The following is a 144,179-nucleotide window of genomic DNA, read 5'->3' on the forward strand; positions in this document are numbered from 1 at the left end:
ATAACTTCACAGGTGTGAAGGATCCCTGTAAAAAAGATCTTAATCACAATGGTGTTTGTAAGCATGAAATATTGTAGGCCATGTAAATACCCAACAATAGAGAACTGATTAAGGGAAGGTGCATTTGTATAGCAGGATGTGATTCACCTGTTTAAAATGATAACACACATCTGTATTTATTGGTGCAAAATTGATGGCTGTATTATAAAGTATAAAGCACAAGGATGGCTATGCTTTATAAACAGATAAATCACTAGATACATAGATGTCCAAATGTTAATAGTTGTTGGGTTGTTTTCCTTTGCTTATTGAACTTAGCTGTGCTGTCTATGGCTCTTACCAAAACAATTATACTTTGTGCAATAAAATGTCTCTACCACAGCCTGAGGTTAACACTAACATCACATTAATACCCATCCTCTAAGGTTCAGGTTAAATTGTACTCCCTGACTCCCAGAGATTCTGTTCTTCCAAACAGGTGCAGCCCTCCACTCCTCTCTAAAGTCTCTTTCTGTGTCCCAGTCTGCTTTGTGCCTATGGGTCACTTTGTGTCCATCCTGCCCCTGCTCAGGCTTATCCTCCTAGAAGGTAAAGCTGGTGTTGCTTAGCCCTTGCAGGCATCAGCCAAGTGGATGAGTGAGTGAGTGAGTGAGTGAGGAAATGAATGAATTTAGCCTTTGCTCTTCTGATCCCTGATGTGGTGCCTTCCCTGGGAGGCTCATCTCCCAGCCATCTCCATGCTCTCTTCCAAGCCAATGCTCTGGTCATGCCACCTCCATCCCTGCTTCACTCTCTCCAACTGCTTGTCTGAGACAGAAGCCAGGTGAGTCCGACAGGGAGAACAGTAGAGATGACCCTGGCTCCAAAGGTGTAGGTAGGGAAGTAGCAACCAGCAGCCACGGGTGGGAGGAAGACCTTCTAGGAAGGGGTACCATGGTCATTCTGTAGTGTGGATCCTGGCAGAGCAGGGCACCATCAAGTGGCGGGGGGTTGGGGATTTCTCTGTCTCCCCTAGTCACACCCATCCCAAGGGCTGCGTTGGTGACAAGTCCTGTATACAACAGGGTAGCATGGTGGTTATCAAGTGCTCCAATGAAAGGCAGGTCTGGTTAGAATACTGCTTGGCATGCTTATATTCCATATCCGAGTGTCGAATCTGAGGCCTGGCACTTCTACTTCCCATCCAGCTCCCCGCTACCATGCATCCTGGCAAGTAGCAGGTGATGGTTTCCTTGCCACCCACCGCATGGGTGACCTGGCTTGTGTTCTGGATTTCTGTTTTCCATTTGGCCTAGGCCCAGCTGTGCACATATTTGAGGAATGAGCCAGCTGATCCCTTTATGCCTGTGCTTCTCTGTCTCTTTGAGTTTCAAATGAAGAGAAAATAAGTAAAGAAGTAAATTTTTAAGCCTCTGGTGAAAATATTGGTTCTCCGTCTCTACTGCCTAAGGACCACTTGGGAAAACTTTGTTTTAAAACAATGGAACAGCTAAAACTCATATTCCACACAGAAGGACTCTGATTTAATACATTTGGGGTAAGCTGAGTATTTTAGTGGCTCTCCCAATTATTCCAATGTGTAGTCAGAGCTGAGAACCCTTGTAGTAAGTGGGGTGATCGCAGATAAAGGTGTGCAAACACAACGAGAGGCTGCCAGGAGGCAGAGGGTGAAGGACCCCTTTGTCTCAGCCTATGTCTCCCACTCACCTGGGGACCAGCACCCTTCACCTGGCATGGGATGCTCCCCTCCTCCTCTGACCCAGGAACTCCATCACCATTGAGCCCCCTCACCCATGGCCTGGAGAAACCCCACCCAGAAGCAGCAGCTCTCTTTCACACTTCTTAATATAAATATATAATTTTCATTAGAAAGGTAGAGAGAGAAAGAGAAATAACTTCTGTCCACTGATTCACTCCCCACATGTTTGACTGCAATGGCTGGGGCTGCTGCAAACTAAGGCCAGGAGCCAGGAACTCCATCAGGATCTTCCACTTGGATGACAAGAACCCAAGCTCTTGGGCCATCAAATGCTGCTTCAAAGCATGCACCTTAGCAGAAGGCTGAATAAGAAGCAGAGGTGAGAGACTGTTGCCCCAATATGGGATTCGAACATTGCAAGTGGTGATTTAACCCACTGCTCCACAATGCCCTCCCCCAACTCCTGATTTCCCAGAGAAGGAGAAGGGGTATTGTCTACTCCTTTATGTGCAGTGTTATCTTCAACAACTAACCTGTGATAGATCAACTGGAAAGATGACATCACTCATTAATGCCGCTCACCCAACGTTGTGTGGCTGCCAGCCTTCCATGATCACGGTGTGATCCTGTCCCCCAGCCTGTTCACAAGAGGTATGGCAGGTGACTGGACACAAGTGAAGCAGGCACAGGACTAAGATGCTCCACTTCCAAAGGGAAAACATTTGCAGAAACTGTGTGGAATTCATCAAATTCTCTCACACTGCAGTGACACTGGAGGCCCAGGTCAAGTCCAGGGGTAGCCCTGCCGACGTCCAGTCCCTGAGTTACTTCGACAAGCAGTTGTGCCTGCCCCCCATTCTCCACTCCTATTACATGTGAGATGTGAGTGAGCAATCAACTCACGTGGTGACAAGCCCCTGTGTTCTGATGCTCCTGCACCCCTGAAGTGCCATCTTACTCCCTTCCTGATGGACAGAAGGTTCAGAGTCCATGTGAGGGTATGCATCACACACAGACAGGATCCTGTGACATCCACATTCATTTCAACGGAAGGAAGTGATGAAGCAAAACATGCTTCCCATGGCAGCACCCCGAACTTTCCATTATGACCCACGGCCACAATTCTATTTCATTTCATCAGCACATACCAACTCACAGAGTGCTTCTCACACTACACTCCCTCTCCCACTGATTTTATCCACATCTATCCTCTGCTGGTTCCTTTCCCTCCCTTGAGACCATGGCTGGGTCCTTGTGGGCATTCAGGTTTCAGCTTTGAAGATACCTATCTTCCAGCATGGCTTCTCTCACCACCACCTCCAATGTGGTGCTAGTCAGCTGTATCAATCTCTTCTTTTTCCTTGGCAGTACTTACTGCCTTCTTGTCTGTTTGCATTGATTTGTGTGTGGGTTTCTTTGTCTCCTTAAATACCGTTCGTGTTTCCCTCCTCCCTCCACACTACCATTCTGGTATCTGGTACTTAGTGGAGAGTCATAAATCAGGCCACATGATTGCACAAATGCAACCACCCCACAATTAATTGGCTCCTCTGCCCAGCAGCGGGTGCAGGATTCTCCCGAAGATGTGCTAGCCTAACCCGTGGTGAGGTCGGAGTCACATGGCCAAGGTGCTGTGAGGAGAAACTGTGTGTGTGTCTCTTGTGGCCATAAAGGTGTTTCACTATCTCCTCCCACCACCCTGCTCTTCTCTTCTGCTGTAACTTGGGGACCACAGGTGTTCTAGGCAGCCCAGTCCCACGAGAGAGGCTGCTCAACCACCATTGCACTTTCCCCGACCATTAAACAATCTTTTCTGTGTGAAGCTAATTATTATGATGATGATGATTGATTCCAGCAACACTGAGCCTCTGCTGACACATCTCTCACACTCCTCCCAACCTCTGTGCTTCCTTCACAGCCTTCCCGGAGATGCAGCCGGAGCTATCCCAAATCCCAGCATTCCACAGCCCAGTGGGGCAGTTACAGATGACGGGGGTGTATTCTGTTCCACACGAAGCCCAGAATGAGAGTTCCACACACAAGGAGAAAGATGAGGACCTGGAAAGAATTGTTTGGTGTAATTTCTTGACATCATGGGTGTGTGTTGAAATGCACCACATTCCACAGAAGTGTGCAAGTAGTATATGCTAACCAAAGAAGCTTCATTGCATATAATTTAATACAAATTTCACAATAAGGTGACCCTGTGTTTTGCAAAATTAGACTTTCTAAATCATTTGCAGGTAGAGGGATGGTTGAGTCTCACTTTGCTAATGTATAAACAAAATCTAAAATAATAAAATAAACCTGTGGGTAGAAAAATGAAGAAGGAAGTAAGAGTTTTCACTTCTCCCAACAAGCCCAGCAACAGCCTCTGAAAAAGGCAGAAGAGTCTGGTTCCCAATTAGGCATTTTCCCCCGTCCTTGAGTTTAGCAAAAAGGAGATCCATCCAAACTGCATTCATCACTTTCCAATGATTTCCTCTCGAGCTGGGAAAGCAGCATCAATTAGACCCCAGGATGGATGTAGGTAAAACTTCACTTCTAACAAAGATTCCACCTGTCTCGCTTCTAATTGTCCATTTATTTTTCTCCCAAACAATGCCGCTAACCCAGCTGCTGCCTGCGTGGAGCAGCGTCTGCTCCCTGGGGAGGCTGGCTGAGTGTGGCGTGGAGGTTACCATGGTAATGACACACCAACCACTAGAAGGCTCTGCCCAGCCAACTCCCTCATTAACCACCAGCCGGCTAATTAGAAGAGGCCTTTAGCTCTCGCTCATGGTCCAGAACAGTTCTTCCTGGTGGGCTAGGAATAGACAGTCAAGGGTCTGTCCAGACGAGGCCAAGCCTCTTTAATCCCAAGCCCCAGGGAAAATCCCAAGCATAAAGGAAGCATAATTTATCCCACTGGCCCACAGTGCAGGTATTGCATAGCCATCTTTGTGTTGTTGCATTATTGCTGTTTTACAACTGGCATCTGACAAATCCCTCGGGTCAAATAGTGGTAACAAACTTCGATCACAGATGTAGGGTCCAGTAAGGGATGAGTTGACCCAACCATTCTGAGCAAGTCTCCCCCAAAATGACTGAGGACATAGGGAAAACAAAACCCACTTAGGGAAGAGACTTGGGGACAGAAGCTACCAAGAAAACACGAAGGGTCACACAGGTGAGCTTCCCGGCCAGACGATCTGGGCCCCTGCACTCAAAGGGATTCACTCTTGGCTGCCACCATTGAAGGTTACATGATTTTTAAATAGGCAGTTCCACCTTTTCCTTTTAAATGCTTCTTTCCTCTCAGCATTTTTCCTCTTATACAAATTTTGTCCTCACTCCCTATTGCTAGCTGGACCTTGAAAGGTTTCAGAATCTACTCTCATCTTCTAATATTACCAGGGAAGCTGACCTCAAGACCAGTGACTTGTTCAAGTTCACACAGTAGAGCCATGTGCCCACCTTGGTGACTCAAGGTGTATGTATTTTTTGCTTTGCTTTGCACATTATTCTGTAAGACCATGTATCTGGAATGCAATCCCCAGTGCAATAGTGTGGAGAGATGGTGTCTTCAAGAGAGGATGAAGTCATGAGGCCTCTGATTCTAGGAGTGATTCATTCCATTGTCACCCCAGTGGGCTCATTAACCTGCCAATGGCTTCCCAATAAAAGAATGAGCTAAGCCACCTCTTGCGTCTCTCTCTATCTCTTGCTTTTCTGCCTCCTGCATGAAATGATACTGCAGGAAAGCCTTCTCCAGCCACGGAATCCTTGATCCTGGGGACTTTTCCCCAGAATGGGAAGGAATAATCTGTGTTCCTTATAACTAACCCAATCTGAAGTATTCTATTGCATCAGCACAGAAGAGAAACTAGAGTCAACTGAGTAACTGCCCCTCATTTCTGCCAGCCTTCAGCATGTTTTAATTTTATACCATCTGCTTTCTTCCTTATACATTCCCTCAAATCCCCAAGGATACAGTTATCTCCAAGAAAATCAAGAGCGTCCTGATTGGGGGCTGGTCAGAGCAAGAGCCTGGGCTCAAGGCACACGTGGGCAGAAGGAACTGCTTGTCTTAAGCAGCAGAGAGCCTGATGGGAAGCTAATTGGCAAGGAGGAGATTGCCCAAGCATGACCTGAACTTGGCTTATTCTGCCAGGGAAAGGCTGCCCTGTCTGGAGATTGGGAATAGCACAAACAGAGAGAAGGCAATGGCTCCTCAACGCCTAACGAGACACAGCTGTGCCAACTCCTTGGCAGAATGTAGACATTGACACCAAATGGGATTGCCAGGCACTTGCTGTGTGATTCAGAAAAGTAACTGTCCCTCTCTGCATTTGCTTTCTCAGCTATAAAATGGGGTTGATCATTTGCACCTCTAGGAATCAGGTAACATTGAGAGTAGTAATCTACTCCATAAAGTTGTCTGTGTGGTCCCCCAAAGTGTGTCATTAGGAGTCCCATGGCCATCGTCCGTGTAGTTGGTCGTAGCAAAGAGCAATGATCCTTCAGATATGTCCTCAGTTGTGTGTGCCAATCAGGAATTGCAGAGGCATCGAAGGGCAGCCACAACAGGTGTCAGGGTTGTTAAGAGAAAAAGAAAGAGCATACGCCCAAGAGTGCATTAACATTCAGGCAGGCTTACTCTGATCCTGAGAGCACAGCACGTTTGGTCTCTACCATGAGCCTGGTGGGGGTAGCAGCCAAGAGGGCCAGCCAAAGCCCTAACACTGAGGCCACAGGGCCTGGAGACTCTGGATCCTACGGACAGGGGCAAAGAGGACACAGCCCCAGGAAAGTGAATGAACGATGGCAGGAAAATGAATCGGGGAGTGGGGAGGAGCTGCCTACCATTAATCATCATGAGGAATAGGTCCCAGAGAGCTGCCTGGGGCTCCACGGTGATTAATGACCTTGGTAATTTTTCTACACATCATCCCAATTATGCAGGGGCACCAAGGGAGGCTCAACCATCCCCTAGGGAATCAGGCAGCCTTTTCCAGGGCCCTGGAGCAAGACAGAGAGGAATGCTCTTGGAGCTCCTGAGGGGTTTTCCATAGACACTTGGACCCCTGGGGATGCTGCAGATCCCAGAACTCAGATGCTAAACCATGGAAAGACAGCTCCAGTGTTTGGGGACAGCTGCTGATGCGATGCCACACTCACCCTCCAGCTCAGTTACAGAGAATCCCTGGCACGTTCTGACAGATGTCCCTCTGGTGGTACCCTGAATTCCCTTCCCTCGGGGATGGCAAAGGCTCTACATTGTTCCTGAGTTGAGTTTAGGTTCTGAGTTTCGAGGCATGAGTGGTTGCCTGCTGGAGAGTCTTGGCTGGGCAACCTGTTATGGTTCAGTCAAACCTCATCCAGTGATCAGCCCATACAGGCTGCTGCCAAGACCCCTCACATTTCTGTTGCTATCCTAACTTCTCTATCTATCTATCTATCTATCTATCTATCTATCTATCTATCTATCTATCTATCTATTTCTCCCACCCCATGCTGTGTACCAAGGAGCAATAAGAGCTTCACAAAGACCATTGTTAGTTCCCACTGTCAAAACCACCTGCCAGACTTTGCACAGGTGCCCAATCCTCCACATACATGCTTTTGTAACTCAAGGTGCAGGGACTGCCTCTGACCTGTGTCAACCTCTCCCTCAGCATTGCTGCTCACCTCCCCTGGGCCCAGCCTGGGGAAAGCCATCAAGCATCAATGCCCCCCTTTCCTTGGCCCGGGAAGTCCCTGATAATAGAACCAGAGCTGGTCTTCTTATATTCTCTGATCTTCCAAGAGTCAGGTGTTTTTGGTCACAGGAGCCAAAGACTAGCAAAGTGTTTCGGTCTGGCAGCCAGGAGTATGAAGCATGGTACTGAGATTCTAGTTTCCTCTCTCCCCTCCCCATGCTTTCAAGTGAAAGAAGGAGCGAAGCAATGGTTAGTGTCTTATAAATATTATCCTGCCACACTTACAGATGGCCAGGGAGAGGTTCGGAAGCAGGAATGAGCACATCGTTCGGGGGAAAAAATCAATAAAATTGCTCATGCAAAGAGCAGTATTTCTTCATTATTAAGAGCACAAGCTGTTGAGTCTGATTGGCCCTGGTTCATTCCCAGGCCCCCATTTACCACGGTGTCACCTTGAGCAAGTGGCTTGGTCACCACCAGACTCAATGTTCTCATCTACGGAGTGGGAGGAGGATTCAGCCTACATCCCCTGGGGGCTGTGTGTGTGTGTGTGTGTGTGTGTGTGGCAGTGGGGAAGAGGTTTGCAAAGTCTGTACCTGCGCACGTATGAGAAGAAGAGCAGAGACCATCTAATTTGTTGTGGTGGAAAGAGAAACCAAAGGGTTAAGAGAATGTAACAAAACGGTGGCTGGGGAAAAGCTAAGCGGAACCAGAGAGTTCAAGGTCTCAGTGGAACCAGCAAGAGAAATCAAAGTCAGGAATGAAATAGAATCGGGGACAGGGGAGTGACACCTGGACTTGAATTGTTGACTCAAAAACCAAGGATTTCATGACAACAGGGAGCAGATGGAAGCCCCAGAGGAGAAACAGGAAAGGAATAGACAAAATCACAGAGAAGACGCCAGGACCAGAGGGCTCCAAGGAAAAGGATGATGACGATTCGGGTCCCCGTCCCCTCCCCAGCAAATCACAGATGTGCACACAAACAGAACTCCCCAGGGAGTCACAGAACCACATCTCCGTCTGGCAGTTTCTAATCAACACTGGGAACAAGGCCTGGCCTGACTGCACAGAGCCTGAAGACAGCGGATAGGTGAAAGGGCCCTCTCAGCTCTTTTTGTTCTGCAAAATCAGAACACCAGAGATGACGCTGTTTAGGAAGTTGTTTCTTGTGATTCCAGAAGTTCAAGACTGAAAGACCCATGATGGAAGACAGGAGTGGTGAAAGGGAGGAGGGGGAGGAAGGCTGAACTTTTGCTTTTGCCTAGAGCCCCCTCCCAAGGCAATGAGCCCATTGCAATGAGAATGGTACTAATCTGGGCATGAGGGCATCACCAGCCCCCTCTCTGGCGGAAGCTACCATCCCATCTTCTCCCTGGTAGGATGGGTGGCCACAGAGAGGTTTCTGTTTCTCTCCTACCTGTCTCCTGATTTCCAACCAACCAACCACACACACACATACACACACACACCACTCCCATTTGGAGAAGAAGTCTGCTTCCTTACAGAGGATGGAAGCCCATTTCCTTACAATGTTGTCTAAGGTCCCGAACAATCCAGGCCCTGCCTTCCCTGTCTCCCTCGTTTTGGGTCTTCTCTGCATTCTCACCACATGCTGGCCGCAGCAGCCTCCTTCTTGTTCCTCTAGGGCACCAGCCCTCCACCCCAGCTGCAGTTGAAAATCATTTGGGGGAATTTTAAAACCATATCGGCGCCCAAACCAGGCCCCAGAGTTCATGATCTCCCAGGGGAAAGAAAACCAGTAATGGAGAAAGCAGCCTAAGAGAGCCCAGGCAGTGCCAAGGCTGAGCAGCTCACCGTGAAGTTCGGGAGCTTTCTTGTCTGCAGCATCTTGGCTGTAGTCCTCTGTCCCCATCCTTCACCTGGTGGCTGTCCACAGATACTCATCTAAAACCATCACCTGCTGGATTTGCTGCCTAGATTTTGCCACAATCTTTCATTTGCATATTTAGCTATATGTTTCTTTTTTCTTTTAAAATATTTATTTTACTTTTATTGGAAAGTCAGATATACAGAGAGGAAGATTGTCCATCCGTTGGTTCACCCCTCAAGCTACCACAACAGCCAGAACTGAACCAATCTGAAGCCAGGAGCCCAGAACTTCCTCCAGGTCCACATGGGTGCAGGGTCCCAAGGCTTTAAGCCATTATTGACTGCTTTACCAGGTAAGAAGCAGAGAGCTGGATGGGAATTGGGGCCACCAGGATTAGAACTGGTGCCCATATGGGATCCCAGTGCATGCAAGGCGAAGACCCCAGCTGCCAGGCTATTGTGCCGGGCCCACTATATGTTTCTTTATTCTGTGTTCCTTTGACTTAGAGGTTCATACAGTGATGGCAAGAACTGCATCTGGTTTTACAGGCCACCACATCCAACACTTCACACAATGTTTGACTTCATGTAGGGGCTTTTCAAAGAGTTGGTGAATAAATGAAAAGCCCTGCACACCTTACGCAGCAGTTAGTGTAAGACATTTAACTTACAGTCCCCAAAGCCACCTGACAGGAGAAGGCCCTGGAGATTTGAGCCTCCAGAAGATGGAGTCCCATCCAATGACACACCTGTCCTTACCCTTCAGTCCCCTTGCCTTAATCTGCAATGCCTTCCTTCCAGAGGGATCCCTTAGCAAGATTCACGAGTGGGGTGACTCCCAATGCTCATTCAAGAAGCCGCAAACCTCCAAAAATGAGACAAAAGAAATAAGAATCCTCTCTCAGTGCTTCTACCTCTTTGAGGTTTACACATTTTGGAATCCAGTCATGCATTAAAGTCAGTCCAAGGCCCCAAGCTGCTGGATTGGCTGGCTCCTAACAAGCGAAGGTGTCAAACCCCAGAGAAGAGAAGGTTGAGGGAAGGCTCCAATTCTCTTTCTGTCCCTGGACCAGCAGGACGTTTGCTGATACAAACTTTCACTTCTGCAAAAGCAAGGCAGTCCTATGTTCATATCAGCAAATCAGATCCCTTGTTAGCATGATGTTACCCCTTCATTTGCTCAGCAGTCACCCCACCAGTATCATCCCGAGAACTAGTCATCTGTCCTTGAGCCAGGCTCCCCTTCCCGATGACCTCATCAGCTGTGAATTACTCATTCCTAATCTTGTAGGAAAAGATAGATCGCCCCCACCCCACATCTCCTCACTTCGCGTTCTCTCATCCCAGCCCATCTACCAGTCAGGACGATATCCCTGGCTGAGGTCTGCGTCCAACAGAAATAACTACTGTAAAAACAAGATCATCTACAGGTTATAAGCTAATAAGCAGCATGTCCAGAAAAGAGGACTTGTCCATGATAGGTGCTCTGTTTTTTTTTTAAGGGTAATAACTTTATTTTCTACTTGATTTGTGATTCTACTCAGAGAAAAAAAAAAAGAAAAGAAAACCTCTGCATATTAGTCCTTTGAGGAAAACTTGGTGAATAGATAAATAAACAAGTAATAAAGCATCTTAAAATGCCATCAGGCTAACATTTCACTGGTACAAGTACTGAGTCACTGTTGCATTTCCGTGTGCTGCTCCAAGGTCAAAGCTCTGGCCCTTGGTACCCAGCCCTGGGGACTCAGGGACACGGGTATTCAAGTCCTGCTGAGTGGGAAGATGTTTACACAAAGTAACCAGGACATGGTCATTGAAAGGTGGCTTCCAGATTTATTTGCAGAAATCAGATGGTTGGTATCGATAACCACATGCTGAATCAGGACCCTGTATGTCCCAAAAGGCTGATTTCTCTCAAGATAGGCTTTACTGAGAACAACGAGGAGGTCTGAACTGCATTCAAAAGTCTACCAAGCACGTTCAGGATGGGGAAAAAAAATCGTTCAATGGTAGCCTAAGTGGAAAAGAAATGGTGTTTACATTAGAGGAAACTCATAGACAAAGAGACCATTTCCTGATGGAACAAATAAGATAAAATATGTTTTCAGCAAATACAGAGCTGGCTCAATTCACCTTCAGAACAGGAGTTGCCTAGCCCATAGTTTGGCTGATGAAGGAAAGTGACAGGGAAAGCAAACAGTGGCTGCCACTTGCTGGGTGGCTGGCTTCCACTTGCCAGGTGCTACTAGGAGGCAGGTCCTGTGTGACATGTTCAGTCGATTAGCTTTACCACGTTAAGTTCTTTAATATGTTCAGAGGAACTGAGTGGTCTATTGGTCCCACAGAGGAAGCTAACAACTGCACTTTAGTCTCGTGTCTGACCAAGTTCAGAAACACACACTGCACGTGGCTCCCTCTGGGATCCAGAGAACATGCACATCTCATCCACAGAGACAAAATCCTTTATTCACATCACTGATGGAAGACAGGGACAGCCCTGAGCTCTGGCACATGGCATCAAGCGATCTGTCTCACTGAACGTGTCTTAACCCACAGCAGTCATGGAATGGGGGAAAACAAAATACACCACCAGAAGCCACGGTTTCTTACATGGCTCAAGAGCCATAAATCAGATGGAGAACTTTGTAACTCCTCCCATGTACTGGTTTACTGTTGGATAAGACTGGAATGAGTTTCCTTGGAAATAGATGAAAAACCCAGACTGAGTTCAGCAGAGATTTCCAGATTTCTAAGGATCAACAACAACAACAAAAATCTCAGGTATCTTTTCAGATGCTGCAGTTTTTCATTGATTTCACAAAAATTGTCTAGTATTTTCCTCTCTAGTACTCGTTCTAGCTATTTTGGATTCAACTGTAAATCAAATGGACACAAACATTTGTCTCCAGGATGGCTATCCTCCCATGGGGGGATATAGACAATAAGAAGATGACCTTATGTACATTATCCAAAGGCAAGTTTTATTACTGATTTCGCAAATCTTGGCAACTTGAGACTAAACATGATATTTATGTATGTTTCAAATATACTTTATCCACACACATTGACGGTAACGCCAGGTCACATATTTAGAGAATCTGCATTGTGATTATGACTTGTAACACAAGGTCAGATGTCGGCTTTCCCACTTGTGATTTCAGACACAAGATATTTTAGGTTTCATCTTTTGTGATTTAATATGTCACCCTGCACTATGATAAAAATGTAATAGGCATCAGGAAAAAAAGAGTATGATAAAAAGAGTAAGGTGTGCTAAGAAGAGGGAATAATACTCGAGGAAATATTTGGAGAAGGCATGAAAATAACCCAGGCAGGTATCTAGGGAGAGAATGTTTCAGTTAGAAGAAACAGAATACACAAAGACCCTGAGGCCACAACACAACTGGGTGGAATGAATAATATCAAGGAAACAAGTGTGTGTGGAGCAGATGAATCCAAGACAGAGAAGTAGAAAGGGAGGGCTATGGATCAATTTGAGTGGTCCAAGTGGTACCCTGACAGCTGACAAAGCATTATTTCTCTGTAAGTCTATAAGAGAGATTACAAAAGAGATGGCCAAGTTAAAACTAATGTCCCTCGCCGATGTGGGTGGGTATAACTCCACCAGTTTCAGGCCTAAATAAACCCAGGTGGAGAAAGGATGAACTTAATTCATGCTTGAGCTAAGTTGTCCATCTCCTAGCCCTCAGGCACCAAGTTTGCCCTGAACACACCCCAGGACCTTTCCTGGCTGTCCTGCCTGCAACCAGCATAAGTGGGTTTTCTCAGGCTCCACAATCAGGTGACCTGATGTCTCATACAAGTCTCTTTCCATATAGTCTTATCTATATACTTCCTTTGGGTTCTTTTTCTGCAGAAACTTCTGACTCTCAGACAGCCTCTCAGACAGGTGGTGAGTACAAGTCATGGAGGGTTATTTAGATTTGATTTTGAGTAGAGGGTCTATGGCCATGCCACCCTGAATGCGCCCAATCTCGTCTGATTTTGATTAGAGGGTAGAGCCACTGGTGGGTATAAGCAAAGGGGTGATTATGGTCGGCTCTAGGGCAATCATTGGGGAGACCAGTTGGAAGATCTCACAGGTGCACAATGGCAGGACAGGAGTACGGTGTGGTCAGCACAGAGAGTCAACCATGGCCATATTCTATGTAGATGTTGAAGGGTTAGAATCAGCAGACTTCCCCAGGACTCTGTACTGGAGGGGAAGGAGATGAAGAATTCCTCGAGTTTGGAGTCCAGGATGCTAAAGATATTGATTATATCACCTGAGAGAAGGAACATTATTGGTCATGAGGCCTGATTCACTAAGCTTGAAATGGTTATTCAGTGTTACAGTGAATGATGGGTTGAGTATGCATTTTTAAAGTTGAATCTCACTTCAAGAGATAGGTCTGAACATACCAAACACCCAGGGCTTTCCTTTACTTTATTTCTGTCGTGTATCTTTAAGTATTGATGTGTGGTTGATGTGAACATCTACAGCCATAGCTCAAACCACTTGTCTGATTCTGCATTCATATATTCAATGATGAAGCTGGCCAATGGTGAGACGGTATCTGCATGCCAGCCAAAACTCAAAGGGGTCAATGAGACCTCTCCAATTTTGCCTCAAGCTTCATTCACTTTTCCCGGTTTTTCCCAGCCTCGTGAAATTGGCAATACTGTCTCTCCAGGTTTCTCAAAACTAAAGTTCCAGAGTCATCTTCAACTTTCTTACTCTCTAGATCCAAACCATTAACAACTTCATCTCCTTATCCAAGTCCCTCCCCCCATATCTGTGCACAGCCATCTCTAAACCTTTGTCTTCCACCCAGCGATCCTACAATAGTCTCCTGACTTGCTTATTTATCTCCATTGCCCATTCTACAATCTAACCTCTATGCAACCACCACCACATTCCTCTGGAAAATAAACCACATCATACACTGTCACCTTAGGACTCGTGAGTGAAATCCTTCCCTGATTCACTTCCAGGATTAGCAGGCAACCCACCTCTTGATTGTGGTCTAACAGGACCTGAGTGATCAGATCCTTGCCCACTCCTCCAACCCAGAGGCAAGCCCACCCCTCAACCCTGATCCAGACACACTGGAGTTCTTCTGATTCTTGGAATCTTGGAGTTCCACCCAGTCTGATAACATTGCTATAGGCTGTTCCCTCACTCAGAGACACTCCACCCACTGTTTTGTCTCATGATTCGAGTCAATGTCATCTCTTCAGAACACATTTCTCTAGTTGACTCAATGCTGACCTACTTCATCTGTAGAAGTGTGCTCCATCTTTTCCTTCGTAGAATTTATCATTATTTATCATTATTTGTAATAAGTTCATTTTATCTTAACTAGCTGGGACATGATCAGTCTTCCCCCACAGGAACGTGTATTTCACAAGCCCTATCTTGCTCTGCACAGGATCCTCATAAAAATGTACCTGGCATCCACTAAGCACCAGATGATGCCGATTCAATGAATGAAATGTTCTTTAAATTGTGATGTGTTAGGTATGAATGTAACATCAACTCACATTAGGGGACCTTTCCAAAGCATGCAATTATGACAGAAGAATTCTAGGGAGTACAAGTAACAGGATCCTACCATGATCTACATCCCACTCCATGTCTCCCACTGAAGAACATCTAGATAGACGCTCTATAAGAACTATAGAACTCATTGTATAGTAACTAACTAAATTACAGACCCATGTCAGGGAGTCTTTAAATATTTCAGCTTCAGCTGATATAAATTTGTGTTTAAAACACAATGATTAGGTTAATACTCAAACAGAGAAGGCTCCTAACTATTTTTATAAAACTTTTCATTTTGAAATAATTCTAGATTTCAAGGATCTTTTAGCTTTTTACCCACTGAACTCTGTGTTTGATGAGGAATTTAGCCCTTGACTATAATATAAATTGAAAATATGTTATCTCAAAAAAAGAAAGGAGAGGGAGGAAGGAAAAATAAATAATTGTGCTCTTAGAATTTCACCCATGAACTGTATTGAATCTGTTAAGAACTATAAAGTTAAAAATAAATTGTTATAAAGTGCTAAAAAATGGAGGTAATACAGAGAAACACAATATCCATGTCACTCAGTTATTCCAATGTTAACATCTCAAAAAACTGCAGCACAATGTCACAACTGAATTGTGGACAGATACAGCTTAAGTTCCTAATCGATCTTGAGATAGAAATCGTTCTTTATTTTAGACTCTTAATGCAGAGCTCCGCTTGTAAAGCTTCAGTGTGAGCACAAAGTATGAAACCTTTAGTCCTTCGAGAATTTATATTAACAAGCACATGTTAAAAGAAACTATGGAGTGAAAAGTACATCTAAATATATGAAAATATGCACATGTTCACTATTAGTCAAAGACACACATAGCAAAACAAGGTATCATTTCCCATGAATCAGAGTAACAAAAATAAAAAATACAATATCTCGTATGTGCAAGGAAGACACAAAACATTCCTGCCTTTCTGCTGGAAGCCTTGATTGTCATTAACAATGTAGCAATAGCTATAATTTTTTAAAAGTGTTTATACATTCTATATGATATCTCAACTTAGGGTAATCTACAGAAATAAAAAGTGTCAAGCACACACACACAAACACCCTGATACACCCTGAATGTCAATCAGTAGGAGAATGGTTGAACACCTATGCAAACCCAAATTCTATGCATCTATTTTTAAAAGACAAATGATTTAAACCTAGGTCTGTAGGAATTTCTCATGTGGATGCATTTGAGGTAACATGTGTAATAAGATGCACGTTTAGCCGAATCTGCAAATATGTAACATATTTTTGGATGTTTATGAGCTGAACAAAGTTGAGGCAAGATAGACAACAAATAATTAGCATTGCTGTTCCTCAGAAAACAGAGGAAAAATTAGACGCGGTGAGGGAAAAAAAAATATTGACTTCTTTTAATTTCTTTGAATTGTTTGCCTAGTTACAACAAGCTTACAATCTTTGTTGACATTGAATGGAAACATATTGAGTGATCGAGAGGAGGAGGAAAATAACAGAAGATCAAAGATACTCTTGAAACCCAAAGGAGTAGCAGTGATGGTTGAATTTCAGGTAGGACAGGTGTCTCTGCCTCGGTAAGGATGGGCAGGAAGGAGACCTGCCTCTGGTCTGACCTGGGACTTTGCCTTTGCTTCCCTCAATCCTGCAGCATGGGCCAAGGGAGAGCAGCAAGACCAACCCCACGTCTGTAGGAACTGATGCAGAGCTGGCTGCCAACCGCCTCACTGGGAGGAGAGGCAAGCAGCTCATTAAATAGGCTCCAAATTATTGATTGATTTCCACAGGAAACAGATGCCGTCCTTGCAGGCAACAGCACAGGCACCCACGCTGCCTCTGCAACCCACGGCTGCTGCCAATGCTGGGAGCGTGCTGAGACGAGCTCCTGCCTGGACCAGGAGGGAGGCATCCGTCTGTACTGGACCTCCAAGAAACCCAGACTTGCAAAGCAGCCTGGTGGGCACCACTGAGCCTGGGTCAGGGCCTGAAGATCACATGACACATTTGGAAATCTCAAGGCAGGCCTCTCCAAGCAGCACCTTGTGTGGGAATTGATGGAGGAAAGAAACTCTTTAGTTGTAAGACCTCTGAGAGGTGCAGCTTTACAAGTCACTGCTACACATGTCTAAATACGCAGAGCCTCCTGAAAAGTGTCACCCCTAAGCATTGGAGGAGCCAAGGGCCATGTCAGAAATGCCTTGTACCCAGGCAATTGAATTGGATTGACTGTACATGTCAAGTCTACCCTGCCCTTTGAACCATGTTCCCTGCTATGTTTCCTTGGGCAGAGATGCTTCCTCAGCACCGATGTGGTACCTACAAAGCACTCACCTTCAAAGGAGTTAATTAACCTCTATGGGCCTCAGTTTCTCATCTCTGTAATGGAAATGCTAAAGGTGCCTACCTCGGAGGTTCATTGCAAGAATAAAATGGGCTGAAAGAGGAAAAGCAGTTAGAACTACATCGAGCGTACAGTAAGAGCTCCATACATTCTGGCTATGAATACTAAGGTAGGATCACTACGTTCTCTTACAAAGCAGTTAGTTTACTGTGAGATGCCTGCACCTCCTCTGTCTAAGGTGTTTTCATCACACTCGACAACATGTGCCATGCCAGGCAAGCCACCTTGCGCAGTACCTCCTCTTTTCACGCTCATGCAACCTGGTAAAATAAGGGCTGGGTTTGCCTTCATGTTGTTTCTGGTCATTGCAGAACCGAAGTATGCATCTCACTATAGGAGAGTTTCTCAGGTAGGAAGGGCAAACACTGGGCTTGTCCTTCAGACTCGGGGAGCTCCTGATTCTCGATTCTGAGTCACCACCAACACCGCTAGAGAAGGTGAGTAGCAGTTCACATCCAGAGGCACCTTTCAAGAACAGATTTCTGTGTCTCCTGCCACCCACACACACAGATTGAGTCAGGAACTTGACAGTGAGCCCAGAGAAACGTATTTTTGGCAAGCTCCTCGAATAGCCCCTGTGCAGTTAGTATACAGATGAATTCAAAAACTGTTCCAAAGCAGGATAGGGTTGCTGTTCATCCCTCCGGGAATCCCAGTGGGGAAATGACTCTTCTACCTAAAGTATATCCATCTAACACAGGCTAGCCTAAACTAAGTCCAAATCTCTATAATAACAACATTCTTCAATGCTATGCTTTGCTTCCCAGATTTTTAAAAAAAAAATTTTTTTGCATTTGAAAAGCAGGGAAAGGGAGAAGAGAGAGAAATAGCCAACATCACTTTGTTTACGCCTCAAATGCCCACACAACAGTCTGGCCCAGGGCTGGCCACATCCAACATCCCAGAACTCAGTTCAGACTTCCCAGGTGGATGTCTTGTCTTGAGCCAGCAGCTGACACCTCCTAGGGTGCACATTAGCAGGAAGCCTGATTGGAGAGCAAAGGCAGGACTTACACCCAGACACTCCAGTAGGAGATGTAGGTTCCCAAACAAGATCTCCCAAGCTGCTTCCTGTAGCTTGTTTCTAATTAAGCTCATTTTCCCTCCAAACTTTCCAGATGCCTGGAAACCTTTCCCTGTCGTCCTGTTCTTCCTACTTCAGTATTCTGTCTCCGACAAAGACTCAGCCTGCCTCGACCATGAAAAGACTACAGTTATAAACAATGGAAAGATAAATCTGTTTCATCCAATGGAAACACTGACTCAATGAGTCTGAGTCATCAAAGTCGCAGGAATTTTGACACGTTCATTAGTTTTGTTCAGATTTATTTGTTAACCATACAACCCACGAGCTATAGAGGCTCTGAAGGCTTTGCTTTTTACATGAAGATGTATTCATTGAGAAGGAATGCTGAAATGAGCAAAGATGCTTAAAGTAATTACCCCAAGCAAAGTAAAAAAAAAAGGGGGAGCGTGGATAAATAGTGTTCTATTAAAGACATATTCACTGAGCACCTGCTCTCTTCAAGGCCTTCCCTGGAGTCAGGCATGGGGCGGTGAAACAGATGTACCTCTGGCCTGAAGAAGAGTTGATTGGGAAGGGAAGACAGGAAGGGTTGACTGGAATGCCAAGAAGGATGTAAGACATATTCTGATACAAGGAAATGTGTATTTTTTTGCACTACTATAATTAATTTTTCCTTTGGCTGCCAGCACCTGAACTCTGCTCTGCGGAATGTACACAACCCATACAAGTCCATTTAACCCGGAAGTCATTGGCCCCATGCACCAGCATCAGGAAGGAGAAGAGTCCAAGGTATGTCTGGCCAACCAGAACACTCCATGTCTCTGGAGTCATTGTGATAGGTTCAGAAATGATCACACGTGGGTCCCATGATGCTCAGTCCTGGGCTCTTATTGGAATACTGTACAACCAGAAGCATTCTTTCTCTTGAAGTTGCTGAGTTGTGGGGAGGTTAGCATGAAGCTGTTGTGTGTACCCAGGCAGAAGTGTTTTCTGAAAGGTAAAGCAGCAGACCCAAAAGATGGAGCACACATGGCTTTGCTGGTGTCTCAAGATCCAGATGTGCCTGAAAACAAAAGGGCGGTACCTCTGTTCCCTAGAGCTGAACTTCAGGCACTTGCAGTTCAAAGCTGAATGCAGAGACATGGCTGTGGTTAAGGTGGAACCGGTGCTCATCCTGATGGAAGCAGAGAATTTCCGGGACAGGGGCGGGATGGGGCTAGAGCTGAGGCTGGGGAGAGGAAGCAACCGGGCTTACCATCACTTTGCAGGAGGTGTTGTCTCCAGCCCCAGACCTCCCTAGAGACCACACACCCAGAGCCACTGCAACTCCATCACGGCATGTCTCATCTGTCCTCATCAGACAGTTATGCAAACAGTGGGTGCATCATGAGCGCCTTTTGCATTTCAGAATTATGTTCTTGAGCAAGAGGCTAAATTGAATCTCAGGAGAGAGACATCCAGTGGTTACCAAACACAGATGAGAACACAATCAAAGGAAACATCAAGTTTTTCTTCCACTCCATCTAGGAAGGTGCAGAATCAGCTGTTAAGCAGGTGCAGAATCAGCTATTTCTTACTCCAAAACAAAGAAAAAAAGGCTGGGCCCAGAATGAGTGTGGGGCGGGTAAAAGCGGGCTGCCACATTTAAGAACAAGACTGTGCTTTCCAGGGGATCTTTTTGCCTAACTTCCCTCAAACCTTCATTAATGTCATCATTGCTACCAGAGGGCTTTGTCAAACACTCCCCAGTTCTGTCTGCACCCCGAATCACCCCCAGAGCATGCAGCTCTTTGTTCTACATGTCTGCATATATGTGTGGTTTCCAGTTTAATTTATTGCTGTTCCATCTGAGCATAAACCTCCCACCAGCTCCCTTGAACAAGTCTAGCAGACGTTGGAGGACAATAAATGGAAATCGGGCAGTGAGGCTGATAAAAATCCAATCCTGGGATTACTAAGCAATAAAACATACATGTCAGTGGGGTTCATCAAAATCAGATCCGAGGCTTACCAAGCAATAAAAGGCACGTGCCACATTGATTGACATGGACTCCTGAGAGCCAGCTACCAGCCGGGTTTTTCAGGTCTAGACAGAGGAAAGGGGGCAGCATGGGGTGTGAGTGCAAGCCTGGAATCTTGCTCACAGTGTTGGTCTTCTGGAAGGGAGCACATCATTGACCACAGAAGAAGGTCTGCAGCTTTAGGTCCATGCTCTTTTGCAGGTGATGGTAGGTATCAGGGCATCTAGCCCCACTGTCACTGCCATCCCATCACTGAACTTATTCTGACTTACCTTCATTTGGTTATAAAATTGGGGCAGCTTTTGGGCCCGACACAGTAGCCTAGTGGCTAAAGTCCTCACCTTGCATGTTCCAGGATCCCATATGTGCACTGGTTCATGTCCCAGTGGCCACGCTTCCCATCCAGCTCCCTGCTTGTGGCCTGGGAAAATAGTCGAGGATGGCCCAAAGCCTTGGGACCCTGCACCCATGGGGATGATCCAGAAGAAGCTCCAAGCTCATGGCTTCAGATCAGCTTAGCTCCAGCTATATGCTGGTTTACTCTCCAAAAGTGGCTGCAACAGATGGGACTGAGCTAGTCCAAAGTCTGGAGCTTCTTTCAGGTCTCCCACATGGGTGCAGGTTGCATCACCGACTGCTTTCCCAAGCCATAAACAGGGAACTGGATGGGAAGTGGAGAAGCCAGGACATGAACTGGCACCCATGTGGGATCCCAGCACACGCAAGGTGAGGATTTAGCCACTAAGCCATTGCTCCAGGCCCATCTCTTGGCCTTAATCACTCCATAACCTACATTGTGAATCCATTGGCCTGCTTCATTAGCCCAAAGCCACTGGCAGTGACAAAGAACGTAAAGCAGGGTAGAATGGAAAACCCAGCTTTACCGGCATTTAGTAATTTACTCCTTTCCTAGCCTCATTGTTTGAATCTCTAAAGTAGGGATCACAACACTGAATACTTTATATGGTTATTAGAAACAGTAGAAGGATAAATTTAACCTAGCTTGTGTAAGACCACTACAAAGAAAATTATAAAACATTACCGAAAGACATAGAAGACACACAAAAAATGGGAAAAAACATTTTCCATGTTCATGGATTGGAAGAATTAACATCATTGAAATCTCTTTACTACCCAAAGCAATTTACAGATTCAGTGTGATTTCAATTAAAATATCAAATGTCTTAGACACAGGGGAAAAATGACCTTAGAATTCATTTGGAATCACAAGAGATCATGAAAAGTTAAAGCAATTTTAAACAATAAAAATGCAATGGAAGAGTCATAGCACCAACTTTCAAGACTTATTATAGGGCAGTTAAAATCAAAACAGCCTAATACCAGCACAAGAACACTTATGTGGGCCAAGGAAATAGGTTAGAGACCTAGAAATTAGTAAGCATCCACAACCAAATCAATTTTGACAAATAAGCGAAAATCACTCCCTAAAGGAAAAAAAATAATCTCTACAACAAACGTTGTTGGAAAATTGGGAATTCTGCTTGCAGAATTATGAAGCAAGGACCTTCCTCACTTCACAGTCTATGCAAATACAAAATCAACTCACAATGGGTCAAGAATCTAAACCTAAGTCCTGAAATCACAAAATTGCTAGAGGACAACACAGGGGGACCTGCAAAACATTGGCATAGGCAAGGACTTCTTGGGTAAGAGCCCTGCAGCACAGGTAATAAAGATAAAAATAGACAAATGGGATTCCATAAAAAGCTTCTGCATAGCAAATGAAACACAGCAAGGTAAAGATGCAACCAACAGAATGGAAGAAAATATTTGCAAACTACACATTGTATAAAGGAGCAATATCCAAACTATAGAAGGAGTTAAGAAACTCAGCAATAATGAAACAAGCAGTTCTATTAGGATACGGGCTAAGAATGTGAGCAGGCGTTTTTCCAAGGATGAACTACAAACGACCAACTGACACATGATAAGATGCTCAAGAACATTATCAGGAAAATGCAAAATGAAAACCAGCAATAATGTTTTACCTCACCCCAGTTAGGATATCTATCATTCATCAATTAAAATAAGAACAAATGCTGGTGACATTGTGCGGGAAAAGGTAACCCAATATATTGTTGCTGGCAGTGTGTGCTAGTACAAGCATTCTGGAAGGCAAAATAGAGACTCTCAGAAATCTGGAAATAGGTCTACCATAGGACCCAGCCATTCCACCCTTGGGAATTTACTCAAAGGAAACAAAACCCTGAATGTATGAAATACATGGCATTTGCTCCCTTTATATAAACACTAAACTAAATAAAAGAAATTCAAATGATATCAGACTATCAAAAAGCAGCAACAAATATGTGAAATTTTAATTCTTCTTCAGTGATCGTTCCATAACCAGAAAGCCTTCTGACTTCTGTATCTCATGCCTGCAAATACCCACAAATCACCATGACTGCTGTAGGTGCAATCTCCAGCAGAAATGGTTGTTGTTCGTTAGGGTGCAAGGGGCAAAGTGCAGGGGCTGTGACACTCACAGGAGGCAACAGGTAAGGCCGTGAGGCCCCCTGCATTAGGATGTGACCCATTCCCACCCTCCAGCTTTGCCCCGGCCATGGAGGTTGCCGGCACGATGCTTACTGGGGGATGTTCTGTGAGCCCTAGCACCTTCCTGTGGCTACAGATGTAGGCATTGCTCATCAACAGTAGTTGGATTTTCCTCTGGAAGCCCCAAAGTGTAATGGCTTCTGGGAGATGCCCAGCCATGGGAACACTTCTGCCTCAGTGATAAAAGAGAAGGCAGCCACAGAAGAAAGACTTCAGTGGCTTGGCCTTGTCTGTGGCCCGCTGTGCACAGCCAGTTTTCAATGCCTGGAGTCTTGGAGTTTAGTGACACAGAGGATCCTAGAGTCACAATTTAACCAACTCAGAAAAATCCCAAATAATGAGTGAATTCTGTGGAGGAAACTGATCCATTTCAGCAAAGTAAGGCTAGAGAGGGGAATGCTTTACATGGAGTAAGATGGAGAGATAGTTTCCATGGTCTCTAATGTTACCTGACTATGCTTTCTGCCACAGCCATGCTGGAAGCGTTAGCTGGGAGGAAGCGCCAGGTGTTGGCAATCCCGACAAGATGTGTGCATGTGTGTGTGCGTGTGTGTGTGTGTGTGTGTGTGTGTCTGCCTGCCTGTGTGAGCTACTTCCAAAACCCAGTGTGATTTCTCAAGCACAATCGATCCTTCTACTGCTACATAAACACTCTCATATCCAATAACGTTCTGGTCTGTGAAAGGCCAATATGGGAGAAAGTGATTTGTTTACGCTACTAGGAGTAAGCAGAAAAACATTATATATTGTTGTCTTCAGGAAAAGGGAACAACAAATAGGATTTGTGAATTGAAAGCCAGTGATTACATTGGCAATGCCCGTAGTACAATAAGTACAAACTTGATTATCCCCAGAGAGTCATTTTCCTGGTGCTGTGTTTATACTTAAACTGATAGTGTGAGCGCAGACAAGGGAGCCCTCCCTCCGTAGGAGTGATGCTCTCAGGGCTGTTAGCTCAGGATGCATCTGGATTTGTGGATCAAGTCTGACCTCTCCAGCAGAGTCTGGCCTCCCGCAAAGCCAGCATTCCTCCCAGCGCTTCCCTGTAACCCTGACCAAGCTCTCATCTGCTTCCTCTTAGATCCCCGAATGCTCCCTGCTCACCCACATCTCTGGACTTCAACACATGTGCTTTCTGGGTCAGAATCATCTCTGTGAAAGTCAATTGGCAAGAGCACATTTGTTAGAGCAGTTAAGACGCCACATAGGACCTCTTCCTCCTGTACCCCGAGTTCAAGACCTGGATTTGAGCTCTTGCTCTGCTCCCAGCCAGCTTGCTACAAAATGCACACTACGAGGAGACGGCAGGTGATGGCTGAAGTCCTTAGGTGTCCTGAAGTGTCCCTGGCTTCAGCCTGGCCCAAACCTGGCTCTTGCAAGCATTTAGAATGGATAGGAGATTCTCTCCCTCAAGCAAAATGAAAATAAGTGAGTTAATAAAATCTCAGCTCCCTATACCAGTCTGTTATTGTATTGAGGGAATTTTCTAATAAAGATAGCAAAGTGGGCCACTTCAAGGGGCTTATTTTAAAGAACTGAATGCCACCACCTATCTTTGAAAACTGGCCTGTTTCTACCCAGAGAGTTGTACAGTTAGGAGCAGCGTCTTAGTAAATACGTAGAAGGTGATTGCAGGGGATGTCATCTGCACCAACCCCAAGTCAGAAAAAAACCAGAACTTACTGCATTCTCTCAGACAGTGCACGCACAGAGCAGACTGGTGCTGGGCACTGCCGTCCCCACTCCCAAACCGGCCTGGCTCTCCCAGCAGTCCTCTGATGATTCGTCCCCAGATACTAACCGGAAATTGTAACAAGAGGGGATGAACACAGAGGGTGAAATCGAAGAAAAAGACAGAGGTGGTCACAAAAACAAAACCCTTGAGGTTTCCAGAAAAGGAGCAAAGGTAGGGCTGTGGGGATATTTGTGCCATATCAGCTCCCATTAGGAATGTGTTCAGCTGCAAGTAAAAGAAGCACTAACTGGCAGGAACTTCATCCAGTGAGGGGCAGAGTTGCCTTACATAGTAAGAAGCCCAGGGAACACTCAGGGGGAGCCATGGCCACTCGAGGGTGACACTGAAGTCCTTTGGTGTGGGTATACAGACATCCATGGTGTTTCGCTGTCCTCCTCATGCCCACAAGGAGGCTGCCATGGTCTTGGCATCACATCAGCATCACAGTCAGGAAGAAGGGCAAAAAGTCATGTCTATTAGAACTGGGCAGATTGAGTCCATTTTGTCTTCCTTCAAGAGAACAAATGTTTTCTCAAAAGTTCTGCTCTGTAGAATTCCACTAAAAGCCATTGGCCAGTACTGCTTTAGAAGACCTTTTATACATGTTGATGAGGGGGATCAAGATGTTTGCTTCCCAGGGTCTGTAGGCAAGAAAGGCAGATGAAAAGGAACTGGAAATAAAAGTGAGAATGAACCTGCCTATGGTGTGTGCCATGCAGACATCTCTTAAGGTTTCATATCATTGTGCCCCATCTCAATATTGAACTCACAGCCAAATCCAAACCTTTGGTGTGGGATTTCGAGTTAGGCTAAACATCAAACGAACAAAAACCTCTCAACTCATCAGATAATGAACACCAAGTTCAAGATCAGTGGCCACACTATAAATGACAAACAGAATGTCCTAGTTTTGAACTCCCCCCGCCCCCGTGCTCCTGACTGTAAGGGACAACAGGTGGGCAGAGAGAATGAGGAACACGGAAGAATCTGGTCACCCATATCGTGTCTAATACACGTACATTACCACACTAACGCATGGGGGGAAAACAGCAGTAAATGTAGCAGATAACATCCCCGACTGCTTAAATATTCTGGGTCATGGGTTATGAACTAGAGCTAGAGCCAAATCTGGTTTGTATTTTATTGAAAAAAAGTGACACACATTGACTTATACACTATGATGGCTGGGTGCTTTTTTTCCTTCCAATAGCAATGTTGAGTCATTGGAATGAGACTCCATGGTCCACAAAGCCAACGTACTCACATTTGCATTGTCTCGATGAGGGGACCATTGTACTTTGTCCGGTGGATGAGGCTGACAACAAACAATTAAACACATGAATGGTCTGGGTCATTGCTGAGTGTGATGCTGCTATTAGATGATACAATGAAATCTAATGAGGGGAAAGGCTGACACCCTCAGAATAGTCAGCAGAGCCTAGCTGAGAGGGTGATATTTTAAAAGTAGCAGGTAGTATAAGCAGGTGATGAGGAGACGGTACATGGTTAATGCGCTACTTTTGGAATATCTGCATCCCACATCACATCCTTAGTTTGAGTTCTGATTCCACTCCCAACTTTAGCTACCTGTTGAAGCACATCCTGGGAGACAGCAGGTGGTGACTCGCGTACTTGGGTCCATACCACCTACCCAGGATACCTAGACTGAGTTCCAGCCTTCTGCTTCAGTCCTAGGAGAATGGTCAACAGCAAAGGCGAGTGCTGTATAAAGCAGGAAAGAGCTCAATGGCTGTGTGTCAGAATCCAAGTGAGAGTAGCCAGCTGTCTCAAAGGGAAGAGGATGTGGGCTGGGTCTGTGATGTAGACAGGCTCTCAACTCTGTAGGACTTTGTAGGACATGGGAAGAGGATTGTGCGAAGGGAAGGCACAACTGACAAGTCAAGAGCTGAACTGGCCTTCTTTGCTTCAGGATGCAGAATGAACGGCCTGGGGCAAAAAAAAAAAGTGCAAGTAATTCTAATGAAGATGCTAACACCAGGTGTGATAGAGACCGCCTCAGAACTTATACTTCTTTGGGCAGACTGCAGGAATTGAAGACAGACATAGACCCTCTCACAGTCAAGGAGAGCCATGTGACTGGAGTGCTGACCCATGGACTCTGAGCATAACTCAAGGAGCCCCTGCCAGGCTTCACCACGAAACCCTCCCTGCTTTATGCTCCAGGTCCGTGGACAATATTCACTAGGACTCTGAACTGCCAGGAGCACCCATGTTGGACTTCACGGGCAGAGAAACAAATGTTTATGATATGTGAGACATCATTGTGGCTTGGATTTGTTGCAATATGACTGTGATTGTGTTGGCTCAGACTAAGGTGTTAGTTATAAGAATCTGTCCAGCAGCTGTGGGTGTGGCCAGCTGAGTCCTGGGTAAGAGTGGGCATCTCTCTTACGCTGTGCTTCTCTTACTGTACCACACTTCAGCACTGTTTTGGAATGCTTACTTCTCCCCATTACTTTTGACTTTGTGCTCCCTGGAATGTCCCAGCTCCCCCAGAGACTGGCTCTTTGATTCCACTTGCCTGGGCAGCTCTAGCTTGTGCATAATGATGTGCTATACCCTATGTTTTATTTCTTGGGTTTTTCAATCCTTTCATAAAAAATGCATGCTAGATGAAAGGTTTTACATACCAAACAGGCCAGAGATTTAGGGCGGCCAGCTTAGCGGTTCAAAAATGTTCCTTTTTTTTTTAATTTTTATTACAATCGCTCTGAAAGTAATCCCTGTTGCTTGATATTAACAAATGTAGCCACTGAAGCAGATGCACAAACCCAAAAGCACCAGGAGAATTAATTACCTACAGTTACATTCGTTTCATCCTTTTTCCCCCCAAGACAATGCTGCAGAGATGAGAGCTTTTGTTGCAGTCAGCCACTGAGCTTCAAGCTTCCTACTCTTCCAGCAGGGCCTGCCAGGCAGTGGAGATGACAAGAAACCTTCATCAGGGAGACCCCCCTGCATGTACCCTTCCACCAGATATGCCCATGAGTGACAGTTGTCTTCCAATTTAACTAGAATCTGAATTGAAGGGAAATCCTAAAAGGTGTGAGGTCTAATAGTAAAAATAGCACCTCATCTATAGGTAGAGCTCTTGGTTTTCAACATAACTGGCATAACTGTTGCCTCCACTGGTTTTCAAAAGGGAAGGAGAAAGACAGATTGCTTCCACACCTTAACTGCAGTAGTACTAGCCATCATTTCTTTGCATTTACTCACACATGCGTCTTCTCACTGAATGCTCCTTGCATCCCAATAGTCTCATTATACCATAGAGGAGGAGACTGAAGGATTGACCCAAGCAAACCAATCTAGGAAGTAATGGAGCTGGGGTTTGAACTCGGAAAATTCAGATTCAGAGTCCACTAACAGAAGGATCTTGCTATCTTGGCAAAGTCTCTGGATTTGGAGTTACACGCTTCAAATTCTAACCCCACTTCTGCCAAGGGTAAGTTGTTTCAACTAGGGAAAGTTGTTTTTTCTTAAGAAGAGCATGCTGCTTTTCTTAGTGATATGGAATTTGCTCAGGCCTTTTGGTATCCAGGACCATAAGCCAGCCCTTCCTGTACTGTTTCTGAGCTCAGTTTTATCTTATTCAAGACAACATGGCAGCAGCAAGAATGATGCAGCCATACAAGTGAAATGTGATTGTCCAACAGGAATCATCATCTCTCACTGCTCTTGGCGATCCTGTGACCACTACGCTAATGGTCACAAACTTACTAGCCAAAAGATGGGACACACATTCAGCATCTTAGCTCAGATTGTGCTCCCAGACGGTGGGCTCATCCCTGGCTACATGGGAACATTTGGGGAGTGAATCAAAAGAAGGGAGCCCTCTCTATGTTTGCCTGTGTCTCCCTCCCTTTCTCCTTGTCTCTCAGATGAATTTTGAAAATACAAAAACTGTCACATGTTATCAACTCACATAGAAAAGCCATGAAAAGCAGGGATATCAACCATCTCAATCAAGATGGAGAATCCTCAAAAGCAAACTGAAATATTGGCACAGTGGTCTGTGTTTTCTTCTCTCTGAATCTCTGAGCTACAGAACCTCTCAGAAGAGACTAACAGAAAACTGAAGCTCATGACTAACAAGGTCTGGCGTCTTGAGTGGATTACAGGGAATCTCAGCCATGTGGCCTTGGTTGTATCTGAGCAGGACACCTGTTGAGCACTGCTGCTTAGAGAGCTGTGGACAGGATTTGCCCTGACTCAAGTCTAAGAGTTCTCCCTCACTTCTTATGATGCTTTGGTCAGGCAGACTTTCCCTGTGATGACCAAAACCACCCTAGGAAATGAGTTTGGTTATTATTTCTGCTTTTGGATGATGGGCAACCTAAGACCAGAAATGTTTAGCTAGTGGACCAAGATCACAAAAGTTTCAGACTTAGTATCGTGAAAGTGACTTAGAAACGCACTCCAGTTCATTTGTTTACTGCCTCATTCCAATAGTGTTGACTAAACACAATACATAGCTACTGTGCTAAACATTGGAGACAAGAAAGAAAAACTCTACCTTCATGGAATCTAGAGTCTTGGAATACATAACAGTCACTGACTTGGAGCTGCAGTAGATACCGAAGATGTTGTTGCATCATGGTGATATAAAGTCTCAGATATTGCAGAAGGATCAAATAAATTAAATGTTCTCCCATGCATAGACTCACTTTTAAAACACAGTTGTTTCTCTAAAGGGTCTCCTATTTTGGTTTATTTTAAAGGCAGCATCCCATCAATCTGAAATTTATGGATAAACAACCCTCACTGGTACAAATACATAAGAGATCTATGCAGAGAAAGCAGCCAGAAAAGGTTGATAAGTCTTCTTTTAACTTGGGAAAGAGGGGTCCTTAGAGTTCCCACCTGAAAAAGGGGGAGGAAAAGTTATTTTCCTCCCCATTTGCTACCTTATCCCAACTGGGTCAGGGGAGGTCGGAAGCTGCCAATAGGAGGCAGTCCAATCTCAGGACACTGAACACGCTGTGCCTAAGGAAGCCAGTCAGCAGGGCATCAAATTTCACCCAAGTGTTATATTTATCTAATGAAGGAAGAATGGAAAATGATGGATTAGCAGGTTAAGCATTTGACCTAGCAGTTAAGACAGCTGCCTTCCATACTGGTGTGCCTGGGTTCCAATCCTGGCTCCCCTCCTGATTCCAGGTTCCTACTAATGTTGCATTCTGTGAGTCAAAAATGTTGATTCAAGTGATTGGTTGACTGTCAGATTGAATTCCTGGGTTGGTGGCTTTGGTCCCAGCCCAATCCCAGCCATTACAGATGTTTTGGGAATGTGCTAACAGATGTGAACTCTGCCTCTGCTTCTTAAATAAACCAGTAAAACCAAAACTCAGATTAGACTCAGCAGTTCCAACCTGCCTCTCTGACATCTGTGTATTTACCACTCAACAAAAGCAATTCTCTTGCACACCCGATATTGACAACAGAGAGATTTTTTTATTTTCCTTATTTCTTGCCTCCAGGCTGTGGGCTTTTACATTTTGCCTTCTCGCACATGCATGCCATGGTACATTCAATTTCAAGCCTGGGGACCAAGGGTGATCACTTTGGGATTTGAGTTAAGGAAATGAGAGACACTCTCACAGTTCTGTAGAACATACTACATTCTCTATTATCCCTGCTTTTTCTGAGATCTTTTTGTCATGTGTTGGCTATTGGGCCCCCTAATAGCAAAGAAATGCCTTGTTTGCTGTTGGTGTTTCCCTGTGAGGAATGACCTCTTGGGATTCCATTTAAGGAGACAATACGATTGTGAGTGCAACATCCAGCAGCTGTGGACCCAAGCTGAATTCTATCAGAGCCCCTGTTATTTCTAATCATGCTCCCCAACCCAGTTCAGCAGGTGGATAGCACACAGGCTGTATGAAATATAGGCCACGCGCCTCAGGGAATTCACATGAAAGCCAGCATCCATTGGAGGTGATAGATTAGAACTGGCAAAAATGAATCTCCGCCAAGATCTGCCTCCATTCCTCTCACAATAACATCTGGTATGGTTCAGCAAATGTGAGGGTTAGATTTGGGCTCACAGCTGTGTCCTAGACAAATTTGCTTAAAGAGAGAGTCAAGATCCTTAAAGCAAGGTGATCTTGTTCCTTACCTTGGGTGTGCTCATTCAAATTTCTTCCTATGAACAGATCAGGTTTACTTCAATGCATCCAGAACCACTTGGATTATGGGCTGGAGCCAAGGCTTTTGGGCAACAAGCATGGAGTAACCTAGATCAAGGAATCCTCACCCTGATCTTTATTTTTTTTTTTTTTTGCTTTGATTTGCATGTGGTAGGCTCACACATCAGTAAGTCCTCTTCAGGGTAGTGGAGAAGGGTGACTTAACCACCTGAGAGTAGGGCAAAGAGCGTCAGGTAGAAGATGCCATAGGTAAGAGGATGAAGAGGAAGGAAGCATTATCACAGTTAAGATATGTTGTTCTATTGGATTGGACCTCAGAGTCCATGATGCAAAAGCAAGGTTGATGCTACCCTGACAAAGTGCTTAACTCAGGGCTTGGCTGTGACAAGAGACAGATGGCACCCTGAGCTTGTGTTTCGATTATTGTTGAAGTCTCAGCAGCATTATCCCAAGGCCAAGGACTTCAAATAGAAATAAAAAGCCAAGTTTTTGTGCCACAGGCTCTTGCCCAGGGAAATAGCGATGGGAAGTTCATAGAGGAAAAGGGTGACCTGTGCATGGACAAACAGGAAACTAGGACTGAAGCTTTGAAATTTGTGCTAATCATCAATGGGACATCTTTCTAAAAAACAAGACTTTAGGGCCTGGCAGCGTGGCCTAGCGGCTAAAGTCCTCGCCTTGAACGCCCCGGGATCCCATATGGGCGCCGGTTCTAATCCCGGCAGCTCCACTTCCCATCCAGCTCCCTGCCTGTGGCCTGGGAAAGCAGTCGAGGACGGCCCAATGCTTTGAAACCCTGCACCCGCGTGGGAGACCTGGAGGAGGTTCCTGGTTCCCGGCATCGGATCGGTGCGTACCGGCCCGTGGCGGCTCACTTGGGGAGTGAATCATCGGACGGAAGATCTTCCTCTCTGTCTCTCCTCCTCTCTGTATATCTGACTTTGTAATAAAAATAAATCTTTTAAAAAAAAAAACAAGACTTTAACTTGTAGTTAGAACATAAATTGTAGGAATGAGAAATAAAAGAGAAAGCAGATGAGGCATAGCTGAACAGGTTCCTATAAACAGTGTTCACCCTGCGGGTGGGAAGGAGAGTATGGGGCCAATTTGAGAGACAGCTTTTAGTGTGCAGAAATCCTGGCAGGGTCTACATAAAAGAAGCAGGAGTGTGGAAATGAAGAGTTAGAGGAAGCTGGGAGAAACCCTGCTGCAACAGGAAAGCTAAGGGCCACCCTGGGTGTTTATGCTCAACACAGAGGTGTCCCTGGGTATGAGAAATTCAAAACCTGAGTGAGGCAGGGTTGCAGGGAGAAGCCCTCAATGGGGAAAATGGCTCTCAATGACTCCAAGGAGGTGCATGCACAGGAAGTAGCAACCAACTGTAGCCCATTTCTGAAACGGGAGGACCCAGAGGACAGCAACATGGCCAGTGCTTCAGTAGCCCTTGTGAGCTTCTGCCAAGGTCTCCTGCCACTCCTCTCACACCAGTATCTGGAGTGGCTTAGCAACTGTGAGGGTGAGATTTGGGCTCACAGCTCTATTCAAAACAAAGTCACTTAAAGAGACAGCCGAGATCCTAACTGAAAGAAGACCTTGCCCTGTCTCTGGTGTGGTTATCAACATTTCTTCCTAACACCAGATTTTTCTCATTACACCAAGAACCACTTGGATTATGGCTCCAAGGAATGCTTATATGTAACTCATCACTGGGGCTCCATAGTCAGAAGTCAGAGAGGTATAAAAGCTTCTTAAATGTGAGGATTCCCATTTAATGAGAAATGAGACAAAGGAAGAAAATGAAATTGCAATCAAGATTAGTGAGTGCAACAATCAACGCACGCTAATATTTATTGAGAATTTATTAGGTTCCAGGTACCCTCATAAAATCTTATATGAATTAATTCATTTCAGCTTTAAGAATATGTAAGTCACCCATTTCTGTAGAATAGGACATCAAAGGATGGACATTTTTCTCCAAGGTTTGAGAAAGGAGATGTCACAACCAACCTTTCAATGAGTGAAACCTCACTGGATTTTAAGTAGGCAATTCTACACAGAGCTATGGACAAATATTTTGAGTATGCTAAAAAAAATCTTTACCTTTTTATTTAGTATTTCCCTATATCCTTGATGCTCTTAAACATGAGGTACTTTAATAGTTCATGGCCCTATTCATCCAGTCATGAGGCTGGGGTCTTGTTGGCCTCACAACCTCCCCAAAACCCCCACCTCTCAGCACTATGGCCTTTGGGGATTAAGTCTCCAGTAGGTGCTGCCTAGGGGACAAATTCAAATCCAACAGCCTCCTCCAATTTACCCAGATAAAATCATTTCCCCCAGGAACTTGCAAAGCATTTGTTTCTGATTCCTCCAGCCACTCTCCTGGTTTCCCTTCATTCCAGGAACTAGAACCTTCTAGTTGCCCAGATAGAAGTTCTCTCCTAGACACGTCCTACAGAATGCTGCCTTGCCCAGGAAAGCTGACATGTCTTCAAACATTTTTAATTGCCCTGTCAAACTGACAATTATAGAACTAATTATTGAGGAGACAATACCAGATACACTGACTGAATCAAGCGTCAACTGAGTTTTTATGTAATTATGCAGTTTAATGAATTGAAGGGTACAGTAATGGACTATTGCTGGTTAATTAGGGACTCCCTTTATGCTAATAATGCCATTTATTTTCAACTCACAGTATTTATTTTCAGCATCTGAAGCATTGGACATGTCTGCCTCCAACACCAGCATGTTGAGTGTTTTTCAGTGGCTTTGGCTGCCAATTGTGCTATTTATAGACGGCAAACTTCTCCCATTCACTGGTTGAAGAGCTCCAGCCGACTGCTGATATATCACAAGTATGTTATTTTTGACTTAGATTTTAATTGTCCTAACGCTGGCTGAACTGCCCGTGGCTTCCTTTCCCTGAGCCGTGGGGAAAAGAAAATCAGAGAGAGGGCATGGCGAAGATACTTGCCCTTGCTTCTCATCAAGATTATACCAATGCCAAGAGGCAGAAGTCTCCTTCTTTGATACTTGCTCTTCATTCCTAGCCAGGTGGAATCTCTGAGGATCCCTTTTCTAACACATACAGTGACAAGATACCAAAGTGCAGAGCAGTGTTTCTCCACCAAGGGCAGAGTTGTGTCCCCTCTGGGGTCATTAGGATAGAAGACATTGCCGCAGGTGTTCACTGTGTAGAGGTGGAGGGATGCATGTTAACATCCCGCAATGCCCATGACAGTCCTTCAAGATCAAAGACGGATCTTGCCCAATGTCCCATCCATGATCCTGTCCGTGGACCTGAGGTTGAGAGCCCCTGGCCCTGAGTGCCAGGAATCACAAAGCAAATAGATGTTCACTGCTTCAGCTTCACAGAGGAAAACAAATATTTCACAGCATCGAAAACATGATGGAACTGTCAGAGGAATGTGAAGGCAGCTACATAAATTGTGAAACATGAGTCACAACTATGTTTGTTCTGCAACAGCATAAAATAACTTGGAGAGTTGGGTTTTTTTTTTCCTTTATGAAAATAGAAAATTGATGAGCATTCCCTCCTGGAGAAGCCAGAGTTCTTGCCTTACTGTTTTGGTTCTCCAAACACTAACCAAACCAGATGAGTCTGCGACAAACTTATTAATTTTGTGAAGCAAGATGAAAAAGAGAGTGCGTGGTTAGGTTCACTTGATGCTAAATTTGGCCAAATTTTCGTTTTAAGATTGTATCTACCCTACCTTCTAAAAAAGACCTCTTGTGGACTTGCCTGTCCAGTGTCCATTTTTCCTCACCTATTTTTTCCCAGGATTTCCTCTAACTTGTTTTAACTTTGCTGGTTTGGACAGTACTTGACTGTCTACTAGGATTTGCACTAGATGGAAGACCGGGCCTGACCAGAATGTGTGGACTGCTCTCTGGCCCCACTGATTAGTCAAGTAGACGCTGGTGATGCAGGAGTTAACCCAAGACATTATGCAAGGTTTGTGGATCCTGTTCTTCTCTGCCATCTGGAATCTGGGAAAATGCTTGCCTGGAGCTGACTGAGGCCATACTTGCCTCCCCAAGGAGAAAAATCTCTCACAAAGGGTGAAATAAACGGAGGAGAGGAGGTAGAAGAGAGAGAGAGAGGATAAGGAGGAGACAGACAGGAAGAGAGAAGTGTAACACTTCTCCTGCTTCCAGTAACTCCTACAGCATCGTGAACCACTAGGAGGTTTTCTAGGGGCCAGAACTGCAGGTGCAGCAGAGTTAAGTCTCTGCCTGTGGCACCAGCATCTCATGTGAGTGCCAGTTCAAGTCTGGGCTGCTCCACTTCCCATCTATCTCTCTGCTAATGGACAGAAAAAAGCAGCAGAGGGTGGCTCAAGTGCTTGAGCCCCTGAACTTTTGACTCCTACTGTAACACTGCCTTTTGAATATAAATAAATAAATCTTTTTTAAAAACTTCAATTCCCAGTTTTCTGGTTGAGTCATCTGCTTGCTCCCCATCCTCCTCTGCCAAATCCCCAAGACCCCTGTGCCATTGTTCCTGAGGACTCCACAGAGGACCTGTTTCCCTCGACCCTCTGTGTGCTCATGTTCTCTTCCGTGTTCCCCATATGCCATTCATGCACTGAGGAAGTTCCATTTCATGCCTTTAGGTTTCATCTCCATCCAGACCTCACCGCCGCCAGCTGCCCATCTCCATTAAGAAACTCCAACAATATTACCACCCCTGGCTCACAGCTGCACTCCTTCTCCTTCTTTGCCTATGATTCAGCTTCACACATGATGCTGTCATTGCCACAGGGATTCAGGTCAGAAATCAGACACCAGTAGCAAAGTTTGCTTTTTTCTCATCCTGAATATCTTGACTCTGCCACCACCATGCCCTTCTCTTTCCCTCCTCCACTTCTCCCCCACTTCCTCATTTCTCTGTCTCCATTCTTTACATCCCATTCTGTAACTCTTTCTCCCTACCACGCTTCCAGCTCTACTTGCAATGCATTCTCTTGTCCCTTTTGTCTTCAGAACCTTTGTGGGCTACCAAAAGCAATTTACACTGTACTCCATTATGCATGTCCAAAATCTATCACTTTTTTTTTAACATGTATTATTTGGAAGGCAGAGAGACAGAGAGAGCACGCGCCTATCTGTTGATTCATTCCATAAATCTCCACAGTGGCCAGTTCTTGGTCAAGGCTGAAGGCAGGATCCAGCGACTCAATTCAGCTATCCCTTATGGGGGGAACCCACCACTTGGACCATCGCTGCTTCCTTTCATGGTCTATGGTTTGCAGAAAGCTGGAGTCCTGAGCCAGAGCCAAATATCAAACGTAAGAATTCTGGTATGGGACACAAGCATCTCAATCAATGTTTTCATCACTAAATTCCTTCCTCATAGATCGTTTTTTATTGAACCGGCTTTCTTTGATAACAGTTAAAATTATTGAACTTTCTATATATGAAGCATGTCACCAAAACTGTTTTTAATGCCCATGATAGATGCTTAAAAGAAGATGTGTTATCTCCATTTTACAGATGTGAAAAATAACATATTTCAAGATTTATTTATTTCTTTGAAAAGCAGAGTTACCAAGACAAAGACACACAGAGAGAGAGAGAGACAGAGAGAGAGAGAGATCTCCCATCTGCTGGTTCACTCCCCACATAGTTACAATGGCAAGAGCCAGGCCAGGTCAAATCTAGGAGCTAAGAGCTTCATCTGGTATCCCACATGAGTGGCAGGGACTCAAGTGCTTGGGCCATATTTCACTGCTTTCCCAGATGCATTACCAGGGAGCTAGATCAGAAGCGGAGCAGCTGGAACTGGAACAGTTCCTATGGCGTGCTGGTAAGGAGTCTTGTTTGTGCAGTAAGTAGTGCACCAGTCTCATATGGGAGGCTGACATCGTAAGCTATGCCTTAACTTACTGGCGCCTCAATACTAAGACCCCAAAATAAAATCTTAAAACACTTGAGCCTCTCAAAATTGAATACCCAGCGAACTATCACAGTGTGAGTCTGCTCCGGGCAGTCTGCCCACAGGTGCTGTAGACTGAACATATACTGCACCTCAAGCCTGTGCAGCATCCCCCACCCCCATCCCAAGCTGAGAAACCAGTCCTTGGTGGAGAAGCTCTACAACCTTTCCTAGAATGTCACTCATAGGATAACAGTGAATGCTTGGCTGATCCAGTGAACAATGAATGAAAGAGATCCCATTCCTCTTTGAACAGAGCTTTTCTGTTTTATTTCATTTCTCTTCTGCAAATGACAAGGTTTGAGTCAGCCGAATCCCAGATTCTGTGATGCTATAATCCTAACCAAGTCTATCCAGCTAATAAACTTGAAAAAGTAAGTGACTCATCTGTTTCTGTCCTTGTATCAGTCATTTTCCATCTAAAAAGAACTTGATCATGTGAAGCTTGCATTGTTCAAGGAGAGACAGCAAGTGAACCAAGCCTTCAGAAATCACTTCCCTGCCTGCCTTTCTTTCCACCTCAGAAATCTCAATCAATGAAATAAATGATATGCAAAGTCCCAAATTGCCTGCCCCCCACCCCCACTCCTCCTGACACCCTCTTGATCAAGAAAAAAAAAACCTACAAAGAGGAGGAGTAGGGGAAAATCTTCATAATAGAAGCAGAACAAAAGACAAAGTGTTCCTGCGAGATTGGCACTGTCTTCTAACACTAGATCCAAAGTAGGTCTAATTAGCCAGGCTGAGACCAGGAAAGAAAATTCTTGCATGGTGTGCACTTTCTCAGAATTCCATGGCAACAAAATCATCTGGAATGAGAATGGTAATTACAATATACACAATGCTAATAACCTTACCGCATTTTGGTGCAAAGCACCTTGGGATTTCAGCAGTATAGGTTTACGAGAGGTAGATAAGACAGGGGACTCTGGAGATGGTGTTTTCTCAAGGATACAAGTCAAGGCTTGAATAGGCATTGCCCTAGAACCACAGATGTCTTTGGCTCAATTCTGTCCAACATCAAATCATCCCCAGATTGTCCACAACGATGCATGAATAGAGGCATTAGGTGCCCGGGGGGGGGGGGGGGCGAGAGGGCATGGAACATTTAAACTCTGATGTTTGGGAAGAACATGATTTCTGTTCATTGATAGCAGAGCTTTGGTAAATGATTGAGAAAATGGGAAACAAATGGGGAAGAAGCCTAAAGAAATCCAAATATTAGAAACCAAGTCAAACAGGTAGAAGGATAGGTTGGCAATCCCATTCCAGTGGACAAGCAGAGATGCAGGCTGCGTGTGTGAAGCAACTGCACCTCACAAGGTACCAGCAAGACCAGCAGAGGATGAAACCCCCAAATCTGCATAAGACAGAGAAGCAGCAGATGAGTCAAGCAGTCTGGGCAAAACTGGGTACCCAGGAGAGCACTGATTCGATCAAAAGTGAAGAGGGAAACCTGGTTTTTGCTGAGGGCCATTCAATTATGTGTAGCATCATGCACAAGCCATACAAAATTACCAAATTAAAAGTTAGCCTGCTATAGCTTCATTGAATATTGGGACTCACCTAAAGTTCTCTTGGCAGGGCCAGACCAAATGATTTTGTGGGCCTTAAATGGTCCATGAGTCAGTTGTGTTCCATGCCTGATCTAGAAGGACCACAGTTGGTCAATCCATGGACACCCTTGCCAAAAGAGAATACAGTCCCAACAGTATCATGTTTTCCATGTTTTGTTTTGTTTTGTTGTTTGTTTGGTTTTTTTTTTAGAAGAGCAAGAAATCCAGAGTTTACATGGAAAAAACCCACACATTTGCAAATTTGGTAGCTACTGTCACATATTTTGAGATACTTTGCAGACCAAACAAAACTGTCTGAAGGCTAAATACGAAGCCACAGCCTCCTCGTTGGAGTCTTTTGCAGATCAGAGCTCCTCTGGTACACAGAAAACTGGTTCCATCATGACCACATCAATTCCAGGGATTGTAGCTTAAGAACTGGATGTTCAGTGTTATACTTGGAAACGTGAGTGGGTGAGGAAGATCCAGTGAAAGTCTCTGTTGATTTTAGAGACGTGGGATGAACTCAAGCAAGGCTCCCAGTAAGCTGAAAACCATAGTCAATGTTTAGGAACAGGATAGAGGGTGGAATTTGTACACTGTGTAAAATTTTAAAAGCAGAAACTGCCCATAATTGGCACTCAACAAAGCCCACACAACCACATTCTGAAGCGCTCCATTCATATCGTCTCATCCTTCACCACTTCTCTGCGTGCATGCACACACTCACACACACACACACACACACACACACACACACACACACACGGGTTATTCATCCCTTAGCAGGTTGCCCTTCACCAGTGATGGATGGGAGATGACTGGGAACTGCTCTTGTCCTCTGACCACAGGCTGAGACCACTGACAGGTGCTCCATTCTGCCTTCCTGAGCTCCCTGACGGAACTGAGTCCAAGCTGCCCACTGTCTGCTCAGCAAAGGGCTCCTTCTCTTCTTGGTCTCCATCTCTCCTCCTCAGCATCCTAAAATCACCTCCCAGAGGTCCTCTATCCCTGCTCTTAAGGGAGCCAAATTAAACTTATAGCTTTTTAAGCATGACAGCCTTGCAACAAATCAACTGAATGACAGATGCTGAAGATTCTGTGGAGTGTAGACAGGGCTCTTGGAAGAAGGGTTTGGATTATAGGATCTTGAGACTAAACTCTGGGCTGTAATGTTTGCTGAGAAACGGAAGGAATCATCTTGATGTGAAGTTCTTGAATCTTTCTTTCCCTCTCCCCTTCCCACCCTCTCTCCCACCCACCTCTCTCTTCCTTTCTCCCTCTCTCTCTTCCCCTCACCCTCTCCTGTCTTTCATGCTCTCCTTCTCCCTCTCTCTCTCCCTCACTCCCTCTCTCTCCCAGTCTGACCCGATGTCATCTAATAACATCATCTTTAGCTATTTCACCTCTGCTTTCTGCATCAAGGAATTAATGATATGTAAATGACCCCACAGGCACATATCACAGAAAATCCTGCTCAAGAGAACATGAAGTGATCCCTTTTGTTAAGGGTCAGAAACATCCAGTCATGTGAATACCACTTCTCGCTCCAGAGTAGTGAACTTTACCTAGGCTGTGATACTATCAGGTTCAACTACAATGAGTCTATTGTGAGCCAGCTTCTGCTCCCCACTCATCTGAATGCAGCTGATCCATAGAGGCCAGGAGGAGTCTGCCAGGAGGCCAAAGTTTTTGTCTCAAGTCAGGGCCCTCCTGCAAAGGCTGTTTACTCATGTGTTACACCGAACTCTAATGAACTCAGAGCAAATACAAGTGATTTCACAGGAGGCACTTCTGGAAACAAACCCAGGAGTGGTGGGCAAAGGTGAGAGCAGCAGCCAGAAGCTGGGAGGGCATGCAAAAATCCATGTACTACATTGAGAGAATCAGAGAATTAAAAACCAAATCACTTTCCAGCTCTTCAGAGTAGGCTCACACACATCCTTGTACTCTCCCAGTGTAAAGTGTATCAAATATATAGTGTCTATGAGATGACTGCACACTTGAATACAAACACGCGCATGCCCACATACAAGGAATGTGCAGTCATGCTGCAGACCCATGCATTTGTGCACAGGTATGTACATGCATACATATCTGTATGCCCACATGCAATACATCCAAGTACATACACACCCATGCACCCACATACATCCCAGTTATTAGTCACACAGAGGCAGGTCGAGTCACAGACATGCACCAAACTTAGCACAAGCTGTGATGGGAGCAAGAGGTTTAGCAAGCACTTCACAGGAAAGTGGGTGGGACACAAAGAATATAGTTTTGTCACTCTCAGTAGGGTTGCTATTCAGAGATCATGGCCTCAAATGTGTGCGGCATCATGTCAAATGCAGGAGATGCCAAGCAGCTCTGATTGGAGTGCTCTGCCTTGGCTTGTATCATTCATGTCCATGTAGATGTCACAGGAGTGGCAATGCTAAGATGTTTTTTCATTATATGCCCCAGAATTCAACTGATGGTCATTGCAAGAGAGGGTGCGGATCCACAGTTGGAACTAAGTAGGTAAGGTTTGTTTCTTTGTAAAGTGTCTGCCCATTTTCCTGTGCCCATTTCTTGAGTGGTTTGTTTGCTTTGGTTGTTCTGGAGATCTTTGTGTATTCTGGAGATTAGCTCCCTATCACCTATGTAGTGTGCAAAGATCTTCTCCCATTCTGTGGGTTGCTTTTTTACTTTATTGATTGCTTCCTTTGCTGTACAGAAACTTCTTAGTTTGATGTAGTCCCGTTTGTTTATTTTGGTCTTGATTGCTATTGCTCTTGGTGGTGTTTTTCTTTTTTTTTTTTTTTAGGAAGTCAGGGCCTACACCTGAATTTTGCAGGGTGTGTCCAACATTTTCTTCCAGCCCCAAAATGCTAAGTGTGATAAACACTCTTTTCAAATGTCAACCATACAAGAAAGTACAGGAAGTTACCCAGAGGTGATGGGAGTAAGGAAAGTGGACCAGACGTGAGCTGACACAGTTGCTGTCCCTGGGATGTAATGGCCTGAACACTAACTAATCAAGCAAGACAATTTCATGCCTCTTAGAAGTCTAGAGCTGAGGCTCTGGATACAGGAAGGAAAATAATTGGACCATAGATGCATATATAAAACAGGAGAAGATGTGGACCAGATCAATGCCACTCATAGGCACAGGGAAGTGATAAAAAAATAACACTCATACAGTACCCTTCACATAGATTTACAGTTTGAGTTTGCCCTGAACTCCATGTCAATCTGTTAACATAGAGATTTGATCTAGGTTCCTGCTACCCCGAGGAACTTACACGAAATAAAGATCATACTGAGCAAGGCAGACATACCACCACATCAGAGTATGTGGGATTCTCACAATAAATTCCCACGGAAAAGAAGCTCAAAATCCAACCATCACAACAGGTGAAGGAGGCAATGCAACATGAGCAGAAGTCAGCTGACACTAGGACCATCAAGAGAACTTCAGGTAACACATCTGTGCAACAGAAACTGTGAGAGTGCTGACCCATGGTCCTAGTGCGTGGACCTCAGATGCAAACACAAATGGAGATGCCTGGGAAATTCTAGGTACCCTGCGTTCGTTCCCCTTTGAATACAGGTAGAAGCCACTAGGTGAGAGATATCTGTAAGACCTGCAGACTTTGTGTCCTTTGGTTTCTTCTTTCCTACCCTTCAGTCTCACGAAGAAACTGTGGCAATTCATCATTACAGGACCTCTTTCAACACCTTCCTCTCCCATGTAATCAATCCTTGCATAAGTCAGGGAACATCTCCTAAACTCTCCTTCTTCAATGTCCTCATCAGTAAAGTGGGAGTGGATCTTAGGACTATTTCGTGCATCACAGAGGATCACCTGTGTCCCTATAGGACACAAGGGCTCTAAAATGCAGTGAAGGCAAGCTGCAGTCCGAACAGCTTCCTGTTGGATGCTTATGCAAGATTTGGTTTGAGGAAGATCCCTTTGACAAGGACAAGTGCATACAAATAACACCACATTGATACAAAACACAGTGTATTTCAACCAACAATGATACTTTTCACATATGAAAGGAAATTGCCACCATGCTGATCCTTAGCCCCTTAGCCATTCCCAACCTTGATTCACTTTCCACGGATTTGCTATGTCTTGTTCCCAGGAGGCTGGCTCTGTGACTGCCCCACCTGGATGTGGTTGTCTTCTGCCTTCCAGTCACATTGAGCTATGTGGTGAAAAAAGAGACTTACTCTTCAATGATAGCACCTATTGCTGGCTTCTCCTTAATTCCAGGTATTTGGGGACTCTGATAATCCCCATGCCCTTACTGTTCAAAATGGTAACAATTGGTCATGGTAATAGGCCCCCAGTGGCCTCAAGAACCCTTCCTGTATACACCTATACACGAATCCTCCCTTATTTATGCTTCCGTATTGTCCCCAGAATAAACTGTGTTCAACCATGACTCTATCGATCCTGTAGAAGAGGAATAGATTCCACCCCTTCGAAGAAAAAGGATTGTCAGGAGAAGTGGAATTTTTGGATACCTTTACATCTCATGGTTTTGTGGGTCATAAATTTGAAGAGAGCTCAGGCCTATTCTTCTATGACAGTGGACAAGGGACAAATTGGAAGGATCTATGATGGCTCCATCACACTTTTGGTAAGCAACTGGGAGACTGACTCAGCAAGACTGTGACTAGAGCGCCTGCTCAGGGTATCCCATGGGCTGGAAAACCTCTCTGTGGTATCATCAACATCTTCACATCTTAAAAAAAAAAACCCTCATTGGCTTTCAATTTTTGCATCTAAGAACATGACCATAAATATGTGATCTCTTCTGTTTACAAAGGAAAAATTAGAAGATCTGTAAACAATCTTAAATACAAAGAAAAATGTCTATCTAGAAGAAAATATTGGCTGCCATGAGAAACCCCGCCAACTCAGAGTCTAGAGGGTTACCATCCTGTTGCATTCTGAGACCAGAGAAAAGAAAGCAATGGTCACTTATTTAAAACAAAAATGAAGTATTTGAGAGGCTGAGGCTTCCTCATTCCTCATGGTGGAGAAGAAATTGGGCCCTAAATTATTTATGGCATTTTAAATTTACTGACAGAAGCAGTTTTGAAAACTTCACTGTTCTTTTTGAAAATAATTAACCTACTTAAACGTTTTAAATCTTTTAAAATATCTTCTCTTAAGTGGTGAAACAAAGGGGAAGTGATACGAAGAACTGACGTCCTGGTGCCCTTTTCTCCAGGGTCCTTGGGCGGGGAGGAGGATTGAGGAGAGAGATGCTACTGCTGGTGTTGATCTCTTTCTTGACTTGGTTTTACAACTGGATGGAAGCAGGGAAGTGGTGGCCATTCCTATGTGATTCAGTGGAAACACTCAAGATTTCTGAAACAATCTCCTTCATTGCAAACAATAATAAAATACCCTAGGCAAAAAGATGATTCATTGGCTCACATACACCAGATGTCCACGGACAGAAGCAAGTGTACAGAACTCCTCAACACATCTCAACACATTTGGCCTAAGGAATTAGTCTAGAAATACAACTAAATACATCTTTGATTCTCGTCTTGCATGAGCTTCCTGCAGCACCTTCATTCGATCACCCCAACCTCTAATTCACTCCCCCAAACACATACGACAGCCCTAGGCAGGCAGGGCCAAAGTTGAAAACTAGAAAGGCATTCTAGGTCTGCCATGCGTGTGTGGCAGAAACACAGATGCTTGGGCCTTCCACAGTCTGAGTTAGCAGGACTGGAATCAAGAATCAGAAAGCAGAACCCTGCACCCAAGGCACTATCCTGACAGGTACACCAGTGTCATACCTGCAAAGCTTACAGCCAGCCGGAAACAAGTGTTCTAGATGGCACAAGGTCTGCCTGATGCATTAAAAGTACAGGCTTGATCCAATGATGCCCCAAAGTGGGGACTTTGAGAAGGGATGGGATTGGATGAGGTTGTGGGAGTGGAGAAACTGCCTGGAGGGCAGATGGTGAGGGTGCTCTTGTCGTCTCCTGGTTGCCTGGCTCTGCTGTGACAGCTGCTCTACCAGCCTCCACCCAGCACCTCGCAGGCTGTGAAGCTCCAAACTGACATTCCCCCAGCACAGCCTAAGTGGCTCCTCTCGGGTGTCAGAGTGAAGAAAGCTGACTAGGGCAGCAGACACCGTCATCCAACCTATCCAGTACCATGTCTCCAGCTCCTAAAGCAGGAGCCAGCCAGCAGCAAGCAGTACCTATGCACTTTGCAAGCAAGTGAGTGATGTAGCCTCCCTTGGGAACCGCCCAGCAGTCTGGATGACAATGTAGCGCACCTGCTTTGTTGGAAAAGCTAAACTCTGGCCAAGTGGAAGCCAAAGTGTGGAAAGGACCATCAAAGATGAGACCAAACGCCCTTTGTTCTCTGCTCTCTGAATTTGCCCAAGGCTCACATCCACCTCACCCCCCCCCGCCCCCACCATCTCCTGCTGGCACTGTCCTGGCTCCGGCCACCTTCATCTGAATCCTGGACCACTTCAGGACCCCTGGACACATCCCTCATCCCCCATCACCTGCTTTCTCCACAATCCTTCCCTTGTCCAAAGACAGAGCAGAGCATCAAATTGGAAAAGACTGCTCCCTAGGGACTGGTAGTGCTACAGGTCCCAGACTTCATACACCAACAAATTGCCCAAAGTCACAAAAGTTTACCCTGAATCTGAGCTGAGGGTTGCCCACCTCGGGGCGCCTTATACAAGACACAGGTTTCCTCATTGCTACTCAGCAGCCCGGCGAACACCACAAGTCATGTTGGAGGATTTTCTCTAGCAGTTCAGGCGTGTAATAAATGTCACAGTACTTTATTTGTCTAAAATCAAATTAAATCTGACTTTAATCCCCCCAACCCCCTAGGCTGGAGGGAAATTCAATCTCAGTGTTATTGAAGCTCCCTCCCACGGTCTGAACAGATTCCTGGAGGGTCTGACAGAATAAAAGGAAGCACATTCTACAAAGGCATTCCAGACGCCCGGGTCCATGGCAGGCCGTGATGGGCAGGAGTTCGCGCAAGAGGAAGAACACTCCCAGAACAGCTGGGGGGCCATGGAAACAGCACGAGCCACACACAGACCTCAACTGTAGTGGGGCAGTGGGAAAGGGGTGGTCGTTATTGTGCTTCTATTCCCAACAATGAACTCTCTGTTGGACCACACATCCATCCACTCACCTCCAACCAGTGCATGCTGATCTCACCCTTGAGGCTGGACCCAGCAGATACACCGCAGGGGGATACAGAGCGCTCTCTCCTCAAGTTAAGGTTGAGAGGGACAAGCGAATACAGGACGAATTGCTTTCAGGGCAGGAGCCTTCCCGACTTAGCAGGTGCGCTGACACCTGAGATGTGGCAAGAAGCAAGCCGCACAAAGAGCAGGTGAGGCCTTCCAGGTCTTGCGATAGGAAGAGGAGTGTGTGTATTTTCCTCCGGACAGGGACAGTGGTGGCGGTGACAGGCAGCAAAAGGGCGGGAGCGGGGACCCAGCCTCCAAAACACGCACCTCCTTTACCCTGGTCCTCACATCGCAGAGCACTCCAAAACAGTCATGCAGAATGCAATAAAAATGAAAGTTTCTTTTTGGTGCGCCATAAAAATATTGAAACCCACCCATAGTTTTTTCATCATGTTCAGTTTCTATTATAAACTTAACAAACATCCCTTGTAGGCATGGGCTTTTTTTTGGGGGGGGGGGGTGTTTGTTTGGTTATTGCCACCAAAATAACCCTACCTGTGAATTCTGGTTTTGCACAAGCTTGCTGAAGTCCCCTCTTACGGGCTGGCAGAGGTCCTGCCATGAGCGCTAAGACTGATAGCTCGTGGTTCGGTCTTTCTCCCTGAGACTCGTGCTCTTCCGCGCTCTTCCACGGTCCTCTCTCGGCCCCATCCCTTTGCTCCTCCTCTCTGCATCCCTCCCATCCTCACACCTGTTGCGACAGGGCACGCTGCAGGCTTCCAAGTCAGCACAACTCAAATTGCCAAAGGCCAGAGCAACGGAGCCCCGTGAAGTAGAAACACGGCTTACAGACTTCCTTCTGGCCCCGGCAGGCACCTGTGAAATGGCTGACAGCGGCAGCTGGATCGGCACCAGGGCTCGGGCCACATTTCCAAGGGTAGAATTGAAGCCATCCTGCCCCATAGCAGTCTCATACATCAGCAAGAACGCAGTTGTCTGCGCCACCGTAGGCGGTGCCCACTTTCCATTTCTCCATCTTCCAGTCCCCCAGGGGAGGGGAAATGGCTCTGTTGGACTCAGTCTCTGGCTGGAGAAAGCCAGCAAAGGTCCTGAGGGCAGAATCCCAGACCTTGAGGAAAACCTCATCTGGAGGACCTGCTGTGGCAAGAACCCACGAGCTGGAATGACAGCTTAGCATGGGTTTGTAACACAAGCACCTCCAGTTTCTTGAGGGACACAGAAGTCACAGCTTAGGGTGGGCACTTGGGGGGATGGTGAGACACCACCAGGGACACCCACACCCTGCATCAGACTGCCTGGGATGGGATCCAGGCTGCTCTCTGCATTCCAGCTTCCTTCTAACACGCCCTGAAAGGCAGCAGGTGATGGCTGCACATGTGAGAGACCTGGATGGAGTTCCGGCTTCTGTGATTTGAGCCTGGACCAGTCTTGGCAGCTGCAGGTATTCAGGATTACACAGAGAGGGAGACAATGAGAGATCTTCCATCTGTTGGTTCACTCCCCAAATGGCTGACCAGAACTGAGCTGATCTAAACCCAAGTTCCGGGAGCTTCTTTTCAGTCTTTCATACTGGTACAGTGTCCCAAAGCTTTGGGCCATCCTCCACTGCTTTCCCAGGTCACAAACAGGGAGCTGGATGGTAAGTGGAGCAGTCAGGACTCAAACTGTTGCATGTGGGATGCCAACATTGCAGGCAGAAGATTAGCCTGTTGAACCATCACGCTGGCCATTTCTTCCTTGGCTTTTTAACAGCAGTTTTTAAGTTGGGCATTATCAGCCCAGCTCACAGATTAGCACAGTGAGTCCAGCGCATGGGCACAGGTGAGGGAGCTGAAGAGCGGTACCGTAAGGCTGACTGGGCTGTCGGAGAAGCAAGTGCTGAGACTGGGGAACGAGTCAGCTCCCAGCACATGGCACCTGCGAAGATAGTGCAAAGTAGGCACAGACCTGACTGGGATGGCAGAGCCTCCCACAGACTCTACCCACAGCAGGAACGCTAGAGCAAGGGGGCCTCTGTGGGTTGAAATGACCAGGCCAAGGAGTTCAGGCTGCCCCAGAGCGTCATCTCCCACGGCAAGCAGAGGGACTAGCTGTTGACTACATATGTCCACCCTGGACAGGGATCTCAGCAGTGGAGAATGGCCTGAGTGCTTGCATCCACATGGAAGAGCTAGAAGAAGCTCTTGGATCCTGGCTTTGGATCAACTCAGCTCTGGCATTGTAGTGATTTGGAGAGTGAGCTAGTATATGAAATACCTCTCAAATGCAAATTTAAAGACAATAACATACACTCCACATCTATACAGTCAGAATCCAGATCATGGGCAACACTCAAGATGCTCCCCAACTGGCCAGGAGCAAGGTAGTAAGGCAGAACTCAAGTTCTTGGGGATCAGAGTTGCTCTGGACACGTCGAGAAGTAGTTTGCCATTATCCTATCCAATGAAACCATATTCTTATCAGTTTGCATTTGAATCATTCTATTACTTATAAAAATACGCATGATATTATCAAATTTGAAGACAGAAAAACCACTGATTATATTCATCATTTGGTGATTGATGTTAATAATGATTATTTTTTAAAAAAAAACCTTAACACTGTTAATACTGCATTAATTTGTTGTTTGGCATTTAATTAATGTTCATTCCATATGCATGCATACATTTCTATATATCACAGGGTACAGACACAGCTATTTTCGTCAGGATTATCTAAACGTATTCTTCCCACATGCTCTACCAATCATACTCCTTGACATTTACCTGAAGGAACTGAAGGCCTAACGCCCACACCAACACCTGTACACCAAGACACAGAGCAACATTATTCACACCTGCTGAAACCTGGGAGTAACCCAGGTGCTCTGTGCTGGAGGAGTGGCAGGGGAGCCTGCAGTACCTCCAGACAGTGGAGAACTATTCAACACAAAGGACATAAGCCATGCAGAGGGTGTTTAGGGCAGCAAAAGCACTCCATGTGATCTCACCAGGGCAAATATTGGTCACCACATCTTGTTCACGCCCATACAATGCCCAATATTGGGACTGGCACAGTGGCTTTTCAGGTTAAGCCTCTGCCTGCAGCATGGGCATCCCATGTGGATATCAGTTTGAATCCCAGCTGCTCCACGTTTCACCCATCTCTCTGTTTATGGCCTGGGAGGACAATGGAGGATGACCCAACTGCACCCACATGGAAAATCTGATGAGGATTCTGGCTCCTGGCTTCAGATCAACCCAGTTCCAGCTATTGTGACCATTTGGGAAGTGACTCAGTGGATGGAAGATTCTCTGTTTTTTCTCCCACTCTTTGTAGCTCTTTCAAAATAAAAAAAATCTTTTAATATTATTATTGGTGGAAGGAGTGTCGGAGACTAGATCAAGCACTGTCAGCTCTACATCCCTGGTGTCCACAGCCTTGGACTTCAATTATTGAGGTAGAAAACATGCAAAAGGAAAAGTGCAGCTGGACTGCACACATGTATTTTATTTTTTTAACCTGGTCACTACGATCTAAACCAGGGGTGGAAACCATCTTTCGGTCTAGCCTTGCCAAGACAACCACAGGCAGAACTCAGAATTCCATGAATCTACAGCAAGCTAATTTTGCCTGGGTGGAGAATGATTTTACGAATCTCCGAATGGCCTTGAGCCTCAAAAAAAAAAAAAAGTCCCCCACCCCTACAACAATACAGCGAGGCAACTATTCACACGGTACCACTTACATGGTATTAAGGTTGATAAGGAATCTAGGGATAGTTCAAAGTGTATGTGGGAAGCTTGCACGGGTTGTGTGCAACTACCATGCCATTTGACAGACACAGACTTGAGTATCCCAGAATCCTAATAGCCACAGGTTCTGTGTGTGGAGGAGGTATCCAAATGAATGATGCTGTGATTACCCAGAAGAGGCCACAGGGCTGGTATAGAACCTCTTCTGCCCTACCACAGGGCTGGGACTCTGCTGGCACATCCTAGAAACGGCCTGAACACCAATGGGCATGGCCATGTTCCAATAAAACTTTATTTGTGCAAATAGACAGAGGTCAAGGTTGTCCCACAGGTACTGGGGTATAGGATCTTGATCCAGGAGGGTCCCCTCTAAGGTTATCTCTAGTATAAAAGGCTGGTTTCAGCTCAGGAGCCAGCACTTGTGTGGTAATCCTGCCTTGGTCAAAGACCCCAAAAGGGCGTGAATCAGCAGAACGCTGGGTACTGATACATGCCATAAACTTTATTGTGTGCAGCACAGTTTCAACCTCAGCTCCATGCTGGTTTTCTGAGGAGCAGCAGAGGTGGGCCCAGAGCCGTGATTACCAACGCACTGGGGAAAGAGAGCCTGTGCGTTTAATTAAATGTTATTCAAGGAATAAAATTCGGGTCCTCAGCTGACAATGCAGAATATTAAAGCATCAATTTCCTGAAGGAAACCTGCCTTAATGAGATTCTCCAAATAAATGGAAGGGAAGAAAAACATATTAATCCCAGCTGCTAATGTCAGTCCCATCAACCCAGAGAGATGTCTTGATCAACAAAAGCTGATGCTCCTGGCTTATTGGGAAAAGAAGGTAGGAAAGACACCGCTGCATCCTGTGAGTTTCTGAGGTGCCAGAGTCCTAGAACAAAAAACCCTTCACTCCCATGAGTCTCTAGGATATGGGGAAGCGGTAACAAGTCGAACACTCGGACAAAGTGCTGGTGATTGATTGGGGCTGGAACGGTGCTCCACCCTTGGTCCTGTCCCAGGCAACCTGCACATTAGTGACTTGGAAAAATCCAAGACAGAGGGAGAGAGATTAACCCGATGTGTTGAGTTCACCTTGCTGGAGGAGTTCGATTGATTTGTGTAAGACACCTGCAATATCTGAACCCAACTTCCTTTTCTTGCCTAATCCTTCAATCCCCTTCTTGTCCCAGAAACCAAGGGGAGTAAGTGCTAATAACTCCATTGAAAACTGTATTTGTGGGTCACTTAACATCTTCTCTTTCATATGGATTAGTCTTGATCTCAGATGAACACAGTTTAAAGGACTCTTTCTATCACAGTTGTCAATGAAACACTACTTGCACCTGTTAAGAGGCAGCCATAAAAATTAATACAATGAAAACCAAACAGATACCATTGTGAGATGTGGAGAGGAAGCCTGAGATTTGCTCTGGGTTAACGAGATGAGCGAAGTGTTTGTGGCAGATGAGAACCAGTTGAGACTGCGCATGTCACTCCCAGCTATTCAGTGATGTTCACAGTCATCACTAGGGACCTTGCCTTGCGTCAACTTGGATCTTTCTGACACTGACATTCTAAGACCTGTATCTGGGGCACACTCTCTTGATGACTTCTCTCCACCTCCCTGGAGCTACCTAGCATTCCTCCTTCCAAATGTCACTGAGATCTTCATTCTGGAATGAGAAACAAGATAGGCTTGAATCCCAGGCATGGAAGTATACAGGTGGTTTCATTCTCGCCTCCAGGCCAGATGAGTGGGGAGTCCAGGGAATCACTGGCTCCACTCTGATTCATGAAGCATCAGGCATAGCTGGCTCCAAATCCACTGGAGCTGGGTGGCAGGTGATCTAATGTGGCTGTGCAATCCTGTAGATCAAATACATAGCCACAGGTCATGCGTAGCAATGCGTACCTGCTCTGCATGGCTCGAGGTGTTAGGAAAGTTTCTGTGTTTGTAGCTTTCTAATTCTGCATCTCAAGATTGGAGACAATTCTCAGCATGAGTGGAGGGAATGTCGATCTTTATTATGGGTGACATGAGTCTACTTTGGGGGACTTTGATTGAATGTCTGATAGTCACGATTCATCTTCATTGAATACTAAATATAAATATGAGGAACCAGGACAGGCAAGCAGACTGTGAAAAATCTCCCAAATTTATTTTTTGCAGTGCTGTTAAATCCATTTCTGATTAAAATAATTCATCACTTATCTATAACAAGTAATACTATATGGCTATCCGTTTGTGAATCTGTCTCAGGAAGAGGCTCCAAGTTAAAATGGATTTTAATAAAAAAAAAAATACTTGATATTTTTTAGCCCACCATTTGGTTGCACGGGCTGGTTGCTGACAAATGGTGGAGAGCTTTTTGTAAATCAGTGAATATTCCCAGAAAACACATGAAGGAGGAAACCAGAAAAGCTGCTGCCTTTGAGGTGCTCAACTTTGCTGAAAAGACTGGTTTTGCCTCATTTGGGGTAGGACACAGAGGTGGACAATGGCTGCTGTTTTGTTTTTAATTATGCCAATCAATCAGCCCCAGGAGCTTTGGTTGGGTTTCTAGATCCCTTGAAAGTAAAAAAGACCTGCCTAGGCTCAACATTCAGAAGGTCCTTGGTGAAACATTCAAGGCCCAATACAACATCATCTCAGCCCATTGAAGTGGAAACGTACTTGCTTATGGGTACAATCCAAGCTCATGTACAGGGCATGGTGGTCTTGTAATAAAAAAAACAGGTTCCACTGGAATAGCGAAGACAAGAATGCCAAGGCTAAGGAAATGCTGGCCATAACGGCTCAGCAAGTTCCCGGGATGGCAATAGCTCAAAAGCTAACCACTGTGTGTTTGCTTCTGCAGCCCCACATGGTTGCCCCTGCCAGTGCTAACATTAGTTCACACAACTACTCCCCGAAAACAGGAATGATGGTGGCCCCGCCATTGTGAGGCACCCAGGTTGGTGCCCTCTAGAGTAAATAAATGGCTACTTCCTTTCCACAGGTAGCTATGTAGTCTTTGGTGGTCAATTTCCATAACAGCAGGAAGTAGATGATGGTTGAAGTACTTGGGTCCCTACGGCCCCAGATTGAGTAATATGCAGAGTAAAACTGTAAGCTGACTGCTCTGTAACTGAACTCCTACCCCTAGAGAGTACAGCAAAGACTCCATAATATTGTCCCATAGTGATGCTCTAATGACCTCTGGTGCCATCTCCATCCACAGATTGGATGTTCCCCTCCTGCAGGAGCCCTGCTGGCTTCCACTCTAGCGCACAGGTCCAGCCCAAAGCTAGACACCAGTAAGAAAATGAATGACTCAAACATTTTTTAAAAAAGGATTTGTTGTTGACTGCCTGAAAGAAGAAGCAAATGAACAAGGAAGTGTTCGTGCTAGCAAAGAGAAAAGAAATGGAGGGAGATCAGAGACCCCAAACCACAAAACATTCAAGACATTAGAGTTCCGGATCTACAGTTGTATTTGCCATAACTAAGATATGAAAACAAACCAAATGACCACCATCTGAAGAATAGATAAAGAAACCAATGTATATATACCTGGTGGAATATTACTCAGCTGTGAAAAAAGAATGAATGCTTGTGTTTTGCAACATAATGGATGCAATGGAAGCTGTGATGCTTAAGCAAGTAAGCCAGACCACTCAAATCGCATATGTTTGTGGTGACTAATATGCAGAGTACAAAAAATATGTGCTGTATAAGAGCAAAACTGACAGTTTGGAATTGACAATTGTTTATAGCCCGTTTCCACTCTTAGGGAACAGTGGTATTCCTCCTTGCTACTTTTTAAACGTATGTGATTGTAAAAACTGAAAGTAAAAATAAGAAAGCAAGGGGGGAGGAAAGATGGAAGTGAAGAAGGGAGGAAGGGTAGGGTGGGAATGTAGGTAGCCCTGTACCCCATATTCCAGAAGCACTCTCCAAGTCTTTATACCACACTCTCCACCTGCTGGAATGTTTTTAAAACTCTGTATTTATGGGGTTGGCACATCTACATAATAGGCTAATCCCCCACCTGCAAGAGCCAGCATTCCATACTGGCACCTGGTCTTATCCTAACTATTCCACTTCTGATCCAGCTCTCTGCTGATGGCTTTGGAAAGCAGTAGAAGATGATCTGAAGCTTCGGGCCCCTGCACTCACATGACAGACCTGGAAGAAATTTCTGGCTCCCAACTTTGGGTCAGCTTACCTCTGGCCATTGCAGCCATTTGGGAAATCAACCAGCAGATAGAAGAGCTCTCTCTCTCTCATCTTCTCTCTCATTCTCTCTTTGTAAAATCTGCCTTTCAATTGAAACATAAACAAATAAATACTTAAAACTTTGTATATGAAATACAGGAAATGAGGAAATGTGTCCTCTTCATATAAATAAACCATTTAAAACACACACACGCTCACACAAACACAATTGGGCCCAGCACAGTAGCCTAGTGGCTAAAATCCTCGCCTTGCATGTGCTGGGAACCCTTATGGGCACTTGTTTGAGTCCCAGCTGCTCTACTTCCTTTCCAGCTCCCTGCTTGTGACCTGGGTAAACAGTTCAGGATGGCCCAAAGCCTTGGGACCGTACACCCATGTGGTAGACCTGGAAGAAGCTCCTGGCTCCTGGCTTCAGATCAGCTCAGCTCCGATCGTTGCAGCCAGTTGGGGAGTGAATCAGTGGATGGAAGCTCTGTCTCTCTGTCTCTCCTTCTCTCTGTAAAATCTGAACTACAAGCCTGTGTATGCAGGCACTGAAAGTGAAATGGTCCCCAGCCTTAGAGAGATGACACTGGAATCAGGGCCTGAGAAAAGAAAATAGAGCGCAGGTACATGTGGGAAGAAGGGTTCACATGGTAACTTAGCAAAGGCTTAGCATCACACCTCCTCAGACGCCATCTTGCCATGGGCAGCAGGTGGCAGGGCTCCAGGACAGCTTGCCTCTGCTTCACTGCTCGCCACTCTGACACCGCTCAGGGTCCAGTGCTGACCTCAGGAGGGAATGAAGGAACATAAGGGGTTCAATGTGGGAGCGGACTAGAGGTTGCAGGTTGTCAGCACAGATGGCAGATGCTACCTCCCAGGAAAACATTACCAGGAACCAGAGGGAAGACACTGCCTGGACCATGTGACAGGAAATTATGAGCATTCATGGAGGGAGACTGAGGATAAGGAGACTGGGACCCTTGCAGGAGGAACTGTGTAGATAAGGGCCCCCAAAATACAGCCAAGACAGATGTGGGAAGCTACAAGTTATATCAAGTGCCTGCAGAAAGTGTCCAGTCTTATACAAATGCACTGGATGGCTGCATGTTGAACACACTCACTGGTGTCCAAATCATAACCAGTGGCAGGCCTGGATAGCACATGGGGCAGGGAGAGCCATGTCTGTACCTGGCAGAAGTAAACTGACCTCCTATTCGCCTCCTCCTGCTGTCCAGCCTGAGTTCCCAGACCTGCAGCCGTAACCTTGAACATCTGTCTCCCGTGGGATGGAGACCATCGGTGCTTCCAGAACAGACAAGAATATGCTAAAATTCATGGCACTCTCCGGTGACCTGGCAGCTGATGTGCCCTTTCCCAGCTCTGACAGATCTCTAGACTACAAATTGACCAGTATGCCCACCCCCACACGCTGTGTTCAGCCAGAGTTGTGGTGACAGCCAGCTGACATTAATTATCATGAGTTAGAGGCATCTGAGAACACACACAGAGGGCTGGCAGTCACACCAAACAGCATTGTCCCTGCGCCTTGCAGCTGTGCCCAGGGGCAGGGACACTGGCCTCTCGGTTCAAGGAGAGTGGACGAGGGCAGCACCTCTTCCCAACGGGCTTTCACCAACCGCCTTTGGGTTAATTCATGAGACGGTCAGGCCCCCAGTGGTGAGCAATGCCCAACACCCCATCTATTACCTTCTGACAGTTCCACCTCTTCAATATTCTCAGGTTTGTTCACTTGCATGGATGCCAGCCTGGGCTCTCAGCACGGCTATCGCCAACCTTCTTGTTTGCTTATCCAATCCAGGCCCTGCTCAATGTCCTCGCCATGCAACAACTGGTGGATAGGTCAAACTCCACATAGATCACACTGCTGCTCTGCTCAGAATCCACCCCAACCCTCCCCCTCCACACTCAGGCTAAGAACTGGATCTCCTGCTTCCACGTCATCCCTGCCGTTGACTCCCCCGATCACATCTGCCTTCAGAGCCTCTCCTGACTGTGCCCACACAAATCCATACAATAGGAACTCTCTTCCTTCTACCCCTCATACCTGGGGTTCCTCAAATCTCATGCCATGTGCCCCCAACCCAGAATTCTCTCTCTGCCAGCAGCCTCAAGCACAGGCAGGTACAGGGTAGTGGCCAAAGGCATGGTAACTGGCCGGGATCAAGGGATCAAGGCTCCAATTGCAGTCCAGCTCAGTACCAACTGTGTGACGCTGGCCAAGATACTTCACCTTTCTGAGTTCTGGTTTCCTTCTCTGTAATGGAGATAATCTTAATGCCAATCTCAGGGAGTTATTACAAGAGTCAACTGAACTAAGAGAGGTGAGGAGCTCTTGGAACAGAGTCCACAAGGCGATGCCGTCTCTACATTGGCTGTCACTATTTATGCAACACCTCCTCCAGGTCACTTGTCTCTGTTGGGAGCCTTGACCTGAGTACTGGGAACATTTGGTTGGCTTTTCCTATTCCAATGTCCCATACCAGGGCATGAGAATTTGTAAAGGATCAGCCTTTGAGTGAGGAGCAAGGCCAGGTGGACCAGCAGGACAGTTGCATCATCATGGTAACTATTTGGAGGACACAGCTCCACTCCTGATGCCCAATGACGTGACTTCTAAACTGATCTGAAGAGAATTCTTCAGCTTCAGTCATCTCCTTAGAGATGGAATGGCCACAATGAGTGGGATGTGAAGGCCTACCCAACAAACCGAGCAGATGGCCTGGGTGTCTTGTCCTCTCTCCTTGTCTGAGAATAAGGAGCATGTTACACAGGGTGGATGTGGTGATCATAAAGGAGAAGCAGTTGAGGCTGCTGTATCAATGACTTTACTACATCCCAAGCACATGGCTGGTGCTCAGTCTATGAGTAATAAGATGGAAAAGGTACAACGTCTCTTCCACCCCATGGTGTCACCCCATGCTTGTCAGTTCCTTCCCAGCAGACCCAACTACAAATCTGCCAAGTTGCCAAACCTGACCAACACTCTGTAAGACTTCACACAATCACAAGCATGAAAACTGCACACTTCTGACAGGGGCTCCTGCTTATGCTTCTGTTCTTGAACCAAAGATTCAGTGTAAGTTAGTGGATCACCACCTGACTCCTGAATTCAGATCATAGTTTTTTGCCTGTTGTCTGTTTTGTGCTATCATCTCTTAGTTGTCCTTGCCTTGCCTTCTCTCTAATAGGCACTCAAGTACTGCCATCGTAGGAGTTAGTAATGCTACCTAGCCACCTGAGGATACTCTAAAGATCAAGTTGAAGGCAGGTATTTGGTGTAGCTGTTAAAATGTCCTTGTCTCACAGGCAGCATTGATGGCCTAAGTCACTGAAATCCTGCCAGCCATATGGAAGGTCTGGATTGAATTCCCAGCTCCTAATTTGGGCCATGTTTCAGCCCTAGCCATTGAGGGCATTTGGGGAGTCCACTAGTATCTGGGATATCTTTCTATCTGCTGCTGTCTCTCACATAAATAATTTTCTTAAAAAATTTAAGTACAGATCAAATGCGAAGTGTTTTAACTCCTTGGCTGGTACTATGCTAGTACAAAAAATCCCAGTAACAACAGTTTTCTGTAGAACAAGATGTTCCTTTTTTTTTTTCAGATACTAGCTGATCAGAATCAGATGGGGAGCTTGTTAAGAACAGACAGCTCTGGGAGAGTGGTGGGCATGATTATAAAAAGGTAATCACAGAAATCCTTTGGTGTTGGAATTGTTCTACATCTTGACCATGAATGTGAATACACAAACCTACACACCAAAAGAACTTGATACATACAACATATACACAAACACACACAGATACACACTCACACAAACAGACATGAATTCATGGAAAACAGGATGTCTGAAGGAGAGCAATTGAGTGAACATCAACATCTTTATATTATGCTATAGTCTTACAAAACATTATCATTAGAACTGGAAAAAGTACAAAAGATTTCTCTGTAATTTGCTACTATTGTCTGTGGGTTTAGAATTATCGCAAAGCAAGCACAGACTGCCAAACTCTTCCCCAGAGTTTCAGTAGCTCAGATAGTAGAATGTATCACTCTAACACATTCTAAGATGGTGCTGCTCTTCTGAGACCAGACCTTGCAAACCACTGAGTTAGGCTCAAGGCTAAACCACTGTATCAAGGAAGCCCTAACCTCATTCTACAAATTTTTGCAAAGGTTTCTTCTATGTGAGGGTGGCTTTATCATTGCTTGACATGTAGGGTTAGCCATGCTCCTTGCATGTCCTCCAAGCCCTGAGAAAGAGAGAGAGAAGGAGTTTCAAAAGGAGTAGCTTCTTTAAGACAACCCCCACTTATCACCCCACTTCTATTCCATTGGGAAGGCCATGTTACAGGCAATATCTAGCAGCAAAGGAGTCAGAGCAGCTTCACCTTAAGAGAGGGAAGGATTTGGAGGAATCAGATCACAGCAGACTTTGGTTTTGGGAAATTTGATGCTTAATTGGTAAAGTCTAGGCAATTATTGCGCAAAATCAGAAACACTTCTGCAACGGGCTATTCAACCAGTAACAGTACATGGATTGTGGGATATATACCACGGAAGGTTCTGGTGCCTGAGCTCTGATCAATAAATGTACCCATGTAGCAGCAGCAAAATCATCCCTGGCACCCAGTTGTCCCAGGGTTTCAAACAAGATCCAGTGGGTCCCCTCAACACCCATTTCACACTCACCACCCTTAATGTAATGGAGACACTGTCATTTCGACCTAGAGAGGTGTAAGAACAGGGGAGGATCCATCTAAGATGCACCTGCTCCCAGAAGCACTTCAAGGTGCAAACCAGTGCTTCAGGAATATGCCAATACCTTTTGCCACATCCCCTTCGGTTGCTTTGTTCCATCCATCCACTTCCCTTTGACTGTGAGAGAAACCACAACCTAACATAAAAAGGACTCAAGAAATGGTTTCTGGAGTGAATCTTATTGCAGCTCTGTTTTGCGTGGGTTCCAGGCAGATCCTGTTCACTGCCTCTTCTCACCACTTGCCTGTCCCTCATTTCTACCTGCCGGGCTTGGGTTCTTTGTCTTCAGTACCAGAAAAGGGAGAAAGCAGTGTCAACAGCTTCAGAGAGGAGTCCTTGGGACTCCAGACCCTGCCCTGGGAGCAGAATGACCCGCTGTCCTGTGTTCTTTAGCCTAACAGCTGAAAAGACAGTCCAGCCTACATTCAGAGTCATTGGCTCCATTGCCTGCCATGCATTATTTGTATTCCACAAGCTGCTGAAACTTTCTACATTTTGAAGGCAGTGAGATGACTAAACTTCATGGAGAGATGGCTTCAAGTGTTTCCTGAGAATGTATCACCAAGTGAACCACCCAGAGTGTGCACAATTATGGGGTGCCCCAAGCAGCTCATGGCTAATGGGCCTGTTGGGTTTCCTTTTGGGGATATGGGGATTTTTTACTCAGATAGCTGAATTCCTTTACATAGGGTAGAGAACAAATGTTCTTATTACATTAAGGGTGGTAGGTATGGGCTGCTCCACTTCCCTCTGGAAAGAATCATGGACAACATCAAGATAAACCATGGCTATATGGAGATTTTAGAGACAGCATTATAGACAAGAGGGAGGAAGAGAGAGAGAGAGAGAGCTATGTATCTTTCACCAGTTTGATCCCCAAATGGACACAACAGTTGGGACTGAACCAGTCTGAAGCCAGGAGCCTAGGATACCATCTAGGCCTCACGGGTGGCAGGGATTCAAGTACCTTGGCCATGTTTTGCTGCATTCCCAGGCACATTATCAGGGAGCTAGATCAGAAGAGGTATGGCAAAGACTCGAACCAGCATCTATATAGGATGCTGTTAACCCTGGCAGTGGCTTCCATTGCTATATCACAAGGCCAACCCCAGGACTTATGGTTCAGTGTTGATGGCGATAGCGTTGATAGTGATGGTGATGGTAATATCTTCAATGGTTATAGCATTTACAGATCATTGATTAAGCACCAGAATCTTGTGACACATGTAATATGACAGATTGACCAGTCCTTTCCGGGAATCCTTGGAGACATACTTCAGAATTTTTCAAAACTTTCAATATTTGCACAGACTTTGCTGACTGATGACCCTTAATCCAAAAACCAAAGTCCAAATTCCTGCAAAAACCCATGTCCATGTTCATACTAATTCATATGTGAAATTTCACGTGTTCAAATATGACATGTTCAACCTATATTATAAGTGGAGCCATGGACTGTTTAACATACTTGCCAATGTCAGACAGCTGGTTGATGCTGCGGCCTGAGCATTAATCCAGAGCATGCACTCTGCACCAGGTCAGATACTACAAACCAGTCATATGCTGTTAACATCCAGCCCTCAGATGAATTTTGTTGGATCCTAGAGTGCATTCAGTGCTTTAAGTTGGTTGCCAATGTTTAAATGTTGGGACTTCTGTTCATATTACTAAATGTGTCTCCATTTCTGGCTTCCTGGGAAAACGTATAATGTCTACTGGTGCCAAGGTCTCAATTCTCACATGGTACTGACCATCCAAGGCTGTCCACATCAGTTTTGATTGTGTTCATGATTACACCTGAGTCCTTACCAGAGCTGTTTCTCTTATTAGTGCACGGACTAGCCAGTGGGCATTATACATTCGTTGTACCACTTCTCTGAGGGACTGCACATATTGGTAGCCAGCCAAGCCAGGTATCTGATGCTATTGGGAGGCCATCTCCGGACCCACGGTTCAGAGGCTGGCTTGAAAAACTCACTGACCTTCTAGGCATTGCAGAGGGTGTTCTGGGATCTGGTGTGGGCTGGGCCTGATGGGAGTCCAGGCTCAGAGCTGCCCCAGCCTTTCCCTTAAAAAGCATGACATTAACTTAGATCAGAAAATGAAATTGGTTTGGGAGGGGCAGGTAGCGCTCGGAGAAAACAATCCAGTAGGCATCAACATGTGATCAATGTCTGCTGAACGAATTCCCCCAGAAACTGTGAAATTGCATAGAAGATTGGATCAAAGTCCCCCATCAGCCGCCAAGGCATAATGACTTCTGTGATTTTTCTTAACCGGATTTTAATTTTTATGTTTATTATGCAGGGACTGATGGAGCCAAGAAAATGCCTCAGCCTCTGGGTTGAACTTTCCATTCTCTGCCGTGCTTCAAGAACTTAGGGAAATTTCCACAGCAAAAGGAAAGCATTAGGCTTTCCATGTTTCATGTTTTGCTCATGTTCCCTCAGCTTGAAGACAGCTCTGGAACTTAATTAAAATCAATGGTAAAAAGAATTGAATAAATCACAACGTGAATATCTCGGATAGTCTATATCACAGTGCAGGAGCACGGAGCTGAGAAGAAAGACATTCTCTTCCTCAATCCCTCTGGGAAGGCAGCGGGGGGAATTAAAAAGATGTCTTCGCTCTCTCTCCTCTCCTCTCCCTCTGCCTCGCCTCTGAAAGCAGGACCATAAGGAAGAAATTGTCAAGGAGTCAAAGGTGAAGAGAGTGCGGTATAGACCTGCCCTCAGTGACACAGAAAAACCCCACCCATACCTTTAGGGAAGACACCTGCCATTTTGGTTTACTCCAACATTTGTGCCGAGTCCTATTTTGCAAATAAAGTCAAGTGATTTCTCTCCAAGTCTTCCTCAGATTCCTCTGCCTGCCAATGCCCATCATTTACCTTGAACTTGGGAAACTTTTCTTCCCAAAATAACCTAGTGATTCTCCCGAGGGCTTGTGTTTCCAGGAGTCCCAAATCAAAACCAGGAAGGGACAGAAAGACCCTCACCGCCCGCACCCCCCAACCTGACCTTGTGCTGTTTGGCACAATCACACCTAAAACACTCTGGCCCTCAGAAGATCCACTCTGTCCCTCGACAGCTCTGTAACAGGAAATTCGACACCGGAATTTAAGCTTTGAACATCCCTCATTCTTCATGGAGCTGTGTTCTGCTCAGATCTAATCTGAATCCTTTGTTGGAAGGCTGCAGCAGGTCCTTGGGGGAAAATCTCACAATGAGTGATGGGTCCTTATTCTCCCTCATCCCTGACTCTAGCATCCCAAAAGGTCAACCTTCTTGCCTTTTAACCTAGTGCCTGGTGCACATCAGACATTTATTATATGTTCATTCCATCCTTTTGTGTTTCCCTCTCATTGTGCTGGAGTTCAGGGCTTACAGAGATGACAGAGCACCTCTATCTCTCTCTTGGAGAAACTATGCACTCAGAAGAAGGACCACATTTAAACACATGGCTGCCAGGCAAAAATTAAAGCTCTGTCATGGAGCCCAAACTCCTGCAAGGCCACAGGGAAGACCCTGCTCTCTCCCCCTTTGTGACTTGCCACCACCTGCTCATAACCCTCCCATGGCCTTTAGGACAAAGCAGAAACCCTTTGTCCTAAGCTGGGTCAGATCTGACCTCATCTGTTACTCCCTGAGCACCATTCATACAGACTTCAGGACATTGCTTGGAATGTCCACATCCCATATCCAAGTGCCTTGGTTCAGGTTCCCGGCTGTGCTCCCAATTCCAGCTTCCTGCAAATGTGCACCCTAGGAGACAGTAGTTGATGGCTCAAGTACTTGGGTCCCTGACACTCCCATGGAAGACAACATTGAAGTCCAAGGATCTTGTTTTGACCTGGCCCAGCCCAGGATGCTATAGGCATTTGAGGAGTGAACTAATATGTGGAATCGTTCTCTCTCTGCCTCTCCCTTTCTCTCTCTCTCAAGAGTGAAATGAAGACCTTGAAGATGGTTCCCAGATTTTCTATCTGAAATATGTCTCTTGGGGTGGGTAGGGTAGCAAAGAGGGAGTGCACCCTAGAGGAAGGAGATTGAATTGTCTTGTGAACTGATGGAGTGTGCCGTGCTCAGACCACACCCAACAGAAAGGTCTGTTCTCCGCTGACTCCATGTGTCTGTGTCTGAAAGGCAAGAAATTTGCAACTTCAGTGTAAAGATGGCAGCCAACCCTTTGGAGGATGGAGAAGAGAGCAAGGTGCATATGTAGAGGACTGCCCATCTCTTCCCCATCTCCTTTCAGCAGGGATGGGTGGGAGTAAGTGATCCTGGTAAGATCAAAGGAGCCATGTCCCATTATGAAAGGAGCCCATGATTCACAGCTGGCTGAGTTGCCAATTAATGCAACAGCTATAGACTAACCGGGGAGGAAATAATAGCAAGTACTTCATAGGTGGGCAAAAGAGGAGGGGAGAAACATGCAAAGGGTCAAAGGGCTCGAATGTGCAGAAAATATCAAACACGGTCTGACTTCCAATCCTCAGGTACTTATAACACAGATAATGCCTGAGTATTTTTCCCATTCAATTGCACCAGCAGAAGTCCACTGACAGCTTAAAGTAAAGGTTTACTCAAGGAACAAGCACGAGGGAAGGAGAATGAGAAGACACAAGGAATAAGGGGTGGGCCTTAGAGGAATCCCAGATGCAATCACCCTCTTCTTCCCTTTGGCTGGAACTGTATGCCAGGGTAGAGGCACGTAACCCAGATAGAGCCGTGAGGTGCCACCAAATACCCACCATGGCAGACACTAGTTCAGAGGTTGGTGGGCATCCCAGGTCAGATTTCTGTCTGAACACGCTGGGATGCCGTGCCCCTCTGCTCCAGGTGGGGATGACACCACCACCCATGAGACTCTAATTCCCTGTCCCAGACTGCAGCTGTTTCCCTCAAGCTCCCACAAGAGGCAAGGGAAGGCTGTTCGAGCAGTCAGCAGTCTCCGCTAGGATGCAGTCTTGTGGAGATTATCCACAGGAGGACAGAGCTCTCGGCAACTGTGGAGTTCCGGATCATTCTCTGAGCGACGTCTGCACAGAGCCCTTCATCACAGCAGGGCAGGGCTTGCTGCTGCGGGCTAAGTGGCTGCCACTGTGCAGGTGTGAGGTTTGCAGAGGTGGGGAACCAGCAGATCATTACAGCTATAGCCACCCATCACCCCGGAACCCTACCAGGAGAGAGAAGCAGGCAGAAGGAGCCTGGAGTCCAGAAGTGCCCCGATACAAAACCTTGTGACGCGTGATGCGCACAGTCACCCAGACCCATGGGGCACACAATCTGATGTGGTTTTAGCTTAGCAAGGAAGATCAAAGGCAGTAGCTATGAGCCAGACAGAGGTTGTGGGCTGTGCTATAGATCAGGAAAGCAGGTACCATACACAATAAACCCAAGTAGGGTCAGGGGAGGAGGGAGGGACTTGGAGCTGGAAGAACATGACAATCTACAAAAATCCCAGATACAGGAGACCTCTGTAGTAAGAAGATTAAATGAATGAGTCATGCTGGGAACATGATGAAACAGATCCCGTGAACTAGAGGACTTGGGTCCAGCAGCGGCCACGGGTGCTCTTCAACCCAACCAGGTGCAAAGCAAGGCACATGTTGACCAATGGTGCCAGGGCGGCCAGAAATCTGTAGGACCTTTTGAAAGTAGACTCCTTGAATGTTTAAAGGATAGCCACTAACTCAGTGCATTGATTTTTCTTGTTGAAGACACCCTGGGCTTCCAGTTTCTGGTTCAAGATGTAAGGTGCCATTTCACTCTAACGTGTCCAAAGCAGCACGGACTGAGCAATGAGGACTCTTTGGGGGACTCTTTGGGCCACAGGAAAGCTGCTTTTCCAAAGCTAGAGACATAGAGGGCGACGTCCAAAACAAACCTGACAATTTGTTTCAAGCAGGAGCTTCCACAGGGATCAGAGCTCAGGCTAGAAGAACCTAACTTCTGGTTGATGAATGTCTAGTAAGCTATGGTTATAACAGAGTTAAAAATTCCAGGAGTGCGTGGGGGTAGTGGGGAGGAATGATGCAATGGCCTGGTGGCTAAATCCTCCCCTTGCAAGTGGCACCTGGATCCCATATGAGTGCCTATTTATGTCCCAGCTACTCCACTTCCCATTCAGCTCTCTGCTTGTGGTCTGGGAAAACAGCAGAGGATGGCCCAAAGCCTTGAGACCTTGCACCCATGTGGGAGACCCCGAAGAAGCTCCTGGCTCCTGGTTTCAGATCAGTTCAACTCCAGCTTTTAGGGAGTGAACCAGAGATGGAAGATCTTTCTCTCTGTCTTTTCTTTTCTCTGTATATCTTACTTTGCAATAAAAATAAATAAATCTTTTTCAAAAAAAGATTCTAGGGGGATGGCAATCTTTAGCAGCCCCCACATTGGGGTGAGTTTTATCTGCAGGACCCCTACCTGCTCCTCCCAGCAGCTAGCAGAGAAATCCCCTGGTGCTGCCTCCAACCAGGGAAGGAGAAAGGAACTACTATGAAATGTACCCAGGCGCCCTGTTCTTCCTAACAAGGCCTTCCTTCAAGAGGAGCCATTTCAGCAAAGCTTAACCAGTTGGAATTTTATCAGAGTCTGACTTATCCGGGAAAAGGAAAATACCCAACTCCATCCCGCTTCCAACCATCCTGCCCACCTGAACAAGGGGTGGGGACGAGGGGACAGGAAGAACATAAACTTCATAATCCTGGGACACAGATTCACCAAAAGACCCACACCTAGTCAGGGTCTTCAGGTCGTGCCCGCTCCCACACACACTTCCTGATGACCTTGAGAGCTGTTCCTTTGACTCACTATATCCCACCCACCTTTCAACAAACACAAAAAGTTAAAAAAAAACTGAATAAACAACAAATGAGACCAATATGGTGAGAAGGTTGGAATTATTAGAACAGGAATTATTTGGAAAAAAGGGAGGAAGGAAAGAGAGAGAGAGAGAGAGACAAACTATACTTGATGGAAAAAGAATAAAACATGCAAGAACAGGTGGATAAAAGATGCAGAGATGGGAATTCTGAGAAAGAACAAGCAAGTGCTAGATATTAAGATACTACCAGAGAAGTGAACAGTAACTTCAGAGGGCTGTTGAACTTGCCTGAGGAAAGAATGCCTGAGCTTGAGGAGACAACAGTAGAAGCTTCCTGACATGGTCTGCAAAGAGAGGAAAAAACAAAGCAGGATGTCTGAAAAGTGGGAGGCAATGACATTAACCTACAGGCAATTAGGGGGGAAAAAACGAAAAGAAAAATAGCAGAGACCAGCATGACCCAGAAGTTCTCTGAGATGAACCCCAAATACAGGAAACTCAGAGACCATGACGCAGGATACACAGAATGAAACAACCTGTAAGCAGGTACAAACTTCAGAAGATCCAAGATGGAGAAAAACATGCTGAAAATGCAGGAGACAACATTTCTTAACCCCAGACACAAAGATAAGGGTTTCACCTGGCCGTTTCTCAGAAGCCAGGCAAGCCAAGACAGCAAATCACTGTAAGAGAAAGCACAGCCTAGAATTCCACAACCTGTGCAAGGATTCCAAAGAAAGATGAAGATGTTGAGAATGAAAACTGAAGGGATTTGCTGCCTGTGCACCTGCCTCACAAGAGCTGCTTCAAGAACTTCTTCAAAGAAAATGAAAGTAATCGATTCGAGAAACTCCGCTCTGAACAAAGAAGGAATAGATGAAAGTGAAAACGGAAACTTTCATTTGTATTCTTCGTAATTTATCTTCTAGGTAAGACACCTTTCAAAGCCATCACAGAAATGTGTCCTTGTTGGTGCTCACAGCCAGGCACTTCAAGAAAGTTTTGAAAAGACAGATTTAAAGATATAATTCTTTTCTGTCTTTTTAAAAGATTTATTTATTTTTATTGCAAAGTCAGATACACAGAGTGGAGGAGAGACAGAGAGAGGAAGATCTTCTGTCCAATGATTCACTCCCAAAGTGACGGCAATGGCTGGTGCTGTGCCAATCCAAAGCCAGGAGCCAAGAGCCTCTTCTGGATCTCCCATGTAGGCGCAGGGTCCCAAGGGTTTGGGCCATCCTCCACTGCTTTCCCAAGCCATAAGTAGGCAGCCGGATGGGAAACAGGGCTGCCAGGATACAAACCAGCACCCATATAGGATCAAGGCATGGACTTTAGTCACTAGGCTACTGTGTCCGGCTCAAAAGATACAATTTTCCTTAATGCAAAAAAGTATTTGCATTAATCCAAGCACAGTTTTCTCATGGTTCACATTACCATGAATTTTTTTTAAAGATTTATTTTATTTTTATTGCAAAGTCAGATATACTGAGAGGAGGAGAGATAGAGAGGAAGTGGAGCTGCCGGGATTAGAACCAGCGGCCATATGGGATCAAGGCGAGGACCTTAGCCATTAGGCCACACTGCCGAGCCCACCATGAATTTTTAAAGCCCCTTCATGTCAGTGGAATTAATCTTAATAATGATGTGAGAAATGAGAGGAAAGAGTTAGAAATACTTTGTTACTAGTAGGTACTTGCAATAGCTATGAAGTGATACAGTGTTACTTCCAAATGGATTTGAACTAGTTATAAATGTACATGCAAACTCCAGGACGACCACTAAAAAGACAGAAGAAGGAGGAAAGTATGTGGCAGTGGAGAGAAAAGCGAAAGCAGCATAACTAATATGCTAAGAAAGGAGAGGAAATTCTGATAAGTACATATAATATATAATAAACATAATGTAGAATCAATTCTCAATTAAAACCACAAAAAAATAGAAGACTGGAATGAAGATAAAAACAAGAATCAACGACTACTTCAATAACCATGTTAAACAGCAGCAAATACACTGAAGAATTTAGATGTGAGAACAGATCCAAAGATGATATAACTGCATGTTATCTGTAAGAAACATAAAAGGCTTATAGATTAAAATGGAATGAAAGAAAAAAAGATATATTATGCAAACACAAATTTTTAAAAGTAGGAAGAGCTATGGTCATTTAAGCTACACCAGGTTTTGGGACAAGGAATAACAAAAGGCATGGTGAAGAACATTACGCAGTGACAAAGGGGGAAGAGACAACATAACAGTCCTTAATGTGTGTGTACGCAGCAATACAGCATCAGACACGTGAAGCAAAAACTAATAGAATTTCAAGGAGGAGTAGGTGAGTCCACCAAAAACTTGAAGATTTGACACCCTTCTCTTAGAGACATACATCTCTCACGTGCAGAAACCCAGTAAGGACACAGCTCAACTCAGTAGCACTAGCAATTGACTGCAAATAGGCAACACGTAGAATCGATGTCACTCCCAACAGCAGAATACACACTCTTCTCGAGCTCACAGGAAACAGGCACAAGACAAACTGCATTCTTGGCCCCAAAATGCCCATGAACAATTGTAAAATACACACACACACACACACACACAAATTAGATGATGTGCTTTCTTAACCCGCAATGAAATTTAAAGTGGAAATTACCAACAGAGAGACAGTTGGAAGATGTCAGGGCATTCAGATGTCAGGCAACACACTTACAAACAACACGTCGGTCAGGACAGACATCCGATGAGAAACGTAAACGTAGTTTCACTGAACAAAGATGAAAATACAACATAAGAAAAATGTGTGAAGCACAGAGAAATTCCCACTCGAAGAGGAAGTTATAGCACGCAATGCTGATCAGAAAGCAAGGAGGATGAAGAATCTCTAATCCAAACCACTACCTTAGGAAACTAAAATGTGGCATCAAATGTATGTCAAATGAAGCAAAAGAAGATAATGCAAAAACTAGTGCATAAATCCATGAAATTGGGAAATGAGAAGTACATCCGTTTATTTGAAAAGGTCAATAAAATCTGTTGAAAAATAGAGAAGATAAAAGTTACTTATGTTACATGTGAGAAAAAGAATATGACTACCAATCCCATGTGTACTGGAATAATAACGGAATATTTTGAACAATTACATGCTCGCAAACTTGGTAATCTGGATGAAATAGACCAGTTCCTTAAAATACTCAAGAAAAAAACAAACCCTCAAATCAAGACAATAGACTATCGGAACAGGTCTATAACATTATAGAAAATAATTTAAGAACTAATAACCTTTCAAAATCAAAAGAAAAGGCCCAGATGGATCCATCAGTGAACTCTATCAAACATTTTTTTTTAAAAGTTCAGCCAATCTTGTGACTAAGGACTTTCTGAAAGTTACGATGGAGGATGCATGTGGATATCTCGATAAAATCCCAACAGCAAGAGAGCAGGAAGAAGAGAGGAGCGGAGGTTAAAAAAAAATAGAGGCGAAATAAGAAAAAGAATATAGAGAAAAAGAGAATCAAGCAGCAGAGAAAAGGGCAAGGAGAAAGAAGGATCAACAAAAAGTTTAGCAAAAGGGGAAGAAGTCAACAGGAAGAGGAAGGAGAGAAAGGAGGAAAGGGGTAGAGGAGAGGGGGGAAGGATGAGGCAGGAAGAGGAGAGAATAAGAAGAATGGAAAACATAAAGAAGGGGACGAGGAAGTGAAGTAGGAGGGGGAGAGAGAATGGGAGTTGGAGGAGGAGAAAGTAGATCATAAAAGAGGAAGGGAGGGAAGGGGAGGAGAAAGGAGGAGGGGAGAGTGAAGTTGCGGGGAGAAAAGAAGAAACAGGAGGGGAGAAGAGAGGGAAGGGGAGAGGAGAAGAGGCAAGGGCAGGGGAGGGGCTGGACTCAAAAGCCTTGCTCTGCAGTTCTCCAGATTCCTCTGGCCGGAGCCAAGCCCCGCTGTGACCCTGCCTGGTCCCCAAAGCCCGGTGGCGAGTGGCCACTCAGCAGCCCCCGGGGCAACTGCAAGCCCTCTACATCTGCAGCTTCATGAAGCAGTGATTATTTCATTGTCGAGAGCATGTGCCAATCTCATCCAAATCAATTAATTCCTTAATCACACTGCGTACAGAGCCGGACGGGAAGCGCCCGTGTGGGAGCGATGAATGTTAGTCGTATTTAACTGCCAAACATTTCTGATACCATAAAGTATCCTCGGGGTTGCACAATAAAATCCAAAGTTTAATTGGTGGGTAACAAGGCCCCAGGCAATTGTACCTTATTAACGCTGACAACAGGAATATGTATGGGAGGCCACAACAGCCAGCTACTTAGAGCCATGCCAGTGATTATATGCAGTCCAGCTACAGGAGGATTTACGATGTCACTCACCCTTGGCTCTTGCTCAAGCTACAAATGCATGATCTCCCCCACCCAACTGTACATCAAGGAACGTCTCAGGAAAAGCAGAGAAACAGAGCAGGGAATACAGGCAAGCAGACACCGGACAGGCTAGGCTGGGTGCAAGGTTGCATAAGCTGTGCCCTGCATAAGGCTTCCTGTAGAAGGGGGCAAGCAGCAGGCCCTTCTGCAACACTAAAGGGGTGCAGGCACATGAATTCCCAGCAGCTCTGTTCCTTCTTTGGCTTGGGACAAGCCAACGTTGGAGGTGGGGTGAGCATGTGGACCAGTGGGTAAAACACCTGGATCCTGACGCCATCTTCCTGCTAGCGCACAGCCCAGGAGGCAACAGGTGTTGGTTCCCATCACTGAGTCCCTGCCACCCACCTGGAAGGGCTGAATTCAGTTCACAACGTCCAGCCTTGTCCTCGGGCCACCCTTGGAGTGCATTCTCTCTCCTCTTCCTCCCTCTCTCATTCAAACAAGTTTAAATTTTAAGAAATTACAAATGGCTTTTAAATGCAGGGAGTCCCAAATTATAATGGTTAAAGTTCAAATTTTTCAATTTTATGGTGGCGTGAAAGCTATATGAATTCCATAGAATTTAAATTTTTTTATTTTCCCAAACTAGTAATATGTAGTATGATACTTTCTCAGGGTGCTGGCCAGTGCCAGTGAACTCTCAATTGGCTGCACAGTCATGAGGGGAAACCGCCAACAGACTCCCATGTTCTGTGTTGCTGAGTTCTGAATCAAACAAGTTGGCTTCTTAAGCATATTTTCAATGTATAACAGGTTTATCATAAGACAAGGGACATCTATATATAAAAATTGCTAAAACCTCCTCTAGTATTTTCTTCAGTTCACATTTTGAGATAAGATGCTCTTTCTCAGGTTGACAAACTCATACAGTTTACAAATAAATGTATGGTGAATCCTCTAAGATAGGAACAAAATAAGATGCCCACATACAACCACTTCTATACAACTTTGAACAAAATCCTATGGCAGACACACCTTGTGTAAAAGAAAGTAAAACTGCCTTTATTCAAAGGTGAAATAATTGTATGCATAGAAAAGTTTTTTTAAATCCGTTCCAAAGTACTGCCAGCTCTAACATGAAAACTTAGCAATATCATAAAATACAACATGAATATAAAAATCCACTTGTGTTTCTGTATTCTGAAAACAAAAATGGAAAAACAACTTGAAATTTTATTTACAACAGTATGAAAATTACAAAATGTTTAGGATAAATATATGGGAGAGTAAAATGAATGTTTTGCAACTCTTCTGTGCTAAAGGAAATTATGAAACACCAAGATCCTCTGAGTCAAATTAAATAAGAGTTTATGGAAGATTTCCTACGATCATGGATTGGAAAATGTAATTTCATTAAAATGAGAAACTCCCTGTATTGATCTTTATAACTTTAATAGAGAATCAAAATCTCAGCAAATTTTTTTGTTAAAATAGGCTGGTTATTCAAAAATTTGCACACTCTGGTAAGCTGTGTTGGTCCCGGCCGGCCTGCTCTCAACCAAGAACCCGAGCTCGAACATGCCAAGCTTGAATAAACCATCCTTGTGCACTTGGATCTACTTCAGATTCCTTGTGATTTCTGGGGATCGCAAAATCTGGGCACAACACCTACAATTAAATGCTACTCAGTCGCGAGAAAGGAGGAACTCGAGAGTAACATGCGTGAATCTCACAGACCCACATTGAGTGAAAGATGTCCCACGCAAGAGTGTGAGTCCATTCCAATGGAATCCATCTACAGCGATAAAAACCACAACAGTGGTGGCTCCCTAGAGCAGAGGTCTAAACTAATTGGAAAAGGTCATTAAAAAAAAATCCCAAATACTGAAGTTGATTTCTGTCTTGTTTGGACTGTAGGGTCCCTGGGCTATTATGTTTGCCAAACTGTATTAAACCATACACTAAGATTCTGTACATAACACTGCTTGTAAATCATATCTCAGTTAAAAAAAAAAAAACAAAAATGTTTGCCAGCAGAGGGTGAGGGCAGGAAAGCGTTCACCAGCACACACTTCTGGTGAGGAGATCTCTGTGGTGCAACCTCTTGAGAGCACAGTTTTGACAGCAGACAGCAAAATGAGCAGGGCATGGGCACACCTGACCCGATGGTTTCACTTCTAATAAGCTTCTACAGGTATTTCCAATGTGTGACCAGAGACATCTAAACATCTGAGAAGGCTTGAAAGAATCTCTTTGTAAAATGACTCTCAGTAACAAAAGATTGGGGAGAAAAAAAATAGCCATCCATTCATAAGAAAAGGTTAAATAAATTACAGCACTACAATTTAACGGAACGCAGGAAAGCTGTTAAAATAATGAGATTGCTACGTACTAATACAAAAAATGATATTCAAGACACATGATACATTGATACACACAAAAGGCACATAATAACAGAGATTCTAATATTCTCCCATCAATGGAAAAATAAATGTGCATCACCTGTTTTGAAAAGTACATAACAAAACAGACATGGCTATTACCTCTAGCAACAGAGGCTCATCCAACTGGGAGATTGAAGGTGAGGCATGAGGACGGAATTATAGTCTCCGTTTTGTCTCTTACTGTAGGAGGATTTTGGTTTGGCTTTGTTTTCTTAGGTTTTCAAACTTGTGTGCTTTATGTAAATCAAGCATCTTTAGCAAGCAAAGAAAAATGCCCATTTTCCCTGAGCCTTGACCCAGATCCTTTGGGTCCCTGTGCCCTGTCACTGTTAGGTCTACCCTGGTTGCTCCTCCAGCAGTTGCAGCCACTACCACTTCTGTCTCCAAAGCTTTCCCTCCAAGATCCCTCCACCATGACCCCACCTGTTGCCTCCACTTCCCTGCATGACCAGCATGTGTGAATTGGGTACATTCTCACCCACATGCCACTCTCCATTTCCCAGCATATAAACAATTGCATTTCCCAGCCCTTATTTATACCTAATTTTTGCCTGGGCAAAACAGAGTTACCTGTTGTCTGGAATGGTGCCCAACCAAGGCAGATGTATGCCCCTGAAATGAGACCATGAGATGTCCCTGTAGTTCTCAGATGCCTCAAGGCATACACTTTTAAATGTTTGGTAGATTATGAATGACCCAAAGCTCTAGTCTCACATTTGAGCTATAATCTCTTCATGAGCCTATGTGAACAGTTTGCCTCCAGCCCCAAGTGGAGATGTAACTGAGGTTCACCTGGTGTTCAGGAAGGTGAGGGCATGGGCATTGCTGTGAAGTATTAGCGATGGCATTCTGGAGGCTTTAGATCCACAACAGGGACAGATTCGCTGCACCCAGACTCCTCTCTGATGCTGCTATCTCAGGATTTGTGGGAGAAAACCGTCAAACCCAAGGCTTCCATCTGCAACCAACTTCCTATGTGTCCATGTGTACATCACTGTCCCTCTCTGGGAAGTTCTCCATGACACTAAGAAATCCCCATGACCCCTGCGGCATTCTGATTGGGACTTCTGAGAGCCTACAATTATAATTATGTATTCAAATGCATTTCCCAATGAAACAGAGGGAAATAAGTAACAAGGGTATTACTTTAAAAAGCATTTAAATCATGCATGTTCAAAAAAGACCTGTCACAGTTTTTTATTAGCTTACTTTCTTATTGATATCTAATAATGACACACAGTTACAAAATACAGTGTGATAATTCAATACATGTACACAGGTATAATGATCAAACCATGGTAATTGATACTTCTGTCTCCTTGTCATAGGTTTGTGTCTGGAGTCTTCCAGATCCTTTCTTCTGGTTCTTCGGAAGATGTATAGTATGCTTCTGGAAATTATACTTGACCTTCTTGCTGGAGAACCCTACAACCCACCGTTCCTATCTAACTGAATTTTGGCACCTGCTCTCCAAATACCCTCTGCCCTGTTCCTGACCCTTGCCAACATCTGGTCATTACTCTTTTATTCTCTTCTTTAAGGTCAACTATATTGGTTTCTGCACGTAAAAACATACAGGATACGTCATTCTGTCTGAATTGTCTCACTTCATATGGTGTCCTCTTGAGGCATTCATTCATTTTATGCAAATCATAGGATTTCATTATTATATAGAATATATAATATATCATATAATTATATAGACTATATAGAATATATATAATTCTATAATATATGGCATATAATATATATTTCATTATATATACATGTATGTATATATGGCTGAGTAATATCTCATCTTTTTAAGCCATCCATCTATGGTTGGGCACCTGGGGTGACTTCCCCTTGGCTATTGCATATGGAGTGGCAAAAAACAGGGGCGTGTAAGCATCTCTTCCTCATTGTCCCACCACCCTAGCACCACAAGGGACCTGGTACTGCGTGGTGAGGCAGTCTCTCATCCAGGGACACAGTTCATCCAAAAAGATTCCCAGTGAGCTCCCAAGGAATATGAAAATGCCCCCCAGATGCCACCTATAAAACAGCTATCAACAGGAGGGGGTTCTCAGCCCAATGCGATGGGCACAGTGAGTGCATCTGCTGTGAAGCAGCGGTCACCACACACAAAGGGCTCCAGAGGTCAAGCAGGTCACTGAGATCAGCAGAACAGCCTGAGTGGAATGCAACAGGGAAAGGCAGCAACAAGATTAAGTGGAAAATGTGGTTTTTCAGTGGGCCAAACATGAATCAGGTAGCTGTTGCAATACAGGAAGCTAGATCTTTGTTGACATAGCCTATGAACTCTTTCATCAGAGTCAACCTGCAGATCCACATTTCTCTGTACAATCTCTTAATGATAAAAATGCCATCCAGTCCAGCGTAACACACTTTAAAACCAGATGCAGTGGCCATTTCAAAAGCCTTGAGGCAAGATGCAGGAAGAGGGACTTAGCTCAGTGGTGAAGTTGCCTTCATCTCAGGTGCCAGCGTGAAGTCACAGTGAGCCCATCCTTCACCTGCACACCAGTATCCCATAGGGACACCAGTTCAAGTCCCGGCTTCTCTATTTCCAATGCAGCTCCCTGCGGATGGCCTGGGAAAACCGTGAAGGATGGGCCAAAGCTTGTGACCCTATACTCATACAGGATATATTTAAGAGGCTACTGTCTCCTGGCTATGAATTGGCCTAGTTCTAGCCATTGGGGCCATTTGGTGGAATGAACTAATGGATGGAAGATCTATCTCTCTGTCTCTTCTCCTCTCTCTGTAAAAATTTGTCTTTTGATTAAAAAAAAAAAAATGAATCCACCAAAAAAAGTGCCTTCATCTCCTATTGAAGCACCTGGGCTTTCTGGATTCCAGCTTCCGACCAACACACCCTGGGAAGTAGCAGGTGATGGCTCAGCCGTCAATTCGTGCCACCCATGGGGAGATCTGGATAGTGTTCCCAGCTCCTGGTTTCTGCTTCAGCCTAATCCTGGATATTGTGAATATTTGACGCACAAAGAAGTCAAAGAAGTCTCAGTCTCTCTCTCTCTCTGCCTTTCAAATAAACAGAAATGAAAAAATTACTTCTTTCAATGGTACTTTGTGCTACTATGTATGCACCTATTTCTTCACCTGTGAAATGCAGTAATTTATGGCATGTACCCAGGAAGGAAGAGACAAAGAATCAGCCATCAGGACAGTCAGACACTTACAGTAGCTTTCCACCCAAAGTGAGCATGCATTAATCAATTGTTGGGCTTGTTATTACATGCTTTTTTGTCTCATTAGTGCTGTGAAATGCCATGAGCACCTGTTGGGTGCTCATGATCCACAGACTAGATCTTTCGTGGTCCTGGGTTTGCAATCAAGGATCAGGCACACATAGATCCATTGTGTCCCCTTAATAATGCCCTGCTCTGTGCAGGCAAGTGCTGCAGCCTGCCCTAGACAACTCCAGCCATGTTATTCGCTCAAAAGCCTTTCTTTCCTCCCCATTCTATTTTGTGAAGTCTCCCAGAGTGGAAGGCCCTCTGCAGGCTGCCGCCTTTTCAAAGCAAACCAATTATTCATCCAAGAAACGTCTATCAGACATCTAGAGAGGGGTAGGTACCAGGAGAGACCTTAGGGATCAGCCCTGAACACGATTCCTGACATCCTGGTGGAAGGGACAGATAACCACTGGACATACATCAATAAACAAGACAATGTCAGAAAGCATGAATTCCACCGAACGCTGAGATCAAAACCGAGTCGGTTGGTTCGAAGAGGATATTCCTGCTACACCCTTGGGTAAAATGTTTGGAATTAACTTCCCTTAAACAAGAAGGTGGAAGCCATAGCTGCTTTAGTCAGAAACTCATTTGATATTTATTCATTCATTTGTTTGTTCACTGGGTCAAGTGCTCCTTCCACAAGTACACGTGAAAGCCAAATATTTGTCTTTTACTAAGATTGCCTTCTATTAAGCACTGAGGAAACAGATACCAACAGACTTAGTTCACCTGGTGATGAACAAACTTGTATCGATAAGTGACCAAACACTGAGGGAATCTGGCAGCTTGAGTCAGAAATACAGATGGACATGAAAAGCCAAATGGGGAAATGCAAAGAGACTGTGGTGTGTTCATTCACCTGCAAGCACTTTAGCATGCCTAATATATATGACGTGAGGCAGAGTAATAGGAAATGAGACGGAAAGAGAAGTTGGACCTATTCAGAGGAGCCTTACGGTGTCACCAGAGAAACTCACTTTGCACTCACCCTCCCCTAGGAGAAGCACAGAAGAACATGCCTCAGTCATATTCCATTCCTGGCATCTGGTGGGCAGCATGCACATAGCCAGCATTTCCACGTGACTTGGGAGAGATTAGAAAGGAATACATATAAACAAGAACTGCAAAAAAAAAAAAGCTTCTGAAGGTCCTATGGGAGCAATGGGGCACCTTCACAGTATTGGAAGGTCAGATTCTGGGACCTGAAGAGTGGGCAAGTTTCCCCTCCTCTGTCCAGCAGTAACCCTGCCCCTGCTCTGGTTGTCCAACCGGAAAGAGAACATCTTATCTTCACCTGTACTCCTGGGGCACTCCTCTGCATCTCTGGACCCTTTGCAGTGAGTCAAAGGACCACCCTGTTGATTCAGGCAGAGCTGCCCAAGCATAGGCCAAGAAGTTGTTTTGAGGGGCCATACACACTCATCCCCCACCATTCAGTAGGATTCTGTTTGAAGAGGGAAGATGAGATGAGGCATCTGAGAACACGTTCTGTGAATCTGCAGAGGCCCAAATGGCCACCTGCACTGCCCCTTACTGACCTCCTCTGGATAAGAACCACTTCTCTGCCGGCTTACCTAATTGCTTCGCTGTATTTAAAAGCCAAAGAGGAAAATAAACCCCTGCCCAAGGAGGAAGCAATTTTGGCATTAAATAAAAGGAATGTTGTTATCCTGCAATGAAAACGCTGCGATCTTGGAACACAATTTGCATAAACAGACAGTTTGGCTATAAACAACCTCCCCAGTAACTGGTATTTACATATAGAACAACTCAGTCAAAACCCAATTAAAGGCTCTGATGGATTGGGGATTGTCAAAACATTTAAAAGGCTTCACAGCAGCCTGGTGATTTATATGCCTCGGTTGAACCAGGAGGTCCTGATTTCTTCTTCCATCTGCTCATCTCCCCAACCACAACCAGACCCAGAAACCCCAAATCCCAGCCTCTTGCCTGGCATCCTGGCCTCCGACAGGAGGAAGAGATACATGAAGGGGCCTGGGGAATGATGGAACGGGGCCAGGCTGTGATCCCTGACTTGCCAGGTAGAACATGAGGGTAAGAATCCCATCTAAGAGTGTGGGCATCCGGGGCTGGCATGGAGGCATGCAGGTTAACCTTCTACCCACAGCAACCAGCGTCCCATATGAGCATTGGTTCATGTACCCGATACTCCACTTCCCACCCAGCTTCCTGCTGAAGGTTTGGGAAAGCAGCAGAGGATGACCCAAGACAGTTACCCTGATCCTGAAGAGCCAAAGGGAAAGTAGTAACAGCCGCAAGAACTCATTTTCACACCCTCTTATGTAAAGAGTATTTCTGTCGTTTCTGATTCTCATTTGTAAGTCATAAATCAGTGTCTCCACACAGGGGTTGACTCAGAAGCCCCTACAGATCAAGGACTTTCCCATGGTTATTCCCAGGTAAGCTGCTGGGCCTGACCCGGCCTCACGCCACTGACCTTGGGCCCTGACTTCCAGTTGACGTCCAAGTACTGGGAGTTCAGCTTTTCCCATACAACAGACACAGGAAGAAGGGTGAGGAATTTCAAAGAAGATATTCATCTAAAAAAAAAAAAAGATACTATCACCATCGCCTGTATTTTCATTACTTTAGCTGAATGATTGTATTGACTTGGATTCTTTGAATAGTGACAGAATATACTACTCTACATAATGCAAGAAAATAATAGCTCGGGAACAGTAGTAATAATGACAATAACAGGGACTCATTTCTGTCTCACATTTCTGCCAAGGGCAGACATAGACTCCTTAGGAATGGTTAGGCCTAGGCCTAGGCAATATCAGGCAATTGCAGCCTTCTTGTCCCTCTTCTCTTTTCTTCTCCACTGTCTTCCACTGATGCCAGTCCTCTTATCCTGAAAGCCCCCAGTAGCCCCAGACATGCTCACGCTACAGCCCTCACAGCCTCAAGTCCCATTAGAGGAAGAGCTTTTCGACTCCACTCCTTCAAACCACAGCCCCAAAACTGAGTGCTGTGACATCTGCTACATCAAGGCAGAGTCCAGCTGAGGCACACAACCTCCACACCCCAACTTCACTAACTGAGGCTGGGAGATGACTCTACCTGCTACTATGAGCAAAGGGGAGAAATAAATGCCAGGAGCACAGGGCAGGCAAAAGCCCCAGGCTTTCTCTGCAGCAACTCTGTGGAGCTTGAGATTCTGCACACGATGCAGTGGTGTGTTTCATGCCTGCCCCTCAGAGTTGTAGTCAGCCGAAAAGGACCACACAGCTCCAGTTCTTCCATGACAAGCCTCATGCCTTCTCACCCCTTGAAAGAACTCTGTCCTCTGCCTCCACCCCATGGTCTCAGGTGTGCAATGGGGCCCTGTGGCAGCTGCATCTCCACTGTGGTATCTGCCTTTTCATCTACTCCTTCCAGGGCAATGCCCTCTTTTTTACCCTACAGATTAATTAAACTTCCATTTCAGTGGAGGAGCTACAGTGCCCACTGGGGCTGGACTTGCACCTTCTTGAAACAAAAGGCTGTCTGAACTGGATTATCCATCGGCTCTTTCTTCAGCCTTTCACAATGAGAACATTTCCACACTCTCCATGTTCAATGCCCAATCATCGCAGCCGCTCCTATATTTTTTTCAAGAAAGCTCAGAAGAAGAAATATATATATAGAAGAAATATATATATATATATAGACATATACATATATATGTATATTCAGCCCTAGAATTTGGAACTTTCATTCTATTATCTCATAAAACATCATGTTCACATCATAATTTCAATCCAGAGAGAGGATCTGCCATGTTGAGCTCTGGGATGCATACAAATTGCCCTTTCTAAACCTCTGGCTACAGTAAGCAGACTTCAGAAGCTGACAATTTATTTGACAAATACCTAATAAAACTTAAATAATTATTGAAAGCAGATGAATAGGAGAGTGGAATGGCAAGAGACACCATGGTGATCCATCACCAGGAAGAAGACAGAGCCTCGGCAACTCGGTGAGATAAGATTCCTGGAAGAAGAAGCGAATCAGAGGCAGAGACCTTAGTCACCGAAACAAGTATCTGCAGGTGAGCAGCTGCAGGTGCTAAAAGATGGACAAGGGGGCTTTCCCCTGGGAACCATGAAATACTTAACATGTGACCTTTCTCGGCTACTTGATAATAGCTGCTGGTCATGGTCTCTTCCTTCTGACCTTTTGCTGCTAGTATCATGTGACCTGGAGTTGACCCTTTGGAATAAGTACATGACCCAAGCAGGGACCATCAGAGCTTTCCCCTGGGATTTTTATGCATTCTTTGCTAGGCTACCCTTCCCCACAGACCTATCCTAACAGGTCTTATTCACGGTCTGAACACAATTGACCTTCCAGGAACATCTAGGGATCAGTACCTGACACCAATCAAAAATGATAGCACAACTGTCCCCACCCCCAGTTGCTTTTCTGAAGCAAGGAATAACAAAAAGAAAGGACTGCTTCTGATGTCACCAAAGGTGCCAGATTCTACCAAGCTAGCTTTGTCCTTCCCAAATAAATCATGCATAAAGGGACCTCCACCGCTTTCTCTGCATCATTTGACTTCATGGGAAGATCCTTCGCATCTGGCGTTATTCACAAACCCCCAACTCTATTGGCCATGAGACTATGACAGTGCCTATGAGCAATGTGTGGGCTGGAGATGCACAGAAATGCATGCGGTGAATATTATTCAGAATCCATTTACTGATAACACAGGAGTCCCAAAACTAATGCAGAAATTAGCTGCTCCACACAACTGGCACAAAAGAAGGACATTTTCAGCATCCCTCCAACACAGCCGAGCAGTTGTCAAGCCTGGCATGGGACATGATTGATGCTCAAGTGACTGCACGCCCAGACTTGAATTCCTCCAATTCTGCACATGGGCCATTTCCCCCCTTTATGGGTCCTCGACATTTCACCTACTCAATGGCTTTTATTTGCATTGATCACATTTTATGGTATGATTAAATTTGTATGGAAGAGAACCAATTAGTTTTGTTTTACACTTATTGAATGCACTTTATAGTCAGACAAATTAACTCTCCACAGTTAGGTTGATTTATCCAACATCAAGAGGGTTGATGAGCCATGCAGGGTCTCACTCATGGCCAGGAAGGGGTGGTCATGCGTGCAGATGGAGGCTGGAGCAAGTGGCGCCCCTGAGGTTCTGAGTCAGACTGCCCAGCACGTCCCTATGGGGCTGTCATGAAAGCATAAACACAAGGTTCTTAGTCCCATATGCATTCAGGAGCTGATCCGGACTTTGTCCAAAGAGGAAACAAATGTGAAAAGAACTATGAAAAATAATGTATCCATTCTACAGCATCATTTCTATGCTCACTTTTGCTCCATATTTTAAAAAAAGACAAGAAATATGACATTGTGCACAACACAAGAGTAATTTAAAATCGAAGGACATCAGTTTTGGGTTGGGTATCTGACCTACTGTGGCCACTTTGACACCCACATTCCATATCTGATAACCCCTTTCTAGGCTCAAGTCTTGGCTCTACTTTCAATCTTTGGTTCAGTTGTACACCCATGGAGGGGGCTATAGGTGATAGTTCAAATAATAGGGCCCCTGCCACCTATATGAGAGACCCAGAAGGAGTTTCTAGCTCCAGGCTTCAACCTTACTTGCGCAACCTCCACCATTATGGGCATCTTGGGAGAGAAACAACAGATGGGAGTGCTCTGCTCACCCCATTTCAAATACATATCAATAAAGACGTTAAGTTTGAAGCTCTGTTGCTACCCAGCTGTGCAGTATTGTGGAAATTACTTAATGTCTCTAAGATTAAATGGCCTCATCTATAGAGTGGGAACAAGTCTCACGGCATCTAATGAAGTCCTTAAGATGCAGTGTTTTGCTGACCCCATAACAAAACAACAGCTCTCTTCTCCTTACCCATTGCTTCTCCTGAACACCTGGAATAGTTCACTGGAACTACTATAACGAAATACTCCAGAGACAAGGTAGTTTAGATAAGTGCAGTTTGTTTGCTTGCACTCCTGGAGAGCAAGAGTTTGAGGTCAGAGTACCCACAGATTCAGTCCCTCGAAGGCCTCCCTTGGCCCCACCCATGACTGCCTTCTTGCTGTGGTGTCCTCTCTGGCTTTTTCTCTATTGTGTCTTTCTGTGTGTCCAGACATCCCTCCCTGCTGTGGGAATTAAGCCTCTTAGCTAAGGGGCTAGTTACAAGGCTCACAGTCTATAGCAGAATGTCTGGGGTCAACACACCGTTCTGACTCCAGTCTCCGATTTCCTACTAACACAGACCCTGGGAGGTGGTAAGGATGACTCAAGTGGTTGAGTTCACTCTACCCACATCGGAGGCCTGGTTTGCAATCCCAGCTTCTGTTTTGGTATCAGCTGTGGAGATGTAATTAAAACATTCTTTCGAGTTCCTCTTCTTACAAGAACAAGAGTTGGGTTGAACTTAGGTCCAACCTAAGAGCCTTGTTTCGTCCAAATCCCTTCGTGAGAGGCTGTGTCTGCCAGCACAGTTACACTCTAAGATGTTGGCAGGTCAGGGTTCGGCCTAGAAATCCTGGAGGGGGACACACCACCCCACGCTATACCTCATGTTTGTCTACGGTCTTCAACTGCACAGGAAGTTCTAACTTCCTCACCAATTCTTACCTAACTCTTAAAATGAAGCTAGAAACAAAACAGGTTCCCCCATAAACACTCGTAGCTTAAAAGATAATGTTGGGGATAGCGACAGCTTCAACACATCCTAGCTAGTCACAGAGGCGTGCACTGGGTAGTCAATATCACCCTGGTCATTGCTTCTAGGATTAGTTTTCTTGGCATTTTCACACACACACACACACACATACACACACACACACACTCATTCAGAGAAGACCAGAGAACGAACCTTCCTAATTCCTTTGTCCTTCACGCCATGAAGACCTGGAGCCTCAGGACTGAGAGGCCGCTAGCATTATCACATTCAGCTTACGACCCAAAGCAAAGGGAAATCTTCCCAGCAAGCCCTGATAACCTCTGCAAAGTCAGTCTGGGCACTGAAGCCTTTACCTCCGGACGCCACCAGCCCTGTGGTCACGCGTCACCATCTATCACAGGAGTTTGTGGACACAGTAAAGCATGAACAAGGATGTCATTTCTGGAGCTGGTGTGTGATGAGGTACCATGAAAACGATCTCCAAGAAGGCAATGAATAGGAAACACATTTACCCACTCAGTGGGCTCATTTGCATCAATTCAGATCAGTTCATGACATCAAAATGACACTAACTAGATGTCTCAAACCATGCAACATTAGAGACAGCATGGTGGTGCAGCCGTTTAAGCCACCACCTGCAATCCTGGCATTTCCCATCAAGACTTAGCTGATCCACTTCCAACCCAACTACCTCCTGCTACACCAGGGAAGGCACTAGAAGATAGCCTGAGCACTTGGGCCCCTGCCATTCACACAGATTATCCGGATGAAGTTCCAGGCCCTTCGCTTTGGCCTGGCTCAGCCCTGGCTGTTGCAGCCATTTGGAGAATGAACCAGCAGCCTGAAGCTCTCTTTCTCTCCCCTCTCTCTTTTCAACTCTGTCTTTTAAATAAATAAAGTGAATCTTTTAAAAAGCACAATGGCAACATTGGCAGTAGGATAGTATACATGTAAACTTTTACTCATTATCCTCACCTTAAAATCTCGTGCATTGTGTGCAGCTAGAGCACACATGCATGAGAAGAATACAAATCACCTTCAGAAGAAACCTTCCCCCTGAGAAGGCTGAGAGGCAGGAGGAAGAGAAGGAAGCACTGAACTCTATCCATCACTATGACTTCCCTACTAAAGATGCCCAGAGAAAACAAGGCAAAATGTCAACCGCTGCTTAGTCTTGCTGGTAGATACACAGCTGAGTCTTATTTCATTTTTCTGGGCTTCTTCCATGCTTGAAATATGTTCTAATTTTTTTTATGTATTGTCATGAAGAGGAAAAGTATTGCTTCAACAAAACAGAGACTCCACATACAGTGATCAGCCCCAGCTGGGGTCAGCTGGAAACAACATTCGTCCTTTCCTCCCCATACCTGGGGTCTTCTGAGATACAGAGGAGTGTGCTAAATGACCATACTGTCCGCCATGTGCTTGTCAACCTCTAAGAGCCGACATTCTGGCTGAAAACACGCAGACTCCTGCTCCCCTACCCTCTTGCTTATTGAGTTGTTCAGCATTTTTCAAGTGTCTGCTACATGAATACTAATATCCTCCTCCTCTGAGCTCATTGTGTATTGGGAGAATCAGATACATACCCAGATAACTACAGTACAATGTCCTAACTAGGCAGCTCGCACAAAGAGCTTCAGATTAGCAGAAGGCATGATTCACCTGCTTGAAGAGCAAGTGGGCTGGGAAAACGGAGAGGCTCGAGCTGAAAGGAGTTGCCCCACGTAAGCTCTAAGAAGTGATGAGGGTGTTTCCTGGAGGAGTAGGTTAGGAAAATGATGCTGAACAGAGATCTGATGGCATGATCACGGATAGATCATGGGACAAATGGGAAGACATTTGGAATGGCTGGGACTGAGGGCTTGCAATGGTGGGAAAATAGCAGAATACCTGAAGATTCTCTGCCAGGATGGGCATGATTTGGTGGGCTAACTCCTGCTACCCACATGTGACTCCAGCTACATTCATTCCCTGTGTTGCCTCTTGTAAGACTTGTTCATCACACATGTGACAAAAGCAAGGTACGTATCAAAGCAGTGGAGGACTGGGTTGTAAACAAGCTGGGCTTTATAACCTCAGCTGTTCCTGAGATTCTGAGAACTCCCAAGTCATCTTCCTATGTCAGTGGGCTCACTCATACCTGTTCTCTAAGGCAATAAGTGATAGCCACATTCCCTTTGGTGGTTGAAGTCGCGTTTTTGATGCTATGGATTTTATGGTGTTCACCCGACTGGATTAAGGTGTGCCTGGATTCCTAGCAAAGCAGTGTCTTGAGTGTATATGTGCATGTATGTGTGTATCTCCTAAAGAGTGTATGAGTCTGAATGGATTGGTAGGGAAGAGCTGGTTTCACAATTTGTGGACACTTGTAGTGGGCCTGGGATCTAGAAAGAATTAGTGCAGAGGGTTAGTTGGTTACCCTCTCTGAGAGCTGGGCACACTGGATTTGTATCTTCAATGGCAGTCATTGGTCTTTCATTGCCAGGACCTACAGCAGCAGTCTGCTGGCACCAGATTGAGATATTCACTCTCAGCTCTGGTTCTTAGACTGGACTGGACCTTGCTGCAGGCATTCTGGGGTCTCCAGGTTGTGGACAACCTCCTGGGCCTTCTCAGCCTCCATAATCGCATGAGCCAATTTCCCTAAAAGATCGTCCTTCACAAACCTGTAAATGTAGCCCTTGGACCCTGCCTCGCTTGAGAACTAGTACAGGTATGCTTGAGGTTTGCTTTGTTTAAGACTATGGAGAATTCAACAGGGATATCAATAGGAAATAGAATAGGAGACATAGAAAAGGCCAGATGCTTTAAACAAGAAAAACTGGCAACACCAGGCTAACAACCAGGCTTTAGACCATGGGCATGAGCAAAACAGTGAGCAGTCATAGGTCATCTTCACTACTTGAGTGAAGCCATGGGGAGATAAGACCCAGAAAGGAGAGCCCTGGGAGAGCTAGCTGTGGAGGACTAAATGGGTTCATTGCAAGGGGATTAAGTTTAGATTAAGAGTAACTTATTTAACACACACAACAAAAGTGTATACCATGTTCAGCCCGGAACAATTGTCCCAGACTATGTAACATTTATTTAAAAAAAAAAATATTTGTTTGTTTGTTTAAAGACATGATTACAGAGAAAGAAAGAGATCTTCCATCTATTGGTTCACTCTCCAAATGGCCGCGATGGCAAAGGTTGTGCAAGGCCACAGCCAGATGCATCAGTGGGAGTTGGACCAGAAGTAGAGCAGCTAAAACTCCAACTGACATTCATATTGTTCTCTAAGAACTGACCAAACGTATCCCAAAAATGAGTCAGAGACAGACTGTTTGAGGCTCGGAATCTTCATTCGCCAGCCAAGAGACTGTCTCATTCCACCACACGTGGAAGAGGGGACCAGCCCCAACCAGTCATGTTCAGACATTTTTAAGGAATGATCATCCAACCAACTGGCACATGATACAAACCATTCAATCAATCAAGCTTATATCAGTGCACAATATAAATTGCTCAATCCGCTGAAGTGGCACAAGACACAAATACCCAATGCAAAATTTAAGCATTGCCTTTTAAAACCATCCAATCAGTAAAAACTACATCCTGTTTAGTAGTAAAGAACTGAACCAATTCTGCATACAGGAACCAGTTTGAGACAATCAGCGTCCTATGTGGGCTGTTAGATAAAGAAAAGCAAGATCTCATCCTGGAGTGAGCTATTTTCTTACAATAAGCACTCTCACTCCCTTTTCGGGTCTTTCCAAGAACCCAAGATCATGGCAAATGTCAGATTATGGACCAGCTCCAGAAATGTTTCAGGAGACCTCGCCTTACTGTCACCATTTTCTGTTGTCTGGGCTGTCACAGTATGAGATACTGTTACCACAGGCAGAGGCTTAGTTTGCTATTCCACATTGCTCAGCCTTGCATAGCAGTTCTTTAGCATCTTAAAAACCAAGTATCATACACGACAAAATTTCCAGTATAGGAAACTTTGGAGGATGTACTCAAACCATATGTAGACCAAAGCAGCTATACAATGAGAATGTGGGGAATGGTCACTGGGAGAATATCACTGATAAGATACCTGCACCCCACATCAGAGTGGGGTGAGTTCCAGTCCTGGCCCCAGCTCCTAACTTCAGCTTCGCTCCAATGCATCAGTGATGACAAGTCATGGAGTTGCCGACACCCTTGGGGAGCGCCCAGATCATGTGGCTCGGTTGCCACCTCAGCCCAGCCCAGCCCCAGCACTGCAGACACTTGGGAAGTGAAACAGCGAACGGAAGCTCACTCACTCTCCCTGCTCCCCGCCCCCATTCCTTTCCCTCCTTCCTGTCAAATGCATAAATATCTACATGAGTGGTGTTAATAGCAGCAGAAGAACATAGCCATGACACCAGTTTCAGAACATTTCCAGGATATTCTCTCTTTCAGCCAATGTGATCATGCTGAACGTGACCTGGCAAGCTCATTGGTGGTCTTGGGCCTGCACTTTAGTCATCACAGTAGCAATAACCCAAGGTGCTTCAGTATTCTGGTTTAATCCTCTCCTTCATTCTTTCTAATGATGCAACACTTTTAAACACACCCAAGATCGTAATGTATGAGACATGTAAGAACTCTTTTCCCAGATAAAACAGATGTTACCATTTTGCCATTTTGCTGTGAAATTCTAAAAAAAAGAACAGAATTGTTATAAGTGCTGGTACACTCTTTCTCTGCCATGCCTCTCAACTTTTTCTCTACATCCTTCATACCCAGCAACAACTTAAGCAATGAATGAGTCTGGGGTAGGCTTTCACATAGTGGTCAGGACACACTTGGGATGCCCATGTCCGATATCAGAGTGTGTGGGTTCATGTCCCAGCATCGCTGCACACTCTACCCTCGGAGGCAGCACTTGCTGGCTCAACTTGGGTCACTTGTTAGTTTCCTGCAAACCACGTAGGGAAACCAGTTTGGGTTCCTGTATCCCAATTTCAGTATTTTTTGCTCAAAAAATTTTCAAATCCATCCACATGTTTCTCAAAACATGTATTTTCAGTAAACTTTTGAAGATATTTTTATATGTATGGATTTCAAAATGGCTTGCACAATAATTAACATATTTTATTCCATTTTCCATTTTTAGAAGTACCCTTCTTTGTCATATGTTTGTATGCATGTATACATAGGTGTGCATGTATAATACGTTTTACTTGTAGTATCTTATAAAATTTGTTCTTTGAAAGTTAATTTTAATGATTTTTAAATTATTTAAATGTTTTTATTAGAAAGTCAGATATACAGGGAGGAAGAGAGACAAAGAGGAAGATCTTCCATCCGATGGTTTGCTCCCCAAGTAACCACAAAGGCCGGTGCTGAGCCAATCCGAAGGCAGGATCCAGGAGCCTCTTCTGGGTCTCCCACACAGGTGCAGGAACCCAAAGCTCTGGGCCATCCTAGACCGCTTTCCCAGGCCAAAAGCAGGGAGTTTGATGGGAAGCAGGACCACCGGGATTAGAACCAGCGGCCATATGGGATCCAGGCACATTCAAGGCAAGGACTTTAGCCACTAGGCCATCGTGCCAGGCCCAAAGTTAATTTTAAATTCATCGATCCATGTGGATCTCGTTCACTCAATTTAACTGTGATGAAATATCTCAAGGTGAATAAGCATCATTTTTAACCATTCCTCCTCCAAGAGCATGTTGGTTGTTTTTGCATCTTTGCAATTACCATCTACAGCAGTGGACCTCCTTGTCCAGTTCTTGGACATGTAGGGCCATTTCTCCAACATGAGCATCCAGAAATGCAGTCAAGTATCAGGAAAAGGTATCTTCCAATGCCCTAGGCAATGCCAAATTACCATCCAAAATCACCTTATCACTCCACATTCCCACCAGAAACATGAACTTCTGTTTTACCATATTCTCACAAACACTTAATTTGCATGACCAGATTCATTGATGTTGTCCATCTGAGAAGTACAGAGCAGTATTTTATATCATATTGTGAACAGGCTCACTGTAGCATTAAGAAGATTTTTCTGCGTGTTGGATATCAGTTTTCTTTTAATGACTTTCTCACACGATTTGTGAATATTGAGTTCTTTCCAAATGATTTATGTGAGTATTCCTGAGACGTTCTAGGTACAAATCCCTTCCTAATTACATGGTCTGCAGGTCCATCCTCTCAGACTTGCTGCTCCCAAGGCACGGGATGTTTTTTGCTCCACAGCTATTTTAACTGAATTCAGGGTGTCTGCTGATATTCTACCCGGTAGTTCAAGTTTGTTCTGTGGAATTTAAGGCCCTTCCCTGCACCACAGTTCCCTGAGGAGATTTGGGACTTTTTTCTACTGTTTTTTTTTTGTCTTTGATTTTCACATGTGTAATTTGAATCCACATGGAAGATTTTTTGCATAATTCATAGTGTGTAAAGTTAAACATCTGATTCATCTCTTTCCACATTCACCTCAACCCCAGCCACTGATTTATCATGTCGTATGCCTAAGTTCCTCACTGGATGAAGGTCTGGGTCTGGATGTACTCAGCTCTATCTTGTCTGTTCCCATACTGACACTGTTAACTACATGCATCATTCCCCTTGCTATGATATAATCATGTCCCCAGTCCAAATCCACCCTCCCACACTATGCTGTGTATCCTTAGGACTGGGACCCTGCACCCTCGCCCATTTATGCTTGGCTCTTGGCTCTCATGGACACTTGACAATGGTGGAAAGAAAGAAAAGCTTGGGAGAGGAGTGAGGACTGGCTCCCACTGGTTGCTTGTGGTTTCTGCGAGCATAGCCCACCACTTCAGCTAGGGAGCAGCTTCCTTAGCCAGTTGACAGCATCAGAGTAATGCTGGCCCCACGGGTACAGCAGCACCAGCTAAATACATTCAGAACTCAGCTCAGAACCCTGTGTTCAACTGTACAATATCCCCTCAGCATGACCATTTGTAATTCCCTGTCCCTCCAACCCACAGTTCATAGATGAAGCCTGAGGTCACTGCCCTGTAATAACTTTGAGTCTGACTCAACAATTTCATACCCAGCTTACAGCTCCTTGCATTGAACACTCTCTGTTGAAACAACTGGTGTGGCTGCTATCTGTTGGTGACACCTGAAATATACAGGAACCTGCTGGTAATGGGGACACCCAAGAGGGAGAAGTTTCCTCTTTATTTTTCTTCAAAATTATCTCAGATCTACTTGGCCCTTACTTTCCCACAGGGAGTTCATAGATACTTGAAGCATTTGGACATTTTCATAGACAGTGCATCAATTTATAAATAACAAAAAAAAATGACCACTTTAACTGAGATTTCCTAGCCTCTAACGCAAGGTGAGTTTTGTACTTTTTCTTTTACGTATGTAAAGGGAACACATTTCATGGATTCATGTAACAGTTTTAAAAACTTAATTATACTTCCCCACTCTCCTTCCCTGTCTCCCACTCTCCTTCCTTCTTTTATTTTTCCTGTTATTTTTGTAATGACGCTTTCAACTTTCTTTATAATCCCAGGTTTAACCCTCTACTAAATAAAGACTTCAATAGGTAGTAAGTAGAAAAATCATGGTTGCTCAGGGATGTTTCTTTATGTATCCTCATGTTTCCCAATAGAATGTTACATTTTTCTCTTGTACATCTCCTGCTAGGTAGACATAGTTCCAATTCATTTATAGTTTTTATTATGATGGCACATTGAATCTTTGTAATTACTGTTTTTAATTGTTTCTGGCGGGTGTTAAAGAACATAATTGATTTTTCTCCTGTCTATTGATTATGTATCCAGAAACTTGCTGAACTGGTGTATTTGCTGCTAATACAACTCTATCTTCGGTTTCGTTCTAATCCGTAGCACTGTTAACTGTGACTAATGACAGCTGTATTTCTTTCTGTACAGCTGGTTCACCTGTACTTTCTCCGTGTATATATTTACACATGCAGGTCCACATGTTCTGTCTCCCTATACTAGTGTGCCTTCTGTGCAACACTGAATGAAAGCTTTCCTTTCTGGATAAGGTGGCAATCCAGAAACTGGATTTACGCTCTCATTGGAAATTCCCAGGTCCGGCGGCGTGGCCTAGTCGCTTAAGTCCTTGCCTTGACACGCCGGGATCTCATATGGGCGCCAGTTCTAATCCTTGCGGCCCAGCAACTCCCATCCAGCTCCCTGCTTGTGGCCTGGGAAAGCAGTCGAGGACGGCCCAAAGCCTTGGGTTCCTGCACCCGCGTGGGAGACCCAGAAGAAGCTCCTGGATCCTGGCTTCGAACTGGCTCAGCTGCAGCCGTTGCAGCCGCTTGGGGGGTGAACCATCGGATGGAAGAGCTTCCTCTCTGTCTCGCCTCCTCTCTGTATATCTATCTGCCTTTCCAATAAAATAAATAAGTCTTAAACAAAAAAGAAAGTGTCAGTGTTGTTCATCAAGGAATCATCTTCTCAATGGGCTGCACATTTATTTCAATCACAAACATTCCTCATAGGTACAGCATTGCTCAATTTGTTGGGAGAAACCTAGAGTTTTATTCATTTAGTTTCTTGATGCTGATAGCTGTACTGACTAAATTCTTTCTATTATTATATATTTAGTTAAGCTGTATAACATGATGTCATGATATACTCATCTTAATAGACACACTGGTAAACAGTGACATGGTTACCAAATCAAGCCAACTGATGCACCCCTACCCCCATCTCATAAATCTACCTTGTGTTTGGAGTGGGGCAGAAAGACACTTGGAATCTCTGGTGGCAAATTTCCCATAGAAAATAACACTGTCGCTAACTCCAGTCCTCATGCTGTGCCTTAGCTCTTTAGGTTGGGACACCCTACCTGACTGCAACTCTATAGATGTTTAAAAAAAAAACCCCAATTTTATCATTTACAGCACACAGGTGATGCAGGAAACTATACCCTGGACACCATGTGCCCTGTACCTCCTTAAGAAACAGAACACCACGTGCACCCCAGAAGCCACCCATGGGTTCCCCCCGAATCTCGCAAGCTCCCTCTCCCTCAGAGGTGACATCCTTCCCAGCCTTTGTGTTTCTCACACCTTTGTTTTCCATTTTAATTGTGCCCGGTTTATATCCATAGCCATACACCATTTCATTTCCTATGGGTTTCAGATTTCAAGTAGAAAGACTCATAGCAAATTATTCACCGTTTGTTTTTCTTGCTCTGTTTATTATGCTCTCGAGGTTCACTCTTAAGACATGGAGCTACAGCTCCTTTTCACTGTTGCTTGGAAATTTCACGGTAGCTCTCAGAACAGACCTCCGCCTTCCAAAGCTGATAATCATTTCCGCCCTTTCTGCCCTTTTGCTACGAACCTTCCTGAATATGTCTTACAACGCACACCCAAAGACTTGGGCCATCATCCACTGTTCTCCCAGTCACATTAGTAAGAGACGGGATCACAACCCAGCTGGCGGGACTTGAACTGGCACTTGGGTATGGGACACCAACGTTGCCTGTGATAGCTTAACCTACTGCACCACAATGCCAACCCCAAGGGTTTTCTAATTTTTTTTTTAATCTTACTATTTGAGAGACAACAGAGAAAGAGATACAGAAAGGTAGGGATTGTTTTAATTCACTGCCTCGCTCATTCCCCAAATACCACCAAACAGCCAGCTGTGGACCACACCAAAGAAGGAACGCAGGAACTTAATCCAAGTCTCCTGTGTGGGTGGCAGGGCCCCAACCATGTGCAATTGTCACTTGTTGTATCCAGTGTTCACTTTAAAAAAGAACTAAAAGCAGGGTACGGGGTGGGGACTCAGACTCCAACACAGAGTGTGACTATCTCCAAGTGAACCTCGTTTTCTTATTCCTAAATAATTCCTTTCTTTTTACGATTCTCAGTTTTCATATTTGAATTAGGAAACACTGGTGAGTAGCACAGTCACAAAGATACTCTCCAACAATGCCTTCTGAGAGATTGTAGATTGTAAGTGTTTGGTTCCCCTGGTCTTGATGTGTGTGTGTGGTGTGAGGTAGGGATACAGTCCATCTATACACCACACTTGCTTAATTAGCACAGACTTATAATTTTAGCTATTAAGGCTCTAGATTGTTTTTTAATGTTAGGTGAAGCAAGTTTACCTTCATGATTCTTCTCTCTGTGTCAGATATCCTTAGGCCTTACTCTGCCATAAAATTTAGTGTGAACATCAAATTCTACAAAGGAAAAAAAAGGAAAGCCTGTTCAGATTTTAATGAGAATAGCATTGACTCTTTACATCACCTTGCAAAGAACTGACAGTTTTATGGGATTGAGTCTTCTTATCCATGAACATAAAATGCCTCTTTATGTCTGGTTTAACTCCTTCCAAAAACACTTTATAATTTCTCCTTAAAGGTCTTGCAAATCTTTGCATATAGATTTCTTCATATGTACTATTACAAATGCTATATATTTTATTACACTTTATCCCTGGGGGCTGGTTACTCTAAATGCAATTTATTTTTGTGCATTAAATTTTTGTGCAAGAGTTACATTACATTCTCTTACTAGTTCTAATAATTTACCTGTGAATTCTTTTCCATTTTTGTTATAAATAATCATGTCATCTGGGAATATTAACAGTTTATTTCTTCTCCAACTTTATAGCTTTTATTTATTTTCTCATATTACTAGGCTTGCTGGGGTCAATGCGGAATGAAAGTAGCAACAAAAAAGTGCTGTGTTCTTATTCCTGATCTTAAGAGAAATGCTTTCCTCGATTCTCTATGAAATGTGATGCTTTCTAGAGGATTTTAATGAGTGTGAGGAAATTCCCTTCTATTCTCTGCTATGGAAATTTATCGGGCTATTTGTCCTTTAGTTTGCTCATGAGATCATTGATCTTTGAATGTGATGGAAACTCAGATCCCTTGAATACAGCCATTGTGGCCTTGGTGTGTGATGTTTCAGTAGAGGTGCATTATTTCTTGCTAACAACATACTTGGACCTGTCCCACCCATGTTCCTAAATGAGATTGTTCTGAAATCTTACTTTCTTGCACTCTCCTCCTTGGCTTGTGGTGTCATCATCCAATCTCATCAAAAGCCTCAGAAACGTCTCCTCTTCTTCCATACCCAATAACGATTTGGTCAGAAAAGTCTGACCAAACTGTGGTCCCTCTTCTCAGCTTGGAGCTCCTCAGCACGAATTCAAGTCTCCAGTGTCTGTGAGGCAAAGGAAGAGATCTGTGCTATGAAATTGTACCAGGGTGTTGTCTACCCAGAAATCAAACAAAACTAGACATTCTCTGTCCTACCCCTGGACAGAAGTGGGGTTTTTTCCTGTTCTCTTTTTGCTCAGCAGGTGCAGTCTTTTGGGGGGTTCTGGTTTCTGTGTGTGTGATCCCAGCTCTGAATTCCCAACCTGAGATGCTGAAGACCTTGACCACCCTCAGGAAATGTTAAGACTCACATTCTCCTCCTCATTGCTGAGGGAAGAGCCCCCAGGACCAAGCCTCCCAGGCCATCAAGCCACACAGTTCCACAGCTCAGATAGCATCTATGGGGCTGCCAGCTTCACAGCCCTGCTGTGCCAGGTAGAGGGGTTTGTGGGCAAGCAAAATTACTAGGCAAATACAAGCCAGAAAAATAAAATTGCAGCAAATGATACGATGCTATCAATATATAAACTACTCACTAAAATCAATGGTTAGTAAAATCGAATGGAAAAATAAAGCCGATGTGAAAAAACTATAAAAGGAAAACCAAGAACATGCAACCTCAGTAGTACTTTGTTTACAAGCCTTAGATCTAAGTGTCATTTGAGTTGCTTCCTGATCTTGGATGAGACAACAATTTCTTCACTAAACCACAAAATGAAAAGAAAAAAAAAGAAGAAGAAAAATGAAAACCAAAATTTACACTTCATCTGACACAAAAAAATTTGCATTATAAAACATACCACCAAGAAACTGCAAATATAATTCTCCATTTTGGGGGGAATATATTTACAAATCATACAGAAATGCAACATTTTTTATAGGGTGGGTAGTTCAGTCACCTTTTGGGATGCTCACGTCTCGTATCAGAGCACCTGGCTCAGGTCCTGGATACTCTGGCTTTGATCCAGTTTCCCACTAATGCACGCCCTGTGGCACAGCAGGTGATGGCTCAAGGGTTTGGGTGCCAACTACCCACATGGGAGATGAAGGCTGAGTTCCAGGATCCCTACTCCCATCTGACTCAATCGCTGCTATTAACAGGCATTCGGAGTCTGAACAGGCTGTTGGAAAATCTCTCTCTCTCTCTCTCTCTCTCTCTCTCTCTCTCTCTCTCCTCATATCTTTTCAAATAAGATAAACAAAATAATTTAAAAATAAACCTAAACCATTTTTTCAAAAGTCTATGGAGTTTTTTGTAATATTATATTTTCCATCAACCTTTGTAGTGCCCTCGAATAACTGATAATAAACTTGAATCTAACACAGATAAAAACTCTTTAAAAGGATATGCTACTTTAAGCTGAAGGATCCAAGCACACATAATCCACAGAAATATGTCCATAACCCACAAACCCAGGAAAAGGTATTCAATGTCATCAGCCATCTGAGAAGCATAAATCAAAGTCACAATAAGCTATCGCTTCTCCACCACCAGAACTACTGTAATAATAATAATAATAAAATACAAACAATAAATGTTCCTGTGGATGAGGAGGAATGCACTCCTCGCTCTTCATTCACTGCTAGTGAAGTGTTTTTGGAAAACAGTCTGTAGTTCTTTAAATATCCAAACCTGTAGAACTATCATCTGGTCCAGCAACTCCACTCTTAGGGATAGCTCCATGAGGAATGAAGATGCACAGCCAGTGTTGATAACAGTAACATTCATGATAGTCAGAAAGTAGGAACAACCCAAATAGTTATCAACAGGTGAATGGGTAAACCAAATGTGATCTATCCACTCAATGAAAGATCTCTCCGCCATCAAAAGGCATGGACTAAGGGCAGACATGATGGCATTGTGGGTAAAGCAGTCTCGGTGACACTAGCATCCCAGATGGGTGATGGTTCAAGTCCCTGCTGATCCACGTCCAATCCACTTCCCTGCTCATGCGACAAGGAAAGCAGCAGAGTATGTGTGATGGAAGAAGTACTTGGGCCCCTGCATCCACATAGGAGATATGGAAGAAGTTCCTAGCTCCTGAATTCACACTAACCCATCTCCAGCAATGGTGGCCATTTGGGGATGGAAAAATCTCTGCCTCTCCTTTTCCCTGTATGTAATTTTGCCTTTCAAATAATAAAAAAAATCTTTAAAAAAAATAGGCTACCACAATGTGAATGAATCTTGAAAGTACTAGGCTACATAAAAACTCAGAAAGGCCAGAGCTTATACAATTCCAGAACACATATGAAATGGATTTTATATGCCAAGATTGGGATAGGTAAATCAGAGATGCATAAATGCATCAGTGGTCATCTTGGGGGGATGGGAGCAGATAGGATGTGTCCAGGGTTTCCTTTGGGAAGATAAAAATGTTCTAAAATTAAATCGCAATGATAATTACACAGTTTTCAATGCCCTACAAACACTGGATTGTACAAATCAAATGGATGAACTGCATCTCCACTGGGCTCTTTCTCAAAAGTAGCAAACAAACATCAGACACCTTTTCTTGTTAGCAAGTTGACAGCTTTTTTTCAACTAGTAATGCGTAGGCTGTGCCTTGATGAGGATGTAAGAAAATCAGTCCTAATGGGAATGGAAACAGATGTATATTTTCTGGAAGAGAGTTCAATCATATGTCAGAAATCCTGCAAATAAAGTAACCTTAGTCCCAGCAATCTCATCTAGGAAATGTGGCCTCAGAAAATATCTAGAGACACAGACACAGCTCTGTATCACTATATCACAATGTTAATTGCATTTTTAGGATTTCTTTAACATTTATTTTGCTATCAGAGTTACAGACAGAAAGAGAAAGAGTGAGGGATTTTCCATACACTAGTTAATACTCCAAATGACCACAACAGTTAGGACTGGGCCAGGCCTAAACCTGGACCCAGGAGCTCCATCCAGGTGTCCTATGTGAGTGACAGAGGTCCATCTTATGCTGCTGCTTCTTCCTGCATTAGCAGGGAGCTGGACAGGGAGTGGAGAAACCAGGACAGGAACTGGCACCTTTGTCGGATGCAGTTTCTTGCCACACGACAACACCAGCCTCTGTACTGTTATTTTCAAAGCAAAGCAAGAGCACCCTAAACACCCAAACAATGAAAAAAAAATACATCAGTATGCAAATAGGTGACAAAATACATATCCATCCATTAAAATCACAAAAAGCAATAATAAGGTGATCACAACAGCCTGGACAAAAAAAGAAAGAGCAAGAGAATGATTCCAACAAGGTAAAGGAGGTGATTGAAAACACCTGCTCTGAAATACTAACGGTGGTTTCCTTAATGTGGTGGTGTCAGAGAAAATCATTTTTATTTCCTTCTTTGCTTTCTGTGCTGGTGATTCCCCATACGGAATATGCAAGGCAAGTGGCTTTTTAATGAGCTTTGGATTTCCCACTGCCCTGATCAGCCTCCTCTATAAGACGGAGCTTGATGACTTGTGAGGTTTGGAAGCCAAGCATCTCAGAGATCATTCCTAAGCTGTCTCCTGTTGTTTCTCAGGCCACAGCTCTGATTTCCCAAGCTCAGACTATCTCGTCTTACGGTCACCCAACAAGTTCTCGGAGACAGAGTCATTCCATTTGCCTGTAACCTCCCTGCTCTGCTCATCTTCCCTACCACCGCTGCTTCCTAAGACGGAGTCATTGCAATCTTGAAAAATAGTGTTATCAACAGTTGGGAGTGGGAGGTGGGGAGAACAGGACAGTGTGCAACAAGCTCAGGAAGGTCCCTGTAGAGACCTAGAAACAATTTTTCTCTCCCAAAATATAATTAATCAATTATACTCAAAGAAGTAGAATCAATATTTTTATAAATGAGAACTGTTCAGATGCCAACAAGGGATGGGTTTCACAGATCACCTAATCTCACTGGCTAATCCAATGTAAATTATGGGCTTTTGAGCCTATGTCTCCAGCATTTACCAACCAAACTTTTATTCCAGGCTGGCATTCTGATCATGACTTTTTCCAGTTGTTACGTCCAGCCCCTGGCAGGTGCAATGTGCCATGGTCTTTTAATAAGCAATACACTGCTAATAACAAAACCCCACGCTCACCAGCTGCCCTTCTTTCCCAGGCCTTTGTAATGTTGTCACATTTATCTTCACAGCATCCTCTAGGACACAGGGGAATGATGTGCAATTGGGGACACTGGCAAAGCTGCGATAAATTGCAGCCAGATTGAATCCTCTTCCTGCAAGAAACATTTATTAAGTGCCTACTACGCACCGCGACGACTCCAGGCACTAAAGCTACAAAGATAAATCTCACAGTCACTGCCCTCCAGGGCTCACAGTTCAATGGAGGAGACAGGCACAGAAATAAGTCATTGCATTGCACCACCACAGGCACCAAGCAGGAGCTCCAAGCACAACACTCAAGCAACATGGAGGAAAAGAGCAGGAACTCTTCCTGAAGCCAGAAAAAGCTGTTCGTTGCAATTTTTGGAAGAGTAAAGAATTGCTCAATAAGCAGATGAGGGTAAGATGGTATTCTGAACTAGAAACAAACAAACAAATGAAAAACACCCTGGGGCAGGGGAGTGAGAATTGAGAAAAAGTAGATGGCATTGAAGGCATGGAATGAGGGAAGACACCAGGAAGCAAGTGGAGGATCAATGATCAACTCACAACAAGCTTCGTCCTTTTCGCCTCCCAATTCCAGCTTGCACACCTTGGGATGCATCAGGTGATGGCTCAGATCATTTGGTCCTGTGGGAGGCCTGAATGGAGCTCCTGATCCCTGGCTTCAACACGGCCCAACCCTGGCTGTTGCAAGCATTTGAGGAGCTAACCAGAGGACGAGCTCGCTCACTCTTTCTCTATCCCCTCTCCATATCTTTCATATAAAATACAAAATAATAACAAAAGCATATTTAAGACCTGATACCACATGTGAGACACTGGTGCTGTGAGCCCTTCATAAACACTAATTCATTTAGTCTTCTAAACAACTCAGTAAGGTAGAGATTGTTCAAAAGAAGGAATTAGGGAACATTTCCAACCATTCAAGCTTACCATCTGAAAGAGCAAACTGAGACAAGGGATATGGGATAAATTCAAGGTCAGTTCCAGTCCAGCAGTCATCTGGGCAGCTAGGAAACCTGAGGGTGATGCTCATGTTCAGGCTGGCAGAGACTCAAGCCTCTTTTAAAAGGAAAAAAAAAATAGAATTTTATGGTACAATTCTAAGTTTCCACCCCTGCCTGATTTTCCCCATATTATTACAATAGTATAGAGACTCAAACCTCTTAAAGAGTTGGGAGCTGCTCTTTTGGGAGCAAGACCCCCACACGGAGGTTAGGAGCAAGGAGAACAGGAACCAGGGAGAAGGTCAGAGCTCCAGCCAAAACAGTCGGAGCTCAAGTCCTGGTTGGGAGAGTGAGGTACAAACATAGGCAAGGAGCTGATGCATATGTGGGGACCTCAGTCATAACTGGGCTCAAGCGCTGAGGCCCTGATCCAGCTGCTGGAAATAAATAGACCTAACACATGGCATGGGACTAAGAAAACTGCTAGGCTCCCCCTCCATCCCAGTCCCCAGCCCCAGTGGTGATCAGGCTGCCTGCTGCCTTGCCAGGAGCTTCTGCATCAAGCCTCACCCTGGGTTACCCTGAGAGACCATTCAGTTGCGTGTTGCTCTCTGCCTCCTACATCTTGGTGCAACAGACATCAATGGCGAACTCACATTCCTGACACTTCACTATTTCTCCTTCAGATAGGACTTAGTTGTTTCCCCTCTTGCGCTTGATGACGAATAAGTGCATCTCCCAGCAAATCTTCAAAAACTAATAAAATCAGTGAACGTGTGAATGAGCTTCATTGTGTCCATCAAGGGTCTAATATACAGCCATTCTTCAGAATGCTCTTTATCTTGAGAGACATACTAAATAGAGTGGATGGATGGGTGAACGAGTACTTGGGTGAAAGGAGATATGGGTGGGTGGTATATGAATAGGTGAATGGCAACATTCTTTGGTAATTATATTATTTTTTAAGCTCTCCAACATGGTATGCTTTTATTTAAAGAAAAAAAAAGAAGAAATATACTAGTTAGGCTAGGCATTTGGCTTGGTTGTTGAGATACCAATTAAGCCATCTGCGTCCCATATCAGAATGCTAGGGTTCAAATCTTGCCTCCACTCTTGACTCCAGCTTCCTGCTGACCTGTGCCCTGGAAGCCACCAGTGATGGGTAAGTGGTTGGGTCCCAGCTACACACATGAAAGATCTGAATTGAGTTTCTTCCTAATTCTCAGTCTTGGGCTGACTCATCTTGGCTATAAACATGAGGGGAATGAAACAACAGAAGGCAGAGCACTTGCGCTCTCTCTCTCTCTCTCTCTCTCTCTCTCTCTCCTGAATAAATAAATACTTGATAAGAAATATACTGTGTATCCTTAGTGAAGTTTTCAAGACTAGCAAACAAGAGACTGGGTAAATAATCCAGCCCTAAGTAAGTAATTAATTTCAACTGAGTAGGTATTATGGTGTGGCGAGAGAGAAAGAGAGAGAGAGAAACAGGCTGAGTATTTCTCCTCTTACATGCATAAGACCAGAACTGTTTCAGATTTTTATCTTTAAAGAGTTATTTATTTTTATTACAGAGTCATATATACATAGAGGAGGAGAGACAGAGAGGAAGATCTTCCGTCCGATGATTCACTCCACAAGTGACCGCAACGGCCGGTGCTGCGCCGATCCAAAACCAGGAGCCAGGAACCTCCTCCAGGGCTCCCATGCGAGTGCAGGGTTCCAAGGGTTTGGGCCATCCTCGACTGCTTTCCCAGGCCACAAGCAGGGAGCTGGATGGGAAGTGTTGCTGCCGGGATTAGTACCTGTGCTCATATGGTTTCCCAGTGCGTTAAAGGCAAGGACTTTAGCAGCTAGCCCACTGCGCCGGTCCCTGTTTCAGATTTTTATGTGTTCAGATTTCAGAATACGTGTGTAGAGAGTGCATGTGTGTAAAATATCCTGAAAATGGGGTATGATTGCAAACACTAAATTTTATTTACACTTCATATACACCTTATTCACAGAGTCTAAAGGCAATTTGATGCAATGCTTCCAGTACACTCGTGTTTGGACTGCCAGATGCAGTCGGGGATGGAATTTTCCACCTCTAACATCATGTCAGTGCTTTTGAAGTGCCATATTGTGGAGCATTTCAGACTTTCAATTTTCCAATTAAGAATCCTTCACTTATAGGAGAAGATCTCTCCAAGAATGTGGCCGTGATCCAGGACATAAGGTGCAAATAGGAGGTGGCTGGTCACAGAATGATCAGGTTCCAGGCCAGCAAGAGGTCTCAAGCAAAAAGAGCTTGGGATTGAGAAATGTTAAGAGCCAGAAGTCCAGAGGCGTGACAGAGGCAGGTTCAGCAGACTGATGAGAAGAACAACACAGCAAGAGTGAATGGCGTTTAAATGTCAAGAGAAGACACTTGAAAGGTAAGCAAGATTCTGGGTCATGATGAAATTTTAAAGTCAGATTAAGGATTTTGGACTCTGAGGTTGAGCAATTGAAGAGTCTGGCATGCTCAGACACAGGCACGATAACTAGAATAGCAATGAGAGTGGGAACACTGGGCAGAATGCACTGCCATTCATCGCCTGTGATAAGGTTAGAATAGAACGGAGATTTCCTGGACCATTTTTGTATCCTCAGCCCCACGGTGTGGAAGGTTGATGACAAAATCTCAGCTGTTCCCTTAAAGAAGGTAAATAATTGCCCTTGCTCTAGGAACAGACTCATTCCTATTCTCTTCGACATCTGCCAGGACATAGGGATTTGTCAGAAATTATCCACAATGCCATGGGGACACCTAGCTTTTCTATCCACCACGGTGGTGCACAGCATGGTTGAGTAGGTTAGCAGGTGCGTTTAGAGATTAAGAAGCTAACTTTGCCACACACAAGGACAGCTACAATCTGCATGTGTACTCCATGCCTGGAACTTGCTACAGGATTTTTTTTTAAGTTTTGCATACATTGTTTCCCTTAAACCTCTCAACATCCTCATAAACACATCTGACCCACTACCCACTCCATAGAGGAGGAAGTTGTAGTTGCAAGCACGCCATGTCACTTATCCATGGTCACATAGCTAGTAAGAGTGTACCTAGGATCCGAACCAGATCTACCTTCAAAATATGGAGCTGTTTGCAATAGACGACATTGGTTATGAAAAGCCTGCCTCCCATGGATTAAGCTGTCATCAAGAAGAAAAATTCTACTAGCCACTGCAGATGTTGGACGCTGGGTCTGTGGAGCTATTCATTACGACTGGAAGATGCATGTTCATGAGAAGGACCTCTGGGTTTCTAAAGAGGCCTTTCCTCTAAAGACCTCACCTGAGTTCTTTCAGACTAAATGTGCACCTAGCCTGGATCCTGCACCTAGCCTGGATCCTACACCTTGCCTTGTTGGAAACCACCGTTCCTTCATCCAGGGTGTCTGATCAGACTGTAGATTCCGCACTTGGACAGAGCCTTCTGCAGCAGTGAGGATAGGCTATTAGACACCTGTGCTCATCCTAAATGATTTTCACTCATAGGGGTGTCTCTTGAGCCTACTCCCCTTCCTTTCAGATGAATGGCTAGAGCGTGTTCATGTTCTGCTTTATGTCCAACTAAAAAAGGTCATTATGGGAGCTAGAGTCACCCAGAGGCAGTTGACTCACCTGTACATATTCCCTCAAAAACAACTAGGTGGGGCCAGGTGCAGTAGACTAGCAGCTAAAGTCCTTGCCTTGCATGCTCCAGGACCTATATGGGTGCCAATTCATGTCCCAGTGGCCCTGATTCTCACCCTGCCTGTGGCCTGGAAAAGCAGTCAAGGACAGCCCAAGGCCTTGGACCCTACTCCTGTTTGGAAGACCCAGAGGAAGTTCCTGGCTCCTGGCTTAGGATCGGTTTGGCTCCAGCCATTGCAGTCACTTGGGGAGTGAGTCATTGGGCAGAGGATTTTCCTCTCTGTCTCTCCTCCTCTATATATATCTGACTCTCCAAAATAAATAAATGCTTTTTTTGTAAAGTAGGTGGTACAACATAGAGGCCACCTGAGATAGCCCTGTATAGGCAACCGGCTGGTTTTGTAGCAAGAGAGGTGGCCGTCTGCTCCTAGCCCCTCACCACGGGAACACGGTGGAGTGGAAGACATCCTCAGATCTCACGCTCTTTAAACAGACCCATTCTTCTCTGTTTTCTGGGCAACCTTCCCACAGGCTTTTGTTCTGCCCACTTAGCTTTATCCCATTTTTTTTTTCTCTCCCAGCTCCCGTGGCCCACCTCAAGCTGATCCCATACACACTCCCAGCTTATTGAAGCCATTGCTTGGTCCATCCCCTCCTCCAGATGGACACAGGAAATGAGTCTGCTCTGAGGATAAGTTCCAACCCCTCCACCCATCACTCCACTTGTATGCATGTGACTAAGAATTGGAATCTGCCTGTGAATACAAGAATGGGTGAGACATCTGAGAGCCTACATTTGTGAACTTACGCACATGTACATTTTCCTGGGCATGTTGTGCCTATGACTCTATGCCTGTGCACTGATGCTTACCATGGTGTGCCTGTAGACATGTGTCTGTATGTTTTCCTGGTTGTGTTTGCATGTGGATGTGCCCCTGTGGAGGCATGCCTATATGGCTGCATACAGGGTATTCGTAACTTCATCCTAACAGACTTCGTAAGTTGCATAGAGACTACTTACACCTAAGCCAGTCCCATCCTTTTCTGCTATATGACTCCCCATGGCTCATTAACACAATCTGCATTGGTGATACCCGTGGCAACAGGCCTCTGTAGAGTGTTAAATATTGCAACTGTTTATTACTTAATATTTTTCATGTTAATGGCAGGCTAATGCACAGGGATTCAGGGGCAGTGTATAAAACACCTTCTGCTGATTGCTCATGCTATGCCAAGAGAAGACTTGGCAACCAGCAGCCCCTGTCCAGGGCCTCTTTGACTGCCCCCCACTTGGTCTTGCCTGAATGCATTTGGAACCAAGCCAAGCGCCAAGCAGTCCTATTTGTGCCTCTCTGCAGAGCAGGTGTGGGCAAAGGGAAACAGAAGCCACACATTCTGGGGGTTCACCTGGAGAAACCACTGTGAGAAGGGGGACCAAAGGCAGTGATCATACGAGATAACTTGCACAAGAATGCTCTCTTCTCGTCTTCAATCATGACTATTTTGGGCTGTCATGTCTTCACATAAGTGATAAAGAAATTCAGTGCAGAGAGTTCCAAGTCACAGTGCTTGGAGACAAGTCCTGTGTTCTCTGATCCCATGTCCCAAGCACATTGCTAATATTCTGCATGACAGAGATGGCATGACGGAGCCCAAACAGATGCCAGCAATGTGGCTAAGAGAAACTATCCACTAGTTCACTCCCCAAACGCCACAGTGGCCAGAGTTAGGTCAGTCCAAACCCAGAAGCTTCTCTCAGGTCTCCCACAGGGGTTCAGAGTCCCAAGGAGTAGAGTCATCCTCTGCTACTTTCCCAGGCGTATTGTCATCGGGGAACTAGATTGGAAGTAGAGCAGCTGGAATTCAAAATGAGGTCAACATGAGATATCAGTCCAACAGTCAAAGGCTAAACTTACTAGGCCATGACACCTGTACCACAGCTGTTTGTTTTAATTTTCAGTATTTATGAACATTTAAAAATTCTAAGATGAATAGTAAAACGAAGAGTTCCAAGCTTTAAAAAACTAAATCATCTGGTGACACTAATTACCATTCATGTTTGGAGTTCCAGCTGCCTCTTCCAGGAAGTGCATGCATTCTGCAATTTGTCACACTCCTCACCACTCCCTGCTACCCAGACCTTTCCATGTATTATCACTATTATCACACAGCACCTGTCACTACACTCTTTTGGTCTTTTTTGTTGTTGTTGTTAAAGTAGGATGTCTCTGTCCTTCTTCTCTTCGCCTTTCATGGAGCAGGTGAGTCATAGAAATGATTTCAGTAAGTTCAAATTGTTGAACATCTACTTAAACACCATTACACATCATCCTGATAGCCCCAGTAAAACGACAGAAGCCATAAGGATTTGAGGAAGTACAAAGAAGAGTGATGTGGGGGTAAATATTTCCAAATAGATGTTGTGTGTTGATGGTCACAATATTTCCTATATTCAAAATGAAGCCATGTTATTAAGTCCCTTGTTGCTATATGAATAGTCTAAGACCTTAGATCATCAAGTGATTAAGCTACAGTTAAAATGGCGATTATCAGGGCAGATTTGAGGCGACAATATGTACAGTCTTCCTCACCCTTCACTCTGAAATTCCAGTTTGAATCTTTGGGAATTATTCAAGCCTTTTGTGATCTAAGGGCTGTAGGGTAGTGCCACCCCCTCAAAAAACGCCAGTCAAGGTCATGGTCTCCTCTCAGTCAAGGCTAGAAACATCACTCCACCTCCTCGGCCACACAATGCATTTCCTGAGCTCAAGCCTGAGCAAGCGCCTTGCGAAAGAAACCAGATGGGGTGGGTGCCTTTTCCTGGCCTGTGGCTGCAAGGTGGATGACTTGGAGTCACCACCGGGCTGAACTGAGCTGTGGTGGCCACGGGGTGGGCAATAGTAGGGTTCCCAGGTGTCCCAGAGCTCCCCACTTCCCAAGAGAAGCCAGGAATCTGCCTAGAATACAAAACAGCCCAGGCATTAGATGATAATCATCAAAGCATTCCTGGAGGAGACATTGTATAAACACCTGGAGCAGCCTGCCTATTGGTGCACTCAATTATCTCACTGGCCCCCTTCCACAGGCCCTCTCCCAAGCATCTGACACACACCCGCACAGTAGGTGCTACAATTGTCTCTTGACAGAGAAGGAAGCTGAGGCAGAGGAAGGTTAAGCCACAGAGTCAGTAAGTGGCAGAGCTGGTATTTGAACCTAAGGCTCCTTTTTCTAGCTCTGACTCACTCCATTGCAATCTTCCCCCTCAGCTAATTTTCACAACACAACTTTGTGGTAAGCTTTTTTGCCACCCCACCATCATTTCACAGAAGAACAAACTGAGGACAGAGAGGACAGACCACTTGGCCCAAGATCACCAGGGTCCATCTAATTGTATTTACTGGGAGCCTTCTGGACGGGCTTCCACATCCTCCCTGCAGTTGGCAAGAGGAGAGAGGGGTGGGCATATAGTGGAGAATGAGGCAAACATTTTCTAAGAAGCCAAATGTCATTTTTTTTTTCTGATAAGAAAAAGACTACTCTAGCTGTCAGACCATAAGCTGCAACCTTTCTGTTTACAAAGCAAAAAGGGCAATTAAGTGAGACAAAATAAATCTTCTTGGGCCTCTGTCTATGGGGCTGGCAGCTCTGCGGTCAGAGAGCTGATTGACAGGACGCATTACAGTTCTCCAGCCTACTCGGCCTCTGACATTTCTTGGAGGCCACACTGAAGCAGGAGGCAGGGCTTCTTAAAGGGCCCCTGCCCCTTACCCAGCTTCAGGGAAACCTCCCGATGGGGAAGTCAGAGGGAGAGGCATGTGCAATGTCCAGCTGAGACAGGCACTGGCAGTCACGAGTCCTTGTGGTCTTTACAACTGGTGCCCATTGAGGGTTCTCTCTGGGTCCAGTGCAGTGCATGGGATGAACCATGTCATTGTACATGGAGGGTCTCCTTGTGGTCACCCTCCTGTGGCCTCCAGCCATGGCCAGGGCTGGCACAGCATCGCACAGAAGGACTGGGGTGGAGATTGAGTAACCAGGACTAGTAAGAGAGGGAAATATGTGCCAACTTCTTTTCAGTCTCATATGGAAGGAAAGCAAATAGCTAGAGTGGATGAAAAGCAGAAGGAAAACTTAGAAATTTCATAAGCATGGAAATGAAACCATATACTCTTAACCAATGATTTGAAGGTAGAAAGTCACAGGGAAACATGTAGACATTGGGACACAACAAAAAAGGCAATATACCAAGGCCATGAGTGCTACCAGGGAGATGTGGAGCTGAGAATGTGAGCATCAAAAACAACGAATGGTCTCAAGCCAGCAGCCTGGTTTTCTGTCTTAAGGAATTAGAGGACTTGAGAAAACTAAACCTAAACTAGCAGAATGAACAAAACAAATAAAAAAATATTAGAGAAAAGTACAATGAAGAATATAATAAAGAAGAGAGAAAAGTGAGGGGCTGGCACTCTGGCAAGTAGACTAGGCCTCTAATGGCAGCACTGGTTTGTGGCCCAGCTGTTCCATTTCTGACCCAGCTCCCTGCTTATGGTGTGGGAAAACAGCAGAGGACGGCTCAAGTCTTTGGGTCCTTGTACCCCCATAAGAAACCCAGAAGGAGATCATGGTTCTTGGCTCCAGATAAGCTCAAGCTTCCACCATTGTGGCCATTTGGGAATTGAACCAGCAAATGGGAGCTCATTCTCTCTCTCTCATTCTGACCTTCAAATAAGAATAAAAGAAATCATCATAAAAAGAGAAAATGGGCCAAACTAAGAGCTGTATCTTCAAAAAGAGTTTTTCATTGGTAAATCTTTGCTAGATTGACCACAACAAAACAGTCAAATAATGTAAGCAGAAATAAAAAAAAAAGACATATTACAATTTTATTGAAATAAGAATACTGTAGAAGAGTATTGCAAACTTCTTGTCTGTCAACAAATGCGATAATTTAGACAAAAAGGCTGAATTCCTAGAAACACACAAACCACAAGACTGAATCACAAAGAAATAGAAAATATAACAGAAAAATAATAAGAGATTTAATCAGTAATGAAAAACCTCTCAGTGAAGAAAATCCCAGGACTAAGTGGCTTCACTGATAAATTCCACAGGAGACACCCATCCTTCTCAAACTCTTGCAAAAACTAGAAGAGGAGGAAGCAGTGATCCACTCACCCTGCGGAGCCAGCATCACTGTGACAATACCCCCAGAATAAAGGCAATACAGGCAAAGACAACACAGGCCAAGAACTTTGCTGAATATCAGGTAAAAATACCAGCAAGTGAATTCAGCAGCACGTTAAGGGGATTATAAGCCATGACTAAGTAGAGTTTATTCCTTTTATTGGACTAGGCAAAAATAGTTCAATACACAAAAATTATTCAATGTAATAAGCCATACAGAGAGAAGGTGAGAAAAAATACCATCATCTCAACTGATGCAGAAAAAAACATTTGACAACATTGAACACTGTTTTATGATTTAAAAAAAAAACTCAACAAACCCAGAAGAGAAAGAAACTACCTGAATAAAAATGAAGAAGAGAAAAAAAAAAGGTGGCATGAAAGACTGTGTACAAAAGAACCACACGCCAATATCAGACACCAAGGCAAAAGACTGAAAGATTTCGTTCAAGAATGTGAGAAGGATGTTGATTTTAACCATGCCTACTCAACACAGTACAGGAATTCCTACCGAGAGATGTTAGTCAAAAATAAATAAATAAAACACACAAAAATGATAAAGCAGAAAATGAAATTTTCTCTATTACCAGAAAACATGATGTTATGCAACAAACTATCATAAAAAATACTATTGGAACACATACAGGAATTCAGCAAAGATGCAGTATACAAAATCAACACACAAAACAACACCACAAAATAATCCAGTGGCAAGGAACAAACTGAAAGGAAAACCAAGAGAATGGTTTTATGTCCGGTGTCATCAAGAATAATAAAATACTTAGGAGTGTACTCGCCCACAGAGGCAAAGACGAGAGCAGCGGAAACTGTTAAGCAGTAATGAAGAGTGGAAGAAGACACAAGTAAACGGAAAGGCATCTCATGTTCATGGACTGGAAGACTTAACACTGCTAAGATGTCGGTGACACTCAATGGATGCTCAAAATCCCATCAAGCAAAACATAAAAGTCCATCTTAAAGCAAACATGACATCTCAAAGGACCCTTAGGAACCAAAACAAAGTTGGAGGTCCAACATTTCTTATTTTCAAAACTTACTACAAAGATAGTGTCATCGAGAGCATGACTGTGATATCAAAACAGATGTGTGTGTTAATGGATTTTATTAGGAAACCCAGAAGTAGATCTTCACATATATGGTCAAAGGTACCACAATCATCTAATAAGGGAAAGAATAGTGTTTTCAACAAATTGTATTGAGAAAGTTGGATGTCCAGCTGTAAAAAAAATTAAATTAAATTAAATGCTTGCCTTATACCCTATGCAAAAGTCAAACTCAAAATTGATTAAAAGCATAAATGTCAGTGCTTAAAACTAGGAAACTCTTGAAAAGAAAAAGTCTTCTTGGCATGACATGTGGCAATGATTTCTTGGTTATGACATCAAAAACACAAGCAACAAAAGAAAAACGTTATCAAAAATTTAAAGTCTCTTGTATATCACACAGCAAGAAGACAATCTAAATACTATGGAAAAATTGTATATTATATAACTAATATAAAAATGATTTGCAGAATATAGAAGGACTCTTTCCACTCAACAATAAAAACTCAATTTAAAAACTGGACAAAGAACCTGCACAGATGTTCTCTAAGAAAGATACACAATTGGCTAATAAATGCATGAAAAAGTGCTCAACATCACATATTATTAGGGAAACAAAAAACAAAATCACAATGAGATTACACCTCACACTAATTAGTATAGGTACTACGAGAGAAAGAGAACCTATGCTTTCCATGTGGAAAAAACGGAAACTTTATGCGTTTGGAATGTAGGATGTAGTCACATCGGAAAATTATATGGAAATGCCTCAAAAATTAAAACTTAAATGCGTAATCTGCCAATTCTACCTGTGGGCATAGACACAAAAGAATTGAAAGCCGAAGGTTGAAGAGATATTTGTACATCTGTGTTTTTAGCAACATTACTCCCAGCAGCAAAAGTACACAAATGTCCAACAAGAGATGAATGGATGAACAAAATATTACACATACGTACAATGGCAAAGTATTCAGCCTCAAAAAGAAAGAACAATTTTGATGCCTGCTACACATGGGTGAATCTTGAAGACTGTATAAGTGGAATAAGTTAATTACAAAGTAACAGCTATTGTAGGATTCCCCCCCTCTGAGGCTCCTTGATGAATCGAATTGATGGGGACAGGAAGCAGAGTGACACTTGTCAGGGATTGAGAGAAGGAGGAAGTGTGTATTTAATTATTTAATTAGTACAGTTTAACCTGGAGAAAATGAACAAATCCCAAATGGCAACACAGCAATGCGAATGTACTTAAAAATGGTTGAAATTATACATTTTATGTTTTATATATGTCCTATATACATATGTATGTATATACTTGTAAACTATTTCAAATATATATATATATCCTTTTTAGAGTACCTTTTAATCTACTCAAGCGTTCTCAGTTGTAAAGGAAGATATCAAAAGTAGATAAAATAGGAAGGGAAAAAAACCCACAGGGATTCTAAAGACGCTTACCCTTTGCAAAAATGTAGAAACAGTAATACTCAACAGATCAGAAATACACACAGATCTATGGATTCAAAATAGTCTTTACCCATTGAAAGATGGCAAACAAAGCAGAAACACAGGAAGCTGTAAATATTCCAGAGATTAGTCTATTTCAGGTCAACAAGCTGTTAGAAAATTTGATGCCTGATGAATAGATTGCACTGAACCCTCTCCTGAAGATGCTCTTGTCCAACGGGAAAGGAGATGGGGCATGTATTGCCATGGCCAGGTCCAGCTGGAGCAGCTCTAAGGGAAAGGAGACAAAGTGACAGAGATGTGGGACTTGTCTGAAACGAGGATGCTGCTTCCACTTGGTTCAAGTGTGTTTAGCCTCTTCTGGGCCCACTTTCCTCTTGCCTCTGATTCCCAATAAGGGAAATCATTGGAAGGAGCCCAGCTGAAAAGCAAGATACCTAGGACCCCATCTGACTTTGGCTCAGCGTCACCTCTTCCTAAGCAGTAAGGACCCTCCCTTCCTCAATGCTACTAGTGACACGTAGCAAGCACCTGATTCTAAGTACAAGTTGAGACTAGACTGTACTACACACACAAAGGACCCCAGTCAAGAGGCAGACTGTTCAAGTTGGCCGCAAGGAAAGAGCTACGTTTTAGACAGGAAGGTCAGGGAAGGCTGATGTGAAAGGGAGTGGAAGCAAGCCACATGGTTATGTACAAGGAGGGTAACCTCAGGAGAACGGATAGGGCACAGCCCAAAGCAGGAGAGTTTGCAGCCTGTTTAAAGAATGACAGACACCTGCAGTGGCTGGAATGGAGCGAGAGAAAGGACAGCAGGAGGCGGAGTTGGGTTATGTAGGGCCTTGCTAGCCAATCTTAGGTCTTATCTTGTATGCAATAGGAATTCACTGAGGATGCTGGGCAGAGTATGGGGTGAGATCTAACCGAGCTTTCCAGAGTCCCCTTGCCTACTTTATTGAAACCTGACCATGCTAAAGATGAAGAAGCAAAAGACCAGAAAGGAGTGAGCTGATTGGTCAGTATCACCCTGGACATCACAGTCAACTATAGAGTGGGACAAGGCCAAGGGTACCCAGAGCAAGCCAGACCAAAGGGCAAGTTCTCTCTGATGGCCCTTAGATCCCTCAGTGTTGTGCTTGGTAAATAAACACAACGGTTAATGGTCCCCTGTTCCATCTGTACCCTCCCTTCTGAAGGAGGGGGGATCAAATAGGCACCTGTCTCAGATACCTCCTGCCTGTACTCTTAGAAGACACAGCTAAGATTTGAATTCTTTTACTGTACAAGTACAGGCAGGGACCAAGGTGCCAATGTCTAGTATTAGCTTCAATCAATAGAGAAGAGGAAAGATGGCCTGTGTGTCCAGATACATAATGAATATGCACAAGTGCAAATCTAGTCACTGATCTTCTCCGGCAACCTGGGAAAATCTAATCCCTCCCTGGAAGAAAACTGCCAAGATTTGGGCTTACCCCAGGAGACAATTGCAGATAAGTCATTAAGTAAATCTTATGTTTGGTTCCTGAGGCAGCCGCCTACCAGCTGATGAAACTGAGCCCATCACCTTGTGCCTTGCCCTACCTTCTGCAGGCAAAAGGGAATTCCCAGGGCTGGGTAATTTACAAGAAGCAGACACCTGTTTTGCTCACAGCACTGGAGACTTGGAGCTTCAAGGAGCAGGTACTGGTGTCGGCCAAGCGTTCTGGCGCTCCATCATTCCATAGCAGAAGGCAGAAGGGCAAGAGGAATTGGGAAAGAGTAAGAGAGGGCTAGGCTCATTTTCATCATGAAGTCGCTCTCGCTGTAACTAACCCATTCCTCAATCATGACTTGCACCCGTTCTGCAGAACTGAGCCCTCATGACCTAATCGTCTCTTATTGAACCCTGCTTCCCAATACTGACGTTCCCAATATAGGAACTTCGAGAACCTATTCAAAGCCATAACACCCGGTTTCTCTGTTTATCTCAATTTACTCAAATGTAAAAACGAAAACTTAGAGCCGGGGGCTGGATTGGGCATTGGGTGCAGAAGTTAGGGTGCCACCTCAGATACCCACCCATGCTTGGATTGCACTGCAACTTCTTGCCCACTCCAACTTGCCTGCTCATGCACACTGGAGGGGTAGGGAGGGGAGAAAGCAGAAGAAGATGATCTGAGATGTGGGGTCCCTGCCACCCAGGTGGTAAACCTAGACTGAGCTCCCAAGTTTAGTTTGGTCCAGTCTCAGCTGTTGCAGGCATTTCAGGAGTGAATCAGTGGATAGGAGATTCTCTCCCTCAGAGAGAGAGAGAGAGAGAGAGAGAGGGAGAATTGGGGGTGAGGCAAAGCAGCATAAGCTAGGGTCCTGTGGTTGGGAAGGTTGACACAGAGCTGGTGGGGAGAGGGCATCCAGGCTGGGAGATATAATTAAGTCACTATCTGGCAGATGTGAAGTTTTCAAACTTCTACATCTCATTTCATTAGAAATGAAAATTTTCTGTAAAGCGACGAAGACTGATTTTTCCCCCCTTTCTTCTCTATTCTTTAATTCTGACTTCAAACAGCCCGTTTCCTGCACCGCCTCGGGGAAGCTAACCTGAAGCATCCCCGAAACTATGCCAATTACAGTAATCCACTTGTTCATTCTCCACCGGCTGGGTTTTCCGTGGGAAGGAGGCCTGGGTGCCCCAGGCAGCCGGGTGCGCGCTGGCGCGATCACAGCGCCCTCTCCAGGCACTGCGAACGGGCGTGGGCAACTCAAGGAACTAATAATAATAATAATCAAGCAGAGCACCCTGCCACTCAGGCTGTCTCCACGCCTGCCGTCGCAGTGGGCTTTGTCACGTCCACCACGCTCACCAAAACCTCCCCTCCCACCTCCCCATCACTCCCACCCCCCACCCGGCTGACTGCCTCGGCGACCTCCGATATTGATGACAGACCGTGAAATTGATTGTGGGGAAAGATCCACCCTGGACTCCAATGAACTCCTCAATTATGGCCGCATGAATAAATCTCTGTTTCCAGACTTCCCCTGGGGAGCAGGCATTCAACCCAGGTTCGAGGTAATAGATGTTGCTTTGAGCAAAGGACAGGTGACTCTATTGTAATGCTTGTCAGGTTGCAAGATTCCCTGGGTTACGTGATTCTTTCTACCTGGTATCTCAGCCCCCTGCCTCCTCCATCCATTTAACAATCCTAAAGAAAGTGTGTTTCTATCATCTTCCCATTGCGCGCGTGCCAGCAACAGATGCCCCACCCCGCCCCCGCTCTGTCCTACTCCTGGGTACACGACAGATACTTTCATACAACAGGCTCTGGTCATTTCCAATCCTTTTTCATGGGAAATATGCAGTGAGTGTTAATGGGGTTACAGAAAGATTAATAGAGCTTTCAGGGTCTTCAGGGCTGGCTGGAATATCTTCCATGCAAAGTCATTAGGTTCAGGAAAATTTAATGGTAAGATTTAACCCATTACGACAACAAACAGACAACCTCCAGCCTTTTCGGATTTTATCTTATTTTCCTCATTCTAGAGCAAAATCCTCCTAGCTACAGAGGCGATGAGACCAAAACTTGAGTGCTTGCAGGGCACTGAGATAGGTACATTCATAGACACCCAGCATCAGCAGGGAAAATTGGGGCCACCCTCTGACCCACAGGGGAATTCTGCTCGGTGGACCCGATGATTTTTGAACATTAGAATTTGTAAATCTAAAAAATAAAAAACAATCCAACTTCCTTAGGAATAATCTGAGAATTAGACCAGCAGCTCATATGGAGAATGCTGCCCCCTTTAGGTAGCAGAAGGGCAGGCACCTTCTTAGCAGATGGGTCACTGCGTAGCCCAGTTTTATAAGTAGTTGACCAGGGTAAGAAGGGTTGGAGCTTGGGGGAGTGTGGGTGAGTCCATTGTTTCCAAATCTTCCCCCTCTTCCTCGTGTCTATGAGGGAAGGGGAGGAATTAGAGGAGCTGTGATAAAAACAGAACCTAGCAAATGGAGCATAGCTTCTGATGGTAGTTTTTAGCATTTTAAATCACCTTCCCAATTCTCAAGCTAAGCCATTTTCACATCCCAGAACAAAATTCGCTACACATCTTAAGACATCTTAAGCATCTGCGTTTGGCCCCAAGACCTGGAGCAGTAGAGGCCCATTCTACAGTGATAACACCAGGACAGGAAGAAAAATTTCTTCTCTGATGTGAAAAGCTAATGCCCCAAATTGTCCAATATCAGAAACCTCAGAAAACCTGAAGCACGATGTTTTGACATTTATAGTTCAGGCTTCAGACAACTGCTTCCCAGTGGAGATACGAGCTGAGCAAAGAAAAAGACAAGATTTTTAGGAAGTCAAATGATAGGACAGATCAATTTGAGAAGCTTAACGTGCAAAGCTCGGGATATGGAGTGATTATGCCAAAATGACAGTTTTTCAAAGCAAAATTCCCCTACCCTTCTGGATCCACATGACACTGGAGTGTTCTCCCAGAGTCACTACCAGGGAAATAGTTTTGTGCCAGCTGTACCTGTCATATCTCTGACTCGGAGTTCAGCCAATCAAGCAGCTACAAATACAGAAGCAGCTGCAGGCAGGAAAGACCCCCAAGCTCTGTGCCCTCCCCTGCTTACAGCCATTGATCCAGCACCATCTGCAGGCCGGTGACTCTTACATTCACTTTCCTGAACTCCACCCTCAGCCATCCAACCTAATCTAACATCTTCACGCCATGTCCAACAGGTGTCTCAGAATCAACACGACCAAATGAAATTTCTTGTGTCCCCCTCACCTGCCCCTCCTGGTCACTTGCATAGCAGCAGCTTACTTTTCTCAATCACTCAGGTCAAAGCCAGCACCCCTTCTCCCTCATTCCCTCTGAAGGCATGTATTCAATCTGTCAGGATATTCTGGTTGCTTTGCCCTCAAAATGAATCCAAGAGCTGATCACTTCGGGCCGGCACCCGACTTAACATCATCATCTCTCACCTGAGTTCCCACAACAGCCTTCACTTAGTTGTCCCTGTCACTGTCCTGCTCCCAAGAGTTTGTTCTTGATGCAACCACCGCAGGAAGGGTTGTCAGCGACATGTCATGTCCAGTCACTCCCGTGCCCAAAACTCCCAGGGACTCCACCTCCTTCTTCCTCAAGTAACAAGGAAATGACTACCTATTTCATGGAACCTAAAGATCTTGCTACCTTACCACCACTCTGATAGCACCTTGCTCCCTCCATGCCAAATACAAGCACCTGCTTCTTCTCCCTGCTACTCCCTCTATACCAAATACATTAGACTGCTTTTCTTAGACCACGTCAGACATGTTCCAACCTGAGCTTTCCTTCTTGCTGTTCCCTAGGCCAGCAATACTGTTCTTCACACACCAGCATAGTATCTTTCCCAGCCTCTCCCCAGGTGTTGCCTTCTCTGCCAAACATTCCTTGGTTGCTTTACCGCCTTATTAAAATTGCAGTGTCTGGCCCTTAGCACTAATCCCTCCTTTCTTCTTATACTGGACATGCCATTTTCTAAAATAATTCTATTTCATCTGTTCCTTTTGTCTGTGATCTGCTTTCTGCCACCATGCCCCAGATGGCAAACTTCATGCAGGCCTGAGTTTCCATCTACTTTTACCTGCAGCCATCTCCCCAGCACCCAAAGCAGTGTCTGAAAAACAATCTATACTTCATGACTATTTCTTTATAAAACATTTCTTTATAAATAGATGTCCTTCCCAGTGTAAGTAGATTCATTTTTAAGGGAATTGCATATTGGCATTTGCAAATGTGTCCACAGTCCTAAGGAGAAGTTACTCCAAAGATGAAATACAAGGAAAAGAAAGTTCTGTAAGAAAATCTAGCCAGAGAAGATTGCCCACCCAGTTCTTTAAGTCTGCAGCCTAATCTCCCTTTTCTAAAAAAAAAAAAAAAAAAAGGTGAATGAGCCAACATTTAAAGACAACTAGGTAGCACCAGAGACTTTTCAACTAATCAAAAGAGTCAATAAAAAATTGAAAGATAAATTGCTTGCTAACTCTAGGACTCGTTGTTAACCGTTCTAGGGTCGTCATATCACCTCGATAGCTTCTCTGCAACCCATAAATATTGAGCATCCCACATGCTCGCAAGCGGTGAAACAGATATTAACGACCTTCAATTTTCTGAGCAACAGTTCCTCCTACTGCTTCCCCCATCTATCTAGGGCAACTCCATTTACTCAATTGCTCAGGTCAAAAACCATATCACCATGCCCCTCACTGTCTTACAAAGCTCCTATCCAGTCTGTCAGCAAATTTTATTTACTATCAAAATCCACCTACAACGTGGCCATAGTTTACCACACACACTATCCCTTTGCTAAATGAATCCGTGGGGAGGCGCTGAGAGTCGTGGTGTGAGGGTTCTTCCCTGAAGAAATGGCACAGTGTAGTTGGGAAATCAAGCATATGTGTACTCCATGGTTGATACAAAAGCTGTTCATACCACCAGGAAGACGTAGAGCATGAGCGGATGATTCCTGATATAAGACGAATACTCGGTCAGCGTTCAAGTGCATACCTATAATGCACCAGATACTCATGAGAGAAGCCCTTCCTGGCTCCCTGAAAACAGGGGCTTGGACCTAAGACTCAGCCTGGCCAGTCAGCTAGGAAGGGAAAGGACAAGCTGTGAGTTCTGTAGAGGTACTGTTCATGCCACTGCCCTTCCAACCAGAGAACAAAAGCAGGTGCAGCAGGGCTGCCTTCACCAACCTGCAGAGGTGTAGACAAGAAAAGCAAACCCGTTTGTCTAGACCCCTGAGTCTCCCAGCTGTTCCCCTAGGCAGCATGGCTGTGGGGAGGGCTGATTAAGACAGCAACTGAAAGGAAGAAGAGGTGACTTTGGGAATCCTGCAGGGACAGCTGTTGAACAGGGGACCCAGGTGGATGTGCACACCACGCACACCATGCTTCAAGCAGTCCCACTGGATTGCAAACCAGCAGGCTCTAGGAAAAAGAAATTCCAGAAACAACATGTGGGGGTTGTGAAGAGTCCCCCTGAGAACTGCTTATGACCTCATGGCTCAGAGGAAGAAACAGAAAGAAAAAAGAAGAGGATCCACGAGGGATTCTTTCTAAGGATTTGGCTCTTGGGTGATTTGAAGAGCATGCCCTCTTCTTTGCCTGCCCTTTTGGTTGTTCATACACCTCAGGGGTCTGCTCTCAGCCCTTGGCCCACTCCTCCTACCTCCCATCCCTCCTGGGAAATCTGCCCCTGCCCCCTGTCAGTGCTGAACATCCTCATCCCCATGAAGTGAATCAAGAGTCTGTCCTCACTTGGAGACCCCCCACACACAGCCTGAGTCCAAGACTCTAGAGCCAGAAGTAAGCAAGGCGAATCCTAAAAAAGCAGGGCTGAGGGACTTGGATGACAAGGAAGAAATGCAAGTACAAGGTACACAGTGATGAGTGAGAGAAGGTTAGGGGAGGGACAGTGGGCAATGGGGCCCGGTGTCCAGGGAACTCTGCACAGAACTGTAGCAGGGAGCTGTGCCCCGAAGAAATGGAGAAACTGGCACATTTACCCACCAGTCTCCCTTCACTGACGGTCTCCACGGGGATTTTTTTTTTTTCATGTTCTCTGACAGGAAGAGACACAGGCAGACAGAAATCTTCCATTTACTGACTCACTCCCCCAAATACTCACAACAACCTGGCCTGAGTCAGACTGGTCCCAGAGGTCTGGAACACCATCCAGGTCTCCCATGTGGGGAGCAGAGGCCCCTGCCCTGGAATCATAATTTGGTGCTGCCCAGGGTGCAGAGCAGCAGGAAGCAGAGAAGGACCCAGGACTGAAACCCAAACCCTGCTATAGGAGACGCAGGGACTTGAGAGATATATATATATTAATTACATTGCATTATGTGACACAGTTTCATAGGCTCTGGGATTCCTCCAACCCCTCCCCGTGCCCTCCCCCCTTGGTGGATTCCTCCACCTTGTTGCTGAATTACATTTCAAATTCAGTCAAGATTCTTTCATTGCAAGCGTATACCAAGCATAGAGTCCAGCATCTTATTGTCCAGGTAAATTCAACGGTTTCTGGGGGAGACCATCGCTGGTCTGAAGGCAGAGCTGGCAGAATATCATCCTGATCAATTAAAAGCCACAACATAACATCAATGACAATTTACAACATTATGGAATTAATTCACATGGTATTGAGTAACCAATATGTTAAAAAAAAATGCAAGTTCTTAACCACACCCTGTGACTACTTCATTGACATTTCAATTTTAGTTTATATACTACCGGCTTCCATATACCTTAAAATGGCTATAGGGTACTATTCAGCTGTCTCATGTCTACTTTGATTTTAGTATTTAGCAGTTTATAGTGTTGAAGCATAATTTTGCTGAACTTGGCAGATTTTAGGATAGTCTAAACTAAGTTATAACTCTAACAAGGCGTATGTCAACAATTGAGGTGCAGAACAGTTTTAGGAGGGATGTGCAGAGAAATCTTCAATACCTTAGTGAGGAGTGACTTATCTTTGTGTCCTACCTAGTAAGGTATGTGTGAGTCCATGCTGACCGTTTCCTGTCTGGTTCTAAGCTTTCCTTGTTCTCTGTCTGTCTATTCTAATGTGTGTGTGTGTGTGTGTGTATGGAAGGGCGCTCCTGAGCGACCCTGATGGTCATTGCAAGAGAGGGTGGGGACCCAAAGTTGGAACGAAGTAAGGACCAGAGAAAGCTCCTCTCCCTAGTCCCGAAGGAAGTTTTACTGTTTTGTTTCTGCAGACCGCTCAGGGTTCCTGGCTGTTCCGATGACCTTGGATCCTGCGAGGAAAGATTTGGGCTTCTTCCATCCCGTGTGGTTGATCCAAACGGGGGTGGATGACCTCAGAGTTCTCGGTCTCTGAAGGCACTCCAATTCCCTGTGGTCTCTTTGGCAGTTGGAATGTAGTCCTTGGTGCCCATACTGATAGTCCTTGGTGAGGATCCGGGAGTCTCCAGGGTTGGGATACGAGCCTCCTCCTCCTGTCCCCCTGCTCCCCTCTGGGGTTCCCCCCGCCCACTCTGTGTATATGATCTCCTGTTAAGAGGTTGTCAGCATCGCTCATGATTTCCCCTGTATGTCTTTGTAGTTTTACTGTTGTCTAATGCTGATTTGAATCTGTTTTCTATAAGATGCGGGATCTCAAGCAGCAACTTCACCTCTACACCAAATGCCATCCCATCCAACCCCAAAGATGTTAACTCTGGATATAACTGCTGTGAGTTGAGTTCCACCCAACTGCGGCAATAGAGCAAAAAAGACACAGTAGCCCTTGCTTGATGCAGGACACCAGCCAGGGCATGGAACTGTCCATCCCTGTGTGCTGAAATCAATGTTGAAAGTGCAGCTCAGTACATCAGCGAGAATAGGGAGAGAAGTGTTTCCAGTACACACCTTTCCTCTCAGTAACTGGCTATGCAGCATATACCTCGGCCTCAACATGCTCCAAATTATGGCATCATCATCCCCTCCCCCTCACCCAGTCCTGCTCTTTCCCATGTGTTGCGGGCACACAGAATGACCCCCAACACATCCTCCCCACTTCTGTAGCTTCCAAGATACCATTAGCTTCTCCCACTCCCTCACTTCAGAATAAGAATTCTGAGGCCAAGCAAGGTTTTCTCCCCTGGCTACTCCCAGCTCCCATCACCCTGCTTGTGTTCTCAGGGGTCACTCTCTGAAACACACTTGCATTCATGACTGCCCACAGGTCTGCTTTCTGCCTCCCACACCTGGCTCACACCTCTCTACGTAGCTCACACCTGTCTCTCCAGTGACCAGAACAGAACCTGTTATTCAGGACATACACTAGAGACGTCTATTGGATGCACAGTGCGAGGGTCTCACAGAGCTCCTGGGACAATCTCTAAGGCACGGGCCAGTTAGAAACATTCAAGTTCCAAGTCGCTGTGTCTGTCCTTTTCTAAGTGTCGCCACCCTGCCAAATAAAAAAGCATGCATGATACGTGAAGGACACACTATCCCATAGATAGAAAGGTTGCGCCCAAGGTGGACACGTCCTTTGCCATCCCTGGGACACAATACACCAGCTGTGTTTTGGTTTCAGCCTTGAGGAAGCTTGCCCAGGAAGGGACGGAGCCTCCCAAGCACCCAGCCTTGCCCTGTTTCCTCCCCAGATCAGAGCTCCCTGCTCTGGCCACCTGCTCCTCAAGGACACTCATCATCAGTGTTGCCCCCGGGAGGGACGTTTCTCTTTTGCCGGTACAGCCAGAATTTGCTCCTGGCGAGAAGAACATAAAGATTAACTAGGTGAGGAAATTTCCCCCTTGGCTCTGAAGCTGGGGACATTTGTCTGATCCAGCACATATTCTCTAGGAGACAGGCTAAATTAAAATACTAATAGACTGCTGTATTTAAAATATATCCACTGATGATGAACAGCTCCGGAGGTGATACATGTTTCAATAATTCTTTATTTCAGCATAGGGGAAACCTCAATAAATATTCTCAGGATAATTAGCGGGTGTTTAGTTAACGTTGGATGGTGTTTTCCAGCACACTTAGAAGGGAGTTGACGCTGTCAGATGCAGGCCCTCCCGGGCACAAGAAGGGATCCAGCTTCCCCCACCAGCCCCCAACCCTGAACTGGCTCCACACCCGGCCTGCTATGGCAGCAAGAACCCAGGCCTTGGGGAGACAGGTCTTCTGTGGCCATGTTTGTCTTGAACTGTAGTGGTATCGAGGGCATCCCAGGTGGGTCCCCGCTGGCAGTGGGCACAGGAAAGTGCACACTCAGGTTGAACTTGCAGCATCTCTTGACATATTTAGAAGTCTGGCCACATCATTGTTCTCCCTGGGCCGCCCTCTCCAGGACCTGAGTTGTCTCTGCAAGGCTGCTGTGGCCACTTCCTGTATTTTACAAGTGATCTAGCCCATCACCCCTAGATAATCACTCTCGACACCAGACACCCCAAGGATTTGGTCCAAATGCTGTGCAAATTCCACAAACTGAAATACTTATTACAGAAGATGGGAGGAGGGGGCTGTTCAGAGCAGAAGGGGACCACCGCTCAGACTCTGCATATGAGAGCCAGTTGAATCGTTCTGACCAAGTCACCGCTCTCTCCCCAGCCACACCCTGGAGCCCCTCTTCCACAGAATCCCTCCCCCAAATTAAAAAGCACAGAGAGCACTGGCTGCTATATACATAGTCAAGAGAGTCTGGCTTTCTGCCCTTAACTGACGGACGCCTACTGTCAGGGCAGCTATGGTGAGCAGAGCGTGTGTCCTGCCTCATACACCCACCCACACACACACACACACACTCTCAGACTCATGCTCACACATACACACACACACCCACTTGCATTCACACATGTACAATATCACACACTCACATTCTCACAGACATGCACACACTCACACATTCACAAACTCACGCACATACACAGTCACACTCATGCATATACCCACATTCACACTCACAACACATGCTCACATAATACATACAATCACACACAAACATTTCACATCTGTATATACTCATACAGATACATACTTTCACACATACACACACATGCTCACACTCGCACACATGCATAAACACACATTCTCACACACACATACACTCACACACTCTCATGCACACATACCCACACTCACTCACACAAACTTTGCCCAAGGTAGCATTGTACTCAGCTGACTTGAGGATGTCTGTGCCTCTTTTGCATTCAGGGGTGCCCATATACCACAATTCTAACCACCAGGCTCCAAGTGGAAGATCCTGGAGAGAAGGTTCCTTCCCAGGACACAGCCCCATTCACAAGCACACCGCTGTGTGCAACTTGCCCACTGGGCCCACACGACATATTCACTTCTTTCACCCAGCCAAGCAGAGGAGCTAGAGGAGTACAGAGGAGCAGAATCCCAAGAAGGGGGTCCCCAAAAGGGCATGTGAAGCCCAGCCCCTGTGCCAACCCATTTGGCTCTGTAATGTAAGCAAGAAATCTTTCTGCTGCTTTAAAGCCACTGATGGCTAGACATCTTCTTATTATTATTATCTCTCTCTCTTTCTCTCTTTCTCTCTTTCTCTCTCTCTCTCTCTCTCTCTCTCTCTCTCTCTCTCTCTGTCAGCAAGGTTTGAGGCCAGACAGCTCCTGGAGATCTTCTCCTTGGTCTCAGTGCTGACCCCCAGGAATAAGAGCCCCCAATGTGAGCAAGCCATCTCTGCCTGTCCCTCGGAGGGGGTTCACTTAAGGACCCATGGGAAGAAGAGATGAGCTTTCTCCTGGGGCCAGCCTATATGATACTCCGACTCTTGCCTAACTCCAGAGTGAGGCAAGAAGTGGAGTCCGCTGCCTCCAGCCTCCAAGTGCACATTTCTGACCTCACCTGAGACCCCCCCCCCCCCATTGCTTGTCAGGCTATTCCTCAACCCCAATCTTCCTTCAGCCAAAGCAGAATCTCCATCAAATGTCACACAGGAAGAGCAATACTGGCTACCACCACAGATTCATCTCAGCTTCACCACCGTCTTGTCCCAGTCAAGAAAATAGCCCTCCAATCCTGTTCTTGTCCAAGGAATGTGATTTGCCATGACCTATCAAAGCCTCCTCCTCTGTTTCTCCCCCTCATCTTCAACTCTGACTGCAACTGCACTACAAGTGAGACAGGAAGAGCTGAAGACCCAACCTCTTCCCATAGCAAGGCTTGGTCTCTTCCATGTTATTGTCTGTGTGTCCTGCCCCTCCTTCCTGCAGGAGAGAATGGATTCTGGGGCCAGGGGACTTCCAGTTCAGTGAGCCCCTGGCTTCAGTTCAAATCTGAATATAAACCACCTTGGTAGATTACGCTCCCATTCCCAGCACCTGCTCTGTAGGCAGTCACCCCACTCCCTGGAGCCCATGTGGGTCTCTGTGTCAGTCTCTCCCTCTGCAACCCTATCCTTTCCCCTTGTTGCTTTCTGCCCTGAACTGCATTCTACCTCTCTCTGGATCAGTCCTGTATGTCCATATTGTCTCCTATCTACTCCACATTTCGTTGCCTCTTACAAGCCTGATTTTCATTCTCCCTAGAATCATCATTATTGTGTGTGTGTGTAAAACTTCTGTGAATTCCATCTCTATCCCTGTATCTCTTTGACTGCCACTGTTTCTCTCCTTTCTTGCCCTACCTCCACCCACCCTCCATCCCATCCTCATTACTCAAAATCCCATCTGTAAGGGAGTGAGGGGGAGTGTCCCACATTCTCATCCAACATGACAGGCAGCCAAGAAGACGGCAGTGTTTTATCTGTCTGCAGAAAGGCCGTAAATTTGTTCTGACACTTGTCACAAGAAGAGGCGTGCCTTATTGCTCTTAGTGGCCAGGGATGAGGAAACTGCAGAACCCAAGGACTTAGACCAGGACAGACAGGGGATCCTGACTCAGGCCTTGAGCTGAAGCAGAGGGGAGGTGGGCCTCCCTCAATCTATTTCACATCAGGACCACACGGGTCTCTCTTTCTCAGCAGTGTTGTGTGTTGCTTAGCCCAGCTACCAGTACATGGTATCCACGGAGCCTGGGTGGATGCAAAGGCATGCACCAAGCAGACATGGATCCTAGGAGGATCCCAGTTGTTCATTAAGTATCCAATCACAGTCTAGGTTTGCCTCCAAGTGTCTGGGCCTGAAGGACTCCCTGGGATTCCTATTGGCCTCATGTGCCCTGTGATTTCCCCAACCTTGGAAAGATTTCATGGATTCCTTTCTCTTCTAAGCCCTTTGCTGTAAGATTCTTTCCTCAAGTATCCATTTTTGCACAAAGCCACCTGCAACCCCTTTTTACCATTTCTTTAACATCCTCCCTTGTCCTTGGAGGAAACAGTTAACTTGAGTGGGACTAAGATGTGCCCAAGGGAAGCAGTTGACTTAAAGCACCCACTGTCCCCCAAGACTCTGCAACAGACACTTGAAGAAGTAAGAAAAATCCACCGTGAAGGGACACCCAGTCCACCCAGAGAGACAGACCTCCAGCATTATCCACAAAGACAGGGGTCACTGGTCACATACAGTTCACACGTGGCCAATAAACACACTTTATTCAGTCTGTGGAGTGCCTTTACATGTTGACAACTTTTAAAAATTGGAAAACTACTGATTAAAATTGATTTTTAGGGGTAGTACTCCAATGTTATCAGGTTAACACAAGAAGTCTCTTGCCAGTAGGACAAAACTCCAGGGAGTCTATGAAATCATAGTCTCTTGAAACCATCAGAGGGCTGAGGTCAGCTTAGAAATGAGACACTTGAAATCTGAAGCAAGACAGTCAGGAGGAGAGGAAATGGCAACAGGAAATCCACATGGGAAGTAGAAAGGGACTCGGCTATAACTTAAAGAGCAGTTAAAGCTCCAGTGTAAGACTTGAGATGCAGGGAGAGTTTAGCCTCCCTGGCTGACTGTCTCCCACCCCATGAACCTCCAGCATGGACAGTAAGTGAGATGAAGAGCAGAGCAATCTCAACGGGAGGGCATCTGCCACTCTAAAAACAGATTTGAGTTGGGGCAGATAATGGTGGCAACAAAAGCTAATCCCATATGGACATTGGTTCGTGTCCCGACTGCTCCACTTCCAACCTAACTCTGTGCTTATGGCCTAGGAAAGAAGCAGAAAACAGCCCAAGTGCTTGGGTCTCTGCAGCCACATGGAGACCCAGGGGAAGTTTCTGCTCCTGGTATCAGATCAGCGCAGCTCTGGTCATTGTGGAAATGCAACAGTGAATGGAAAACCTTTCTCTATATATAAAATCTGCCTTTCAAAGAAAAATAGATAAGTCTTTTTTCCCAAATACAAGGGAGCAGGGATTTGAACCCAACTTCCACACTTCCCACCAACCCTCTTCAGATGCTCGTCTCAAAAGTCTTACGGAGGAAAAACGGAAAAGGCTTGCCATCTGGACTCAGGCAAGGGCCTTGAGTCTGGCTCAGGGAGGTGGGAAATGAAAAACATTCTCCCTACCAGGGTCAAGCATGCAGGATTATCCTTGCAGTCAGATGGAATCACAGAAGAATGCCAGCAGGAACCAACTCCACCTCCAGAATCCTTCTCAAGACCTGGGAATCATACAACTGTAAGCACCTTCTTCCATACTCAACAACACATGGTAGTTTCCCAGCCTCTGACCTTCCACTTTGCCACTCCAAGTATTCCAATCACAGGAGCACTTACAACTGCTATAACAGACCAGAAATATCAAGGCTTGACAACCAAACACGTATGTCTTGCTCATGACACCATCTGGCCTGGGGGGAGTGACTGTGTTCAAAATCAAATAGCCAACAAGTGTCAGGGCTGGGATTGACCCAAGTAAACCTGGGTCTAAGCTCCTACCCTTTCTCAACATGTTAGGATCCATGACTACGGAGGTTTTGTTGTATTCTTTGCGTGATTTGGGCAACTAGTTCTACCAACACATGGCCACATGTGGCAAGGAACAGATTTGTAATAGGAGCCTGGGGCTTCCCATAATCCATAATAAGGAAAAGTCCTATTTGCCTCCAATCTTTCCAACTATGCAGTACAAGTCAAGGCTTTCAGATGTTTTCAGAATACCAAGATTCAGTGGAGAGCTCTGCTCAGAACATGACAAACATCACACATAATCATCTAGCTTTGGACAAATTGGTGGCCATCTGCCTCAGACCAGGAGAGTAGGATCCGGATAGGGTTTTCAGGGACTGCATTTTCCCTTCTGCAAAACTCTTTACCTCTCCATTATGTTTTTTCCTGGGATGTGCAATTTAAAAAAAGAGAGAGAGAGACCCAAAGAGGGACAGGGGAGAGAAAAAGAGGAAGAGAGAGAGCTCCCAGCTGCTAGCTCACTCCTCAGAAGCGTGCACTGCTCCTTGGCTAAGGGCCAAAGCTGCAACAAGGTGAAACCAAACCCCTATAATGTGAAAGCAGAAAGCCTCCTGTGTGTGTCTCCCTTGGCACAGGATGTTCTTGCCTGCCTTTTATCAAAAGGAATTCACTGACTAGGGAAGTGATCCAGCTGGCCTTACAGACTCCAGAGTCACTTGTCTCTCCAATAGAAAAGAACATCAATGGATAGTATTGTCTGGAAGGAAGTCCTGGAGAAAATTTAACTTCATTCACATAATGCCCCAAATGGGCTGGAGCCCACCAGACCATCATAAATTTCCTAAAAACCAGGGCCTTGCTGACCAATTGGGAATATTGCATGTACGCATCTCTCAGTCCCTTTTTTTTTTTTTGTCTATAAGAGCCTTCACCCTCGGGCCCCTTGGGGAGCCTGGGAACTAAGCAATAACTGCCTGGCTCCTTGCTCTGTGTTTTGCAATAAAGACCTACTTTCTTCCAAAGCCCCTATGTCAATGACTGGCTTTCTGCCTGTCAGACAAAAAGATCCAGTTTGGGGGTTCTACAACAATGCCTCCAACCAGTTTGGGGTGTTGTTTGATATCAATGGGCATTTTATCTAGGACTCCCACATGAACAGCTAGAATCTAATCACTTAAGTCATCACCACTGCCTTCCTGAGCATGTGCTAGCAGAAGCTGGAACCTGGATCCAGAGTTGGAAATTAAACTCAGGCCCTCCATTTTATACCATTAGAAATGTGATGATCTTCACCGCTAGTCTTCAAATACCCATACTGGACAAATATTTGTTCCTGGATAAGCAAACAGATGTGTTAGCCAAGCAGGTAGCTGATGCTCAATAAACATTTACTGGAAAAAAAACTCAGAAAAAATAGTGAATAAAGAATGAAAAAACAAATGGTCATTTAATGTAACCCTTCCTTTGCCTTTTCTCCTCGAGAAACTAGAGCTTGAGTTGTTGCTTTAGCACGCCTCTCTCCCCTCAGCACAGCTGGTGGTTTCATTTAGGGATGCCCCCCCCCCCCACTAAGACAAAAAGGTTCATAAAATGGGGCAGACGTAAGTGACAGAAGCCTCAAGAGCAGGCAAGGTCAGGCAGAAGGACTTAGGTTGGGACCCCAAATCCAGGAGTTGGAGGCTTGAGTGCGAATCCTAGCCAAGGGCAAGTTACCGAAATGCTCTGCCCATCTTCAGTTTTCTCATTTGCAAACTAGGAAGAGGTGAGGGTCCCCACCTCTCGGAGATGCCATGCATACCGGATGAGTTCCCATTGACTCAGCGCTTAGGACTACAGCTGGCGCACAACACTGTGCAGAAGCAGATTCCATTGTCATTGCTAAGTGACCCTTTCATGCCAGGCATGTCACACGCTGCCACTGCCTGCTATGTCCCTCAGCAACCCAATTCACTCTCTGTATCCCAATAATAGAGAAATCTTTTCATAGATCTGACTTCAGAGAGAACTCAAACGAGCATTTCACTCCCCCCCCCCCTTATCCAACACCACAGCATGCTTCTGTTTCAACTTTCGATGCTTTGGGAACCCAGGGATCCAGTGATCCAAGAGCATGGAAGAAATCACTGAGATGCCATCAGGCAACATCAGCATTTAGGCAGTCTAGATAGACTAACCCCCAGAATACATGAGTCCCTGTCCTTGTCTCAACAGACAGGGGAGTTCAACCCTGCACCCTCTGCTGGATCATGTGACACTCCCCGGGACATCCAGGACTTCAGAGAGAAGTGCCTTAAAAGCATAAAGTGCTGAGATCAATGCCTTTTAGGAGTCCCTGGTGAGAATCTTCCAGAGTCCCCAGGAGGCAAATGTCCCTCTTGCATCTACTATAGCAGCTTCTTCCACCAACATGAGTTCTCCGGATTAACCTAGAGCTCTGATTTGGTTTTAACAGCTGTGTGACTGTGAGCCTCAGAAGTACAGAGGCCATTTGTCTGGCTGCGTGGGGTTGAGAACCTGAGAGAAGAAAATGTCAGGCGAGATCAATAAAGCTTTGAATGGATTGGAAAGATGAGATGTGAGCCTTAGGGTACAAGCACTGGAGGCTCTGTGGGATAACTGGTGACCAGTGGAGCAGGCAGCAAATGTGAGAGCCCAGGACAAGACAGCAGGGAAGACATGTCAAGAGATGATAGAGAGAAGCTTGGGAAGGACCCTGGAAGGGGAGGAGCATGTCTGGAATCTATCCTGAGGTCCCATTCATTTGCCCTACAGGGAGCTGCTCTTAGAGTGGCACAAAAATCTCTGGTTCTGGAATTTAAGTTCTATATCCAAGTCCTGCTTCTTCTTCTTACCAGGAGTGGACCATCAGAAAACACACTTAACCTGTCTGATTCCCATTTTCTCCACCTGTAGAGGGGAGTTAGTAACTGCAGTTACCCAAGAGTTGCTATAAGGATTAAATAAATCAACACACATCACGAATTTGGAAAAAGTGCTTAGTGGAAAGTCAGCATTCAGTGGACATTAGCTGATGTCACTTAAAACAGAAAGAAGGATGTAGAGAGGACTGCTGTGGGAGAGAGGTGGTGAGAACAGGGGAGCGGCAGTTCTGTGCCTTTTCCTTCTGTGTGTTTAAGGTGGATGCCATGTGATGACTCCTCGTGGCGCACCCTGTCCTTCAGCCAGTTCTCAACAGTAACTGTGCCAAAGTCAGGTGGGAAACAAGCCAATGGAATGCATGAAGGCCAAACAAAATGCACACAAGGTAGTAAAAAGGGATAACACTTTCCCAAAATCTTTGTTTTCCAACTATTTTCTCTTGACAACCTGGATTCACAGTACTCAACTCTTCCTACAGAAAGCAATTGCTCAGGCTTCAATTGTTCTTGCCAGTTGTTGGGTGTGGACCACATGCAATGCCACAGGGAAGGTAATTTTAACAAGTAGCTCTTAGATAGACTAGTGATGTCTGCCCCTTACACTGGTAAAAGAGGTGCCATTGACAGCCTACTCTTCAAGTGGCTTTCACTTAGAAATATACTCAACATCATGATTGGGCAAGGTTTTTTACAGGATTTTTTTATTCTTGAAATTCATACAGAACCATGGAACCCAGAAGAGCTAAAATTATCTCGAAAAGAACAAAGTCTTTCTGATTTCAAAATTCCTTATAGCTTCTTTTCAACAGGTTTGCTGCCAGGACACAGGTGTCATGAAAACCTCCACCAAACAAAGGCAAAAGTAGGAAAGACTCATCTCTATATCACCCTTGGACACAGAGATTCAGGCAGGTGCATCACCACTGCCCATCTGATCTACCAACATGGTGTTGTTGAGAGCAGAACCACTGACAGTATCTCAAAGGAGACTGCTGAGATGGGAAAGGGCTCCTTCAAGAATGCCTGGGTCTCAAGCGAACTGGCAGCTACACGCAAGCGTGCCGATACCATGGACATCTCCCTGTGGACATTGGAGATCAGCAATTATTACACAACTGAGGCCTGAGGACACAGACATTGCATTCAAAGAACTTGAAGCTGGTATTTCCAGGAACGGGCAGACCCATGAGCACGCCCTCCTGGCTCACACACCCAGTGTGAAACAACTCACTGTTTGTGTGAATAAAATGGGATCCACCAAGCCACCTAGAGTGAGGGGAGATACAAGGAAATCATTAAAGAAGTCAGCACATACCTTAGAAAAACAGGGTTAAAAACCCTACCACGGCAGCATTCATGCCAGTTTCTGCCTGAAATGGTGACAACAAGCAAGGGCGAGTTTGTCATGGTTCAAGGCATGGAAAGTCATCTATAAAGACAGTAATGCTGGTGGAATTACAATGGATTGCATCCTCTCACCACCTAGACCAACTGACAAGCCTTTGCCTGCCCCTGCGGGATGCCTTCAAAAATCAGTGCTGTTGGTAGTGAAGATTCTCCTGAGTGGAGACAGGTGGTATCAGACCTGGCATGGTGGCAACCTTTGTTTCCATCAACGTCACAACTCAAGTCTGCTGAAATGCACCATAAAGCTTTGAATGACATGCTCCTTGGAAACAATGTGGCTTCAATGTCAAGGATGTGTTAGTCAAAGACGTTCACAGTGAGAATGTTGCTGGGGACAGCAAAAACAACCCATCAATGGCCACTGGTTCACTCCCCAATTAGCCATAATGGCCAGGGCCAGGCCAGGCCAAAGCCAGGATCCAGAAGGTTCATCAGGGTCTCCCAGGTGGCTGCAGAGGCCCAAGCACTTGGACCATCTTCTACTACCTTCCCAGGAGCTTTAACATGGAGCTGAGACTCAAACCAGTGCCCCTATGGGACACCAGCCCTTCAGGCTCTGCTTTAACCAGTTGTGCCCCATCCTGCCTACTTCCAAAGCAGGTTTCTTTAACAGCAGAAGAGATTTGCCTGCCTGTCTCCAGCCCTGGCCAATCCTCCAGGCTGATGTGTCTTTCCTTCTTACCTTCACCAGAAGAACTCTTCCCAGCACAGATGTTCCTCCTGCAGGAAGCACAGCTCTTGCACTGCACAGCATGGTTCTCCAAGGGTGGTCTCCAGACTAGCAGTACCAGCAGCAGTGTCCCTGCCATGCAAAGCCTCAGGCTCCCACCCTAGACCTCCAGGAAGCTCCAGGGTTTTAACCAGCTTTAGCAAGCAATGTGTTTAAGCAAGATTTTAAGAGTCTTTGTAACACTAAAGTCTGAGAATCAATCCTGTAGATACAGCAGTGGAGAAACATTTTCCTCTGCCAAGGGCCATTTGGATATTTATAGCATCATTTGCCAGCCACATAAAATGATATGCTTAGAAACCAGCCTGCCATAGACATATTGAATTTGGAATCCCACCTGCTGTTGCCTGGGCAGGACCAAGCCCGGTGATTTTGCAGGCCTTATTCAATCCATGGACTGGATATCCCCCACCTCTGCTGATGCACAGGAATTGCATTAGAATTTGACTTATCTGGGTTCAAATTCCAAGTTGGTCACCAAGGATCAGCTGTGAGACTTGGGGCTCGTGACTAACCCTTGGAGCTTCCATTTGTTCATCTGTATGCAACTGGAGTCAATGAGGATTTTTTTTAAAAAAAGAAAGGAAAGTGTTATGGGCAGAGGGCAATGCCATTCAGGTGGAGTTTGGAGATGGGTGTCTGCAGGGAGCAGTGGCCAATGGCCATGCCAGACCCTGGGAGGCAAGGTACAGTGATTATAAACCAGCTACTTAAACTGAAGGCAGACTTTTTGATCCATGTACCTGGGATGCCCCACATAGCACTGTCCTCAGGCATGGCATATTCCAAGGTCTCTCCACCTATCACCACTCTGTCATCTGTCCATCTAAACCTCTCTCTAACCACACAGAAGGACATCAACCCCATGTCCACCTTTTCAATACTGTGTCTGATTTGGTCCTGACCGTTTCCGGTCTTTTATCCCCTGCTGTGGGTAGGTGTCCATCACTGGGAAGATAAAACAGCCACGACCCAAAAGGCAACAGTCCTCCTCCAACAAATGGTGCCCATTGGCCCATCCTGAGCCATGTGTCCATTCCTGAACCAACTGTTCTGACCAGAAGAATGGGAGATGATCCTGGCTGTGTCAGACTCATGTGACTGCCCCATGGTGAAAGCAGCAGGATGCTCTCCGAGGTGGCCCAGCACAGGGGCATCAGGAATGTAAAGAACATTCTAGAGAAACAAAAACAGCTGTGGGGCTGATATTGTGCCCCAGCAGGTAAAGCGCCTTGCAACATCAACATCCCACATATGGGCACTGGCTCATGGCCCTGATGCTCCACTTCTGATCCAGCTCCCTGCTAATGTGGCCTAGAAAAGCAGCAAAGGATGACTCCAGTCTTTGAGCCCCTGCACCCACATGGGAGACCCGATGAAGCTCCTGGCTTCAACCTGGCCCAGCACTGGCTATTGTGGCCATCTAGGGAGAAAAACAGCAGATGGAAAAAATCTTTGTCTTTCCTTCTTTCTCTAAAACTCTGACTTTCAAAACAAAAATAATGAATCTTTTGATTAAAAAAAAAAAAAGAACAGTAAAATACAGATGGCCATGACAACCAGAGATGACCTTAGAGAGGTCATCAGAGATGCTGAGGAGTCCTCTGCTGTGTCCTGCTGGCTGGTGTCTGCCAGAGAAACCCCTGTCCCATCCTGCTGATGCCCACACATACTGCCAGGGCCAGCTTCCCATGTTGTGTGCTGTGCTCTGTCTACCCACACCCCACAGTGGTGCTTTTGCTTCAGGGCTGACCTCTATTGCCCCCAAATCCTAATGCCAGTTCCCATTCCAGCTCTGTTTGCTTAAAACAGAAAGCTGACATGAAACCATGGCTGCCTCTGCACTGGGAGGGTGTCCTCTCGGTCTGGGTCCAGCAGGAGAAGGAGCTCAATTCTTCCATGACCTTCTCAGGGACTCAGACATAGACCCTGAACATGAGGTGCCAAGCCTTGGAAGACAGCAAGTGTAGAGCAGGGCTCCCAGGTTCAGGGCAGGAAACCAAAATGGAAGCTCAAATCTTGGGAATGAATCAACTTAGGGTCAGAGAAAGAACAGATGGTGGAAATGACAAATGCCAAACAGGCATGAGTAGATACAATAGGTCCTAAATAGGGAACATCAAAAAATCATGAAAATTAGGATCAAAAGCTATGTCTATCTTGATGTAAAAAAATCAAATTAAATCTATACATAAAGCTCAACAAAATGTGTTTTGTCAAAAACTACGCAGGAATTTCAAAAAGTTTTTGCACGAAAATAAACTTACTCCTGAACTTCATATTCCACAAACCTTTTGAAGCCCCTTTGTACATGGCAGTCTCACTGTAGTGCACATTCATACTCAAATGCTCCTTTGCCCTGTGGTCTGGGGAAAGTCCCTGATAACTCTGGGCTAGCTTCCTTCTTGGTGAATGTCAATAGTGCTGGAAATGGTGGGAGAATTCAATGAGAGGATCAATGCAGAGCTCCTAGCACAGTGACTGTGGTGTTAGTTAAGGCAAAACTCGCTGCTGTGAAATGGATCAATCAAGCTATCATGGGGATAGAGCACTTTAGGGTACTTGTTATAGTACTTACAGGCAGGCTCCTGCAAAGTCACTCTGAGGCCTTTGACTCTGCCCTTCTCTAGAAGCTTCTTTCTCCAGGGAACCAAGAAGCTTCTTAAGACTGCCGAAGATAGGGGGACGTAGGCCCAGAGCCTGGCACGAGGTTGTTAGGATGTATCACTGGCAAAACATGGGTTTCCATGCTCAGCCCATCTCTCTGTGACTAAGATCATGGACCCTGGCATTCAAGTGACCTGGGTCACAGCCCAGCCTGATGGTACACAGTTATGCAAGCTCAAGTAGGTAACTCAAGCAGCCAATGCCTCAGTTTCCTCATCTCTGTAATGCTGAAAACAACAGTAGGATCTGGGTCATAGAGTTATCGTAAATTATACACCAGAAGTACTCGGGACTGTACCAATGGCTAGAACAGATGTTGGCCATGGCCTCTGATGTCACTGGTGTTACTGTTTTAGAGGAATAATGAAACCTTATCCCATAAACACAGCCTCCCTCCCACCAGGTAATCATAACTTTCATCCTTGCATCTTCACTAAAGCCAGTAATTAGCAGGTGTGAGAGGTGGAGTGGGAAGAAACTATTGATTAAAACCAATGAGTCTTGACCCTGGCATTGGGAGATCTTAAAATCCTTACCCTTGGGCTGCAGCTGACACCAACACAGGCCATCAGAACCCTCAAAACAGGGACCCAAAGGCCACTCCAGCTCCCCCCACCCACCCACCCACCCAGTGTTTCCCATGGGCAGCCAGAGCAGGGAATCCCTAGGGAAGCACTGGTTCATGCTCTTTTGTGTACAATAGTTTTGGAGAAAGATGTGAATGCCCCCTTCCCATTTAACATAAGAGGAAAACATGCACATGGCAAGGAAAAGGCCTTGATGAAGCTCTCGGTGGGTATCACACTCCCACTTCACACAGAGCTTCATGCACTTCCCTTCTCCGCAGCCATCATGCCCTATCAGCCATAGCTCAGAGGGAGAACGTGGGGTCTGCAAAAGCTCCCAGAGGAGTCTAAGCTCAACCTGGAGGAAACACAGAGAGAGACCCAGAGAGTTCTGCACCCACAGCTTGCGTGGAAAACCCTAAGCCAGGTCCTTCCCAGCCCTGGGTCTCAGTATTTTACAAGACTAAATGCAAAGCAGGATTCCGCTGTGGGGCTTGGAAAGGGGAAATGAGCCTGAGTGGGAAAATTGCTGAGGTCTTTTAAAAACCTGCAGTTGATGGTGTTGAGTGGATGTTCTTAGTTTTGATAAAGGTGCTATGGTTAGGTAAGCTACTATTATCAGGGTGGGCATTTGGTGAGCAGTGGAGACACTGCTTGGGACCCCTGCATCCCACACCTGAGTACATGGGTTTGAATCCCAGCACTGCTCAGTGCCAGCTTCCGGCTAGTATGTACCCTGGGAGCCCATACTGATGGCACAAGTACCCGGGTCTCTGACTACCCTGGGAGACTCAAGTGGAATTCCAGGCTCCTAACCCCACCTGCTACAGGCATTTGAGGCGTGAACCAGCAAACGGGAGCTCTCTTTGTCTCCCTTTCAAATTTAATCTTTTTAAGAAGATACCAATACTAGAAGCTACACGAAGGATATTAAAGGTCCTTCTTGCAAAAATTTATTTTTTTAAAAAAGGAAAAAGGTGGAAAGGTTGGGATTGGAGGGCTACTCCTCTGAGGACAATCTTGGGGTCACACAGAGCAGCCACCCTGGGCCAGGAGACATTTCCAGTCCTCGCAGCCACAGAGGCCTTCCCCACACGATGGCACCCTTGGCAGAGACAGAAAGGGAAAGCAAGAGAAGAGCTGTTACCCAAACGCACCTGCCATACTTCTTGTTGTATATGGCCTGAGAAGCCACCTAAGCAGCCACTGTGAAAAAAATCTAACCTGTCTTTGCGGTGTGGGATGAGGGAGCATGCAGCTGCAGGTGCAGACACCTGTTCCCTGCAGCTGTTCCCTAGTGGCTTCTCGCGAGACACGCTGAGGCCCAAGATCAGAGATGGCCTGGGATGCACCCCTGTTGTGGCCTGATTCATGTCACTCCAGCTCCAAGGCAGAGTGAGGTCCCAGCCTCCAGAATTTCAGGAGTGTCATAGGCGGTCCTTGATTCACACTTACCACCTTTTGGCTTTCCAATGGTGTCAAAGCCATATTTGCATAAAAAAGCCATATTTGCATGTGTGTCTTCTCCCTGTGCTGGCAATAGGCAAGCCCCCTCTTGTTGCTCACCGTGGGAAATGGCTCGGCATGGCTCCCGAGCAGCCCCATGGTCACTAGTGAAGACCACGGATGCTTGCAGAGTGCTGTGTGGCGTGGCTAGGTTAGGTGGAAGTGATTCACTTTTCACGTGTTATTTTCAAGTTACAATCAGGACACCAATCCCTGATGACTAAAATATGGAAATGATGGTGGGGCCTTAAACAGGTAAGGGCAAATGAGACCATCGGGGATGGGACCCACCCCACATGACTCTGCCTGCAGACAGGGCCTCCCAAGATGCGATTTAACAGAACCAAGTTCCAGAGTCAGCCCTCATCTGACCTGACTAGTACCTTTGTGAGAAGAGGAAATGAGAACACTGGGAGAGCCCTCAGGGATGTGCAGCTTTGCAGAGAAGCCAGAGAGAGGGATGCTCAGGAAAGAACCAACCCTACCCACATTCCTCTTGCACTTTCAGGCTCTGCTTCCCAGGCTAAAGCTACTCAGGCTCTGGTACTAGGACCGCCTAAGCATGACCCTGCCCCTAGAAGAAGAGTGGGGAGGGGAGGAGAAGGGAGGAAGAAGCAGAGAAAGAAAGGGAATTGAAGACACTGAAAGACACAGAGGAGAAAGTGAGAGAAGACAAAAATCTGAGTGTCAGTCCCACCAGGCCCTGGCTCTCTAAGTTGTTAAAACATTGAGAAGTTCTGGGCTGGCACAATGGCTCAATCTTTCATCTGCAAGTGCTGGCATCCCATAGGGGACCCATTTCATATCTTAGATACTCCACTTCACATACAGCTCCCTGCTTCTGGCCTGGGAAAACAGCAGAGAGTGGACAGTCCAAAGCCTTGGGACCCTGCACCTGCCTGGGAGACCCAGAAGAAGCCCCAGGCCCCTGGCTTCGGATCGGCTCAGCTCTACATTTGGGAAGAGTGAACTAGCAGATGTAAGATCTCTTTCTGCCTTTCCTTCTGTCTGTAAATCTGCCCTTCCAATAAAAAATACATAAATTCATATATATATATATATATATATATATATATATATATATATATATATATATATTGAGAGAGAGAGAGAGAGAGAAGAGAGACATTCCCAAGATACTTGGCAAATGGTAGTCCCACATGTTCAATACCCAAGCCATCCTGTTCTTCCAGACTCTCTCAGGTTGTCCTGAAAGCAGACCCTATCCCAGCATGTCAAGCCTACCCTGTGCCCACTGGACAAGCAAGAATACTCCCACTAGTGCCCACCTGCACCCCTGGCCCATCTCTCCCCATGCACCCCTGTCCTGCAGGGCTGCACTGATCCTCCAACCACTCTTCTCTAAAGCCCCCAAGGATTCTGGGAGTCTGGGGGTCACTAAATGAAAGACCTGAGCACAGCAGCAGGGCTGACGTGGGGGACCTCCCATCTGTGGGGTCTTTGGTTGTTATTTACATGAGAGACAGCTTGGCATGTGACAGTCACTTTGTGTGATGCTGATCAGGACCACAAGGATTCCCAAACAGGGAGTCGTCTCTGGGATTGGGCAGTTAGATGGGCAGTAGTAACATCACAAAGTTTACAAACTGCAGCTCCCAACCAGGCTTCCCAGGGGTGGAGTCTGGTGACCAGATACAGGGGTCCATTCTGAGAGTCGGAGAGCTGGATTTGGTCCCCAAGCCAATGGGTCACGAGAGGCCGAGGTCAAGGTGAGCATGAGGTGCACAGGACCAAAAAACTGCCACAGAGTCCAGCAACAGCCAAAGGAAGGCAGTCAGGGATCCACAGACCCTTCTGGCTCCAAGTTCATGGCATCCTTCTGGTCCTTAAAGCCAGGTACCCACTTCTCCAAGCTCCTGACACCAGGAGGCAGGGATCTGAGAAGAGGAGAGCTGGGAGAAGAGGCAGGCAGTCACCCTGCAACATGTGGGTGACAAACGCCACCACTACATGACAGTGTCAGCAGTAATTGCTTCCGTCACACTGCATTCCTGGCTGCAACATGACGAACAGGGCTGCAGGTGGCAATGACAAGTCGGAAAATTGTTTAAGATTGAAAAGCACCGCGGAGGGAGCTGCAGCGTTGCCAAGTAATAACTTCCCTCGTGGGAGGCAAGAACAAGCAGCGCTCCCCTCCCCGAGCACGTGTGGGAGCGCAGACGCACCGCTCCGGAAGTTCCCGCTTACCCTGCCTGCTCCCCTTCACCCACCTGGCTACCTCGGACAGCCGCACGAAGACTCTGCCTTGAGACATCGTGACATAATGAAAGAAGAATGTCCAAACCGCCTCACTGGAGTCTTCACATGCCTTGAATGAACATATTAACATTTTAACACCCTCGAAGCAAAAAAAAAAAATCCAAAGCAGTATAATTATGCTTTACATAAAATGATAGCAATACTAAAATATGACCAATTCTGTATTTCCTATGCACAGTGAGGTCTGGGTATGAGACCCAAATTTCAAGTTCTAGAAGAAAAGCTTTCTGTCAAGCCTGCCTGTGGATCTCTCATTATAATGGCGTGGAAGTCTTATTTGGACAGGATGCCAGATATAAATTGCACAGCAGCCAGGGCTGGCCCAGGCTAAAGCCAGGCGCCAGAGCTGAGTCTAAGTCTTCCACTTGATTCACTAACCTGCTGTTTCCTTGGGTGCCCTTTAACAGGAAACCAGGCTTGAACAGCACAACCAGGACTCTAACCTCGGCACTCCAGTGTGAACTGCACATGTCCTAAGCAGGTGTCTTAACTACTTCCTCAGCCACTTGCCCCTAAACTATATTTATGTATATATATGCTTGTGTCTGTGTGACCACATACACACTAGCGTCTATTATGTACCAAGTAGAGGACATAATGAAACCTTACAAGTAGTAGTCTATTTCAATTTCATCACAAGTTCAAGAGCAGAAATGGACTTCACCCCCACTTTCCAGTTGAGAAACCAAGAAGTTGCTGACGGGCTTGTCCAGGGTCACAGCAGCTGGGGAATAGGCAGAGCTGAGATTTGAACCCAGGAGACCTCTGGGTCTAGAAGGTATATTTGGATTCCCCATGTGGGTGGCATCTTTAAGTATTGTGGGAGGTAACATCTGGGTCTTGTGGACCCCTTGATCCATCCCTCTACCAAAGAAGAGAGAAGGATCCGACCTGAAACACCTCCCGCATCTTACCCCAGCTAAGCATTGCCCGATCCCTAACCGTGCTAAAGCTCATTCCAAGATATTCCCAGAAAAAGTAACTTAGGTATTGACTGTCCCAAACCCCATCAAAGTGCTGGCGATCCTATTCCTAACACATTTGCTGTGCCCAATCAAGGCTCTTCATGTGTAGGGGCAGAGATGGAGCCACTTTGCACAAGCTCACACCTTGTACGAGTCATAGTGTTGCTCTCCAAGCCAAGAGCCTTGCCTGAAAGCTCCTCAAATGGATCAGAGCTGGGTGTGAACATCAGAAAAAAAACACCTGAACAGTGCACCTGCAGAGGTGTTTCTATGTGACAGGAAACTGCAAGTTTAAGCCCAGGGCCTGGTGCATAGTAGGTGCTTGGAAAATACTCGAGGAAGCAACAGGAGGATGGGGAGAAGGAAGCAGGTTTCGCGGTGACACTTTCCCGCTAAAAGAGACAGTGAGTCTGACAGTTTTATTTTTCAATTCTATTGTATAGATTTTGAATAAAAAATAAATTGGCTTCTTTTAAAGAGGATGCTCCCGCACTCCTTGAGCACAGGCGGTGAATCCTTTGAGACGGCCCTTGGCTTTCTTCCTGGTGCAGGGAACTCTGGGTTTACTGCCAACAGGTATTGAGAGCAAGGCAGATGAAGGTGGGGATACACCTCCTAGCTCCCCACCCCCAACCTAGGACTCCCCCCAGCCTGGTTCTGTAGTCAGGGAGGAAGAGAAAGAGGATGCTAAGGGAACAGTCCATGGAAGCCGGACACGTTCCTATTTCCAACCTCTTCCACAAAGGTGTCCATCAGGAGTTGTGGTTAGGGAGGAGGTGGAAGAGGACTGGATGCTCCCTGTGGGCTGCCCGAGGCTTAAGCAGGTCCTCCACAAGCCCACAGTTTCCCCATTGTCCTTGCCAGCTGTGCCCCTGGAGCTGCTTCCAGGACTGGACCCAGGAGTCCCTGGGTAGCTGGTTCCTTCCCCAGGACCATCGCTCTTTCCGAGCTCATGGCTCAGTCAAGTTCATTGCCAGCAAGACACTTTGCGTCTCTTGTGCTCATTGCAATGCAGTCACGTCGGAGCAGCCCACAGGATCTGAATGCAATTTTCTCATTGAATTATGCTAAATCCTTCAGGGAAGGAGGCGAAATTATTTAAAACCTATAAAAACTAAAGCAACATTCTGGCTCTATATTTTAACTTTCTGATCATTATTTAGAGTTAACCTTTTCTGCCGCTAAATCACAAACCCATTTTTGCTATATATCAGGCAGCACGGGCCATAAGGTACAGGGAGGGGGGGAAAAATTCCAAGAGAAGAGGAGGCCTGGGATTGCTCCTTGGGCTCTGGCAGATAATAGAAATCGAGGTGGCATTTTGCTCTTGGAAATCAAAAGTATCAGGAGGTGATTCATTGAAGCAGAAAAAAAAATGAGTTGTAGCTGCACTGCCACGACTAATAAATATTAGAGCAATAGATTAAGGGCGAGGTGTGTTTCTGGAGAATACTGCACTGACTCGGAGGGTGCAAATTCACAATTCAGGTAGATGAGGGACAGAAGCCTGCACCTGGGATCTTAAGAAATGATTGATCTCCTCTGAGTCTCCGTCTCCCCGTATATAAAATAGGAAAAATAATAGCTCATTCACTGAGGATGCAAGTACTCTTATGTATCCTCACTGTGAAAATGATGGGGACGGGGGCAGGCATACAGAAGTTCAGGGACCTGCTCTCCTTGTCACAAATGCCCTAGCTGAGGTCTGGTCTCCAGCAGGTGGCTTTAAAGGCAGGATTGCTCTGCACAGTAAGTGGAGAAATGCAAGCGCTGCTGCTGTGGTCCACCTACAGCAGGGGCTCCACAAAGGCGGGAGGAGTAACTGGCATTTTTCTATGTGCTTCATTTGTAGAAATTTGTGCTTTGCCTATATGTGTATCAAGAATTTATATAAATAAGATTTTAAATAATTAGATTGAGTTTCTAGCTCCTGGTCTTAGCCTGGACCAGCCACAGCTGTTGTGAGCATTTGGGGAATAAACAAAATGGAACTTTCTCTCTCTCTCTTTCTCTCTCTCCCCCTCCCTCCCTTTGTCTTTCAAATATCTAAAATAATATTAAATTAAATTTTAAAAAAATTACTCAAAGCCCATAAATTTTGAAAGCACCTAAACTTACATATCGAAGAAATTGAGTGGACTCCAAACAGGCTAAATCTAATCTATATGAATAAACATCCTAAACTTCTGGAAAAAAAATCCAATATAAAAATTTAAGAACAATAGAAGACCCACACCTTGCCTATGCAGAAAAACCAAATTGAGAGTAGATTTCACATCCAAAAGCAGTCATACCTGCAAGAAGCAGCACAATACCTTCTAAGAGAAAAACCTTCAGGGATGAAGAGGAATTCAAGATACTCCTCTCAGGTGAGGAAAAACTAAGAATCGGATGATGGCAGGCCAACCTCAGCGAGTGACGAAAGGAGCTTACTTCTCTAAACAGAAAGGAAATGACAGATAAACTCTAGGAACATCAGGACGAAAGAAAGTGCGTAAGAACAGAAAATGTACCACCACCAATGGGACTCCGGGTGGCTATGGAGGGAACGTTGAAGACAAGCATGTAACAGACAGGAAAGGTAAAATAATACAAAAAGATAAATTATGTCTACACTTCGCTCAGACTATTAAAAGGATGAATCAACAAGTAGACTGTGATAAATGACCAAGTCATACCAAGATCAATCACTAAAATGCTCTATAGAAAGATACCCTTAAATACCTCATACTTAAGTCAAAATGAAATTTGGAATATTGTCCAGTTAACCTGTAGGAAGTCAGGAAAAACAAAAAATAAGAAGAAAAAATACAGCATTAAGCAGAAATCCAACATGGTAGACGTAAGTCCTAATATGTCGATAATCCCAAACAATGTAAATAAAGTAAGTATACCTCTTAAAATAGAGCTTGGCAAACATAGATGAAAAAAAAACCATAATCCTACTATGTAAGGAATTCACTTTGAACATGATAAAATGGGGAGGTTGACAATGAAAGAACAGAGAATGGCATCTCACACAATTTTAGTCAAAAGAAAGCAAGAGTGATTATAAAAACGACTCCAAATGTCATAGAAAATAAAGCTGAAAGATTAGTTGAAGACAAAAAAAAAAAGTGAAATCCATGCATACAAAAGATCACAACGGGTTCCCAACTCCTGGCAGTGCCTGGCCTAATCTTAGCTATTCTGGGCAAATCAAAAGATAAAAAACAATAATAAAATATGTGAAGGGAGTGGCTCTTGAGCCTCGGCATCAGCATACCAGCCTAGCAGTGTGGCACAGATGGTTAAGCTGCAGCTCGTGATACTGGCATCCTGTACTGGGTATTCTGCTCCCCATATATCTCCCTGTTAATGCGCTTGGGAACGTAGCAGCAGATGGACCAGTACCCGGGTCCCTGCCCTCCATACAGAAGACCCAGATGGACTTCCTGGACCTTGGATTCAACCTGGCTTGGCCCTGACCCTCACAGCCACTTGAGGAATGAACCAGCAGATGGAGTACAGATCTATCTGTCTGTCTGTCTCTCCTTCACTTTCACTCTGCCTTTCAAATACATCGTTCTTCTTCATTTTTAAGACACTTGCACACCATCTATTCCAGATCCCAGCATTCTTGCTAACAAGAATGGGAGGTAGCAGAGATGGTTCCACTTCTTGTGTGCTCTGGGCTCCATCAGGGTCAAAGTAAAGCTAGGCTGCTTGCCTCTGCGTAGGAAGCAGAGCACACTGGGCTTCCGTTCTTTCATTCACAAATGGGTAAAACCAAAGTAATTGGTAACAAATCTGAGAAAAGTACATGAAACAACACAGGTGAAGCCTTCAGTGACAAATGAGACATGGCAGCTACTGTGTTGAGATTTCCTTCATTTGAAAGGTAGAAAGAAAAAGCTTCCATCTTTTGGTTTAGTACCCAAATGTCCACAGCCCAAACCGGTTAAAACAGGACTGACAGGGCCAGCAAGGTGTCATCCAGGAGTTCAACAATGTCACCCAAAACCCTCCCTGGCTTCCACAACATCTGCTCCAAACCAGGATGCAAGTCCTTGAGGAGACCAGATGGCTGCCAGATCCTTCCAGAAGTTTCTTCTTATAAGAGGGAAGGAAGGCATGAGGTCCCAAAAACTGCCAGCTAATGTCCACTCTTGTTTTACTGATTTCAAAAGAGTCACATACCTGTCTCTGAACCAATCCCCAGTTGGGCTGACTGGGTAGATCCCACAAGGGCCCATCTCTGGATCTGTGTGTCTCTCCCCTCCACAAGGGCTCATCTCTGGATCTGTGTGTCTCTCCCCTCCAATCATAGAAGAGATGCTGTGGATGAAGAGAGGCTGCTGCTTCCATTGTTGCACAAGATTAAAACCACAAGAAACAGGCTAAAAACACAACAGGTAAATGCATCCTAATTTACACAAAGGCACCCTATGAAATAACCAGGACCCTGTAGAAGTTTCTGTCACTCCTACAACCATCTTCCAAGTCAAGGTTTCAGCTTTGTTGGTTGGTCAACTTTCAGAAGAGCCGCTGTTGATTATACCCTTGGTTCCATTGCCTGTTCATGCAAACACTTAGAATTCAAGATTTCCACCTGCTGTACTTCATCTCCAGGGAACTGGTCCTATCGTGGAGTTCTGGCTCACAAACTCTGCTTCAAAGAGGTTTGAAGGACCTCAGACAGGGAGCAGGAAACAGCAGACACTTGGGCATAAGAGAATTCCCTGCGCAGTGGGGAATCAAGAGCTGACACGCAAAGGGAGCCCATCTGTGTATACTCCCACCCTGTTCTAAGCAGAGCTTGAGCAACAAGCCGCTGTGTTGATGCGGGCATAACCCAGGAGCCAATGCTGTCAGTGCTCCTCCATTTGGCCTCCTAGGTCCTTCTGACCATGACCCTGCCTTCCAGTTCCCACAGTACACTCATCCCCAGGAAGCCTACCCACCCCAAGCTTTCAGAGCTTCTGCCCATGCATGTGAAAGGCAGGACGCCACGTGGCAGCCCTCACCTATGGGTGCAGAAGAGTCAGTGCAACCATGAGGTGGAGACACAGACACTTTTTGTGGTTGCCCCTTGGAATTGGGTGCAAGCTTTACTTCCAACAATGTTACGTGATGCCATCCCTTTGCCCCCTTCAGAACCACCCACATCCTTCCTGGTCTTGTACCTTCATAGCCTTCCTGCTTTTTCCTACAATGCTTCTTGGTCAAAATCTTAACAAAATTTCACCCAAAGGACTGGGCCAAGAGAAGGCAATCGAGCCTGAAAACCCAAGAAGGCTGACCACAGGCACCATCCTCACATTCCTTTCTAAGCCTCCTCCCTTGTTTCAGGACTCAGCCTAAGTATCACCTGGAACCAGGCCTGGACCATTGGCTCCCTATGGTTTCAATTACATTTTTTTCCAGATCAACAAGAAATGTAATTCATTCTCTCTCTGTCTCCTCTACTCCCAGCCCCTGTCCCAGTTACACTTGGGTAGTGGTGTTCAAGGACTCCCCACGATGTTTCTCCATCTGACAGCTTTATGGGGCCATAGCTGCTGGTGTTATATGTGTCCTCAGATAGGCAGGTCTTTTCATACTGTGTGTGTCCCCATAAAAATGATTGGTTTTAAGTTGTTATTCTAATATTGCTGTGATTGTAACACTGGAGCCAACAGTCTCAGGAGGAGATGGGCATTGAGATCAGATGAGGGAGGGTCACTGGCCACCCGCAGGTGGTAACTTGAATTCCCCTGTCTTTATGCTGTTGTAAAGCTAATGATTAACAAGTGATCACATCCTAAATAATCAAAAAGCATCTCCCAGATGGGATAAAACCAGAGGCAGCTCAAGGGGAGCAGAGTTCAGGAGAAATAAATCCACAAGATGCCCAGAAGGAGAGAGGGAGAAGGCGTGCAATGGGCTGCAGACAGGCAAGAGTGGAAACAAAGAGACAGAAACACACAGATACAGCCCAAAGCAGACATACAGGCAGATGCAGAAACAAGGAACAGCCTGAGACCCCGAGGAAGAGGAGGAGGAAGAAACGGGGTGAATGACTGCAGGTGGAACTGCAGGTGGGACAGAGTCGATGGTTAATTAAGAGCGCTTCTCAGCAACCTGGAACCAATCGGGCATCAGCTACTGCTAGGACCAAGTGGCCTGGCATGGTTGGGCATTCTGTCTTCAGTTTCTTCATCTGCCAAGCAGATCCAGAGACAGACTGCTGCTGGGATGGGAAGCCCTGGAAAGGGCCCTCGATGAGCTGCTTCACCTGGCCTGCAAGCCCTCATGGAGACCCCACCACTGGCTTCCAACAAGCCCTGAAGAGCAGTGGTGGTGATCTGGCTGCATGCACCTGTGACTGCTTTTTCTTTTTCTTTTTCTTTTATATGAAATACAGAGTGACAGAGAGGGAGACACAGAGGAAACAATCTTTTTATCTGCTGGTTCACACCAAAAAAGTCAAAATGGCCACCTGGGGACCCTGGATGGGGCCCCAGCTGGGAGGCAAGGAGACTCAAGCACTTGACCCATCTTCCACTGCTTTCCCAGGTACATTAGCAGGGAGCTGGATTAGAAATGGGACAGCCAGGACTTGAATCGGAGCTCATGGAGGATCCCTGAGCCTC

The sequence above is a fragment of the Ochotona princeps genome, chromosome 24 (genome assembly GCF_030435755.1).
Source record: "Ochotona princeps isolate mOchPri1 chromosome 24, mOchPri1.hap1, whole genome shotgun sequence".
NCBI lineage: Eukaryota > Metazoa > Chordata > Mammalia > Lagomorpha > Ochotonidae > Ochotona > Ochotona princeps.